Source organism: Candoia aspera, chromosome 3, assembly GCF_035149785.1.
Source record: "Candoia aspera isolate rCanAsp1 chromosome 3, rCanAsp1.hap2, whole genome shotgun sequence".
NCBI classification, from domain to species: domain Eukaryota; kingdom Metazoa; phylum Chordata; class Lepidosauria; order Squamata; family Boidae; genus Candoia; species Candoia aspera.
Genome location: NC_086155.1, coordinates 23,393,094 through 23,537,272, shown reverse-complemented (window position 1 = coordinate 23,537,272; position 144,179 = coordinate 23,393,094). Strand labels below are relative to the sequence as shown.

The window sequence follows — 144,179 nt, the reverse complement described above, 5'->3', positions numbered from 1 at the left end:
AAGGAAGTGGACTGGAAGGGGAATAGAAGCAATGAATTTTATTTCCCTTTTTGCATAGAATATGAATGAGGGTTCTTTGGTTTTGTTCTTGCTGCTGAGGGATCAGGGCAGGACAGAAAGTTTTTTGTTCTCAGCATTTTGAAATTGGCAGGTCTGAAGATAGCGACATTTCACTTCTTCAAACTGCTTTCAAGCTATTGGGAAGTAGAAATTGTGGTGTATGGAGATGTCCTGTGTTTGGAAACCCCCTCACTGCTCTACTGGTACCAGTTCTCAACTAGCCCCACATAGTCAGCAAATAATGTACTTTTCTAGGTGCTATATGCTTTCAAGCGGGAGAACCTTGAATGTTTTTCTGAAGTTCAAACTCTCCTCATCCTATCAATTAAAATGATATCCTACCATATTCTTGTCTCTGTTCCTGGCCTATTTAAAATTCTGAAGCCAGGGGCATAGGGACATCCTCTTTTTTCTTTTCCCTGCATCTTATTTCAGTGTAATTTTTTTTCTATTCATTTTTATCCATTGAAGTCAGTGGGATTATGTTACCTCCTTGAAGGAAAAGCATCAATCCATGTGATAGTTTCAAATACTGAAGCATAGGTAGAACATTGCTCCCTCCATCAGTGCTCGCTCAAGGGTATATGGTGCCCCTAGGCCACATTGACTGATGGTACCACCTCCAACTGATGTGAAGATTTGCATTTTTAGAATGATTTGGAAGTAGCTGCCTCCAAAGCTTTAGTGCCCTAGGCCAGTGTCTACTTGGCCTTAGCCTACAGCTGGCCCTGCCCTTCATGTACAGATCCTTAGACAGCTGCCTCCTTTCTTCCCAATGACCCTGGTCTTATCCTTGCAGTCATTAACTATCAACCACGCAACATTTCTGTTTGAGAGAATTATCTATTTCTGCAAACTCCACAGACATTTGCAGCCTGTTTTTCTATGTTGGAAACTACACAAAATCAAGTCAGTCTGCAGATATAAACAGCAACAAGGGCAGGTAAAGAGCTCTTGAATGGGTAGATACTTCCTCTCTCTAATTATATAGAGAGTGACCTTCCAAACAAGGTGTGAATATATTCTGAATAATTCAGATTGTACAGGGCTACTGTATATTGGTCCCCTGAAGGCCTTCCTTCTATCTTCATCTTAGTAAGTTCATTGGGACAGTGAAAGGTAAAAGATTTTTTACAAACCATGCTGTTCACTCAGAAAGGATCCCAGACTGGCTCATGTAAGAACAAAGAAATCTATGTCTTTAGTTTTACAGGACAAAGAGTAAAAGATAGACTGTGAAAGGAAAATGGTGAGAAGAGAAGAAGAAAAGGAAACATAGGCAACAATTCCAAAATTTACAAATTCCAATCTTCACCAAGGGGAGCAGAAAAAAATTGAAGAACAGAAGGTCTTTCAGCAATCAAAGGAGAGACTGTGCAGGCCCATCCACCTTTTTTCAGAAGGTTAATGAAATTTGCTTGCCCAATTCTCCTTTCCAAATCAGGGCTGTGGACAGGTAGGCAAAGAATTAGAGGTCTAGGAAAATTTGCAGCACTGACACATCTGTATTATCAAAGCCAAAGGTTTGTCCCTGTGAGTTGTCTGAATGAGACATCACTTAGAAGTCATCTGTAAGCTCTTCTGACCTTTCTGGAAAAACAGTGGACAAGTAGAATTGAAGTCTGATCAACAATAGCCTGGAAGGAAAGATGTACACTGCTAATACCTGTTCTGGTAAGTACCTAATACATTACTCATTGAATTTTCTTTTCCAACATGAGGTTTCACAGCCTTCCACAATTCTTAAGGCTTTGCTGAAACATTGCCTCTGGCAATTTGTGCTTTTAATTTACTTGCTATGTGGATACAAAAAAGAACTATTTTAGCAACTTCTTTATGCTTAGGTCCAATGTGGCCACCTTTTCTCTGTTTTTTGGTTTTCTCAAAGGGACAAGTGGGAAGACGTTACTATGGCTGGCCCTTACAGGCCTCCTATGAACTACAGCATGCACAGTTATGACCCTAAAAGAACACATGAGGTAAAATGCTAAGAACTGGGTTACTTAAGCAAATCTCTCTGGTAAAAAAGTTCTTGGACTATCCCAGATTGTTGGTGTGGATGTATGCACATACACACACACATGCCTGTGTTACATCCTTGATTTTTTATTTTTTTTTGTGAACTGAAAAATCCTGCACGAAGAAAAGTAGTGAGTAATGTGTTAGGGTCAAGGCTAGGTGAGAAACCTCACATGCTAGTTTTGTATGGGTTTGTTTTAATATGGAGAAGTTCTAGAAATGCTGGAGAGGACACCATCCACAGATTGTTAAAATAATCTCCAGAGCTGAGTAATTTCACTGTACTGTCTGCTTCTGGGAGTTGTCAATGTGTTTCAGATTCTACCCAGATTTATGGGAAACTGTAGCAAAACTCATATTCTTTTGAGTTTCGGCAAACCTTCTGGGCAGCCTGTTTTCCCATAAGCTGAAACTCTTGCCATGCTCTGGGGATCTCAGGTTTCCCCAGCCTCTATAAAGATCTGGCATCCTGTTCACAGAAATTCCCCCTTCCTGCATACACAGAACTTATCTCCTCTCTTCTTTCAGTCTTGCCATCAACCATGGTCACAGCATTTGGGAAAAAACACCTAATTACGAAACTGTCAACATGTTATGATTTCACCTTCCCAATTCACAAGAGCTTTTGAACGCAGCAGAGGAATGTTAGCAAGGCAGCTGGGAAACCTTTCATTGCCTTTAAAACAAAAAGCAAACAAACAACTGACCTCTTCTTGCAGTAGCTTTTTATCATAAAAGCCTCTTAGAATTTTAGGCAAATCACCAGGTAAATGCACATAAATACATACATCAAAGAATGGTGTCTCTGTGTGTGTATGAATCCATTCTATTTTCGGGGGATGAAGGAATTTTTGCTACTTAGAGGTGTGACCCTGCTTTTGCCCTCTCCTATCGCTCACTTAAGAGGGGAAGAAGATGAGGACGATTGGCTCATGGTTGTCCTGTGTGAATTCAAGGTCAGGAGAGATGAAGACAAAGGTTGCTTCCCACCTGCTTTGTGGAGGATTGGTTGATGGAAATTCAGACTGTGTGGATACACCCTCCCTTTAGCATTTTGCAAAACTGTTTTGTAGGAGGGAATTGTGCAATACTCCCTATTTACAGTGGAAGCAGCTTTACAACATGAGATGATGTATGTGTACGCTGGTTTTGAGACTTTTTCCCACCTGCACTGGAGTAGTCCTAAGATTGTTTCTGAGTCTACAGCAAGATTGAGCATAGATTTTAGGGTTGGGTTTGGGGATCTACCTACAAAATCAAGTATGTGCTGAATATTTACTAACCAGTAGCAACTGAAGGCATGCACATAACTCTGAAATCACAGAGAGCTTTTTCTTGCTATTCCATGTAATAATTAACTAGAGACAGCTTCTCATGAAAAACATACCTGAAACCACCTGGCACTTAGCACAGGTCATATGAAGACAACCTAGGAGTTATATTTCAAGGTGTGGCTGTTCCTATTATAATTACATCACATTCTCCCTTTAAATCCAGTAGCTCCAGAACTGGAGAAATAAATATGCTGCATCCTGAGCAGTTTTATAGTTTGTCAGACCAGTTATGTTATTATGAAGGTTTTGAATTATGTGGCACTCTTTTTCTGGCTGCAGCACCCTAAAGGATTCTGTGTAATTAGAAACTTTGCAGCCCCAGATAGCTCAGCCAGATCATCTGAGAGGTTTACGTGTCTTGTTTGAGGGCTTCCTAATGGGATCTGGTTGATTAACCACGGCAAGAAACAGGATATTAGACTTACCAGAAAGTGATAAAACTCAGGTGCAGCTTGGAAGTTCTGTTTGACTTGAGAAATAATCAATGAATCAGTGACAGCTCACTTATAGCACACACAAAGTTTCTCTTCTTCCTTTCCTGCTGGTTTTTGGTAGCTTTTTTTTTTTAAATTTGGCTATTCCAATATCAAACCTTGGAGAACTTAGGTTACCTGAGGGACCATCTCATCCCCTTTACATTGACCCATCCCACCCAGTTAGGCAGAGAGGGCATGTTACGGACCCTGCCCATGAGAGACTGTCGATTGGCAGGGCCCAGGAAGAGAGTCTTCTCTGCCGTGGCCCTGCACCCTGTGGGACACTCTTCCCCAGAGGTGAGGCAGGCCCCCACTCTCCTGGCCTTCTGGAAAGGAGGGAAGACCTGGCTCTGCCATCTCTTGTGGGGTGGGGGGGGGGTAGTCAATCCTGAGGGTGGTTAGTGCCCTGAAGAGGCCCCCACGAATTAAATGAATTTAAATTAAGAACTTTTTATCATCTCTATCTTGGATTTTATATTTATGTTTTTATTTAAGAATATTGTTTTTATTGTATTTTAATCTGTATTTATCCTAGTTTTATTGTAAACCGCCCAGAGTTGCTCTTTGAGTGAGATGGGCAGTGACAAAATTCGAAATATAAACAAACAAACAAACAAACTGCTCTACCTCCTGGGCAATCAGCAGCACTAGGGCAACCCTAGTCCTATCATCAGACAAGTAGGCCCAGAGGAAGCTCAAACATTCACCGATCCCCCTTTCTTTTATAGTGCTGCTGTATCATTTCCCCCCTTCTTTCCCATAGTTTGGTTTTGGCTTACATCGTGGTAAAATATTTTTTCCTAAAAAGTGCTCCTGCACCAATATTTCAATATTTGTCAGCCGAAGCGGTTAAAAGCACAAACGGAAAGCACAAATGGAAAGATCGGTGTTAAAAATTGTGCTTGAGAGTCCACTTTATCCATTGCATGGCATATTGTCCTGAATCTACTTTCTGTGTCTTAACAAGTGGACAAGACTCTTTTTATAGCAGCAAACTAAGGTAGACACCCAATTTAAAAGACAGAATTAAGACTCTTAAAATGACACTGATGTGAAAAGATAGTGAAGAAATTAAAATAGTTAGGTGGTAATAGGCTCACCTATGTGATACACAACTCTGCATTTCGGAATTATGCCTCTTATCCCAGCCAGTGTGATCACAGGCCGTGCCAATTAGGAATCCTGGGAATTGCAATCCCAGTACATCAGGAAGGGATCAGGCTGGAATTCTACTCAAAAACACCTGGAAGCCACCAAGCAGGGAAATATTCACTAAAACAGTCTACATCCATGAAAAATGTGCTGCTCTTCAGTGACTTTTTTAAAGGCAATTTTTTTAAGACTTGAAAAGAAGTGGAAAAACCCTAAGGAAAGCACAGGAGAACTGTTTGATGGTAACATAATATACTTCCTCCAAGAAAAAGGGAAATTAATCAAGGCCAAACCCCTAATGCAGAATTGCATGGGTCAAATACAGGTCTTCTTTTCAAGACCAACACTAGTTCAAGATTTTTTGAAGATTCACAGTTCAAGGGACTTCAAAAATCAGCCTGTTTGTCTATAAGGGAAGGGGAAATAGACAAAATATTATTAATGGGAAAAATGCAATTTTGTTATGGATGGTAGTAGAGTGTGAACAAAGAAACACTATTCATTCCTGCTTGATTTAAGTGTGCAGCCAGTGCAATAAGAAATGTGCAAATGTTTCTATGTTCCCTATCCTCAAGCTGTAAAGGTAGATTAAAGAGAAGAAAGCTGTTACTGGCATGAACAAACATGTTGATTCTTTATCAGAAAAGTGGTTTATCAGCATGACTGATGTTTGGCAGACCAAGGAAGCATTAGGATTGAGTCAACCTCAGTGAACTGTAAACATGGCAGTAAAACAAGCATAAAACATTTTTAACTTGTGTGCACAACCCTGTAGAGCTGTTCAGTATCATTCAGTGTACTGCATACACAGAGAAAGGCAGAAACGCAGTTGAGTCTCAGGTGCTAGTTTTACTTATTTATTTATTTATATTTATTTTATCAAATCTACACACCACCCATCTCATTATATAAGCGACTCTGGGCAGACTCTGGACTCTGTCCAATGTTAGCATATAGTATACAGATACTGTATATGTATATGTATATGTATATGTATATGTATATGTATATGTATATGTATATGTATATGTATATGTATGTGTGTGTGTATTTATGTGTGTGTGTGTACACACACATACACACACACACACATACACACACGATAGAGACGAATGTCTATAGAGAGATTTATATGTCTTAATGTGAATAGTATACAAATCTAAGCCTCGTGTAAATGTTCGACTACATGTATGGACACTGGCTGGGTGTAGGAGTCAATGTCTGCCATCATAATTGTCTCTATTTCTTCACAGTGTCAGTAATTACAGAGGAAAGGAGATCTTGATAGAAATATGTATGAATTTAGGACAATTTATGTTATGCACCGTATATATGTGGTAAAAGTGCACAACTTTAATCAAGTCTACACTGGCCTTTGAACAGCAGGTTCAGAGCCACACTTAAAAAAGGGGAAGTCACATAAAAAGATGTTAAAAGTGAGTGGAAACACAACAGAAATTAAATTAGGGCAAAGATTAAATTGGATGGAAGTAAATTATGACTTTCAATTATTTCATGGTTACATTTTAATGTATGAGTGCACACAGATGCACAATTTATATTGATCCCTACCTCTTTACATTAAATTAAAAGGCATGTGAGAAAAAAAAATCATACACATACTCATTCTCTTTCTCATGCTCCCTGCTCTAGACCTCTCTCTCTCATATGCTCACACACTGGTCATTTCCACACTGGTGACTCATAGCATCTTCACAGCATCACCCAAGCATTGTTGAAGCGAGATAACAAATGCTTCCATCACTGTTATTTTGGCAGCATAATGCTCAGAAAACTCTTGAAAATGCTACAAATTGCTAGTGCAGAATGATTAAAGATACAGAGGATGTGGTAGGATAGGACAGAAAGAAGCAGTGGCATAGAGGATCACTCTGGGACCCAGTGTGGTGTAGTGATTAAGGTGTTGGACTAAGAGTGCAGAGACACAGGTCCTAGTCCACCCTCAGCCACAGAAGCTGGCTGCGTGACTTTGGGCCAGTCACTTTCTTTCAGCCTAACTTACTTCATGGGGTTCTTGTGGGGAAAAATAGGAGAAAACGCCATGTACACCACCTTCAGCTCCTGTGCAAAAGGCAGGATATAAATCTAATAAACCAATAATTCTGATTCCAAGGGTGAATGCAGCTTTCCCACCTGCTGAGAAACTGAACTGGATTTCAACTCCTCAGATTCTCAGCCAGCTTGACTGAGAATTATGGGAGTTGAAGCCTAACCAATCTGTGGGGCATCCACTTGATGAAGGCTGGCATATAGGACTGCAATGAATGTGTGAACTAGTGCTAAGCTGATGCAAGAATAATTATGGCTCCCTGTTAAAACTGTCACACCATGCATATGCATGTACTTTCAAAATAAGGATATACATATTAGTAGCTTTTCTATGGTTGGGACAGGCAACTGGGTTGGTCACTGAGAAGCAGCTGAGCAGGCCAAGGATGAGACAGGAAGCAGTTCATCACTCAGTAGATAGTAGCTGCTGTAACAAAGAGCACAGACTAGGCCTAATGTTCCCCATATACAGACACTGTGTCTATATGGGGAATTGCTGCCTTCCAGAGCAGTAATAAAGGTTATTGCCTTCCAGAATGTACAAGCATTACAATTAGACTATCGAAAGGTACTTATTTGTCCTAAAATAGATTCTGCCTTATGCACTTGCTTGTATAGAAAGGTAATAATGGTAATATCTCTATTACGGTCCCTCACCAGAATTACAAGGAAACAAATAACTGAACAGTTTCTATTTCAAATGAAGTAAGACAACATAAAATGGTAGCTAAGTCATTAAAACCATCAGAGTGTGTCTACTGCAAAATTCAGCCACATTCAGGGAAACAAAATCATACTAGTCTCAGAAAAGCAGCTGCACCAATCAGAATTGTTCGGGTGCTTTGACAGATAGAAAGTTATAAGTGGGTCACTGTGTCCTTGTAGATGGCACTGTATAGCAGGGCATGAACTGTGGATTCAATAGATCCTTCTGCATAAGGGCATAGCCTTAGCTTGTAAGGGATTTTTTTTTCTTTTTGTATTTGCCCTCAAGAACAGTTGTTGGGAAGACATTGAAATGTGCTAATGTTAGTGCTCTTTAGAGCTTAAGGACACTTACTTAAGTATCTTGCTGGCCTAAAAAATGGAGTATGACTAGTTCGGATCCTGTTGTCTAGAAAGGTAATTGTGGAGTCCTTGGTGATCTCTGAGTTTGGTTGTTTTCTTGCAGACATTTCATTGCCCAACTAGGTAACATCAAAAATCTACAAGCAACAACCAGGCTCAGAGAGCACCAAGGACTCCAAAGTTCAACCCTGAGCTACGGATATTCTCTTCGATTGGTAGAAAAGTAATTGAATGAATGAAAGAATGAATAGATATATAAGTCAATTTAACCTGGGGGTTTGAAGGTTAGTGCCTAGTGCACTGAAGATGTTGCCTTGTCGGGCAATGAAATATCTGCAAGAAAACAACCAAGCTCAAAGTAATGCCCCTTCTAAACAGTAAAAATACACCCCTGTGAAGCAGCAGAAAATCTGTAATGCACTTTTGGTGTCACCAGCAGTTTGAGAGCCAGTTTGGTCTAGTGGTTAAGACAATGGGCTAGGAACCAGGAGACAGTGAGTTCTAGTCCCACCTTGGGCATGAAAGCCGGCTGGGTGACCTTGGGCCAGTCACTGCCTCTCAGCCCAACTCACCTCACAGGGTTGTTGTTGCAGGGAAATAGGAGGAGGAAGGAGTATTAGGTATGTTCACTGCCTTGAGATTTATAAAAATAATGAAGTCAGGATAAAAATATCTAAAATAAACACACAGCTGGCGTACTCTCCCAGTTACAGTTGTCCTTCTGGCAGCACAGGTCCGGTTTTTTCAGTTTAGCTCTCCAGCACTATTTCAGAAGAGCTATAAGCCTATTAATGCAAGAAGCCCTAATCAGCCCTGAAAGCACCAGTCAGGAGTTAGCTGGGCAGCTGTGGAAGTGTCCAGTCATCCCTGCAGCCCCAGGCAAAATGGCCCCAGAGGGCAGAGCCCAGTGACTGGAGGGGACGGGAGGGGATGTGCTCACAGCAGCCTTAAGTGGCCACGAGGAGCTGGCTGGATCCCACTTGTGACTGCATCAACCACCACATTGGTCATTAAACACCCTAAAATGGCTCCAGAGCAAAACTACGTTGGAAAAAGAGGAAAAGATTACTTGCCTTTGCTTTAATATTCAGTCTGTTAAATGCATATTTTAATTTATGTACTCCTTCAGTGAAAGAACCTGTTTTTTCATTCTTAGGTGAAAAAGATGTTAAAACTCATTTCAAAACAGCTTTTATCAAAACCATGGCTCCAATTAACTTAAATAAAACTTAAACGCTTCTATATTAATTACCTACTCTTTAATGCAGTGCAAATAGGGAATATGAAGGTGAAGAGAAAAGGAATGTGTGATACCTAAATAATCCCTCATAGTTTGGCTCCCTGGGCTATATGAAGAGAAATGTTTCATGATGTTCTTTGCCCTTGTACCGACTTCAGTGAAGCACAAGACCTTTTTATCACAACAGATTATTTCAGGTTAACTCTTGAAAGAGGCTCCTCCAAGTCAGTGGGGAAATCAACCCCAAAGAGCTTCAGGCTGGCAAAGGGAAACAGAGCTTTCTCTGTTCAAGCAAAGCTGCATGTCTCCTCTTCCACTCTAAGGCCTTCATGAGCAGAGAGCAGTCAGGAGTTTTCAGCACCTTTTTATTCCTACTGTCAGATAAAAATTGCCTAGAAAAACAAAGAGCCTTTCATTTCCATTGCTTTGGAAGGTGTGAGGTGAGTGCTTGGGTGTGGTGCCTTACTGCAGAACAAAAATATCAAATGATACAATATCATATCAAGTAAACAGGAGTGAGCGAAAGTTTCTAACCTGTTGGGCAAGAACACTGTTTCTGGAGCTTATAAAGAAAGTCACAAATAATTACATGAAAGATAGACGCGGGGTTGTTTTTGCATGGAGTCAAGGTTCTCTTTTGTTTCATGCATTTTTTCCTGAAAGAAAGTAAAATGCAGTCAAGGTACCGTGCAAGAAAATAATAAAAATGTCAATATAGAATCACAAGGAAACAAAAAAACTTGAAATAGCATGGAAGAGAAGTGGGCAACCTGCAGACCACAGGTTACTTGTCCCCTTGTAACCATGTTACAGAGACTCTCAAGGTTGCATGTTGAAATTGGGTAGCAAAACAGCCATTTTCACACTGCAATGTTTTGTTTTTTAAGCAAGACTCTTCTGTGCCATAGAAGATTTCACAAACCTTCAGCAGGTTAGATAAATAACAAGCGAGTTCTCATGTTCTCTGGGAAAACTTTGACATTGAATAATGTCTCTCTAGGTAATGCTAAGTATCTTTTCTCTTTTGTCCAAGCAAAGATGGAAGAGAAGAAGGAAAAAAGGCTAGGAAAGAACAGAAAGGAACCATATTTAAGCTAGAACTGATCCTGGATTGCAGCTAAGATAGATAATTCCACAAAATGGCTGCCCTGGGGAAGCTTGTTCATTCAAAATATAGTTGCCATGCCCATCTAACAACAAAACTCCCATTTTTCTAAAGTCCAACTGTTGAGGATGTTTTCTGTTGCCTGCCTAGCTCCCCCATCAAGCTAGGTTTGTATTTTCTCTGGGCAGGTAAGAACATTTCCAAACAAGCACACGTCTTCTATTTTATTTACTAAGAACACTAAGGAGTCGACAAGAAGCTCAGAGGAAATTAAAATCCAATATTGGAAATTGGGATGTTGTGCCATGATTATTTCCCATTTTGTTTAAGAGATAGCTATAATAATAATAATAAAAAGTTATGTGCAGCAGGGAGCTTGACATACATCAGAAAGCTTTCCTGGACACTGTGGTGAGAAATCTATTATCACAAGATTGCTGTGAAAAATCTGAAGGTAACCTGCTAGGATGAATCTCTCTTTCACCCTTTCCTTTTTATCAATATTTTGGTTAGCAGGAACTTCTTGCTGGAACCTCTGATGGCTTTGTCCTCTAATCCAAATCCATAGCCTTGCTGTGTTGCTGTAGCTTCTCTTCATCTCTGTTCCTGTGTATGCTCTTCATACTTGCAAACAAACAAAATATCTCCTGTTTGAATAAAGGCTTCTTTCTTTTACCTGAGCAAGTGAATGTTCCATGCTTGACCGTCTTCTGAAACTCCTTTGCTTCAGGTTTTGCTTTTCCCCCCAAGCTGAACATATAGCCGTAAGAAGCCACTCTGTTCTTCTACCATGCAGGCAGGTGGTTCCAGGCAGCCCTTCTGCAAAAGACTTTCTGTGTGGGAGGAAAGAGGAGTGGAAATTACATCTCAAGCTCCATTAATTCCCTGGGCTGGAGTTAAGAATGTCCAAGATTACAAATCAATTCTGGTCAACTTCTTCTCTCTCAAAGATTAGTTTTTGGATACAGGTAAGTTCTATGTTATTTGCTCCATCACCATTTTCTCCAAAAAGAATCCAATTCTACATGCAGTATTATCCTATGCATTCGACAAATGTTTGCTCACAGATTTTGCTGGGGGAAGGGAACTGCAACTTTGATTTTAAGGCTTCCAAAAGAGATTATGTTGGTGCTGGAGGTGGAAAGAATGGGGATGGGCAGGTGGGAATTATGACAGCCTATTCAAAGCCTGTTAGTAGGATTAATTTAACTGTGTCCTGTACATTCCATTCTCCCTGCTTCTGAGTGGTAGAAAGAAGAATGGTATCTCCTAGCCTGCAGGCTTTCATCTTCCATTGTCATTAAACTCAGCCATTCAAAGATCTCCATGGTCCTTAAATTACATCGTACTGCCTTTATACCTGGAACTCAGTAGTCTTTACTGAGTGTTTGTTGTATTTCCTGTATTTTAAATGTAATCCTGCATATTTGTTTATTTATTTATTTTTCAAATTTATATGGCTGCCCATCTCACACAATGTGACCCTGGACAGCCTATTACTTGAAGTCATATTTCTCCCCTGATTATTGCTGCTGTCATTGTCCTCTTTCTTTGTTTTCTTTCCCTGTATCAGACTGTAGTTTGTATTCTCCTCAGAGCAAAATCCTCTCTTGTTTTCTATTGCTCTATACAATGCTATATATTCTTATTTTCTCTTCCTGTCTCCAGTCGTCTTCCCCATTGCTAATGTACCTCATTGCTTTCTAGTAGTTACTGTATATGTGAAGCTGTCCACCTGAACTTTCTGCCCCCATTCTCTGATATCTGATCCTTAGAGAGGTGCAAAAAGTGAAAAAAATAAAGATGGTGTCTGTGACTGGAAAATCAAAGCCACCATCTTGATTTTTTTTTTACCCCGTCACCTGCAGGTGCCCCTGCTAAAGTTCTTTGTTCCTCTGTACCCTGAAGAATATACAAAACACTAAAGGTCATCAGTTTAGTTACTCCAGTAATCTCAAAAAATGGCAGGTTTGGTACAATAGTGAAAGTGGTTAAGCAAAAGACAGGAATATTTCCCCCAGCAAAGAGAGAGATTGCATAACCTATGAGAGAGATAATGTCCTTTATAAAATGTATGGAATTTAGTCTTCGGGGGGGGGGGGAACTTGGGGGTGGTGGTGGAAATGGAAATACCAGAAAATGAAAAGATTTTCCTCATAATTGAAACAAAGCCTAAACACACATAACTGTATTGACATATATTTTTCCCAGGTCAATATTGAACCCCTCTCTTATCTCTGTGGTCTTCCATGTAGCTGAGAGCCAGAATTTACACTCTGTAAAACCACCTAGATCGAGGACGCCTTGCTTTTATGCGGCTTGCTTGCAAAATACACCACTCTTTGTAAAGCAGCATAAAGAGGCATGCACATTGAAGGTGCTACATAAGCAAACGGGCAAACATGAAATAACATTCTGTTCTGATTCTCACTTCGAGACATGGTGTTTGGTCTCTGCAGGCCTGGCTCTTCTTTTGGTGAAAATGATTGCTTATGGTGAAAATCATTTAGAATTGCTTCTGCTCATACCTGCAGGATGGTGTAAGCCCATCTGCCCCACAGAAACTTAACTGGCTCTTTAAAGCAAGGAGTAAAACAAGCAGTATATTTGCTGAAAATTTAACCGTTCTTCTGTTATGATTTATTATGTTAAGACAATTGCAAAAAAATCCATTTATTTATTTATTTTTGTTTGAAGTTGAATATCAATCCACATTCCTGTTAACTCCGCAAAGGATCGTTACCTTGTCGTGGTGCTGGAGCTTGAGCACCTCAATGATGCCATGAGCTAAACCGTGAAGGGCCACCCAAGACGGGAAGGTCATGACAGAGAGGTCAGACTAAATGCGATCCCTGGGGAAGGTAATGGCAACCCACCCCAGTATTCTTGCCGTGAAAACTAAATGGATCAGTACAGCCAGAGATATGTCGGTATACCATCGGAAGATGAGACCCCCAGGTCGGAAGATGGTCAAAATGCTACTGGGGAGGAACAGAGGATGAGCTCAACTAGCCCCAGTCGTGATGACGCAGCTAGCTCAAAGCCGAAAGGACGGTTAGCGGCCGACGGTGCTGGTGGTGAACGGCGAATCCGATGTTCTAAGGATCAACACACCATTGGAACCTGGAATGTAAGATCTATGAGCCAGGGCAAATTGGATGTAGTTATTGGTGAGATGTCAAGATTAAAGATAGACATTCTGGGCGTCAGTGAACTGAAATGGACTGGAATGGGCCACTTCACATCAAATGACCACCAGATCTACTACTGTGGACAAGAGGACCACAGAAGAAATGGAGTAGCCTTCATAATTAATAGTAAAGTGGCTAAAGCAGTGCTTGGATACAACCCCAAAAACGACAGAATGATCTCAATTCGAATTCAGGGCAAGCCATCTAACATCACAGTGATCCAAATATACGCCCCAACCACAAATGCTGAAGAAGCTGAAGTAGAGCAGTTCTATGAGGATCTGCAGCACCTACTGGACAACACGCCTAAAAGAGATGTTATTTTCATCACAGGAGACTGGAATGCTAAGGTGGGCAGTCAAATGACACCTCGAATTACAGGTAAGTATGGCCTGGGAGAACAAAACGAAGCAGGACATAGGCTGATAGAATTTTGCCAAGACAATTCACTCTGCATAACAAACACTCTCTTCCAACAACCTAAGAGACGGCTTTACACATGGACTTCACCAGATGGACAACACCGAAATCAGATTGATTACATCCTTTGCAGCCAAAGGTGGCGGACATCTGTACAGTCGGTAAAAACTAGGCCTGGAGCTGACTGTAGTTCAGACCATGAACTTCTTCTTGCACAATTTAGGATCAGACTAAAGAGATTAGGGAAGACCCACAGATCAGCTAGATATGAGCTCACGAATATTCCTCAGGAATATGCAGTGGAGGTGAAGAATAGATTTAAGGGACTGGACTTAGTAGATAGGGTCCCGGAAGAACTCTGGACAGAAGTTGGCAGCATTGTTCAGGAGGCGGCAACAAAATACATCCCAAAGAAAGAGAAAACCAAGAAGGCAAAATGGCTGTCTGCTGAGACACTAGAAGTAGCCCAAGAAAGAAGGAAAGCAAAAGGCAACAGCGATAGGGGGAGATATGCCCAATTAAATGCAAAATTCCAGAGGTTAGCCAGAAGAGATAAGGAATTATTTTTAAACAAACAATGCGTGGAAGTGGAAGAAGACAATAGAATAGGAAGGACAAGAGACCTCTTCCAGAAAATTAGAAACATTGGAGGTAAATTCCAGGCAAAAATGGGTATGATCAAAAACAAAGATGGCAAGGACCTAACAGAAGAAGAAGAGATCAAGAAAAGGTGGCAAGAATATACAGAAGACCTGTATAGGAAGGATAACAATATCGGGGATAGCTTTGACGGTGTGGTCAGTGAGCTAGAGCCAGACATCCTGAAGAGTGAGGTTGAGTGGGCCTTAAGAAGCATTGCTAATAACAAGGCAGCAGGAGAAGACGGCATCCCAGCTGAACTGTTCAAAATCTTGCAAGATGATGCTGTCAAGGTAATGCATGCTATATGCCAGCAAATTTGGAAAACACAAGAATGGCCATCAGATTGGAAAAAATCAACTTATATCCCCATACCAAAAAAGGGAAACACTAAAGAATGTTCAAACTATCGAACAGTGGCACTCATTTCACATGCCAGTAAGGTAATGCTCAAGATCCTGCAAGGTAGACTTCAGCAGTTCATGGAGCGAGAATTGCCAGATGTACAGGCTGGGTTTAGAAAAGGCAGAGGAACTAGAGACCAAATTGCCAATATCCGCTGGATAATGGAAAAAGCCAGGGAGTTTCAGAAAAACATCTATTTCTGTTTTATTGACTATTCTAAAGCCTTTGACTGTGTGGACCATAACAAATTGTGGCAAGTTCTTAGTGGTATGGGGATACCAAGTCATCTTGTATGCTTCCTGAAGAATCTGTATAACGACCAAGTAGCAACAGTAAGAACAGACCACGGAACAACGGACTGGTTTAAGATTGGGAAAGGAGTACGGCAGGGCTGTATACTCTCACCCTACCTATTCAACTTGTATGCAGAACACATCATGCGACAAGCTGGTCTTGAGGAATCCAAGGCTGGAGTTAAAATCTCTGGAAGAAACATTAACAATCTTAGATATGCAGATGATACCACTTTGATGGCTGAAAGTGAAGAGGAACTGAGGAGCCTTATGATGAAGGTGAAAGAAGAAAGTGCAAAAGCTGGCTTGCAGCTAAACCTCAAAAAAACCAAGATTATGGCAACCAGCTTGATTGATAACTGGCAAATAGAGGGAGAAAATGTAGAAGCAGTGAAAGACTTTGTATTCCTAGGTGCAAAGATTACTGCAGATGCTGACTGCAGTCAGGAAATCAGAAGACGCTTAATCCTTGGGAGAAGAGCAATGACAAATCTCGATAAAATAGTTAAGAGCAGAGACATCACACTGACAACAAAGGCCCGCATAGTTAAAGCAATGGTGTTCCCTGTAGTAACATATGGCTGCGAGAGCTGGACCATAAGGAAGGCTGAGCGAAGGAAGATCGATGCTTTTGAACTGTGGTGTTGGAGGAAAATTCTGAGAGTGCCTTGGACTGCAAGAAGATCAAACCAGTCCATCCTCCAGGAAATAAAGCCAGACTGCTCACTTGAGGGAATGATATTAAAGGCAAAACTGAAATACTTTGGCCACATAATGAGAAGACAGGACACCCTGGAGAAGATGCTGATGCTAGGGAGAGTGGAAGGCAAAAGGAAGAGGGGCCGACCAAGCGCAAGATGGATGGATGATATTCTAGAGGTGACGGACTCGTCCCTGGGGGAGCTGGGGATGTTGACGACCGACAGGAAGCTCTGGCGTGGGCTGGTCCATGAAGTCACGAAGAGTCGGAAGCGACTAAACGAATAAACAACAACAACAATTCCTGTTAAGCTTCTTATTTTTCCTAGGTAAAGAACATAAATGATAGAGGGGTTGATACAACAACCTTCAGGAGCATGAAATAGCCCAGTTAATTCATTAAAAATACAGTCTGGAATCACACAGAACCACTGAGTGCAAAAAAATAATCAGCTGCAACAAATGACTTCTTAGTTCCTCCTGTTCTTCTCTAAGGTCTTTACCCTGTTCAGAATTCTTCTTCCTGTTTTCTTCATGAGCTTACAGCTTCCCTACAGAACCATCCCTTCCCTTAGGGCTGTGTATGATCTTGCTCCAAGCCAAAGAAACAGTTTTCCTTTCTTATATAGAAAATAAACTGTAGAAGGTCAACTGCTCCCTAAACGTCTGGAATGTTGATGAACATGATGTAATGCCACACTAGCTCAGCCAATGACTGCTGGAAGCTTTACCACCCTCACCACAAAACAGAAGATATATACGTACACACACACAGCAAAACTTTTATTTATGGGTAAATATATTACTGCACTGGCAAGGAGGTGTGTGTGTGTGTGTGTGTAATTATGTACATCTGCAACCCATACATAAATGAATTTCTATTTTGCACTCCACAGAAACAGTGGTTATGGGTCACTAGAAAAAAGAGTTCTTACCCACTCAGTGCTGAGGCACAGAAAATCAGTAATAGAGTTGAGAACAAAAAAACAGACTGCAAACAGAGCCTGGCAAACTTCAGGCTTTCAGAAAGGATGCAGTACAACAGGAGCAAGGATTGGCTTGGAAATGATGTTCTCTCTCCCTCCAAGGAGATCTCTAATTGAAACTCAGCATTTATATTCTTCTGGACAGAAAAGATCCAGCAGAGCTTAGTTTTGGGGGCACTTGATGCTTATTCTCTTGGGAAAGTAAGCAGATTCTCAGTTTTGATTCATCTTATGTCAATCAAATAAAGCCAGTTTGGTGTAGTGGTTAAGGCACCAGGCTAGAAACTGGGAGACCGTGAGTTCTAGTCCTGCCTTAGGCACAGTGCCAGCTGGGGGACCTTGGGCCAGTCACCCTCTCTCAGCCCTAGGAAACCACTTCTGAAATCTTGCCAAGAAAACTGCAGGGATGGCAACACCCCAAATAGCATCCACACAATCCCAAAATACAATATTTAAACATGCAATTAATACTTTTTAATATATTTAAAAATGGGCAGAATCTCACAAGCTTTCGGTGTTCTTGCATGACATCTTGTGTTCTGATTTTGGTATTTTGTGTGATTGTAGCAAGAACAACAAAATCTTATGAGATTTCAGATGACAATCCAAGACATTTCAGGGCTGAAATTATCAAAACCTCATGAAATTGGATGATCTTGTGAGACTTGGGAAGTTTTGAAAATGTTATTCTTTGGAGGGATTCCTGGGGCATTGTGTGAGATTTCTGTGTACAAGCCTGGCATATGCAGTAACAAATTACAGGAAAACCAATATGGGTGTATGTGCATCTGCAGGAAAAAGAGACAGATGCAATCCTGGACTGATATCTTCTATTATCTCTGGGAACCTACATCTATCCTTGCCTATGTCCACCTGAAATGCAACAAATGGATGTTTCTCTTCTCTCTGTGTGAACACACAAAGAGCCTCACAATGTAGATCATGATCATCAAGGAATAGAGGAAGAAGATAATTAAACCAGGGATTAAAACAAGCACCCAAAGCACCCACACCCATGGACCCATATACAGCTGAAAAGAAGGACATCGGATGAGCAGAGATAAGCCGCACCTGGTGCCCTGGAGGACACACCAGAATCGAGAGGACAAGAGAAGACACTGGGAAAACGCCCATGCAGCAATCAAGGATCCCATCAAGAGGGATTGGGACATCGGATAATAATGCGGTACATCAGAGCACTGGCCATACCCCATTTAAGGTGGTCTACGGAAGGGACTTTGTACCGATACCAGAACTGCCGCAACCAGAGACCCCGCCCTGCTCACCAGACGACTGGGCGGCACAGCTGGCAACAACCTGGCCAATCATCCAAACGGTCCTAGCAGACGCACAAACCACGTACAAAAAATATGCGGACAACCACAGGGCAGAGGCACTGAACTACAAAGTGGGAGATAGGGTCTACCTCTCCACTAAGTTCATAAAAACCTCACAACCCTCGAAGAAACTGGCACCGAAATTCATCAGACCCTTCAAAATCACACAGGTAATCAACCCAGTTACTTTCAAACTGGAACTGCCCCACAACTTGAGACGGGTCCACCCAGTATTCCACTGTGCATTACTGAAACCAACAAGAACATCCAAATGGCATACGGAAGAACCCCCGCCCCCACCCGTAATGATAGACAACCAACAACATTTTGAAGTACAAGAGATACTGGACTCAAGAAAGCAAAGAGGTAAGCTGCAATACCTCGTTAAATGGAAACATTTCCCACACCCAGAGTGGGTCCAGGCACAACATGTCATGGCAAGACAACTAGCTAGACAGTTCCACGAGGCATACCCAGAGAAACCAGCACCATAAAGACATCTTTGGGGGGCAGCATGTCATGACCTCGTTGCAAGGCACAAAGAGCCTCACAATGTAGATCATGATCATAAAGGAATAGAGGAAGAAGATAATTAAACCAGGGATTAAAACAAGCACCCAAAGCACCCACACCCATGGACCCATATACAGCTGAAAAGAAGGACATCGGATGAGCAGAGATAAGCCGCACCTGGTGCCCTGGAGGACACACCAGAATCGAGAGGACAAGAGAAGACACCGGGAAAACACCCATGCAGCAATCAAGGATCCCATCAAGAGGGATTGGGACAATAGAGGGTGGAGGAGCCCGGGGCCATACAAGAGGGTATAAAATGGGCACCTCCACACCACACCCCCCGTTCCTGTTTTTCGTTCTGTCAGCCACCATTCCAATAAACCAGAAATCCTTAATACCCATTAAGTGAGTCTGTGTCTTATTGCGAAGCGAGACTGACCCTGACATAAAAACGGGAACCCCCCAAAATTTTTTACCTAGCACCTATCCAACAAGCTTGTGAGGGACTCAGCTAGGTATGGAAACTCATGGAGCGAGGCAGCGCAACCCCTCGGCACCTGGCGACGAAGCCCCACTCCCCTCGGGCGGGATGTGGCTGAGGTCCGGGTGGTGTAACGCCCCGGTAAGTATGGGATCCAGCTCGGGGGAAGCAGAGGGGGAGGGAACCACCCCGGCGCCCCGGAGCCCACGGGCCACCAGGGGCGAGATGAGGGGACCCTCTCCAGGCTCGCAGGCGACCCCGGAGGAAGCGCGAGACGAACCGCCACCCAGGGCGCACGGAGCCGAGGGAGTGCCTGGCACCCCGGAGGGACCAAGGGAAGGTCCGTCCTCCATGACGGCCAACGGCGAGGGCAAGCAGAATGGCGAGCGCACCAGCGGGAGTCCGCAGATGGCGGCGAGGCTCGACGCGCTGGAGGAGGGGGTGCAGGCGATACAGCTGATGCTACAACAGCTGACAGCAGCGCAGGGACCCCGCGGCGGCAGCAGCGAGGAGGCACACCCGAATGAGAGGCGGCAGGGCGAGCGCAGCGGCGGCGACAGCGGAGCCCAGCCCAAGGAGCCCACACGACGACCGGAGGCACACCTGGACGAGAGACGGAGCGGATACCCGGCGGACGGTGGCAACTACGGCGGAGCCCGATCCCAGGAGCCCACCCGCCGATTGGAGGCACACCTGGACGAGAGACGGCGGGACAACCTCGGCGGCAGCGGTGGCGGCGGAGCCCGATCCCAGGAGCCCACCCAATGGAGAATGTCCTGCCCCCCCCCCGGGCGACGGGTTGACTGACTTGCGAGGAGACCCAGAGAGAGACACGGATACCACAAGAGGACTGGAGACAATCCGACCCGCATCAGCCCCCGTGGAGCACGCTGCATGGCCCAGAGGGGCCCGGGAGCCAAACCAGAACGGCTGCCAAGGATTTTGGCATAAAGTTTGACGGGGACCCCTCTAAACTCTCATTTTTCCTAACGAACGCGAGGTACTACCTCGAGGAATGGGGTCCCTGCTTCAGAACTGAAAGGGGCAAAGTGAATGCCCTGGCCATAAAGCTAAAAGGTCGGGCCGCCGATTGGTACGTCCAGCTGTGCCAATCAGGCGCCCGGGCGCTGCAGGACAGCACAGAATTCCTGCAGGCGCTGGAGCTGCACTTCAGGGACCCCCTGGAGCAAGAAAGAGCTAAAAGGGCGCTGAAAACACTCAGACAAAGCCAGCGCTCCGTGGCAGAGTATGCCATGGAGCTTCAAGCCCTAGCCGGAAAAGTGGACACCTGGTCTCAATCGACTCTGATTGAGAAATTCAAACAGGACTTAACTTAAACGTTCTCCGGTGGGCACTCTGCCGCAACAATCCCAACTCCCTGACTGAATGGATCCGGCTGGCGGGGGAAGCAGAGGACGCCCACGACACGTTCCTCCACGCCAAGAAGGAAGCGCAGCAGACGGAGGCAGTGAGACCCCCACGCACAGCTGCAAGGCAGGGGAAGGCGAGACCCCAACCATGGAAGGAGGAACGGGACCGGCGCTTCGCCAAAGGGCAGTGCTTCACGTGCGGCAAGGAAGACCATAAGGCAGCAGCATGCCCCAAAGCGACACCCAGAGAGAGCATGAGGAGGGCACCAACCACACCAACCCCAGCGCCAAGAAAGCGACCAGCAGCGAAGGGGGAGTACTGAGCCAGACACTTCCCCTACAGCTCAGAGGAGGAGGGAAGCAATCCCGACGAGCCGACGGGAAACGACAACCACCTGGCCTAAGGGGCGCTGAAAGACAGGTGGAGAACAGTGACAGGCACAACGACAAAGGGGTGAGTGAGGAATGCCCCACCCTCTATGTCCGTGTCACCCTCACCCATGGGGATAAGACTGAAAAGGTCCGGGCACTAATTGACTCTGGCTGCTCCAAAAGCCTAATGCACCCAGACCTGGCAGCCGCGCTTAACCTCAGCTGCTATCCACTTCAGCACCATTTGGTGTTCACACAGCTCGACGGATCTGCAGCGGGAGGGGGCCCGGTCACCCAATACACCGGAGAAACTGCGCTAAGGCTCGGCAGCCACGAGGAAAAATTGGCTTTCATCGTGGCACTGGTGGGGCAACCCCTACTCATACTAGGGATCCCATGGCTCGTGCAGCAAAACCCAGTCATCAACTGGAAAACCAGAGAGATTAAGTTTGCTGACGGGTGTTATCAAGCACCTTCAGGGAACAGGGTCCCCCGAGCAGCCATGGGGGGGGGGTGACGATGACTGCAGAGCACAGAGAGACGGCACTGCCAGAGGGACTGCCAACCAAATACGCGGACTTCGCCGACGTCTTCGGCAAGAAAGAGGCGGAGAAACTCCCCCCCCCACAGGAAAATGGACTGTACCATTGAACTGGTCCCGGGGGTACCCCTACCCAAACCCAAAATATATGCCATGACCCAGCGGGAGCTGGCAGCATTAAGGGACTTTGTGGACAAAAACTTGGCAAGAGGTTTTATCGAGCCTGCAAACTCTCCAGTGGGAGCGCCAGTCCTTTTTCGTGAGAAAAAGGACGGGTCACTGCGGCTCTGTACAGATTACCGCAGATTAAACGCAGCAAGCATTTCAAATAAATACCCCCTACCCTTAATAAAGGACATCTTGTCCCACCTGGCAAAGGGTAAGGTATTCTCTAAACTGGACATAAGGGAAGCCTATTACCGTATACGGATACGGGAGGGGGATGAGTGGAAAACTGCTTTCAACTGCCCATTGGGGGCATTTCAATATAAGGTGCTCCCTTTTGGACTGGCAGGAGCACCGGGGGTATTCATGCAGTTAATTAATGAGGTCCTGCGTGACCACCTTTTTAAGGGGGTTTTGGTTTACCTCGATGATGTATTAATCTACACGGAAACGGAACGTGAGCATGAACGCTTGGTAAAAGAAGTGCTCAGGAAACTCCGCAAGGCAGAGCTGTTTGCCAAGCTCTCCAAGTGCGAGTTTCACAAGAAACAAATTGACTATCTAGGGTATAGGATTTCAGCTAAAGGAATAGAAATGGACCCAAGCAAGGTCCAAGCCATACTGGCGTGGGAGCGCCCACGCACGAGGAGACAACTCCAAAGCCTCCTCGGATTCACTAACTTCTACAGGGGGTTCACCCCAAGGCTGGCAAAGATTATTTTACCCCTAACTAACCTACTTAAGACTAAGGGCTTGGGGGACACGCGCAAATCAAGAAACCCGGGGGCGCTACTAAACTGGACAGCTGATTGTCAAACGGCATTCGAGAGGCTAAAAAACCTCTTTATAGCTGAGCCAGTGCTACAACACCCCGACCCCACCAAGCCTTTTGTGGTGCAGGCAGATGCCTCCGACTTTTCCATCGGAGCCATCCTGCTTCAAAAGGACTCCGACAACCACCTAAAACCCTGCGCCTACCTTTCCCGCAAATTGTCCGAAACAGAGCAGATATGGCATGTATGGAAAAAGGAGGCGTTCGCAGTAAAGACAGCTCTGGAAACGTGGAGGCACCTGCTGGAAGGGGCCACCTGCCCCTTCGAGGTCTGGACGGTCCGCAAGAACCTGGAGGCACTCAGCACGCCAAAACGGCTCAGCCCGAAGCAGGTGCATTGGGCTCAGTTCTTCAGCCGGTTCAATTTCACGCTGAAGTTCATACCGGGCAAGAAGAACTTTCTGGCGGATGCCCTCTCCCGACGGCCACAGGACGACACGCAAGCCTCCGACATCGTGGGGACAGTATGGACCGAGAAACAGCTGGGCTGCCCAGCTGTCACGCGCAGCCAAACAAGGAATCAGCGCACGCCAGCACGAACGACAGGGAATGATCGGAGCCAGCATTCAATTTCACCGAACTGGCAACAAAGACTCACACAAGCACTACAAACAGATACATGGTTGCAAAACAACCGACACCATGTATCTGTCAAGGACAGCATCGCCTGGAAAGAGAAAGCCTTGTACGTGCCAGAATCACTGCGGGGGGAAATCTTACACAGATCGCACGATGACAAGACTGCGGGACATTTTGGGTTCGTAAAAACCCTTCACCTAACGAGGAGGCAATTTTGGTGGCCAAACCTGAGAAAAGACGTGAAAGACCATGTGGCCAACTGCCCCACATGTGCCACCACCAAACGGAAAGGGGGGAAACCTCAAGGGCTGCTACAGCCAGTAGCCAGCCCCTCCCGCCCATGGGAAGAAATTTCCATGGATTTTATTGTGGACCTCCCACCCAGCCAAAGGAAAACAGTGATATGGGTGGTAAAAGACTATTTCTCAAAGCAGGCACACTTCATCCCGTGTGCAACCATCCCCTCCGCACAACAACTGGCACGCTTGTTCCTAACACATATATACAGGATCCACGGCGCCCCCTGCAGGTTGGTGACCGACAGAGGCACACAGTTCATGTCAAAGTTTTGGCGGGAATTTTTAAAACTAATCGGGACTAAGCAAGCACTGTCCACTGCGTGGCATCCACACACGGACGGATCTAAAGAGATCCTAAACTCAACACTTGAACAGTTCCTGAGGGCATTCATAAACTACCAACAGGACAACTGGGTAGACCTACTACCTTTTGCAGAGGTAGCCTATAATAATGCGGTACATCAGAGCACTGGCCATACCCCATTTAAGGTGGACTACGGAAGGGACTTTGTACCGATACCAGAACTGCCGCAACCAGAGACCCCGCCCTGCTCACCAGACGACTGGGCGGCACAGCTGGCAACAACCTGGCCAATCATCCAAACGGCCCTAGCAGACGCACAAACCACGTACAAAAAATATGCGGACAACCACAGGGCAGAGGCACTGAACTACAAAGTGGGAGATAGGGTCTACCTCTTCACTAAGTTCATAAAAACCTCACAACCCTCGAAGAAACTGGCACCGAAATTCATCAGACCCTTCAAAATCACACAGGTAATCAACCCAGTTACTTTCAAACTGGAACTGCCCCACAACTTGAGACGGGTCCACCCAGTATTCCACTGTGCATTACTGAAACCAACAAGAACATCCAAATGGCATACGGAAGAACCCCCGCCCCCACCCGTAATGATAGACAACCAACAACATTTTGAAGTACAAGAGATACTGGACTCAAGAAAGCAAAGAGGTAAGCTGCAATACCTCGTTAAATGGAAACATTTCCCACACCCAGAGTGGGTCCAGGCACAACATGTCATGGCAAGACAACTAGCTAGACAGTTCCACGAGGCATACCCAGAGAAACCAGCACCATAAAGACATCTTTGGGGGGCAGCATGTCATGACCTCGTTGCAAGGCACAAAGAGCCTCACAATGTAGATCATGATCATAAAGGAATAGAGGAAGAAGATAATTAAACCAGGGATTAAAACAAGCACCCAAAGCACCCACACCCATGGACCCATATACAGCTGAAAAGAAGGACATCGGATGAGCAGAGATAAGCCGCACCTGGTGCCCTGGAGGACACACCAGAATCGAGAGGACAAGAGAAGACACCGGGAAAACACCCATGCAGCAATCAAGGATCCCATCAAGAGGGATTGGGACAATAGAGGGTGGAGGAGCCCGGGGCCATACAAGAGGGTATAAAATGGGCACCTCCACACCACACCCCCCGTTCCTGTTTTTCGTTCTGTCAGCCACCATTCCAATAAACCAGAAATCCTTAATACCCATTAAGTGAGTCTGTGTCTTATTGCGAAGCGAGACTGACCTTGACAGTAATGGGCTAAATGATGCCTCTAATTCAATTGCATTAATTCTGTCAACTATCCCAATGCACAATTATTGTATCATGCACTTTCTCAACACAGGGCTCCCTGAGTGTATTGGATTATAATTTCCATACATCCCCAGGCAACTAGACCAGTATGACATGAAAAGCTGTTGGCTGCTTCCAAATCAAACTTGTAAGTTTATCTCAGATGAACTAAATGTTCTCTCATTCCAGCTATATCACATATCAAGGCAGCCACACTGGAGAAAGGTTTGTGTTTAAGTGGTCAAGTTAAATATAGTCAAATTAGGGCTAATTTATATCTTACGTGCTATGAGTCATGATCCTCTCCCAGCTAGGGACTGGGATTGTGAATGGAGGCTCAGGTTGATATAACTGTCTTAAACTTGGCTAAACCTATTGCAACTTTGGTTATTTTAGAGATTTCACCTCTCTGCATTTATTCAAATAAATGATGTACAGTATCCACTTAAAGATCTCTTGACATCTAAATTTCTGGCTCCAATACTGTTTATAGAGATATCTATACATTTATCTATGTTTCATCTTTTTGATTGTTCTTTGTTATAATAATCTGTTTTTAAACCTCCTTGTAAGCTACTGGGAGTCATTTTGTGATTGGGCAGCCTTAGGAACTGAATAGGTAAATAAATCTTAGCATGTATAGAGAGATTATGTAAATGACTCACTGAACCATTTAAGAATCCCTACATAATGGCAATACTTTCAAGCATATTCACCCGACTTGGTGCATATAGCCAATCAACTGTTTTCAAAATCCAGTATTTATTCCGAGGATATGTAATGAATTCCAGTGGCTAAAATGGTCCCAAGATACAAACAGGTTTTGCAGCATGTGTTAAGTAAAGCTTACATCGACATGGGATAGAGCAGCAAATCTTATAACTACAAGGGGAATTATAGTTCTCAACACTATAATTGTTTAACTCTTGGGAACACACGAGCCCAATCTATCACTCCTGCTTCCAGCAGTGCTTGTCTGATTGCATCAAACTAGGATGGTAACTTGCACACTATTGAAAAAGTGGAAACATATCACTGAATAGAGCTTTAAAAAGCCCCCACACATGCAAAATATGTGAGTCCTAATTTCTGTGTGCAAATGAAAATTTAAAAGCAGTTACTGTAATTTAAATAGACATGCAATACATCTCATCAAAATGGGGATTGCAATCCTGCTTTGTCCGCTGTCCAAGCATCAAATGTTGGGGGCAACTTCAAGTTGTTTCTCCTTTAAGAATTCTTTCTCTTTCTTTTTTACTGAACTTTGATTAGACAACTCTTCAAATACAGCAGTGTTTCTCAAGGTTGGCAACTTTAAGATGTGTGGACTTCAACTCCCAGAATTCCCCAGCCGGCCTCTTAAAGTTGCCAACCTTGAGACACACTGAAATAGATTATTGTTCTCTGTAAAAGACACATGGCATGAAAATCATAGGCATGTCCTTTTGTATCTTTTTCCTTTATTTCTCAAAGAAATATCAAAATTGAAATACCTGCTTTTGCTCAGGGGTGTGCATCCTTCCAAAATGAAAGTTAGTGTGGTACAGTAGTTACAGTATTAGATTAGGATTGGGAAGACTTGGAGTCCAGCCTTCTACTCCAGTGATCTGTGGAAGCTTACTGGGTGACTTTGGGCCAGTCACTTTCTCTTAGCCCGATTTACTGCACGGACTTGTTTTTGGCAAGTGGATGTGGGGGAAGAATGCAAGGTATATCACCCTGAGTTTCTGGAGCAAAGGAGGGAGATAAATCTAATAAATTATTTTTTAACAAAAATAAATACATTTCAAATAAGTGCTTTGGACCACAGGGAAGCACAACACTTTTCTTGTATTCATTAAAGCAGCTGCATCTTTTTCAGAGTCTCCTAAAAAAATTCAGGTTCCTTTAATGAATACCAGAGAAGTGTTATGGTTGTGCAAGTTCCAAACACTTCCTTGAAATATTCTTCTAATTCTCAGAATATCATAACTACTAAGGAAAAGTGTGTGTACATGTGTATGTGTGGACAAACGTATCTGCTGATACGTACTGTATGACTGGGACTCTTGAACAGAATCAAGATCATGATTTTAAAAAAGCAAGCAATGCATAAATCCACCTTTGCAGAATATGCATTTCTTAAGAACACGAAGAAGTGAAGAATTCTCCACATGCAGTAGACTTCATTTGCAGGATTCCCAAGTATATTAAGATTATTTTTCCAGCTCATAACTCACTCAGAGCTAATTACAGTAAAGCAGCTTGTGGGTTAAGTCAAGTCATTCAGAAATGCCAAATTGAAAGAGTGAAACATTCATTGTCAAGGTACACTGCATGGCTAATTACAATAGCAATCCAGAACAGACAACAAGAAGATAATCAGGAAAATTAAACCAGGCCAATTTTCCCCAACAAAACAACCTCCAGATTGTATTGGTACTATACTAGCTAGAATTCCCAGCCAGTATAACTAAATGTTGGGGATTCTGGGAATGGTAATTCTAATTTATTTTGCAGGCACCAGATTTACAAGTCTGGGTGATAGGCATGGATCGTGTTTCCTCTTGATGGATATTCTGACTTCAGCTTGGGTCCACAATGAGAGAGTACTGTTTCCATAACAGATATAACCAGCCACCTTGCAGGGTTGTTCTGATACTATGGGGCATAGCTAAGATACATTGTAGTCATTTTTATGCACTCCAAGTGCTCTCCAGAAGAATACTGCAAAAGGTAATAATACTGTCCCGCCTAATACTTTTTAGAGCCAGACCACTGGCTACTAAATAAGGAAACAAGATACAAGGAAGCAGAGCAAGCAGTTAACATTTCTTTTCATCTCCTCTTCATCCAGCTTTCTTTTAAATTCCCAGGGCAGTTATCCCTCTTCCTGGCTCCCCCATCTCCAGTTGCCGCCGCTGCCGCCGCCTCCTCCTCCTCCTCCTCCTCCACATTTTGTCCTTGTAAGAGGGACCAGAGAGAGAGAGTGTGCATGTTTTTGGATGAAGTTGTATATTTTTGTGCATGTGAGAATGCAGACTGACCTCTCTGCATAAAAATTAAATAACACCGGAGCGAAGGAAGATTGATGCTTTTGAACTGTGGTGTTGGAGGAAAATTCTGAGTGCCTTGGACTGCAAGAAGATCAAACCAGTCCATCCTCCAGGAAATAAAGCCAGACCGCTCACTTGAGGGAATGATATTAAAGGCAAAACTGAAATACTTTGGCCACATAATGAGAAGACAGGACACCCTGGAGAAGATGCTGATGCTAGGGAGAGTGGAAGGCAGAAGGAAGAGGGGCCGACCAAGGGCAAGATGGATGGATGATATTCTAGAGGTGACGGACTCGTCCCTGGGGGAGCTGGGGGTGTTGACGACCGACAGGAATCTCCGGCGTGGGCTGGTCCATGAAGTCACGAAAAGTCGGAAGCGACTAAACGAATAAACAACAACATTAATTTAATTAATATCCCTTCCCTTTTAAAAAGAATAAATAGAATATATACACACATACATATGCACATACACGTCTGACACTTGCACACATTTATTGGGAAGGAGAAATCTTTAGGACTGGTTTCAGTGGTAGCTAGGTTGACAAGTTGGAGAAGCCAAGCATTGCACAGAATTGGTTCTTTTGTTTGTAACTATTTTCTATTTTTCTGTATTAAATTTAGGGTTTTCTTTTTCAGGTAAATACAGGAGAATCAAGGAGGACTCAAGTTTCCAGAAAGTGCCATTAGGTGCACGTAATTTCTCTACCACATTCTGCAACCAATGGAGTTTGAAATAAAACTAACAGCCAACGAACATTAACTATCATTGAAACTGAACAAAGTGTCTTCAAGGGTACACAATCACAGCTACCATAGGCAGGGTTGCAGATCACCCCTAGATAGCAGCAAAGAGATATACTGTAGAGAGCGCCAACTTTTTGCTGCCATCTAGTGGTGAACTAGATGTTTGCAGCCCATACAAGGTGGCTTATCACAATTTAAGGCCCCGGGGCCATACACAACTCCCAGAACCCTCCAAAAGTTGGATATGATTAAGTACATGAAGAGTAATTGTATTAACTGTATTTAATTAATTTAATTTTAATTAAATGTAAGTGAACTGAAATCCAATGCACTTTTTGCCCTAGTTTGTCTGCTTTTTGCAGTGTGCCCCAGGCTTACCTCTTAAAAGCTAAATGCAGTCCTCAGCTGGAAAATGTGCACCTAATTAAAAACAGAGATACTCAAAACAAAAAGATGAAATATGCAAGCAGTCTGTTTCAACACAGAAACAATGGAAACCAACAATCTTTCTTAATCCAAAGAGAGCAATTCTTGCTTGCTCGCAAATGTTAAAAGTCAGCCAATGGAAGGGAACTTCTGGTGAGTACTTGCACTTCAGTTTCTCCTCTCCAGACAATACTCACTCCGAGTTTGACAGTGGAACCAATTATGGAGAGAGGTGGTGGGTTCCTCTTCATTGGATGTGTTTGTGCAGAGACAAGATAGTTGTCTGTCAGGTTTAATTTGGATTTCTGCACTTGAGCAGGGAGTTTGACATGTGGGTAAATAGTCCTTCCTAATTCTATGATTCCGTTGTTTATGTGCAGCAGTTCACTTGAACTGTAGGCATTTTTCCAAGGCCAGAAGCATCTCCTGACCACATCCTTTCCAACTGCTCAAATGGTGACTGTTTTCATTGCACAGATTTCATCTCCTAGTGTTACAAAATGCAAGTGGGGCCATTCAAGGTAGCTAGCATAAGAGCTTTTGGTGACGGAGAAAAAACAGTCCATTTTACATTTTTGGTTTCTGCGGCCGCCTAGATTCCATCGCAGACAGTTAAAAGCAGATGGTTGGAATAAATTGGACCATAATGCTTAACCTGGGATTGGTTAAACCCACTGCTAACCATGTGGATAGTATGCTCATGTCACAGTGGCCATTAGAGGGCTACAAAGGCAAATTATCTTTTGACTGGCCCACCCATTTTTGACCAGCAAAAGAACTTCCCTGGCAGACACTGTTCCCACAGTTTTGAAGGTCTATATAATGTTGAATCGGATGGCTGCAATATGTTGGCAGATATTTGGCTGGGCAGGGTACTGGCAATTGCTCAGAATTGCCCTTTGCTGCCTTAGCAGACAGGCACGCAGTGCATCAAGGTGCCACCCTTGAGGCTTAGGTCAGCGGCACTGTGAAAAGGGCTAAAGACAGCCTCTGGGTAGCAGAACTGGCACCATCCATATGGAAAGTCTCTTTGCCTCCCCACCAATGTTTACTCTGAAGGCATATTTACTGCCACTACTCAATCCAGTAACTGAATAAAAGTATTAATAGCAAGTTCACCCTAAGATCCTGGAGAAATCAGGAAAAATCCAAACACTTCCTAACTGACACTGAAGGAATTAATGCTTTCTAAAATGAGAACTGTTAATGCCTCCCTGTAAGACACCCATGCCTCTTACTCCAGCTGGGATAACTGGAGAGAGAAGAGTACTCCAGTATATAATCTGTGACTAGGTTATTCTAATTTTAAATATGTTAAAAATGAGTTTTGGAACTTAAAATCGATTCTGAGCTTTGGCTTCAAAAAATAAGTCTTAAAGATATATCTTAAAGTTGGGCAAGAGAGAACAGCTTATCAGTTAAGTTTGAGCCTAATTCACAATTTCCTTCCTTCCTTCCTTCCTTCCTTCCTTCCTTCCTTCCTTCTTCTTCCTTCTCTCTTTCTTTTTATTAGAATTTTTGAAAACAATAAAATGTAAAAATTAAAGAAAAAATAAGAAAAAGGGGAGATAGAAAATAAGAAAAAAAGAAGGAAAAGAAGAAAAAAAGGAAATAAAATATAGAATTATGACTCCCACCCTTCTTTTTACTGAGTAGTTGCCATCTTATTCCCTCCCTCTTTAACCCTTTTTAGTCCCCAAATCCATAAATCATCAATTCAGTCTTTTCTTCTTTCAACAAAATGTCCATATAAGGTTTCCAGTCTTTCGAACAAGTGTTTATCATTTTTTCCACTGACCAAAGTGCCATTTCCAGAAATTCACAATTTCTTAAGCTTTAACTTAAAGGTTCACTCAGGGTAGGAAGGATCCAGTGTGGGAAAATCATGGCTCATCATATGCTGCTGAACGACACCCATATTGTAGCAGAGCAGAGTCTGAAAGGGCACAGGGGACTCATGGCATCATCCATGCACAAGAAGGAGCTGTCAGCAAAACTGGCAAAATTTCAGCTTGCTGCAGTATGAAAAGTCGTTTGGAAAAAGAAATGAATCTAAAGATGTGTGAATGTATCAGTTATGTCATGAGCACTGATGGTGAGCAGGAGGGGGCCCCTATCCAGGGGGGAAAACACATGAGTAGTAGTGAGGAGTTGAGCAGTCATTCAAAGAGACACAGATCAGACCCGCCTTGACTTTTGGGGTTTATCTGTCTGGGTTTTTCCCACGCTTCTTCAGTTTGTTAGGATTTTCTGTCTAACGTAGCAGTAATAAAACACTAGAGACTTATTCCTCATCTCAGCGTGGTTCCTGACTGTTAGGACAAGTTAAGTCCATGGTTTGGAGCAGTTGAGACCTGAAGTTTTTAGTGGCAGTGAAAGGGAATGAAGAGAAATGATGGGCAGATGTGCTAAGGGAGAAGAAATCTACAGTTTCCAATCTTTAATCATTTATAGTAAGCATTCTCAGTGGAGTTAGAACTGCAGGAGATCTGTGCTGGACTGGGTTAAAAACACCACCTTTCCTAGAAATGGATGTTTCAGGAAAAAGAAAATTATTGATAATAGTAGCAGTTTTAAAACCACTGGCAACCAAACCTCCTTACAGAAATGTATGAAGGGTTCCTGAACTATGTATGCACACTCCATTTTATCAACCGCTCTGTTTCGCAAAATGTTTCTGGTTTTCTTTCTGTCTGGTGCTTGGTTTATAAAGAAGAGACGAGTGAACGCTAGAGGTCAGCAACTGCTTATGTAACAAAAGCTCAGACTGAAATTAGAATCTGTTTCTGTGCATGTTGCGCAACTAGTGTCTGTAGTTTTTACTGCATGAAGTTGCATGCAGTAACTGAAGCAGGTCTGTAAAAAATGTAAGTTTGTTGTTTGATGAAATCTTGTTTTAAAATCTGAACAGTTTTGTGGGGACTGTTTGTATTCCCTCCTTCTTCCAGCCAGAGTTCAGGCCTGGGCATGGGACAAAAATGACAGTAGTTGATTGCATGGATTTTCTGCGGTGGGACTTGAATGGAAGGGGTGAAGTCCTTCTGATCCTGCCAGAACCTCTCAACAGTGTTCAGTACCATTTATTACTGTAATCTCTGGAGGGCCTGTGAGGATTGGGGATTCATTAGTGGTTCCATTCCTTCCTGAGTATATAGGCCCAGTTGGTCGTAGAGGGGGATGAGAGATGAAATCCTTGGCCACTTGGCCCTCTCCTCCATCTTAGTTTACATGTAGATGACACTTCTGGGAGAGGTAATCTATCAGTTTGGGGTGAGATATCTTCCATATGCCAGTGACACTCAGTTGTATATCTTAACCTTGGACTGTGCAGAAGATGCTGTGGCTGTCCTGACCAGGTGTCTGGAGGCTGTTAGGAACTGGACGAAACAGGCTCAGAACAACCCCCCCACCCCCCCAGCAAGACAGTGGCTGTTTATCCAGAGAGCACCCAGATCTCACATAATTCCATTCTTTACTGGGTTGCACTACTATGGGGGGAGGTGGTCTGGGATGTTGGGTGGGAGGTCTTCTAGAGTCATAGCTCCTGTTGGAACAGCAGATGGAGCCCATGGCCAGGAGAGCCATTGCCATTTCTGAGCTTTTGCCATTTCCGTTCTGGAGACCCTCATGATCTCAAAACTCAATTACTAGAATTCATTTTACTTTGAAGACTACTGGGAACTGCAGCTGGTCCTAATGTGGCTATTTGACTGCTTTAGCAGAATTACACCTATCTCGTGGGAGCTGCTTCCTGTGGGTGGGAAGGTTTGCTGGAGGGCAGCACAAAGGGAAGCTTTCTCCAGGTCACTCCAACGATCTGGAATTATCTTCCTTTTGATCTTAGAATGGCTCCCTCCTTACTGGCATTCTAAAAACATGTGAAAATCATCCTTTTTTTGTTGAGGTGTTAGAGGAGAGGTGATAGGGATGCTGACTGTTGTTTTTTTTAATGCCTGGTGGTTATGGTTTTGGGTTTTTTGTTTTTACAGCTTATATGACCATGTGTTTTTATCATTTTAACTGGATTTTATAATTCGGAATTGTGATACATAGCATATGCATATGTGAGCATCTCCGAAACTGATAAAGCGAGTGAGTAAAATGCAAATAATGTAAGATAGATAGCCCTAGCCATAAGTCAGTGCAAAATCTGAGCATGCAGCAACTTCCTCTGAGGCTTATCATAATTATACAGTTGTGAATCTAAATATGGTTCAGCATAGTGAATATTAGTTTCTTCAGATATCTTAAAATTAATTGAGATGGCAGGCCCCTTGATTTTGCTAGAAGATTTGTATTCCATGTACAAATTCACTACATGAATATTGTTATTTTGGACAGGTAATAAGAAACCATTCTTCTACATTAGTTTTCTATGAACACAGATGGATAAAAGTCATGTGATAATCACAACATATTGGGTAGGAGGTGGGATTCCTGAAGCTATTGCTGCCTTACCTGCAGTTTGTATGGTTGGCTGTAAAGTACACCGTTTGGTATGTATGCATTCAGTCACTGCAGGAAGTATACTAACTACAGTTTTAAGATAAGCTCCAACCACCAATATTTGTGGTTGCATTAAATGCCTGCCTGTTTTATTACGAATGGCATGAATTGGCAACTAACTTTATGATGAATGACTTGCTAGTTGACTCGTTAAGGAATACTGACTTCATCTGTACATGTCTACCATCTCAACCTGCAATGTTTGGGATATCTTGATATTCAACTCCCCATTTTACAGGTGATATTTTATCAGTAGGAGGCAAAGTTGAAGGTTGAATTGTTTACATGATTATATCTTGATTTTTTATTCTGGTAAGTGCTTAGTGTGGCTCATGAATTTCAAAAACAAAAACAGAACATAAAAAACATCAGAGAATAAAATTAATATTAAAATAGGTCCTAAAGTAATATATAGACAGGACAGGAAGTTACAGTACAGATGGACTATGGTGAAACAGAGTGGGTCAGGTCAGCAAAGGAGTGAGTCAAGGCTGTAATACTCAGCCTATATGCTGAATACATATTGAAGGAAACTGGATTGGAAGAAGATGAGCATGGTTTTAAACTTGGAGGAAGAAACATCAATAACCTGCGCTGTGCTGATGACACTATTCTGGTAGCTGAAAATGCAAATGACCTGTAAAGCTCTAGTAATGAAAATCAAGGAACACAGTGAAAAAATGTGACTTAGATTAAATATAAAGAAGACAGGTACAGCAACCAGCCTTAGAATTGACAATGAAGATACTGAAGTTGTGGATGGCTTCTGCCTTTTAGGATTGACTATCCTTTTTTTTTTTTGTGGCTTACGTTTAGGCTATCTTCTGTTTTATGCCAACCGAGGTGTAGCGGCAAAAGGTGTAGCAGCAAAATGGCAGGATCTTGGGACTTGAATGAAACTTTCATTCACCACAGTAAGTGCTGAAAAGCAGCTATGTCTTTTCTCTTCTATTAACTCTTCCCCCATTTCCCATGTTGCAAGTAGAGGGAGAAGGAAGAGACCCATATTCCCATGTTGCTGGCTTTAGGGCACCTTTTTTTTATCAGAGAAATTAAACAAATAGTAGACATTCATTTCTCTCCTTCATAGGATGAAAAATGATTGCGACATGAAAAACCTTGACAGCTGCCGAATGGTAGGGTTGTTTCTGCTAGGTTCCCCTGGGACCTGAAGCACCTGAAGACTGTCTCTGATGTGACTTTAGACCTTGGCACATACCCCAGGACTTCCTGGCACAATCTGAATCCAACTAAGCATTTGGAAATTAATTCATTTCAGTTGCAGCATTGTAATTTTGATATTGACTGATCCATTGAGTGGAAGGGAACTTACTTCTGCATAAGAAACAGACACAATAAGCTTGAATAACATACAGGCTGTAAATCTAGTTAGCTGAAATAAAGAGGACCAAAAGTACTTAATTTTAACTGGATTGTGTCCAAAATATTTAACATCAAACACATATGTGTTATTGATTTGCATCTTTAAAAAGCCATCTGTGCACCTAGGAATAAAACGAAGTCAAATATTGCTGTAAACTATACCAGTATGTGAGAAAAGGACAAGAGAGATCAGCAGCAATAAATATTTAATTACAGTCATCGGACCCCTGGTAATAAAACTGATATGCAAGGTAGCCTTCCCCAAGAAATCTACTTTACAGCAATTACAAGCAACACAAGCATTTAATATAAAGTGTCCATCAAAGTAGCTAAAATATATAACATTCTAAAACCTCTATATATATATATATATATATATATATATATATATATATATATATATATATATATATATAAAATAGGAATACATATCAACCATTCACATGTACAGTAACTATAAGCACTTGTAAAAAGGATCCAAAATAAGATAGGGCAGAATATGTTCTTGCTATAATTATTTTTTTGTTTTTAACCCATCCAATTGTGTCTGATTCTTGGAGATTGCCTGGACAAGTCCCTGCAGTTTTCTTGGCAAGGTTTTTCAGAAGTGGTTTGCCATTGCCTCTTTCCTAGGGCTGAGAGAGAGGGACTGGCCCGAGGTCATCCAGCTGGCTTTGTGCCTAAGGCGGAACTAGAACTCACGGTCTTCCAGTTTCTAGCCTGGTGCCTTAACTACTACACCAAACTGGCTCTCATAATGATAATGGTAACTATTTATTTGATATGATATAATTATGTACATTTTCATCTATCAATTTACTTACAAAGAAGAAATAAACTTTGGACCTGGACAGTTTACAAAGAACGGAAGGGGAACAATGTTTTATTTGGTAAGAGTATGGATCGATAAGCTAGTGTTATCCTAATAGTGTGTGAAAAATATTCTGGCATCATTTCACTGCCCTGATGGCCAAACTCAAATCAGGCTCATTAAGAAGGCTTGTGAGTGGTCCTGTCCTTACAGCTTTACTGTGAGAATTTATGAACAGTGATTGGTAGATTCTTCTAGCTTTGTGTTCCTTCTCACTCAACATTAACAGCTGACTGGAAAAACCACACCAATTGCTTTCCTTAAGGTGGTGCAGGGTGGGCTTGGGTGAGTGTAAGTGGGTGCCCAGGATGAAGGCTTTATCCACCATTCAAGTTGTCAGGCACAAGTTGGCAGCACAGAGATGCTCTGTGCTAGTAACCTTTCACTTGGGCTATTTCTGGACAAGTAGATGAGCATTCAAAAATTGTTCTGCAGACTGGTTGGTAAGGCAAAGCTGGGCTGTTAGTGAAGGGGAGGACCTCACATAGCATGTTGAGAGAACTCTCTCCCTCCCAATCCTGGCCCATATTCTAACCCACCAACCTGTTGGTTAGACTACTTTTGGACAAGGCTTTAACAGTTTTCTAGAAGACTAGAACACTATTAGACACTTTTATCAGTTTGTTAGTTATTTGGGATAGAAAGGGAAACAGGCAGAATTCGAATCAATTTCACATCAGCTCCCAAATACAGTATCCCAAATTCTGCAAATATTAATACCTGGAGGTTTCCATGGAGTACACAGAATGGTTTTCAAGTCATAAAAACAGTAGAAAGCAGAGCCATGAAAAACGTGTCAACAGGAGCAGCGGAAAACTTTTAATGTATTCATTTGAGACAGAATAGGCAATACACATCTGGTCTATTTTAAGTCTACTGACAACACCCCTCCTCCTTTTAAAATATACAGGTCTATGAATATGTGTTTTAATATAGATTTGTGGTCTTCTAGAGACTAGTATAACTGTGTATGTAAGGAGCCCACATAATGCCTCGATAGCGCTTTGCAAAGTCTGGCTCAGGCATTATATGGGCAGTTGCCTCCACGGAAGCCAGGTGCCCAGCTTCTCTGGCAGCCTAACCCCAAATGACCATTTGTAGTAGCTAGTGAGTGAAGGAGGGGGCTCAGGTCTGCAGCAGCCTCAGCCAGCTAATAGGAGTTTGGCAGATGCCAGCCCTCCTTCATCATCATGAAAGAGCTGTTGTAGAAAGTTCGTATGCCAAGCTTGTATTGGGTGAAGATGGAAGACACTATTTTAAAACTGGAACAGCTAAGGACAGAACAGCCAGATATTGTCCTCCATGCTAAGATGGTAGAAGTAGAAGTACTGAGGAATGTGAATATAAATAAAGAATTTTGTTAAAATGAAAAGCTGGCTTCTAGGGAAATCAGTGGTTAGCCAGTGGATGCATCCACTGCTAGTCAAACTCCAAAGTTTTCTTTGCATTAATCAGCCTTAGCATTTTTCCATTGTGATATGCCAGAGAAGTATATTATTGTTCCCCTCCAAGCAAACTCTAAAAGCAAAATAAAATACCTATTGCAAATGGGAGAGAAAGATCCTGTTTTGTTGGAGTCCCTTTTTCTTATTTCCCATTCAAGCCCAAGCTAAGCAAGCTGTAGATATATTAGTTGTGACCAAGGAAGATTTTTGGTTTAAGCAAAGGTATTAAATGAGAAATATCTGTACTGGAAACTGATTTTGCAAATAAACCCTTCACATTTTTCTGCTGGCAATGCCTGTCCTCTTTTTTTGAGAAGCAAAACACATAATCTAAAGAAAGGCAAGGCAAGGACAAAATCCAGTTCATAGTGAGTTGCACATCTATATTTACATTTTTTGTTGTTGAAAAATAATGCCAGGTAAAAGGCCAGAACTTATAATGATTACTGGTATTCCTGACTAGTTGAAAGAAGAATTAAATGAAGTTGCCACAAGACAGTTCAGATTGGGTGATATACTTGAGGTTCTTTCCAACCCAAAAGGAGATGCTGATTTTCCCATTTCACCATGATTTAAATTGCAGCAGATGTTTGCTTAACCCATTAAGCTTTGCCTCCCTGACCATCCTTTCCAACAGCTTTGAAATCAATGAAAAATATTGGTTATGTCAGTCTCTCAAACCAGGAGGCAAAATGCCACCTCCTCCTGCATGAACTACAAAACTTACTTAAATGTAGAAGGTGGCCTTGATCCATAAGGCTTTTGGAAATATTATGGGAATGTTGGAACACCACCACCAAAAAACCATTGAAAAGTATGTAACCTCTGGCCTTAGAAAGGTTGCCTGCCTTTTTTAAACAGAAAGTCCAGGTACAGGGCTGACTCCTTACTTCCTGTGCTATCACTTTCATAGGGCAGTTCTTAAATTATGTTAAAATTATGTTGTTGTTGTTGTTTTTAAAAAAAGTCATATAAGTGCATATAAATGTATACATATAATATAAATAAAAATGGTAGACCACACTCCTGAATCACAGAAATGGGATAAATAGTTCATCTTTGGGTTTTTGTTTTTTGCATTTTTCTTTTCTCCAGCCTAGAAATATAAGTACAGGTCCAAGCACATAAAGTTATATAAATGGCATCCAAAGTTTGTACAGGTACAGGAATTATGATAATAAAAAAAGGAATACAGGAATGAAAATCTCAGTCATTGTAGCCTTTTCTAAAAGCCTCTTTAAAGAAGAAAATATTCCCCTTGTGCCATGCAACTTTTCTAGAAAGTGCATTCCAGAAAGTCTGGGCCATCACAGAAAAAGCCCTGATCCTTTTGCCCATGCGCCAAACCTCAGGTAATGGTAGGAATGCAGAGCTTCATGGGCAAAGAAAGGGCATCTGATGGGAAGCCACCCATATCTGGGGACCAATGGGTGGAATGCCAATATACCCTGTTGATATGTAATTTTATCCCATGATATTTCATCTCTCTTCCCCCAGAAAGACTGGACTGCAGATAGGCAAATGGCAGCCCTTCTGGATTTTGCTGCATGATGTGACTGCCTAATTTTCTTGCACAGAAAGCCAACTGTACCTCCAGGACTCTGCTAATATATTCACTACAAAGAAGAAATAGACTTGATTTAAACCCATATATTCATTGCCTGTCTACGTCACCCAGCTCTGTCCTTTCTCTGAAAATAGGGCAATAAATTAGTTTTTATGTTCCCCAAATACCAGGCCAAGTCTATATTCTGCACTATTCATGGCTTGCCACCCACCAACATCCTCTAGAGTTTGACTCTGCAATGTATTTGTCCCTGAACAAACAAGAAGATCACTTGGGCAGTGAGGAGAGCTAGGGAGCAGAATGGACTTTTTGTTTGCATTTTGCTTGTTGTACTAAAAATGGAATTTATCATGTAGGAGCGGGGATACTAGCTGGGGTGGGGCATCATTCCTGCCAAACTGCAGGAGATGCTTTCCTTCAAGACATAGTTTCAGAATGTCAAGAATCCCTAGACTGACCATTAGAGTTTTATGCCATCATTTCCCAAATATTGTGGGTGGTTTATATCACTAATAGATGAAACTATTCAGGAATAAAAGAAAAAAGGAAAGAAAGAAACTGTAAGGAAGGAGACTGGTCCAGATCTCAGGCAATGCCAGGGTGCCCAAGCTTGGTGCTCTCCAGATGTGTGAGAGTACAGCTTCCATTTTCCATAGCCAGCATGATATAGCCCAGCATTTCTGAAGGGCACCAGATTAGAAGAAGTTTGCTTAGGCACAGGTTAACTTCCAATGACCTGCAGTTATTCAGGTGTCATCAGGGACTTAGGAAACATATGTTCAAGTCCCCTGTTGGAGATCTGAATTCCACAGCCCTTGTTAGATGGTTTGCTCTTGAACCTGTACTGAGTGTTAAAATTGAGTGAATAATTAAGTAGCAGAGGGTCTTGTTAAAAAAAAAAAATTCATAATGTAATTGAATGTTTCACCCAGCCTGGGCAGAAATCAAGAGTGCCCAGTGGAAGATATAAGGGTTGAATGAAGGTCTTGAGCAGAGAACAATTTATTGACTTAATGGGCCATCATTGAGTCAACCTCAAGAATAAGTATACAGTACACACACACACACACACACACACACACAGTAACTGCTATCAGTGGAGAACATAACCACACAGAACAAAATGGCTGTACAAGGGAAAAACCAGCCTTTGGACAGGAGGGGTTGTCCCAGGTACTGCAGCCGATTGGACCTGGACCTAGAGCTGCTGTGCCAGAGGCCATATGCTTTGAAGGACCTAAGACGGCTCAGGTCAGAACAGCAGTTTTGAAATGGAACTGGAAAACACAAACTTGGTGTGCATTTGCAATGCCTGGGGAGAGGGAGAAGGAGGTTCCTGCACTCAGGAAGTGGTAAGTAGTCCTTCCTGTTAATAGGCAAGCTGAAAGTGTGGATCTGCCCCCAGTTTGTTGCTGCTACCCCCCAACAATATCATGTGAAGACAGGGGAATGGAAGGCTTACTTAAATAACCATCCCAAAAATATTTTGTAAGGCGGAGTCAAATATAATCTTGCAGGGACTAAGACCACTTCTCATAAAAGGCAGTATCAGAAATACAAATAAAAATGTATGGAGTGTACATTATAACTGATTTTAAATGCTTGGAATCAACAATATGCAAATGTTTTGAATTTGAATAATGTCAAATTCAGATGGCCCGGTTTCAAATTTGAAACAGTTATATTTGAGTATGAAATATCTATTTTGAACTTGAAACAGGTTATCTCAGTCATTTTGGAAATGCTTCAAGCTAGAAATAACTGTTTCGAAGTCAAAATGCTTCCAACAATATCAAGGCAGCCTGTTTCAAATGCTGAATAGCTGTTTTGAACTCAAGCCATTTTTAGTTTGATATGGGTGAGGGGTGTGGAAATTTGGTTCAGACTTTTGCACATCCTTATTCACAATGTGTTGTAAAGAAGAGCAGCATTAAATGGGTAATACTCAAAAGAAAACATTACAAGATTCTGTGATAGACCCTGTACTCTGAAGATCTACATAGCAACTTCAATGTCTAATTTGCATATCACACAGAGCCATGATTTACCAAGCCAACATTTATTCAATAAGAGGCAATTGGCTGAATTCGTAAAACAATTTAAAAGAAAATTAAACAGCTTCAACCAAAAGTAGCCCAGTGACTCTGTGTAATACCTCTAAATATCGATTTCTAAGGTCTTACCTTTTATATTACAAATCCTTCATCCAAGAGATATTATAGATGTCTTTTCTGAATTTACATCACATTTATTTAGGGATGCATCAAGGAGAACAAAACACAAACACAAAAACTAGGGAGACTATTGTACCCAACTGCTCAATTAAAAGTGAACTTTCTCCCAATTTTTTAATAGTAAAATCTATAGCTGATTCACATGTCACACATGTCACACTAAACCATGATGTACTTTATTTCTTAGCTTCCCCTAACTTAGTGACCTCCATAAAATGGCAATCCATGACTGCATATCCATGGGACAGGTTTCCCCTTTCTGACCATGATGGGCTTGATAGTGCACCAACTCTGGTGAAGGCTCATAAGTTGGTGAAGACTGCATTTGGTGCTCATTTAAGAAAACAAATATACAATAAATTCATATTGCTTTAAAATGGTTGAAAGATGGAATCAATGAAACCCACATGCTACAAGACAAAATTACTGGCACTGCAGCCCAGAGCTGCTTTCTTTAACCTGGAATTCTCCAGGCTTGGGAATTCTGGATGTGTCAGTCCCATCTTATCTGCAAAACGTTAGCCTAACATATTAAACTGGCAATACTCCAGAGAGACACTCTCCTGTCTTTCATCTATATCTACAAGGCTGTTGTGATGCTAAAATAGGGAGATGCTGGTACACTGCTCTGGACAATATAATACTGCAAATGAAAATACACATGGCTTGTAAAGGTCTAGTTAGAACTGGCTGGGTGCTAAACTGGGCTGCAACAGTAGTTTGTGAATGACTGGAAGTGCTTTGGTGTGTCAAAGGGGGTCACCTGTTAATGAGATCACCATTCTCAGTGAATAAATGAACCGAGTCTTTGATACTATAGAAAGTTAACATAAATGGACATAGATGAGACCCCAGTCTCAGAAACTGTTGGCATCAAATGACTACTGTGCTGATCTGAAGCACACCAACCACAGGATTTCAAATGGCCACAAATCTCACTGAGAAAAAAAAATCATTAAAGCCCTGTGTAGAGAAAAATTTTAAAAAGCCTCTTGTTGGCATGGCTCGCTTGGCTGTTTTTGCAGGCTGACAGTCACTAGCCTGCGGTCTGTTCCACCCGTCTCCTTTATAAGCTTTCAAGAGTTCAGCACAGGTTAGAAAATCCAGTACAGTTTTGGCAACATGTTCTCTTCTAAGTTGGCCTTGCATGCTATAACATTTCTCAGAATGTTAGATTAGCCCTTTGATGCTGTATTCACCGAAAGATTCGGAATAAACCTTCAAACCAACATGTATGGGACACTACGTATGCTTCCCAATATCCTTTGAAACTTCCTAGAAACCTATTAATAAAAAACTGTGCATGCATTAATGCATGAGCAGGCCCAAACAGCAGTGGTCCAATGAAAGGCCTCCTTTAGGTGGTGTAATGAATGACATCTTGTTTAATCTGCCCGTCCTCTTTTTCTACTACCTCCTGCAAGGAGATATCAAACACCACTGCCTTCTCACTCTCCTCTGGTAGCTTTTAAGATTCCATTGCTTGCTTAAAATTAATTGGCAGTTGGACTCCCTCTCAACATAAAAGAGGGTATAAACCTTTTTGAGAATTCCTACTGAACACTAAAGGCCCACTACCACACTATCTTCCCCCACCTTCAGACATGTTCTTGCTGAAAAATGGTGTTGGTTAAGAATCGAACTGGAGACAACTTGCCAATTCTTTACAACTGAACCTGGAGAGCTTAACTGTGAGAGGGCAGTTCTTTGAAGCAACCTTCCCAAAGAATGATCTATTTCTCTGGGAAAATGTCACCTTGTATAAAATGGTGCTGTTTCAGATATTTGGCCACTATGGGAAACTGGTTCTACAGTGGAGATTCTTGGAGATTCTTTCTCAGCCATCAAAAAAAAGGACAAAGGAGGAGCTGGTGCTTCAGCGACTGTAAAATGTCAGCTGAATGGCTGGGGGAAGCCTTTGTTCGAAGCAAAAAGTATCTAAAGATACTTCTCCCACAGAAAAGTGTGTATCTTCCGGAAAGTGCAGAAGTGTGGGATGTCCTCTTTTTAAAATGAGGTTTTCTTTGAAATATGTTTCAGCATATTTATGTAACCATTTATTGGCAACACCATTTCGCAGACTCATTTGATTTCCATTGTTTTAGAAGTGCTTCATCAAAAACCAAAGAGAGGTGAAGAGGAATTCGCTTCTCTACAGCAGAGAGCGGCCTAACTACATTTCCCTTCAACTGCACCACAAAAACTACCTGTCTTTTAATGATCACTCAATAAATAAAATCACCCAATTGCATCCATGGGGGGAGGGGGGTCCAAAATGTAAAAAAAGCAATTGTGGCAGCCATCCTGATGTTTTTATCTCCCCCCTTGCAAATGCCTCTGAAGACACCCATCCCCCAACTCTTGCGTTTACATTAAAACCATCACTGTGACACAATACTGGGACTGCTTGTTGTAGCTGTGTCTTACTAGATACTTGATAAATATTCAACATGAGTTCCTCTTCCTGTGCTGATACAGTTACAATTATATACAACATACATATAATTGTATAATGTATATTAATAATACATTCTACTGAGAAAGGTACTCTTTAAGGTGCCAAATAGGGAATACAGGCTAATAAATCAGCAATCCTGTCCCTTACTAAAGCAATGCATTGCTGTTAAGAAGTCTGATTCCTGCCTCTCTTGTGTTGAAGCACACATCTGTAGGTTTTAATATGTGTACAGAGCACGATTTAAAAATAAATGGTCAGATAATCCTTTTTTAGAAAAACCACATTCCATCATTTTATAAAAACTATGTCTTTGCCACCATTTCTGCTCTAGCCAAACAGTGATGACCATACAGTCCAGCTCTAACTTTGCATCAAAAGGTGATAATTTGTCTTGGTGAACTCTTGATGGATGGTATTGAGCAAGGCATCAGAATCCTGCATCATCTCTGGCAGGAGTGGTGGGCCAGACAGAAAACTCTGTTCCGGTGTATATGTGAAGCTGAACGTGCTGGAATAAATCAGACCATCATTCCTTAGTAGCAGGAGGGGGACAGTGATTGGGTATCGCAACCACCTCCAATCATGGCTGAATGCAGAGACATCCGGAACAACACACACTAATGACTTGGAATTCCTAAACAAAGAAACACATATTTGTTTGTGTGTGTGTGCGCGCACATGCATATATATATATATCCACAATATGTGCCTTTTTTCCTCCCCCCACCCCATATTGGAACAGAATAATCAGTATGGAAAGCCAAAGATGGGCTCACTAGATTTTCAAGCAGTTAAACTGGGGCAGTGGTTATGATCAGTAGGTTTGTGCAAAAAAATCTGGAGAGTGTGGGCTTTGCTGCTCTTTCAAAATGCACTTCCTCTTTGTTTGTACACCTTGTGCAGGCAAAGGGGAATGAATTGTGACAGCTGGCTAAACCCACTCTGCCTCTTTGCAGGTCTACACAGGCCAACTTTCCAGGACTATTTTGTAAATAGGACATCCAACTGGAGCACCAAACAGGGACCATTTCAGTCAAATGGGACATCTAGTTTGCTTAGCTATGGACCATCTCTACAAGCCATGCTTTCATGTATACCTGCTGTGGAATAAGAACACTCTTCTACTTATCTCTTGATTATGGGTTTCCAGTTGGTACCTGGTTGACCACTGTGAGAAAAAGGATGCTGCATTAAATAAGCATTTGGTTTGGATAGGATAGGATAGGATAGGATAGGATAGGATGCAGGATTTTGGTGTCTGATTTTGAGCAGGATCTTTTCTGCATTATGTTCCTGACTTTGTGCGGTGTGCTGCACCTATACAACAGATATAAAAACCAGACTATTCTAGCTCTCTAGGTATTTTTCTAATCCTAAACCTGATCCTAATTCTAACCCAAACTCTAATGAAAAGCCAAAAGAAAATAAAATATCCATGAAATTCTCATGGATGAGAGACAAAATTCTATCATTTATCTTAGTTAGAAGATAGCCAAGAGGAAATGGGCTAGAAAAAGCTGGTTTATAGAAGCAAACCAAAGTATATTGAAATGTAAGAGTGTTCTGTGCTTACTACTATTCTCTTAACGTTCTCAATGGGGGATGTGGAATACAAAATTAAAATCAATTGCATTATGCTTTAGAGTTTAATACAAATGTAAGAAAAATTAGCAACAGAGGACACATCAAGCATTTCATTAATTTACAATCCAGAGAACTCAAAACCATTCATAAATATCTAATTTGGGAGTGGCAAAAGACCACTTCATGGACTGGATTGAAAAAAAGAATTTTGATCATGGGAGAAGGTATAAGATATAAATCCCTAATTGTGTGACTTCCAGTTCTGGTATCAGCCACAAAAAGCCTGATACTATATACATGAAATAAAAATTAGAGATTTTTGGACCCTATTTCTATATTATCAGAAAGGGAACATGGCTCTTCTTTGCATAGAAAATATACAATTACATTGCTACTGCTGTGTGATTCAGTTATCTCTCTTTTCCTGTGTCCGGGACAGGGAAACCCAAGGTTTTTAGAAGATGCTACCTTCTCATGTAAGTAAAAATATTGACATTACTAAGCACAGCAACCAATGTTGTGCTGATTCATTCTGTTCACTCCTGAACTCTCCTGAAGAGATGCTGTTGGATGTTGTATAAAGAATAGTGGCTATGGAACTTGTCCAGCTGATCATACCATATTTTCAGAACAATTTCTGCTTTACCTGTACATAGTCTCTGCTTCCACATCTCCAAACCAAACTTTCAAGTTTGCATGGAAGTAGTTGCCTTGGACTTCTAGCATTGCCACATCCCCTCCACCTGTCAGCTGTGAAAAACAAACCCAAGCATAGGATTATCCATCTTCTCATGAAGGTACAATATAGCCTTTCCTCCCAGCACTCTGTCCGAACCCTGCACCTCTGGACTTTAAAGCAAACATATTTCATATTTTGTACTGGAAGGCTTCTTGGCTAGCCGCGCCCCCAGGAACTCCATGGGAGAAGCTATTGTTTCATTGTCAAGAACTTGCTTGGCCTAAAGAAGATCCATTTTTAATTCTTGGCACCTCTTGATGGGATTGGGAATCTTCTATTGTATGTTTGAATAAAAAACATTGTATTAGTTAGACCAATAATCTAAAGTAAAGCAGCTCCAAAGTGTGTATGCTTGTGTTAGGGCAGAGAAGGACAACCTGTAATTTAGGACTTACGGTCCCTCAAAGCCAAAATTATTAAATATGTACAGAATAATGGTATTACTTATGTTTAATTTTAATTTTAATAAATTTAGCTTTTATACAGAGCAGGCTCAAATTGGATACATTATGTGAAAACTGAGCTCTTTAGAGAAGGCTCTAATGCTGGGAAAGGTGGAAGGAAAGAGAAGAAAAGAATGACCAGCAAGGTGGATGTTGATGGGTGCACCACTGGAAGACCTGGAAGACCAGGTTAGGGACAGATCGTTGTGGAGAAAATCTATCAATGTGGTTGCTAAGAGTCAACACTGACTTGATAGCCCATAATCAATCAATCAGCAAATTTGGAAAATACAAGAATGGCCATCAGATTGGAAAAAATCAACTTATATCCCCATACCAAAAAAGGGAAACTAAAGAATGTTCAAACTATCGAACAGTGGCACTCATTTCACATGCCAGTAAGGTAATGCTCAAGATCCTGCAAGGTAGACTTCAGCAGTTCATGGAGCGAGAATTGCCAGATGTACAAGCTGGGTTTAGAAAAGGCAGAGGAACTAGAGACCAAATTGCCAATATCCGCTGGATAATGGAAAAAGCCAGGGAGTTTCAGAAAAACATCTATTTCTGTTTTATTGACTATTCTAAAGCCTTTGACTGTGTGGATCATAACAAATTGTGGCAAGTTCTTAGTGGTATGGGGATACCAAGTCATCTTGTCTGCCTCCTGAAGAATCTGTATAACAACCAAGTAGCAACAGTAAGAACAGACCACGGAACAACGGACTTGCTTAATATTGGACAAGGAGTACAGCAGGGCTGTATACTCTCACCCTACCTATTCAACTTGTACGCAGAACACATCATGCGACATGCTGGGCTTGAGGAATCCAAGGCTGGAGTTAAAATCTCTGGAAGAAACATTAACAATCTCAGATATGCAGATGGTACCACTTTGATGTCTGAAAGCGAAGAGGAACTGAGGAGCCTTATGATGAAGGTGAAAGAAGAAAGTGCAAAAGCTGGCTTGCAGCTAAACCTCAAAAAAACCAAGATTACGGCAAACAGCTTGATTGATAACTGGCAAATAGAGGGAGAAAATGTAGAAGCAGTGAAAGACTTTGTATTCCTAGGTGCAAAGATTACTGCAGATGCTGACTGCAGTCAGGAAATTAGAAGACGCTTAATCCTTGGGAGAAGAGCAATGACAAATCTCGATAAAATAGTTAAGAGCAGAGACATCACACTGACAACAAAGGCCCGCATAGTTAAAGCAATGGTGTTCCCTGTAGTAACATATGGCTGCAAGAGCTGGATCATAAGGAAGGCTGAGCGAAGGAAGATCGATGCTTTTGAACTGTGGTGTTGGCGGAAAATTCTGAGAGTGCCTTGGACTGCAAGAAGATCAAACCAGTCCATCCTCCAGGAAATAAAGCCAGACTGCTCACTTGAGGGAACGATATTAAAGGCAAAACTGAAATACTTTGGCCACATAATGAGAAGACAGGACACCCTGGAGAAGATGCTGATGCTAGGGAGAGTGGAAGGCAAAAGGAAGAGGGGCCGACCAAGGGCAAGATGGATGGATGATATTCTAGAGGTGACGGACTCGTCCCTGGGGGAGCTGGGGGTGTTGACGACTGACAGGAAGCTCTGGTGTGGGCTGGTCCATGAAGTCACGAAGAGTCGGAAGCGACTAAACGAATAAACAACAAATCAATCAATTTATTCAGAGCCCACCTAATTTTTGGAATTTGACCCTCAGCACATCACTCGAAAGCCAAGTGTGGTTCTTGGCCTGAAAAAAGTTATACCCTACTTGTCACTACTCTAGGAGTGGTCTGAACAACGTGGTCTGCAGGCTGTGTGAGGCTGGCATTTTTTAAAAAAATAATTAATTCACTGCTGTTGCCATTGCCCCAACAGACACACTGCCAAGTGCCTCCAGGCCTCCCTGCCATCACCAGCTCCAATACTGCTGCTGCTCTGCCAGCCGCAGAACAGCTGATCAGCATGCCAGGTATTCCTGTGCAGCTCACAATTATTTTTTTAATTTATCAATGTGGCCATTTCCCTTCTACAAATTGTGCAGGCCTTCTCTAGGGTGTTAGGATAGGCAGGTAAGAACACTTAATACTTGCATCTGAACATTTGTTGGGTATACCTGCATATATATTTAAACTACTTCCAAATTTGTTCTTGTTTCAGGCAAAAGAATGCCAGGAAATTATAGTTCTTTATAAAAGGGTTAAGGAATCTAACAAAAGTTTTATCCCCCTCTCCCCATTAGAATTACACTTCCAAGGTAAAGCAGATTGATAATGGAGATATACTTTGGGAGTTTTAGAAGTGGAAGTAGGAAAGAAGAATATGCAAAGAAAAACAAATCCACTGGAGCATGGTGGGCAGAAGCTTAGAACTTCCATAATGCCAATGGGTTGGAAAACTTGAAGCTCTCCAGAGGTTGCTGAATTGTAGCACCTGTTGTCACTGAACACTAGCCATCCATTCTAGGGCTGAGTGTTGAACTCCAATAACACCTGGAGAACAGCGGTTTCCCAATCTTCTGGCATAACCGAGCCATGTTGGTAGGGCATAAAATGTATTGATGCTTATAGAAGTCACAGTAATAAATAAATATTTTCTTTGAGAAAACAAAAATCTTTGACATAGTTCATATAATGTAGTTTCCAAACTGCATTAAGAGAACAGGGAAAAAAAAGAATTATACCTATTTTAATGCCTCCCAGCCGAATGCTTCCAAGACATGGAAGCTCATAAGGCACCAATATAATCCTTCATTATGGTCCCGTCAACAAAATATATCTTTCTGCACCCACACTTCAGCTTCTGTTTTCCCTTCCCTAAGGAGCTCCATAATAGCCTTGTTGTTGTAGTCTACATTAATTCATTCATATCAATTGTCAGTCTCTAGTTCAGTGAAAACTGAATGTTCTGTCTAAGCTGTTTATAGAGATGGCTGTACAAGTAAAGAGTAATTTAATATACTCCACACAATCTTGATTGCCATTTCAAGGAAAGGAAGACTAAATGAATTTTCAGCTCTTGATGTTAGGGCTGGGGATGAAGTCATTAAGATGAATTAGCCAACATTTTTTCCCTTGATTTTTTGCACAAAGCAGCAAGGCACAAAAGCAGTAAAAAACCTCTAAAAATACCTCCAAGGTTGTTATAAGAGGGACAGGGCCCACCGGATCCTGGATGCTGGTTGGACTGAGGCTGAATGAGTATTCCACAGTCTCTGTCCCAATGATGGTCCAACAGGAACTGTCATTCAGCAATTCCCGATTTGTTTCTTTGGGACATGGAGATGCCTGCATAGCAATAAACATCAACTTCAAATATATTCATCAATGGTATTTACAAATCACTTTTCTGTCCACCAAAATACAGTTACTCTTTAAAATCATCACAAAAACAGAGAGAGAGAGAGAGGGAGGGAGGGAGGGAGAGAGACTTACTTAAAACAACCCAAAGCAGTATTAACATTCTTTAGAAGTCAGCAAAGACTTGCTTAAAATGCAGTAGAGATGGAGCCAGCCTGACTTACTTTGGAAGAGAATCCCACAGCCTTCTGTTTAGAGCTAAGGAATTGAACTAAGGCAGTGTTTTTCAAACTTGGCAACTTTAGAATGTGTGGACTTCAGCATGCTGGCTGAGGAATTCTGGGAGTTGAAGCCCACACATCTTGCCAAGTTTGAAAAACACTGAAATAACGCAACTTTTTCTGACTGCACTGACCATGCAGCTCTCCAAATTTCTATACTAACTAGGAATCCTGGGAGTTGTAGTCCAGATATTGTGAGTGACTGGTTGGGGAAGCCTAAACTAAGCCCTAACTCATGTTGCCTGATCAATATGGTAGTTGCCACTTTCTACTAATGTTTGATAGAATGATATTAGTGAAATAATGAAATGCTTGAATGGTTAAAGATTGGAATTATGCAGTTCACATATACTTTCAACTTTCCATTTCAGTATTTCTAACCTGCAGAAAAAGGGCAGGGGAAATTTTTAGGATCTCTCCAATTAATTTTTCCATTCCTAGGCTGCTGAAATGGCCTTGGCTATGGCCATAGGGAAACAGTAATCACATCCAATTTAGGTAAACCTTGGTCAAGCTTTGCCAATTATTTCAGTTTGCTCAGGGGCCAATCTAGACATCCAGCTGTAATTCTCTAGTTGTGGCCAATTAATATACTGATATACGATAATGGACTTTTCTTTCTGAAAAGTCCCAATTTTCATGTGGAAAAAAGGGAAGTGGTGTCTGGGTGGTCTATTCATATAGCCTTCCGCATATATTGAATGCATAAAGGGAAGAGTGATGATGTGCATGTTAGCTCAACCCATCATGGCCATTCTCTTTATCTTCTATGGGTTGGAGGTAAACTTCACAGGTGTCTAACACTAGTTTTCTAGAGTGCTAAACTGTATATGGAGCCTGTGTACTCCCAGAAGCCTCATCTGTTCAAAAGATCTCTGTTTATTCTTGGAGGGTTAGTGAGGATGAGTGATTGCTTATCTTTGCTTTCTCTTATTTGTTGATTGGGTTTCTTCCTCTGAGCACAGACAAGCACATTCTTGTTTGTATTCAAATAACTTTTGAATAGGTATTAGTATGTTCGCTGCCTTGAGTTATTTATAAAAATAATAAAGACAGGATAGAAAATAAATAAATAAATAAATAAATAACAATAACAATAATAACAACAACTTGAACAACTTCAAACTTTGCTGCTGCCTGGATTATACCTAGTTCCAGGCTAGGTTGGTTACTGGAAGACATCTGCAGTATTGCTTCCAACCACAATTTAGGATCTATTGTCACTGACAAAACCCTTGACAGGAGAAAGTGAATAACAGTCTTATGGAAAGATCAAGGAGCTATCCAAGATGCTTCACCTTTTTCAGTCTATAAACTTTGCTTCATTCTAGGGAACTTATCCCCAGAGTAACTGTGATTCATTAGAAAGATGGCTGAGTTAGCTATCATATTATACCCATACTAATGCATGTAAATAGGCAAGAGAACAGCATGGGCTGATGCATCCAGTATCCAGATATAATGTTAGGACTGGATATGGAAAAAATGTGTGGCTTACTTTCTAAACCATTTTTATGTGTCACCTTTACTATAATACTATGTCACCTGATAGAGAGAGAGAGCCAGTTTGGTCTGGTGGTTAAGGTGCTGGGTTAGAAACCAGGAGACTGTGAGTTCTAGTCCTGCCTTAGGCACGGAAGCCAGCTGGGTGACCTTGGGCCAGTCCCTCTCTCTCAGCCCAACTCAGTGCAATGTAGACTAGCCTCCTTGTGGTGCACCCTGAGCAACGTGATTTGCCACGGCTAAATAGTCTACACATCTGGCTGCTGGACCTCACAAGGATTTCCCAGCAAGAAAAAGCAGCATGAACACCAAACTGCTATGCCATACAATTAAAAAAAAAAAAAAACTAGATGAGATGGGCAGCCATACAAATTGAATTAATAATAATTCTGAATACAAATTGATAGTCTTGGTGCATAACACGCCAGATTTAACTGTGGTTGAAAAGAGGAAAGTGTGGCTAATTGATGTGGCAATACCAGGGGATAATAGAATAGAAGACAAAAAATTGAAGATCACAAAGTATCAAGATCTGAAAATCACGGTTGAAAGATTATGGCATAGACTGGCAGTGGTGGCCTCAGTGGTTATCAGCACACTGGGTGCCATACTAAAAAACCTTGGATGGCATTTAGAAAATCTGCGCATAGACAAAATTACCATCTATCAGTTATAAAAGGCCACACTGCTTGGATTCACACATAAACTATGATGATACATTATGACATCCTGGGAAGAACTTGATGCAAATGAAGGCCAACACAAGCTAAAGGACTGGCAGCTGTGATTTCACATTGTTGTGAATGAGAATATAGTAATCCCACAATGCTACTACGCCATCATCTATCATACTTGCTTTTCCCAAACGTATTCTGCATCCCCATTACCTGGTACTGGACTACTTTCTCTGTGGAGAGGCAGAGGTACATCCTATCACTCCCATGAAGCTGGAAAGCACATTTATGCAACTGAGAGACTGGTTCATCCACATCCAGCATTACCAATTGTTTAGTAACTTTGCGAATGATCTCAAGAAGAAAATAGACATAATAAAAGATTTAAAAAGAATGTAAAACCATTTGCCATCTGAAGTGAATGCAGATTTTAAAAATTCTACCTCAGGGAACAGAGAATAGGAATACAGTATAATGGCAAGTTATGCAAAGTGGGTGCTCCAAGGATTGTTCTTGGAACTGATGCAAAGGCCCTCTTAACTATGGCTGCTATCTACTCCTTGAATAGGAGCTGAGAGCCAAGAAGACTTCCCAAACCTATAGTCCAGTGTTTTTCAACCTTGGCAGCTTGAAGATGTGCAGACTTCAACTCCCAAAATTCTGGGAGTTGAAGTCCGTACATCTTCAAGCTGCCAAGGTTGAGAAACACTGCTATAGTCACTCAGTCTTGCAGACTGAGCCTGAGCCTGTCCTTTCCATCGGATAATGAGAAAGCACCTTGATGGCATCACTGGCCAGCCAATTATAACTGGACATGTAAAATTGGGTATCATCAGTATACTGATACCTAATTTTGTGCCATTGGATTTCACCCAACGACCTCATGTAGATGTTAAATAGGAGCAGGGAGACAGTAGAGCCCTATGGAACCTCACCCTTTAGGGTCCCCTTCCCCACCAACACCACCTGGAATTGAACCTAGAGGAAGGAGGAGAAACACTGTAACATTATGCCTCCCACTCCCAGATGCCTACATTTGTCAAGAAGGATACTATGATCAATGGTATCTAAAGCCACTGAGAGATCAAGGAGGGCTAGGATGGATGTGACCTCACCATCCCAGTTCCTCCAGAGGTCATCTCAACTCTGACTAAAAGGGGTCCAGATAAGAAGGAAAATTTGGGAAAATATAGTGCCACTTTACATCAGACAGGATGCTTGTGGACCAGAGTTTTGCCTTTGGGCAGGTCAAGAGAGAAGTATGAAGATCAGAAAGTTTATTGATTAAAAAAAAGCATATGACAAGCAAATAGGCTGCAATTATGGAATGTTGAATGAATATGGAATTGAAGGTAGGATGTTGAATGCAATAACAGTATATGATGGAAGTATAGTGTGCGAATAAATTGAATGCTTAGCAGATGGATAAACACTGAGCAGGGAGGAAATGTGCAATATTTCAGTTATTTCAATTGTAAGGAATATAAGGAATATTTCTGGGGATATCAGAAGTGTGTTGGTTGGAGATACAAATGTTACTTACACATTCTTTTCTTTTCTCTACAGGATGTCTGTGGGGAAGAGTCCAAAAAGTCAAGATGGTGGTTACCACCATATGTTTGAAGCCCATCCATTTTTATGTATATCACATGCACAATGCCCATACAAAAGGGACTTGGCTACAATTGCACAACCACATCTTTTTACAGCTGCTGGGGATGCCTCTGCTTCTCTATTAGTCTGCAGCAATCCTCTGATATCGTGACTGACAAGCATCTCTGTTTTTACATAGTGACTATGCAACATTTCTGGACATGTAGGGTGGAGAGAGAAGGCAATCATTGCACAGTCTGGCTGGAACTCAGCAGGATACTATTGTAATGTATAAAGTTATTGACTATTCCAAAATGTTACTTCTGCAGTGGTTTTGCTTCCAAGTTACTATTAAGCCTTACCAGAGGAGGCAGTGCTATCCCAGTAGTTGTGCAGATAAGCCGAACTCTGGAACCATACCGAATGTAGACTTCCCGCAGTGAGAACTCACCCTGGGATTGAGAATAGAACTCATCTGCATGACACAAAAAAAGGGAGAGAAAAATAGAGGGAGAGAAAGACTAAAAGGTGATAACAAGGAGCAGGAATTGGACTTAACCACAGTGTTGTACGTAATGACAAGGTGGGTTTTTAAAATGGTACCTAAAATATGATGTTGCTACTTGTTTTTGGCACATGACCGAGTTCTCTATCTGTGCCACTGACTGCTGGATAACAGCAAACATTCATTGAAGAGGCATTAGGAAGGACAGAGTGAAGCAAAGAAGGAAGGAAAGAGCAAGCTGCAAGGTAATGGATGGAAGCATCTTGGGATACAGAGCATCTTTTCCCAGTGACCTGATGTGGAGTCACAGATCATCTGCATTGCAGGAGGGCACCTAACACTTATCCGACTTGTGCTCCATCTGTATATTTGCATATAAACTGGAGATTACCAAACAGTTCCAGTATGCTTTCTTCTCTGTGCTATACTATTATTTTATCCACCAATATGCCATAATGGCGTAGTTTAGTACACTGAACTCAAATAAAACAAATTATGCTTCAGTGTAAAGTGTGAGTCCAAATGCTCTTTTGCACCTATGCACATGCATACACTCACTCCTTCTCCCTTTCCTCCTTCTCCTAGCTTGGCATCTCTAACCTTGTGGGCCAGTAGAATTTTTGGAGGGCACAGAGACATTGTGGGGAACATGCTGTATCCCATTAATTTCTTTGTAAATAAGTTACCAAAAATAGGACGGGGCATGGGAATTGAGGACTGTGTTAGTGGACCCAATGTTGACTTCCCAGGTGCCAGATAGGGAGCCAAGCCGTAGATGCACAGTGTATCAAGTTTTCTGAATCTGATGGCATCCCAGAAAGATCTGCATATTCTCTAATAATAATGTTTTATAAAAAGATAACAACTGGCCATCAGGCTACTAACAAATATTGTTTTGTGAAGGTGATGCCCTCCAGATGTATTGGACTATAAATCCTAGTCCACCACATCTGAAGATAGCCTGCTCAGGAATGACTGTTTTAGGAGAAGCCAGTAAGATAATCACATCTCCTGAAATGGAACACCAACTTCACAACCAGGGGCTTCTGCAAGGAAGATCAAAAAAGGCAAGATGGCATCTGTGACCATGTGGTGGCTGCTACCCTCTTGACTTTCTTGACCAACCCTGTGGATACCCCTGTTCACAGCATTGGTAACAATGTTACATCCATTCCTTTTAGAAAACTGACAGCCATTTCAGATTTTAATGTTAAACACTAGGCCATCTGTCTCCAAAGCTTATTTGTGGTTTAAGACCAAACTCGTAAGAATGGAGTCATAAAGCATACATTCATTTTAAGTGCCAAAGTTTAATCAGCCATTCTTCATTTTGATAGTCTCCAGCCACTCAAGGTCAGAATTTCATTAAGTTCAGGGGTGGCAGCAATTGGGTGAACAGGTTTGCAGTTAGGCTCCAGCATGAATGATTAATCCTCTGCTTGCCCTAAACCAGCCTCACCCAGATGAAGTGTGAATGCTGCCCACTGCCGGGCACTTGCGGTGAAGGCATCACCCTCGACAAAAAGATAGCGAGTGCTGATGGTTTGGGAGCGCAGGCGGTTGAAGAGGGACACCTTTGACCCAGACGAAATGCACACTATGGAATTGCAAGTGGGGGAGAGAGAGAGAGAGAGAGAGAAACATGTTTGGAGTTTTCACATGTAATTTAGATTTCTAATAGCTACCCTGATATTGCAGCCCTAGGCACATGGATACAGATGGACTTAACTGAGCAACCCAGGTAGGATTGTTCTGCACTGATGTGGATTGATAAGGATGCTATCACTGAGACACCAGCTCTGCACCCCTGGTTATTCTGCCCTTCACTTGGCCCATAGCTCTTCGGCTCTGTGTTTTCTGTGTTAATGTAAGAAGCTACCTTGCCACCATCATCACCCCATCACTGTTTTGAGTGATGGTGCCTCTCCAAAGGCTCAGGAAGAGAACTTTTCCATCTCCTGCCACCTGATTTTATTCTCTGAAATGCCAGAGCAAAACAAACTCCTCCCATGCACTGGCCTGTCTTATTACCCCAGTACCTTCTTTAACTTCTCCCAGTCTACCATCTCTCCTGGCAACAGGGCTGTCCCCAAGGAGATAGAGCAACCGGTCTTCATGGAAAGACTTACAGTCTGTGTTCTTCAGGGACTGCTTTTTCTGTGAGGGCTTGGAGATCACTTTGATCAGCTTGCTGTGGAATGTGCCAATCTCCTGCCTATTGCTGAAGAACAGCTTCAAGACTAGCCGGAAGTGTTTCCTCTTGTCAGAGTCTGAGATGTAGAGTGCTTTGGCGCAGCTGAATTTCTACATTAAAGGAGGAGGGGACGTTGGTTGACATGAAGTGGAAGAAGGGCTTGAGATCTGGGCTGTTGGCATGTCAGCTTGAGAGAGATTAGTGTGATGGGCAGAAGGAATAACCTTGTGGAACAGGAAGAAGAGCTGCTACCAAGACAATGGTCAGATAAAAGAAACCTGAGTCCAGGGAAGAACTGTAACATGAGAAAATGTCTCAGACAGAACCTTCCCTAGTTCTCATGAAGACAGAGAGGGAGGGGGAAGGGCATTCCAACTTGCAAGATTCTGTTACCATAATCTTAGAATAATAACTGTACCAATTGAAGCGAATATTTGTAGCTCAGGGTTGAACTGTGGAGTCCTTGGTGCTCTCTGAGCCTTGTTTTCTTGCAGATGTTTCATCTGTGAGCATCCTAAACCAAGCCAAATCCCAAAACGCCAGAGAATTCCTGGAAGCCTGGCACTCAAGACACATCAGCCATCAACAGACACATAGAGATAAACCACATTTACACACCATTCAAAAGAGACAATAGAAAAGCCAAAAGACCAGAACACCTCCTCGCCAGCAATCCACACCCAGATATGCAAAAATCAACACTAGGATTAACACCAGATGAACAATCAAACATCACAATACACCCTAATCAAGGAACTATTAACTCAGTTAGACAACCAAATAGCAAACAACAGCCCAATCAAGGAACTCCCAAGGAGAGAACAACACCTCCATCAACACAAGCTGGACAAACCACGGTATATAAACAGAGACCAAGTCCCCACTCTCTTTTCGCACTGAAGATGTTGCCTAGTCTGGCAATGAAATGTCTGCAAGAAAACAACAAGGCTCAGAGAGCACCAAGGACTCCACAGTAAAAACTGTATTGGCCTGTATGGCTTTGGTTTCCTGGTCTGGTCTACCCTGAAGAGCTGACAATAACACAAACTCACTGGAGGAGAGGAAATAACTGGAGGCACTGCAGGAAATAACCTTTGGAAGTTCTCTTCACATGTGAACATTATTGAACAACAACTGTTTATTTATTTAATTTTTATCCTGCCTTTATTATTTTTATAAATAACTCAAGGCGGCGAACATGGCTAATACTCCTCTTATTTTCCCTACAACAACAACCCTGTGAGGTGAGTTGGGCTGATAGAGAGTGCCTGGTCCAAGGTCAACCAGCCGGCTTTCATGCCTAAGGCGGGACTAGAACTCACAGACTCCTGGTTTCTAGCCCATTGCCTTAACCACTAGATCAAACTGTTCAAGTAGCATAGCTATTAATATTATATTTCATATGGACCTTGGCTAAATACAGAGTTTTTCAACTCCATTTCCCCCCCACACACAAAGGTTCATCCCCACAGAACAAAGATGGCATAAAAAAACCAGTGTTGCCTTTGATATTTACACTCTTTCCATTTATATTGCTGGTAGAAAGGTTTTGCAGAATTCTGTAATGTTTCCAAAAATTAGTTGATAAGAGGTAAAAATTCCCAGAATTCTCAGAAATGGCCACGCTCACTGGGAATTCTGAGTGTTAATCTATACATCTTGCATGTCTCCAGACTGGGGAAACTCAAGTTATACCATCATCAGTCTCTTTAAAAATTTGTATTTTAGGAGGACTTATCAGGGATTCTTTAATTAACTTATTCTCACAACAACCAACCACAAGAACTTACTACTACTACTACTAGTACTACTACTATTCTGCCCTTATTTTGTGCAACTCACGGTAGTGTACATAGTTCTCCCGCCGCCTGTCTTCCCACAACAACACTGTGAGGTCAGCAGGGTGTAGAGAGAGTGACTGTCCCAAAGTTATCAAGTCAACTTTCATGCCTAAGGGAGGACAAGAACTTCTGGTCTCCCGGTTTCTAGCCCAGCAGCACCTTAGCCATTATAGCTTCTGCAGCCAATGTCCAGAGTAAGCAAAGTGATACACCTCATTAAATGTACTGTTCCAAAAGATTGATATGTGAGCTTTGAAACACAAAAGAGGCAGAATAAACATTTAAAATGAAATAAGTGGTGTGCTTAAACGGTTAATATAGTCGTGAACACAATGTCTCTAAAGTACAGAGCAAAGTCTTAAACAGGAATCCATTAGATTACAAAAATTAAATTATGATGGAAGACCAGATTATGCAACCCCCTCAGCAAATATTATGAACAAGATGTACAATTGGGAGGACTGTTCAATCAAGAAAAATAAAGGAGCAAGTATGAAAAACATCACTTCATCTCTGATGCCATCTGGCTGGCTTTCAGAGGGACTCCTATCAACATGAGCTACTGCTAGCTCAGCTTGTCATCAGAGAGAATGAAATGTGGGATAAAGCAGCTTCCACTAGAATTTATAATAGCCCCTATTCAAAGCCTTTGTGGTTAATATAAAGGGAGAGGTGATCCGGGATGTTATTCCAGGTGAAACGCAAAATACGGGTCCTGTGGATGCTTTATTGACTTTGCAGTTAGGATATTCATGTCAGCTTTCCTGACTGCAGACAGCCTCCTAGGTTTACCGTTCCCAGTCATCTTGGCGCTCTCTCTATTCTGATAGGCTTTGCTTTCACAATGAGTTAAACACTGCAAACACAAAGGTCCCTACTGTAGCTTCACTGGCCCTCTCCTGGCCTCTGCATTCTTCCAGGGCTGTGATAATGCTGCAGACATTTTTGTTCTATTAAAAAGATGCCAAGTGACACTCTCACTCTTGAACTTTGGGGATGCTCTAGTGTTTTCTTTCCCTATTTATCTTCCAATGGAGGACAGAACTTCTACTTGGCAGCAATCAGTATCAGGCAGAATGAGGCTTTGCGGTGTAATCTCTGGCAGACCTCCCACTGGCCATGAACAACAAAGGCCACAGCAAAGAGAGATGAGTTTCTTTGAAGTCCCTATAAGGTTGACTTTTTATGGCTGCCACATACAGGAACATAGTATTGCAAAAGTGTAAAGGGACCGACTTGTATGAAGGATGGGCATACGGAAGCCCCAGATAAAAGCAGAGGGAAACCAATGGTTTTATGAAGGACTTGGAGGAACTGGCTGATGTTTGAGTGGCTTGATTAGATACAGGTAGACCTCCCTTACTGACTGCCTCATGCAGCAACTGTCTGAAGTTATGATGGTGCTGAAAAAATAACTGCGACCAAGAAGCGCATTTATGACCTTTGCAGCATCTTTCAGTCACCTGTTTGAGATTACTTACAGTCAATTAGTTTGCATTGTCCTGTGCCTGACCCATTTGTTTTCTTTCCCCCTCACAGTGTGGAGAGGTTGTCTAAACAAGTGCTCTCTTCCTGAGCTGCTTTTCACTGCAGCCCAGCTGGTCCCTAAAAAGTGCTAACTGCAAGTTAACAAGCTCAGCTCTGTGACCTTAATTAGCCAGCTGGAAGCTGCTGCCTGAAATTGACAAGACCCTAAAGTCTTCTGTTTGTCTCCTAAGGGGCTCACTAGGCAAACAGCCTCTGCTGGTGTGTTGCTTTCAATGTGTACTCCGCATTGTGTGTCTGCTTACTCTCTTGTAATCCCTTCCTCTCCAATGAATTTAATACAAACATTAAGTTTCTTTTTGCTAATTATCCCAGCACCAAGGTGAGCATGCCAAAGGGCAGGGGGGTGAGTGGGGAAAAAGGAAAGCTGAAGTAAGATTGTAAGCAGTCTCAGTCATGTGATTTTCCACTTAGCGACTGCATCACTTAGTGACTGTGTTGCCAGTCCCAGTTGTGATCACTAAACGAGGACTACCTGTAGTCATTAACAGTTTAGCCCACTAAGGGGCTTGAATTTAGTTACTTTGGAATGGAATCAGAACTTCCCTGTTCTATTCTTATCAGAAAGTATTTTTAGTTACCTGACTTGTGTGTTCTCTCCCCAGTGGGCAGCATTATTGACCCAAATGTGAGAATCAAGGGAGTGCATGATATGATCACAAGGAAAGAGACCTTTCTCTGTGATAGTGCCCTGATCGTGCAACACACTCTGTTTGGAAATGTACCAGCTATATACTTCTTTTTGGCACCAGTTATAAATCAGTTTCTCAGACATGCTTAGGTAATTGATGTAGGCAATTTATTTTAATGTCTTTTCTGATTTCCTGACTGTTGAAAGTTAATGTTTTATCACTCATAATATATTAGGATTTAAAAATATTTCTGTATAATAAGACTGTTTAAATAGAAAAACAAATAAATGAATAAATAACAAAAATCCAAATTAGGCATCACATAAATATGTCTTGCATTTATTGCATACATTAATAAACTCCTTTGGAGCAAGTGGGGAAAAGGACAGTTTCTTTTGCCTCCTCTCCTGGAGTCCTGAACAAAATCCTTGCCCTGAACTGCTCTTTGTATTAATAAAAACATTTACCTATTGGCACTCAAAGGGAGAATTTTCTCATAATCCCAAACCCAACCCATTTTCCTCAGAACCACAATAAGGAAGGAAAGGTTAGCTCTCTTTCTGCACTTGCTGAAATGCCAAAATTAATCAGCTTTCCCAAAGGTTGTGTTTCTTTTAAAAAGGGTACATTACGCTCTGAGGCACATTTAGCACATCTAATCTTCAGAGGCCCTGGCTATCGGCAGGTGCTGCTAAATGCCAGGTCAGTCTGTAATAAGGCCTCCCTCATCTGTGATTTAATCACAGATGAGAGGTTGGACCTGGTGTGTATTCCCTGGCTGGGTCCAGAGACGGGGGGATGGGGTTCCCCTCTCAGAAATGTGCCCAGCTATCCACATAACCTGTTCTCTTTGCCCCACCACTCAGCCATTCACTTGAAAAGAATGAGAAACTCTTTGTCCTCCCACTAAACTTATGTGTGTGATATATGTTTATCGTACATATATACAAACATATGCAAATGCACGGACAGTTTATTTTATATACTGTATATGAATAGCTGTGTGCCTGTGAATTGCTGTGTGTGTACATGGTGTCTCAATGTGCAAAGGCCCTATGCAAGCTTGCCTGCATGCATCCTGCAAAGGGTTCTGCAAGGACCATGAAGCTCCCAATCCAAACATTTGCTCATCAGTCCCCCAATCATCAATCTAAACACCCTGAATGGCAAACATAAAACAAACTATCCATGACACATTGCTACTAGGAGTGCATCCATCTGAGCCAGCTTACCTTGGAATCCAGTTGTTCCTCAAAGGTTAGCTTCTGCATTTCTACATGGTTACTGCCCATGCTATCAAGTCCTATATAGCCACATATCTGGGAACTGGACCCTATTATATCTTTACCTGGACAAAAGAAGGAAGACAAAGATATCACAGCAATATTCTGTGTGTCTAGAAAAAAGCAGTGAAAGCTCAAGCAACTCTGCATTTCTTTTTTTCTGTCTGCTGTAATATCTGCAAGCTATTCATGTTATTACATTTCTACTCCACCTTTCTTCCAGTAGGGAACAATGGCTGCACCAAACACTGAACAGCCTCATTTAGTTTCAGTAGGTTGCTTCTAAGGATGAACGATTCTCTCTGATTCGCTACATATTTCTTTATTAATTTTATTCATTTAAGTCATGTCTTAGCTGCATTTGTAACTTTCCAAGGGAGCAGGCAATATAACATGCACCATAGAGCTATAAGCACTTCTCCCTATATTCAAACACATCTTTTTATCTTCTTCTGAATCAGACTTTAAATGTATTTTCTAAAAACTGTACAAAAATCTGTGCGTGTTTTTGTACACACTTCCATAAGCACAAAAACATGTATGGTATCACATTCTAATATACACTTTTTTTGGTAAAGAATTCTCTTAATAGCTACTACTGGGTATGCAACTATCTTTAATATATGCAAGTTTTTTCCCCCTGTATTTTGTATTTTCATACATTATAGTCTTATTTGTTTTTGTTTTATTAGAGAATTGCATTACAACATTCAAAACACTATGGGAAATTGCGTTCTGTGAATTCATTTTGAAACTGCATATTAAGTCAGTTGTACTTACATGTGAACCAAAAGAAGCACTGTTCCATCACTAGTTGTTTATCATGTAATTTTAGCCCATCCCTGGGAATTAATCATGTATGTTAACAGCATGAGCTTTGCATGTTTATGCAGGTGAAATTGATATATCCTTATCTTCCCCCATAAAGTAGATTTGCAAGAACCTTTTCCTTATAAAGGAATTAAATGTGAAGAGAAAGATGTGTCATCCATGCTTCTTCCTGGGCTGCAATTAGTTTAAAGCAACTACTTCTGCTGATGAAAGGAGGTAAGAAATAGCATTGCTGGTATTGCTTTTAAAATTCTCCACCTACTACAGTCTCCTGTTTTCCACGTGGCCAATTGGATGTCTACCAACAGGGCGTAAAACCCCGTGTAACTCTATGCAGTAGCAAACTGCCTCTGAATGGGGTATTCTGTATATAAGCATGTTGTTCTTACTAGCTCACTCCCATCCACATGCTTGCTGATACGCTCAGAGAATTCTAAAAGCAATTCCTTTGTTTTTCTAGTTTCACCTCTGCTCAATTCAAGTGAAGGTGTGGAATCTCCTATTTCTCAGCATGGCCTGGCAATGCAATCAGATCAGTTTTTTAAAGCCGTGTTTGCCGTATGTGTGGGCAATAACCTTCTTCTGCCCGCTTGATGTGCCAGCAGATCAGGAGTTTCTAAATTCTCTGTGGTCTGGATACAATTCCTATAGCTGTCAGGCCAAGCTACAAACCAATTGCTGCAAGCTTTGTGGCATTTTTTTTTCAGGCTACCAGTTGGCCTGAAAAAGGAATGCTTCATACCCAATGCAATTAACAGGGGTCAAGTGAACTGGGAAACTTGAAGCCAAAGCAAGCTTTAACCTAATGGAAAACACATCTCCTCTTGTTTCCCCTTGGTGCTCTCTGGCTAAGATTGTTCAGAGAAGGAGGAACAGCCTTAAATTAAGCAAAAGGGTCACTGTACATCATGGCTGTAGATGAAGAACAAAGTTGCATGGTGTGAGAGTATATTGATGACTGAATGGGGAGCACAGTGCCAGTGAAAATGACAACAAATGTTAAATACTTCAAATCCATTACCTACTGCAGTGCTAAGAACTTTCCAAGCTTCGCGTTGTTTACAGGGCAAATTATTCAACTCCAGTCCTAGCTTAAAGCAGCCATATAAGATAGGCTACTCTTTTACAGATAGAGGGACTAAAGTTGAATGAAAATGTCTTGCCTATTGATACTGGGTTTTATTTTTAGCAAGCTTTTTAACCAGCTGGTGGCAGGTGCATCTGAAGGCAGAGATATGCAAAATCAGGTAGCATTAGCTAGACGCTCAGCCTTTTGTGTGGTGCAGAGATGACCAATGGGAAGTGAGCATCAACTGGCTGCTGAAGGCTGAAGATCCACCTCTGCCACATTTTGCAATAACTTGGCTCCTATCTACCCTCTGTTACAGGGGTGGACATCCCATGGCCTGTGGGCTGCATGTGACCACCACGTTCTAGTAGTAGAGACACCCATCATCGAAAAGGGAAAACATTTCAACTATGGAAAAATAGATCCAGATTTGCATAACATGCGCATATGTTAATGTGCATATATTGATCCAAAATTAAAAATAGCTTCTTGACTTTGAACAGAAATATTGGGGGCTTGATTCTGTAATACGCTTACCTGAGTCATTTGAGGGCTTTATTACAAAAGGGTCTGGTTAGTAACCTCCAAGGGGTTGACAGATTCAATTATTCACAGGTTCTAAATAAGTCTACCATGTTATTTATGTTGTGAGAACACAATAAACTAAGAGAATTGACCTAGCTTTGCATTGTCATTACAGAGTATGCTACCGAGGCCTGGCAGCATAAAACACACACCTCCCAAACACCGAATGGCTGCAGTGGCCACAATAAGCCAACTACTCTGTGCTTTGGTGATAGGGTGTGGATGCAAGACAGCCTTGCTAGTGCTTTTCTGATACCAAGATTCATGAAGTACTAAGCATATTCTATAGGAGGTGAGTGGGGATTTGTTCACCCAATGTTTACTTTTGACCCAATAAGTGTGATTATGTACTACCATTAAGAAGGTTTGACTGGATTAGTGGCCAGATGAGTTAAGCATATTGAGAAGCAGGGCTAATCTATTTTTAATAGTGAGGAAGACTCAGTAATTTATATGACTATTCCATTTGCAGTTCATGTGTTTATCATTCTGGAATAATTTCAAAACTCCAGGAGTTCTCCCTATCTTAAGGTTTATGTTACACTTAAATCAGATGATCCTTTGAGCAGAGGACTGCCAAATAAATTAGGGCAGATGGCCATTCCCTTACACAACCTGTGATATATTTGTGAATGAAGTTAGTATGTAGACATGACCAATCACACAGTCATTATGAAACCAAAGGGCTTGGCCTGATATTTACTCAGATACTTCAGGTGTATGAGATACCCCCATAGTGAAACCACCTATGGATATAGCAATGGTAAGGCTACCATATTTGAGCTGCAAATATCAGATGACCACTTGATGACAGCAAAGGAAGTTTTCTGCACCCCTTGCTATATTGATTTATTTGAGATTTATCTGTCTCAATCCAAACAGACTTTACACATTGTACAGATACTACCAATAAAAGTAATTCAAATATGCAACCATAGCAATGCAACTAACACTGGCACAGAGGATTCCATGACCAATCTCCAAAAGTCATCCATAAAAGGTAGTTTCTTACCAGCTTTTAGGAAGCCAGGGGAATTGGGTGTGGGGGGGTGTCATCCTTACCTTCAGGTGCAGGTAGTTCAATAGAAGGAAAGCCCCCTCCAAAGAACACCCACCAGGCCCACTCTCCTCACACCTCATAGGAAGTGAGGGCCCTTAGCAGAGGCTCTTTGACAAACTGAGTTGCATGGGGAGACTTTGTCTCAGAAAGACAATTTCTTAGATACTCAGGGCTTTAAAGGTAGCAAGTAGTACTGATTTTTAGAATGCCACTATCTTATGACTCAGTGGTTTGCAGGAAATAAAACAATTGTTTGATCATATAATAATAAATATAAATATAGTCATAAAATAACATTATCATTGATTTTAAACTGGACCATTATAACAGCTCCTTAGGGGTTATCCTAAGTTGTTAAAAAAACACTCCTAAAAGGGTTTTGTTTAAAATACCTTCCAGAAAGTTATCCAAAATGATATTATGGTCAAGAGCTCTGAAGGCTGCCAAACATCTAGGTGGACACAGATGGCTGAACTTTTTCCAATCAAGTCCTGTTACAAGTCATTCATGAGAAGTACCAACCAATTGCCATCCTATGTTTGGGACTGAATCCAGACAGCCACAGTTGCAGGTAATCCATACCCACCAGAACCCTCTGGAATTGCAGCCCTACCACTTTCCCAATTACCTTCCCCAGAAAGGGGGGTTGGAGATAGGATGGTAGTTATCCATTACTACTGGATCCAAGGCTGGCTTCTTGACCAACACTTCTTTTAAAGCTGCAACAGTCTCTTTCCCTCAAAGAAGCACTGACTACTGCCCAGATCCAGCTCCCAGTCCCTTCTATGGCCTATGTAAACAGCTAGGTGGAGCAAGGTTTCAGCCCACAAATGGCTGAATGATCCTAGAGAATTTTGTCCATGTCCTCAAGGTCTACTGACTCAAAAACTTTCCAGGTAACATCAGAGGATGTTATCACTTTCAGCTTAGTAGATTTCAATCACCTGGCTTCCAACTCAAAGCAAATGTGAGTGGTTTTATTCACACAATGTTGGCCAGATGATCACAGTTTACACAAATTTGTTTTTGTGGTCTGAGTTTCCCCAACAGATTAGGACAATCTGAATACTACAGTAAGCTGGCTGACATCCTGCAGATGTAATAAGGACAGAGAAGTAATTCCACCTTGCTACCCTTGTTGCCACAGAATAGGCCTTAATTTGAATTTGTACTGGTCAGTCATATTCTCTTCTCAAATTCTGCCAGCACTGCATCAGGCATCTCTTCATCTCACAGAGGTCTTCAAAAAAAGCAAGGAGCAACTCAGGATGAATGAGCAAGCAGAGGTTGTGGGCAGACCTGTCCAGGACACTGACTGCCCTGGTTGACCCTATATTCCAGAGACTAACAATGTAACAAGAAAGCTGCCCTCAAGATCACTGTAAAAATCCTCAAGTGCTGTCTGGAAAATCTCCACCAATTTCCTGGGACAAGATATATTGATTCCTTCTCCTGCAGAAGCTGGTGGCTCCAATTAATCCTATTATCACAAAGAATTGGTTTGTCCACCACAAAGGATTGATGGAAAACTTCCCCAGGATCAAATCATGTCCTGTCTGTTTGGAGGTAAAAGCTAGATGCAATGTAGCTAGCTAGGTGGGTCAGGCCATAACCTGAGGAAAACCCATGGTTGCCATGGTGGCCATGAATTCCTGAACTGCCTCTGAAAACACAATTTGGGCTACTCCATAATCACCCCAGTAATGAGCTCTAGTAGCTGGGATGCTGCAATACAGTTGGAAAGATGGTGCAATGGCAGTGTTTCTAGTGGTCTCTCTGGCCCAAGTTCACAAAGATGGCTTCATATCTGGCCACCTGTGAAACAGTGCTCCTGGCAATAGCCAGAGTCTCCTGGTAAACAATTGCCACTCTACCTCCTCTGTCTTAGGGTTGAGATGGAAGCACTACACAAAATATCAGTATACTGAGAAGGATATATCTCAGTGATGAAGACTCACACCTCTTCTGCCAGTCAGGTCTTGATAACACACACCAAGTCTGTCCCCTCATCCATGATTAAATACTGGACACAGTTAGATACGTGGAGTCCTTGGTGCTCTCTGAGCTTGGTTGTTTGCTTGGTTGTTTCATTACCTGACTAACATCATCAGTGCAAGTGAATGTGGGGTTTGCTTCCTGTTTATATACAGTAGCTTGCCCTGCCAGTGTTAGTGGGGGTGTGGTTTTCTCCTTGGTAGTTCCTTCATTAGGATATTGTTTTCTGCTTGATTGTTTGTCTGGTGTTAATCCTTGATTATCTGGGTGTTAGCTGCTGGAGAGGATGTGTTCTAGCCTTTTTCTTAGCTTTTTACCGTCTCTTTTGAATGGTGTGTAAATATGGTTTATCTCTATGTGTCTATTGATGGCTGACTTGTCTGAATGCCATGCTTCCAGGAATTCCTCAGCACGTTTGGATTTAGCTTGGTCTAGGATGCTCACAGTTTCCCAGTTGAACTATGAGCTGAGTTTGTCCATGTCTTGAGTCTGTCCATGTGTTGTGAGATTAAGGAGTTTTTATCATGTCTTCTGACTGCTAGTTGGTGTTCATGGATGTACTCTGCTAGTCTTAGACAGGCAGAACACTATATTTTCTTCTATTGGAACAGTTAGATATATTGCAGACAGATTTGGCATTCAGGATTATCAAACAGTAAGTTAGATGATGGTTATCTGAATTTTGCAGTCCAAATATGGTAGCCCAAATAATCTTTTTTTTATCCTAAAATAGAAGGTTTCCACAAAGAGTTTCTTCCTAGTTCTGTCTTCTTAATTTTAAACCTTGGGAAATGGAGATTGATCTGAAATGGACTGTACCTTTAATTTCTTCCTGTTTTTGTTTCCAGCCTGGTCCACTGAGGTACACACATGGGGGTGGGCAAAAAAATCTGATAAGAAAACAAATGATTTAATTTGTGGAATAAACAGTTAAAACTAGAAAAGTTTCTTTGATTTTTTATTTTTTCTGGAAAAACATGTTGCAAAATATTTATTACTTTATAAAAGACATGAAGATGGTTTGTAGGAGAGCCATGCACAGGAAACCATACCATAGTTTAGCATAATGCATGAATTCAATGTATAATGTGGCAAAGAAAGAGCTTAACATTTGTACGTATGTATGTATTTATTTGTCAAATTATCTACCGCCCATCTCACATACAACGACCGGGCGGCTCACAGTTAAATATCAGATATTTATAAAATATCAGATAGTCCTGATAATTTTATATAGGGCTCTAGAGGTATCTCTTGATTTAACTAACTTAAATATTCTCTGGGCCTGGAGAATTATTTAGTAAGAATTGGAAACCTCGGTCTGTTGAAAGAAGTCACCTTGCTAAGCTTCAGCTGATGTTTTCAGTTGTTTTGGAAAACAGATTTACTCATACTATTTGTGCTACTTGCCTTATGGATTAGAACAGATAGAGGATCTCTCTCATTATTTATCTAACATATCCCTGAGATTGATTCTTGTAGGTTACCCTTAATTTTGTATTCTTAACTTTTGTGACTATCATGTATTCTTGTGTTCAAAGAATAAAGTATTGTGACTGTATCGCTGTGTTTCGTGACATACTTACCCATGTTTAACAGTAAAATGTTTTACTCAGACTAATTTTGGGGATTTGTACAACATATAAAATAGTGAACTAACTATAGAGCTGGGTTCACACAAGCCATCAGGCTAAAATGTAGTTGGTAATTAGGAGTTCACTGTGTACGTTTAATAATGGTAATTAGAAATGTTGTGAACAAAAGTTCAAATTGTATAGATTTCTTTTTCATTTTTGATCCTCAGTTTTCTCCATGGCCCTAACAGATTTTCTCTGCCTTCTATTTTAACCCCACTACAGTTGTTGGGGTGGGAGATGGGCTAGGCTGAGAGATATTGGCTGAACTCACAAGGCACTAAGTCAAAAATAAACAACACCATATACAAACCCTGCCCATGACTGGTCCTAAGTCACCTATTAAGCTTCGTAACATAAATTTGAACCATTGTTCAAAGCCATTTCCAACCCTAACACTATGTCAGACAGGCTTTCAGAATAATCCTACAAAACTATGAATCTCAGCATCTATCACTATTTGTGAAGCTGACTGACCTACTGGAAATTGAATTTCAGCACCTTCAGGAGGACCACTACTATCTGGGGAAACCAGGCATTTATGGAAATCAATGGACTATCAAGAGATCCACAGGATATTTCACATAGTATGCACTCATATGCAAAGAAGTACACTTATGCTATCTAAACTACTGCAGAAATTCCTAATCTACTTTTAATAGGAAATTCAAATCATTTCCTACCTTTTTTCATTCCCATAAGATTTCTGAGCAACTTTTGCATGAAGTATCAGCACTGTCTGATCAGATGGGAGCTGAAGATATGTATGCACAGCATCTCGGAGAGGGTCATTTTGCTTTGGATTAGATCTATATGGAAGAACCACAGCAGAACCACAGGTATCGGTGAAAAGGTATCAGGTGCTCACATTCCATTCTGAAGTTCTAAGTACATGACTGGCAGCTTCATGTAATATACTGCAGCAGAAAAATGAGACCTGAGCCAGGGGCAACCAAAGAGGAGGTAAAAAAGTCATGATGGTGGCTGCATGTGGGTCAGCATTACATAACCAATAATTGTTAAACAAGGCCTCCCCTTTTTATATGACTTGAACATGTGACATGTGTAAAAAAAGGGGTAGGGTTTCAATCACATGGTCATGGCCACCATGTTGACTTTTCTGATGAATGCACACACTCTGGACATCCCTGGTCTTACTCCATGAGGTTACTCTAAGAGTAATAAAGATGGTCAACTTGTATCCCCCAGGTTTGACTATGGCTCCCAGACTAAAATTATGTTGCCTTTGGAGTCTCCTTCATCCTTAAATACTAAAAAACAGTAGTGTGGTCTCCTTCCATTTCCACTGCTGACAAGCAATGATATAGGAATATGCTGGAGGTGAATGATCACATTAGTGACAAGGGCAAAGGCATAATTTCAAACTGCACAAGAGAAGGCAATGGTAAACTACTCCTGTATTGTACCAAGAAAACCACATTGGTAGATAATATAAAATGCTGGATGATGGGGCCTCCAGGTCAGATGGCACTCAACATGCTATTGAGGAAGAACTGAAGATCTTTTGGCATACTAATATTGGTTATGACATGGCTAGCCTGAAGCCTTCTGGATGTCTAGTTTCTGATGTCCCCATGAGAAAAAGAAAATCTAAGCTGCAAAGGGAAAATTACATGTTAGAATGTAAGAAGTATGACCATGGAAAGCTCAGCACAGTGAAAAATGAATTGATCACACATTGACAATTAGACATCTGCAGAGTGAAATGGACTGCAATTGGACAGTTGCAGACAGAAGATCATACTGTTTACTAGTTTGGACACAAAAAACAAAGAAGGAACAGTGTTGCTTTCTTAATCAGGAAGGATATAGCAACAACAGTGTTTGGGTACAATGCATTTCATGAATGAACGATATCAATAAGACTGCATGGACAACTCTTTAATATGACAATTATCCAAGTACTGATGCAGAAGAGGAGGTTGATGAGTCTTATGTTCAAGTTCAATTTGAAACTGACAGAATATGCAAGGAAGATGTGCTGCTTGTGACTGAAGACTAGAATGCCAAAGTTGGAAATATTGAGGAAAATGATATTGGATTGTATAGCCTAAGAAACTGAAATTAAGTGGGAAAATAACATATCAGTTTCTCCCAATCCAATGTGTCCTGTTCTGAGTGGGCACATGCACACACAGAAGCACAGTGATGAAATGGGACAACCCAGAGTCCCACTTAGCTTGTCTGGATGGGCTTGCTAGTAATAAAAAGTCCAGAGGAGTGGGCCAAAACATAGTCCAAGTCACAGTCTTGGGGTCAGAATATCATAGTATGGTCATCAGCTGGTCTGAGTAACTACAGAGCAAAGTTTCCACAAGCAGGAGTTCAGGGTGTGAACAGACAGAGTTTCTGGCAGACACAGCAGTTGTTCCCAACAGAGCACTGCTGGGCAGTGATGGCTCTTAAATGGAGCCTGCATCAAGAGAAGAGAATCTCCTCTGTTATGCTCTATGCTCAGCCCTATGTGCTCTAGGGCTGAGAGGAGGTCCTGGATCCAGCCCTTCATCTTCTGCAGCCTCCAGCTGACTTGAATGTTTCTCAGCCATGTCAGCCTCAGATGCCTGGTTGCTATGTTCCCCTGAGGCTGATATTCCTCCGGGGCATTCTGAACACCTTTCTCCATCTCAGACTCTTCTGAGTCTCAACTGACCATCACACAATTATTTCTTTGTTGTTAACACAGTCTTTCAAAAACCCAAGTGATGCCTACAAATAATGGCCATCACCAGATGGTGTACACAGAAATCAAATTGACTATATTATTTGTACAAGGAGGTACAAGAGCTCAGTCATAACAGCAAAGATGTGGCCAGCGGTTGACTGTGGAATATATCATGAGCTGATCATGTGCAAGTTCCAAGTCAAGCTAAATCGGAAGAAGAAAGCATCAAAATTTTTCCTACCCTGTTTCTTCAAGGTCTATAGTGTGTCAAAGGGAAAACCATTACCTATATGATTCTGATCTTTATAGGTGTAGGCACACCACAGCATCTGAATATTTTTTCCAAGGCCATCATTGCTACTCTATTATGGCATCTTTCTTGATTGCTGGTTCCTTTACTGTTGATAGTCAATCCTAAAAGGCAGAAGCTATCCAACATTTCAATGTTTTTATTGAAGGCTGGTTGCTGTACCTGTTGTCATGAGTTGGGTCTTCTTTAAGTTTAATCTCTTCTTTTAATTTTAACCTCATTTTTTAATTTTTCTTTTTTTTAATAATTTTTATCGAAGTTTTTCAACAGACTTAAAAACAGTACAAATTTTGAATTAAAGAAGAATAAAGAAAAGTAATAAGAGAGTGAAAAAGAAATATAGGAAAAGAAATAGGAAAAGAAAACAAAGATTCTAAAGAAGTGGCTTCTGATCTTCTTGACAGTGGTTATAGATACATTTATATTTTACCTTCTCTCTCTAAGCTTGCATCATAATTTCCTTCTTTCCATACACTACCTTTCTAATTTTCAAACTCACAAGCTCGTTTTTCTCTTTTTTCAGCAAAAAGTCCATACGGGGTTTCCAGTCACTAATAAATGTAGTTATTGATCTTTCTTTAATCAAACAAATTAATTTTGTCATGTCTGCTAGTTCTGTCATCTTCACCAACCAATCCACAGATGTGGATACTTCAGAATCTTTCCATTTTTGCACATATAATAGTCTTGCAGTAATCATATATAAAAATAATCTTCCACAGCTCTTTTCAAATTGACTGTCCATTAATCCCAGCAAGAAAAGTTCTGGTTTCAGTTGAATGTTGATATTTAAAATTCTTTGTATCATTGTATGTATTTGAACCTAAAAATGTCTGGCTTTTTTACAAGTCCACCAGGCATGATAAAATGACCCTTAACGATGTCCACATTTCCAACATAAATTTGAAGTACTTTATACATTCTAGACAATTTTTCTGGAGCCATACACCAATGGCACATCATTTTATAAATATTCTGTTTAAGATTGTAACATAATGTAAATTTCAATCCTTTCAACCACGTATTTTCCTACGGTTCCATCAATATTTTATGTCCAAAGTTCTTAGCCTATCTTATCATACAGTCTTTCACTTGTTCTTTTTCCATCTCAAATTTCAATAAAAGTTTATACAGTTTAGCAATTACATGTTCATCATTCGTACATAGTTCAACTTCAGCTTCTGTCTTCCGCTGCTCAGTTCCAAATGTCCTATTATCTACCTTAAATCTTTCTTTTAACTGTGCATACAAAAACCATTGAAAACTAAATCCTCTGCAGCCAGCTGCTTTCTGGTTTCATCTTATATTCTACATGTTCTTGTCCTAGCAACTCTCGATGTTAACCATTTTTCTTTATCTACTGCTTCTTTCCTATAAAATGCTTCTGGTGCTGAGACCCATAAAGGCATTTTCAGGCACAGTCTGGATTTATATCTGTTCCATATTCTCAATATGGCACTTCTAATATAATGATTCTTAAACTCTACATTGACCTTAACTTTATTGTACCATAAAAAACCATGCCATCCGAACCTCAGATCATGCCCTTCTAAGTCTAAGATCCTCTTACTTGTCAGCAGAACCTACTCTTTCATCCAGACTAAGCAGCAGGCTGCAAAGTACAATTTCAAATCAGGCAGTCCCAATCCTCCTCGTACCTTTACATCTTGAAGTATTTGATATTTAATATTTAATCTCATTTTTTCATTGTGCTCCTTGACTTTCATTACTACAGCTTCCAGTTCATTTACATAAACATCAGATACCCCAGCATGACCTATGTGTGTGAAATAGCTCCATGTATGTAACAGCATCATCACTCTACCCACTGCAGCCCTTCAGCACTCCGAGATATTAAATGTGGCCATTGGCCACCAAAGACTTGCTCATAACCACAAAAAACTAAAAAAACAAGATGCATTGACTAAGTTCATCTATCTAATATGCATAAGGGAAATTTGGTGGAATGACTGGAATATAGCAATTAGAAAACAGTAAAGAATACTATTTGTACAGAAGGAACAGAAGCAGTAGCAAGGGGAGGAAGAATTACATTATATACTTAAAAGTATGCACACTTACTCAGAAACTCAAGTGAATGAATTTGGTGATAAAGCAGCAGGCATCTGCGTTAACATAAGTAGATGAATAAATAAAAGTAATTTTGTTAATAGTGTCTACTATCACCTGCCCAACCAAGAAAAAATGGTGGAATGTGCTTTCCAAGATCAAATTGCAGATCTTTCAAAGGGGCATGAAATAGTAATTAAGAACTTTAACTACCTAACATCTGTTGGGAGATAAGTAATAGTCTTATAGGTTATTGCTTCTTATGCACTTGGATAAGTCCTCTCATTCTTCTCCTCTCTTTATTCTGTACCATTCTATTAATGTTTCCAGTAATAAAGGAGAAAAACAATTCCTCTCCAGACATTGGAGAATATGCATAAAAAGCTAGGAAGATGTAAATAATTTTTCAATTATACAAAGTCAAATTTGATGAACATGCTTAATCACTGATATTTCCAGTTGACCAGCCTTCATTACCACTTGCTTCTGCACAAGCATGAACACAGAAAGTCAAGACAAATTAATGGGTAAACAATTCTTATGTGCCAAGGACATTCTATGCAATTAAACATATCAGGACAGAAAGCAATGGAATGTGATTAGAGTTGTGCACAGGCCACCCAAGGTACAAGGATGATGTGTTCCAAGACGCTTGTTTACATTTTTAGGTTTCATGTGTATTTTGGCAAATTTGAGTCTGAGTTTCTTCATACTTCCATGCATGATTTTTCCTATTTATTCTTATTTCATTAACTGAAAGTTAAAGACAACAGAAACTATCACACCAAAGAAAGTAGATTACTAGGAACTTTAAAGATAGGTGCTATGGAGCCTTAATAATAGTCATAGTAAAAACTCATTATAACTGGAGAGTTGAATTATGTAGACCAGGAGAAGGTAATCTCTGGGGGTCAGTTGTGACAGCACAGAAAGTGCATTCTCATAAAATAGCTGTTATAGGAGAGGCCTTGCCCATTTACACAGTAGGTACGGTCAGTCACAAGTAATACATTTAACAGAAGGCAAACTGGTGAGATCACTCCCCATACACCCATTTCAGCCATTTTTCTACCAGCCTTTGCCCTCTCCACTAACATGATATTTCCTGAGTTCTTTCATACCATTCACTTCTCCCATCTTTGTTGCTGATACCAATTCTTCTCCAGACTTCCAATAGGGTACCACAGAGGAGAGCAGGCGGTCATTCCTATTTGGGAAAGAAGGAATGACCACACCACTACTATTTTATCTGACCAGTAGAAGAAAACAGGGCATATTTGTGCAATTCTGAAATGGTGTCAGTAGGGACTGTAACCTCCAGATGCAGCATTATTTTCAGGATGTGGCACCCCCACTCTTCCTCATCCCAGCATCCTGCAAACAATTAAGGATGTCCATCTTGGCTTTTGTTGCTTATGTGCTAGTTTTCCTATATTTAGGCTGACCATATTTCCTTGAGACAAAAACGGGACATTGGGATGGCAAAATGGGATGGGGTTAAAAACGGGACATTGGGATGGCAAACCGGGGCAGGGCTGGGTGACGGGCTGGATCGGCAGGCAGGAACTACTCTGGTTTTCTCGGGCTGGGAATCTTCAGATTCCTTCGTTTGCGAGAGGCAAGGCTGGGTTGGAGAGTCTAGTGAACGGTTGTCCCCGACAAGCCATTCCTCCTCTGGCTGTGCTTTTATGTTCTTTTCTTCCTGCCGTTTCAAGACAGGAGCCAATCGCTCGCCCTTTGATCCAGGATCGCCCTATCAGCTGATCCTGTTTTTTTCTTTTTAGGTTTCCCGCTGGGTTGAGCTCTGCACCTTTTTTCCCGCTGTTTCTGCTGAGCTCCCCCTCCTTCCACTCAAAGTCAGACTGCATTCTGACAGGTTCGCGGGAACTTTCAAATTTTTAAGTAAGGTTTTTAAGAAAGTGTGACAAAATGGACAGTCTGGAAATGTTAAAAAAACTGGACTGTCCTGTTCAAAATGGGATGTATGGTCAGCCTACCTATGTTTGTCCTTTCAGTCCTCCCCTCCACACCCAAAGAGACATGGTTGTCCAACACCCAGTCAGTTTCAATTGCCATCACTGCACTTTTACAGGGCAAAGCATGGACAGGTCTTCCTTTCTTCCTAGGGCTGAGAGAGACCAACTGGCCCACAGTCAACTGGCAGGCTTCCATGCCAAAAGTAAAACTACAACTCAGGTTTCCCTGCTCCTAGTCCAACACCTTAACTACTAGACCAAATTAGCCTTCTATTGTTAGTAGGTTGAATCTTGTGGAAGGGAATAAGTAAGGGAATCTTGAAAGCCTATCCAAGCCATTTTACATATCAACTTATGCCTAGCATAAGTAAAATGGAGTTACTCCTAGTCTCTTTCCTCTCTCCCCTGGACTAAGGAATCTTTTCTGAAATGCTCTTACTTCCTCCTGTGTTCTCAGGGTCTACTAAACATTCCATTATACACCCTCCTGATGATCTTAAAGTTCACCTGAAAATAAGCACTCTAATGAATCACAGAATTGTGGAATTGGAAGACATCACAAGAATCATCCGGTCCCCTCTGCAATGTGGTGGAAAACCAGTTAAACCATCCATGAGAGCCAGTATCCAGCCTCTTCTTAAAAACCTCCAGGAATGGTGGACCCTAACCGCCATAGGTAGACTGTTCCATTGCTGTACAGATTTTACATCAGGAAGTTTTTCCTTAGCTTTAAACAAATCTGAGGTAGCAGCAACTTATACCCACTGTTCTGGTCCAAGTTTCTGTGGCCAGAGAAAGTAGTTCTCAACCGTCTTCTCTCTTTTATGTACCTGAAAATGACTAATGTCTTCATCAGCATCATGGATGTACATAAGACTTAGGGCTCCATCTTCACTGGTCAGGTAGAAATGCTAAACTCAAGCTGAGAATGATCAAAGGGATATGACTTATGATGAAAAAGTTGTGAATTTTTCTTGTGCCAGATGGGAAAAAAATATCCCTGGCTGCTGCAGCAATGGCAGTATGAGTCAGAGATCTAATTTCTCTAGCAAGAGTGCTACTGGGGATCTGGATTTTTACCCTAACATTCCTTTAATGTGACAACAGGGTAATTAAAAGCACTATACAGTATGCAATCTGTTTCAAGCAAATTCCCATTTTTGATAGAGATTAGTTATCTCTGACTGCCTTTTAATCAGATGGTGTGATGCTCACAACTAGCCCAATTCAAGAAATCTTAGAAAACAGGGCTTTACGATTCCTCCTACCATCTCTTTGTATGAGCCTCAACACCAAACTAGTCTTAATACCCACATTTTTATAAATATACTGTGGTTTATGCCCATGTTGAAATCACATACTTGTGGAAATTTGTTCTTTAGAACCATCTATAAGGAAAATCCATAAATGGTTGCACTACTGTACTACTCCAGTGCTTGGCTTGCTGCAAAACCAGGGAGGCTTAATGTGCAGAAGGGACGCGGGGAGACTTATTCTGCATTAGTTCACGCAGCGCACTGGAGGAGATGTATGGGATTTTCATTTGCCACTTGGGCATCGTTTAACTTTCAGATATTAGTGATTGAGCAGGATCGCGCAGACGTCGCTGGAGATACAATTATTAGGACTCCCAGTCCTTCACCTAATGAGCGCCCTCTCGAAAGGCGCCCAGCTAACCCCACCCCGCGGGAGGCGAGGCCCCAGGAAGATCGTGGAGGTTCGTGCCTGGCAGCGAGGGGGGACCCCGCGCACCGCGCCAACCATCCTGCCCACGCCTGCCCGCGGAGGTGGGTGGGTGGAGCTGAAGCAGCGCCGCCACGCTCCCCTCCAGGGACAACCCCGCTCTTTAGCCCCGAGAGGGAGGGGTCGGCTCCCCCCACTCCACCGCCTTTCCCTTCCCGCTTCGCGGTTAAAGGCAGCGCTCTCTTGTCTTGCTCCATTCAGTCAGAGCAGCGGCAGCGCAAGTGCTGAGCGTGGCTGCCTCCCCGCGACCGCTCCGCTATTCCCGCCCGCTTTACCTGTACCAACACCGCGGGGAAGTCGTCCTCCCAACCTCCGCTGTTCTCGCTGGTTCTCCCTCCGGGCCTTCCAGCCGGCCAAGGTGAGTGAGGGGTTCCGGGGACAGCCGGGCACCTGCGGGACGAAAGCGCGGCGCTGAGCTCGGGACCGGGGGAAGTTTGCGCGGGCAAGGCCGGCGATTGATCTCCGGCGCGCTCCGTCCTTCCCCAGCGGGGCGTCCCGGAGGAACTGCCTGGCCAAGTGCAAACTGCAGAGCCTCTCCCCCCGACTCCGGGTTTCTCTTGGCCGCTGCCTTGAAGAAGCGTGGAAGATTAAGGAGGGGGCACCTGTTAATAGGTAGCAATCCACAAGGGCTGCAAAGATCCATTCACGCTTGAGTTGAGAATAGGGCTTTCCCGCCAAACCTTCCCCAAATCTTGAGGATCGTCTGGTCTATCAGGTTCTGTATAGGCCCCACTAGGCCTATACAGAACAATGCATTTGCAGCATTTGAACTCTTCCTGAAACCCTTGGGGAAAAGATTGTATAGGAATTAGCAGTTCTCCAAAACAGCCAACATTAGGCAGCTTGATCCCATTCGTTTCTCCTGTTTCCACCGGCAGCCTCTTAAGGGGTTGTGCAACTTCTTTTTCTGGTCCTTGGTTAGAGGTTTGAAGACAGTTTTTGTATTGGCTTGCTCATCTATCTAGGGAGCATGTACAAATCTTTCCTTTCTATTGTAGGGTGTAATGCAATAGGTATGGCCAATCATTTATCCTTCCACATGCTCTTTCTTTTTCCTCACTTGATTTATTACCCACTATCCTTACAAAATCTCTACCATCATCCTAGTTAAAGGCTCTTGCTCTTAATATCCCTGGAGGTGTAGATCCTTCTGACATAAAGGGTTCTCTTTGCCAGAAAGTAGAGGGAGACAGTGAGGTGCAATAGGGAGGATTCCTGTTCCCACAACCTGCTGATTGAGGTCTGAGGACTTTTAGCCTAGGGAGACAAATAAGCAGTTCGTTTGTCAGGATGGGAGATAGTGTCTTATCCTGAGCCATATTATTGCTCCATCTGTTGTCCATTTTGGCTGGGCACTGGTTTTCCAGGGTTTCAAGCAGAAGTCTTTCCCAGCCCTGCCTGGTAATGATGGGTATTGAACCTGGAAAGTAGGAAGCCATAAAACAAAGGCAAGGGATATCAAAAGAGACCTAGTTGGAAGGGCAGAGAAGTTGTTGCAGGTCTTAGGTGAGGCATATCTATAGGTCAAAGGCAGTAAGTGGCTGAGGCGTATCAATGGCCAGAGGTAGCAAGAAGGCACACACGTGCCTTGAGATATTAGTGAATTCCCAAATGCAGGTGTTTGGCTCAGATTCATCACGTATGGTGATTCTCTTACACTTACTGCTTTCTGTGTCAGAGCAATACTCAGTCAAATATACTATTGACTGCACATGTCTTTGGTAAAATGAATATAGGTATACACATACACACTATAGAAGCATATCTTTCCCAGTGCGGTATCCTTTAGATATATTGCGGTGTCCATAATTCCTACTTACCTTGCTGGCTAGGTATATTGGATATAATAGTCAAACTCACTTGTGGGTATTGCACTGGGAAAGACTGATATGGACTTGCATAGGAACGTAGAAAGAATCTCTACATTTTTTTCACACCCTGAATCCATTTGTGGCAAGGAAACAGAATGCTGGGAATATCCTAAGGCCTGCTTGTTGCTATATAATAAGAAATCAGAACATTTCCTGTTACAGTTGTAATAAACTTGATTTTTTAGAGATGTAACAATTGTGGTACGTTGTCTGCTGTTTTTAATATTGAAGGACACTGGATCTGCACATTCAGTGCTAGTCTGGAATGTGGAATGCTTTTTACAGCTGTCACTTTGTAGCTGTGTGCTGTTTTTTTATATCAGTTAAGATGCTTTGTATGCCTGTATCTAACCCTAGACATCACAAGGTCTAAACAGAGGTATCAAAGTTTTTACATTTTTTCATTTACTGAAATTATACCTGCAAACTACTGTAATTGCTGGTGCATGTGGCAGTAATGTTTGCATAAATAGCCAGTGGCTTTCAGCATGTTCTCTAGGTTTGCATGCATGCAAAATCAGTTAAGGAACTATAAAATATTGGGTTATAGTTCCTTAATAGTTCGTTATAGTTCCTTAATTGAATCAAATCAGTTCTTCATTCTTACATGTAGCCCTGGAAGCTAAGCAAAATTAATCAACATATTATAGGATAGGACCCAAAATTACCTACATAATGTTTATTTCCTCTGTACAAGACAGGGCAAAGGAATTGAGCAGGTTCTGAAAAGGCACATGTTTATATCCAGTTTTTTTTTAAAAGGCTTAGCCAATCCTAAGAATTTTAATACATTAATATGTATTAATATTTTAATACATTAATATTAATAATAGAAGCTCTATTCTTTCCATAGAAAGTTAACCATGTGTAACTTCCATTGAAGAGTCCTATTGCTTCCACTGAGTCTTAAAATATTACACACACCCCCATGCAAGAATTTGTCTAAACATGCATGCTTTACATTTACATAGTGGCCATCAAGTTGCAACAGGAAATGGCATGCCATGCTGTAGGTAATGCCCCTTTGAGATGATCCCTGGTTTCTGTACTTTATGCATTTGATAGAATTAAAAAAAAAACAGCTGTTGTTTAAAATAGTCCCAAGAGTGAAAAATTTTAACAAGGTTAGGTAGGATACATATTTTTCCCCTTGCAAAGCTGCATATCTTCAAAGGAAGAAGGTCTCTGTGTGTTTTATGTGTGAATCCCAGAAGGGCAGGACTGGGAGGTAAGTTGCAGAATTTTCTGTGATTGAGTGAAACTGTTATTAGAAGAGAATCGTGTCATGCAGAAGGTGGGAGTGGAGAGAAAGATATTCTATAAAACAATGTTTCTCAACCTTGGCAACTTTCAGATGTGTGGACTTCAACTCCCAGAATCCCCCAGCCAGCTCCCAGTGATTCTGGGAGTTGAAGTCCACATATTTGAAAGTTGCCAAGGTTGAGAAACACTGTTATAGAATGTTCCATTTTCCAAGAAGTCATTTAAGAAAAGCCTGGATCCAAACCCCTTGAGTCAGTCTGACATTTCCCCTTAGAATTGAATGGGTAAAACTAGCAAAATGAATTACCTTTCACATTCAGGCCTGCATCCCCTGCAGGGATCACCAGATCTCTTGTAAAAGCTGTGGTAGTCGTAAGCTGTCTAGGACCTGTGAGGACACAGTATATTTTGGAACAAAACTGTTTTCAGAACTCTGCTTTGGCATTTGTCCCTAAGAGGGTAGCCCAATATAGTCAATGGGATTTACTTCAAAGATGGAGTTGGCCCCATTTGAAATATGAATTCCTGTCTGGTATGCAGCAGGAGAGTTTGGTATGTCTTATTTATTTATTTAGTAAAATGATACTATCTACCTAAGTTAGTAAGCTTTTTCTTTGGCCTTCTGGAAGAATTGTGCTTGAAAATGTCAGAAATATTACTGTTTCTTTCTCCTTTTTAAGGGATGTTTTTCTCTCTTTTTCAAAGCATTTCATCAGATGTTGTTCATTAGGAGGGTGGTTTAGGGGTTTTTTATAGTTCATCTTTAACTGGGCTGTTGTTTTTTTAAAGAATTCCATATGAATTAATCCTTTGGCTTTTCTGCAAAATATATGTATGTGTATGTATATATTCCGGTCTCTGTGTTAAATACCCTAGGAGTGCATATAATATTTTTTTAAAAGGAAAGGAAAAAGTCTGCTCTGCCTTCAAATATGAGGCAGAAACAGAAATGAAAAGTTAGCAGATATATTCAAATTACATCTGACATTTCCATAAAAGTGTTTAATATGCAAACTACTTCAACTGGAGCGCTCCAATTTAGGAAGACATAATGCAATCTTATGCATATTTTCTTTGGATATAGATAAGTATACCACTATATTTGGTAGAGCTCTGCTTAAGTATCCATAAGAATGTATTTTTAAAAATGTTATTTTTATACCACTTTGCCTCCTGAAGGAACTGGTAGATTCATCTAACCATGCTTAGTGTGTTGCATGATGCAGCTGATAGGTCTTTAATTAACTTATTGAAGCATGTCATGTGAACACAGCCATAACTTTCTGTTGTCCATAATTGCAATATCTGCACAATTTGCAGTTTTCTAAAACTTTTATGAAAAGCAAACATATTAGCAACTATTTAAGATCTGTGCTTTTGAACATGTATTATTAACTTCGATCAGAAGACTCCCATTAATTATTTTATTCATTTATTTGTTATTTCAATTATATAGCCACCTACTTGATACATGACTGTGATTGTCTAACAATTGGAATTAAGCAAAAATAAATAGAAGCAATTTAATGGGAAATTCAGAACATCACACTGTGCTTGAGTGATTCAAAAACTTACAACACAACATCAAGGTGAGTTCATCTAACTGTATTTTTCAAGCTTGGCAACTTTAAGATGTGTGGACTTCAACTCAAAGCATGCTGGCTGGGGAATTGTGGGAGCTGAAGTCCACACATCTGAAAGTTGCCAAGGTTGAAAAACATTGGCCTAATAAATGTGTACAAATGAAAAGGAATGGAACTGGTCCATGCTTCCAGGCATGAAATGTGAGTCAAAGACTATATAGTTTTGGGAAATAATAGATTTTCACTGAAAACCACAATATAACATCAGTTCATTCCATTGTAAATATCATAGACTAGTTACACTGGGGAAAGATGTAGTTTACATTGGTTAAAAATAAGCGTGTAAGGTTTTCAAAATCTATGGCTCAAGGCAACACATTTCTCACTGACTTACCCTTTGAAAAAATCCTTCATTGAGCCTGTAGCCAAAAGGGGTTTTGGTTGCCTCTTTATGAGTCCAGGCTATTTCTTTATGGGGTTTCTTTTCCAAATGGGGAGGGAGGGACACCTTTGAGTCAGTATTGACTCCTTACAACTTTGTGGACAAGTCTCTGCAGGTTTTTTGGCAATGTGTTTTAGAAGTGGTTTGCCATTGCCTTCTTCCTAGGCCTGAGAGAAAATCATTGGTCCAAAGAAACACAGCTGGTTTCTGGGCCTAAGGACTAGAATTCATGGTTTCCCAGTTTTTAGCCTGGTGCCTTTAACCACTGCACCAAACTAGCTCTCTTTTAAATATGGCTAAACATAAATATCTAGGCCAGACATGAATAAATTGGTACCTTTGGATTACAACTCCATCAGGTTTGCTCAATAGAAGAGAATATCTGTAGCTCAGGGTTGAACTGTGGAGTCCTTGGTGCTCTCTGAGTTTGGTTGTTTGCAAGCAAACAAACAAGCTCAGAGAGCACCAAGGTTTGCTCAAGGCCAATGTCTGGATGATGGGAGGTGGAAGTCCCTGTCTAGTTAGGCTTCTACCTATAAATCCTATTTGCACAGTGTCAACATCCTAGCCACTCCTTCTTCCAGTCAATTGACACATATTCCTATGCTGACAGCCTACAATTTCACCTAGCCATTCATTTGATGGCCATACTAAAAGTTACTAAAAGAGGCTGGGAGGCTCTTACTTCCTTCTTGATTGCCTGCCATTTAACCCCCCCGCCCATGAATTACAGGTTTTTAAAAATTCTTTTAAAAATATTGGAGTCACAACTGGGATCAGTGCCCCACTGACCAGGTTCATGCCTGTCCTGGTATTCTGTCGTGTAATGCTGTGGATTCAAGGTGGTGCTGGAATTCTAGGATGTCCATCCTGATAACAAGAGCTCTTGCAAAAATTTAGGATGACTCTCAGCAATGGGGTTTGGATGATCAAATACAAATGAGATCTTTAGATATAAGTTTCAGCTTCTTTGTTCCTCTTTTTGTCCAAGCTACAACTAAAGCCTTTAATTAACTGTATATTCCATTTTGCCCAGACACTCTTCATTAGTAACAGACATGCAATACCCATTCGTGAAAATCTTCTCCCCTCTCTCTTCCTCCCTACAGAACTGTCACTCCATCTGGAGTTAAATTGTATTTGTGCAAATTATACAAAACTCCAGAAATGGTTCCATGGGAATATAGGTTTTTAGTTCTATGCAGGTTGCTATACAGTATGTTTCAAAATCACACAGAGTAGATGAGAGCCATGCCATAGCTTGACTCAGTCACAGGCTATTATTGAATATGAAAATTCTTTCTTTCTTTCTTTCTTTCTTTCTTTCTTTCTTTCTTTCTTTCTTTCTTTCTTTTCTTTATTTTCTATCCTGCCTTTATTATTTTTATAAATAACTCAAGGCGGCAAACATACCAAATACCCTTCCTCCTCCTATTATCTTGGGTAAAATTCATAATCCTCACATTTCTTGTTAGAAGGGAAAGCTGAATCCAACTTTTCATCACTGAGATTCATTCCTTTTTCAGAAGATTGCAAACTTTGATTAAAAACGAAGGGTCACTAAACACAACTCTGTGATTTAGATATTCATCTCAGATTGCAAAGGAAATTGGACAGGATACATGCATTCCTACCAGCTTACAGCAACATCCTTTTGATCCCAGATCTTTTATGTTATTTGCACACATGGAAAATCAGAATGTTGGAGAAAACCAAAATATCAAAGTGGCTAGTTCCAGTGATGCCCCAGAAATGTAATGAGAAAAGTAACCATCAAAATGTATTATTAAAAATATGTACTTGGTATCCATCAGACCATGCTGCATATCACTATTAAAAAGCAGCACTATCTTTTCCTTTAAATGTGCTGATGAAAAATTGGGACATCAGTGCACTGAATAATTAACCCAAATAATGATCTTTCTTTTGGATAGTCTTCTCCAAGCTAATACTCTCAAGATATGTTAGATTACATTTCCCACATCTCAGCCGGCAGGGGATAATAGGAAATGCATTTGAGCATATCTAGACGTCAACATTTTGGGATAACCTGCTCTACAGCTAGTTTTGTTTGATGCCATGGTTGAAGTATGGCTTAGGAGACCAGGTTCAAACCCCAGAAAATAAAGTAAAATGGGGTGGGGGGAAGAGAAGGAATGCATATGCTGCTCCCGGCTCCTTGAAGAAGAGGCAAGATTTTTTTTAAAAAAAGAAAATAATAAAACCCTGAACTGGGTTTAATAAAATATGTGGTAAAAGAAGAAATCTTGCACTAGGACAGTTTCTGAACAATCCCTGTGCTGTGATTAGATGCTGCACTGCTGTGTTATGTTGGGGAGGACTCAGAGTCCTTCTCATCCAATTAGATTTTTCATCCAACAGATGAGGTGGAGCTATTCTGAGAGGACAAGTCCAGAAGATGTTCTTACAAACCAAGGCAGAAAGAACCAGTTCAGCTATGTGTTGGCAGAAATCCAGGGCCTGATGTGTCTTTACCATCTGAATTTATTTTAAAGGTTCAGATGTTAGTCTATAGCAGCCTTCTTCCAGCTGGCACCTTCCAGCTGTATTGGATTATGGTTCCATCACTCTTACTGTCATGATCCTTGCTTAATTCATTTTGTGTGTATTAGCTGAAGAGTCTAACACATCAGAGGATGTAGGCTTAGAGAAGATTTGTCTGAAGAGTTTGAAAGTCAGATTAGATGGACAAAACAGGAATTATTATAGATACTAGATTTGTTAAAATAATAAAGGGAAGAGTCAGTAGTAAAGGTATAGATGTCCAAAAGTATAATTCCCTAAAAACATAGCTGCCCTATTAATAAAACAGGAACACAACATAAGTGACTGGGTTTGCTTTTATAAAATACTAGTATGGAAGCCAAGTCTTTTATTTGCATAAGCAGCATTCTGTCTCAGCAGTGGCAGCACCTGGCTGACCTTGTCTTAGCCTAGATGCTAAGCTGGATGAGTAGTACCAGGTAATATCAAGATTGCAGACTAGACTGGGAAATTAAAAAAAAACATATCCCAGAAGAATGTAGCAGGCATGGCTAACCATTTCTGTACTGTTTCAAGAGAACTGCATAGATGTGTCCATAAAATCATAGGGAGTAGAACTTGATTCAGGGATCTCTCAATTTTTACATGGCTTTCAGAAGAATGTGAATAAGCAATGTTATGTAGAGCCACAGAAACTTGTTTCACATTAATGTTCCACTTTCACTGAACTCGGTAATAGGGTTCACACATCATACCACCATGATTTATTGAATGAAGTACATCTGGCCATGTCAAACTGGCATGCTAGGACAAAACCAAGGAAACCACATTATGACTTACTGTAGTTCAATGTGTGATCCTGGCCTGTGCGATTTGGCTAGGTAGCTACAGATGAGACTACACCCTAAGTTACTCTGTTTTCCACTGTGTGAAAGTTTATCAAAGTCCTTACATACATCCTTTAATTAAAACTTTTAGATATGCTGCTGAACTTCAGTTTTATTGGACTACAACTTGCACTATCCCCCAGTATTACCTGTGATTGTACCTATATGATGTGAACATGCATAATATGTTATGACAGCATATGTTATATAGCCCACTTTTTTTCCTGGTGCAACAGATGCAACTGAAAAATAATAAACAAATAATGCAATTATATTATATCAGTATAATAATGGTAGGGATAACGACCTTATGATGACAAGTTATAGTAACCTGATAAAAAAAATTAAAGCTCTTTCTTAAGTTGCCATCTGATGCTAAATGCCTCCACAGCTGGCATGGCAAATGGAGGATGCTCCTTCAAAAGTCTAATGAGGTTTGCCTTAGATTGACGTTAGTTCAGAACATAGCTGGCTGCATAAATAGATATTACACAGCTGTGGTTGTAATGAATGTTAACTTTGTAAATACAGGCAGAGGAGAGATTCAGACAGAAATTTCTTGTGGTGTGTCATAGAAAGCAGAAGGCACAGATAATTAACAGCGTTTTGGAAACCTTCCCAAATCATCATGTACAATTATTGACAAAAATAGTAAAAGATGGGAGGAAGCTAGTTTCTTACACACACACACACACACACACACACACAAATTCCTGGGCAGTTTAATGTTCATCATCAAATTATGCAAGGGCTGGGTGGTAGGGATCTTCAGTGCAGTTTCCATGGGCCCTAGAATAACCACTGGATACCAAAGCTAAAATAAATTTTGCTTTGCTGAAGTATTGCTGAAATCTTGTTAATTTTTTTGATCATGTAAGATTTTGGCTATTTTCCTGCCTTTTTGGCCATCAAATAAGATTGGGTAAAGGCATCTGGGGACAGAAAAGCTTGTCTTCTGCCTGTCCATTTTTCAACAAATGTACAGCATTTGTATCTTCTTTTTCTATCCATTTTTTCTTGGATACTAATATTTTCATCATTCTTTTCAGTTCTACCCTTCAGTATGTGATTGTCATACCCATTCAAATCTCTAAAATATTTTTCTAGCATTCCATTACTTCCCTCACTTCAAATTCATCCCACAGCATTTAATCATCTTTATTTTTAATTACTTTCTGTAGGTTTCTTGTTTAGCCCTTTTTAGGCACTTCTAAAACAAATTTTCTGATTAAAATCTGCATTTTCTTTTCCTGTTGTAAATTTAATCATTCCTTGCTCTCCTTGATTATATTCTTTGCTACTATTTTTCTTCTAGATAGATAGGCAGATATATTCTTTATCTACATTATTTGCATAATTCATTCTCTTATATTCCCTTGTTCTCATTCACAGTTGCTTTGACTTCAATGTTCCACCAAGCATCATTGTTGATTCTTGCAATTAACTCCACACACTTCTGTCACACTCCCTAATGAAACTCATTTCTGTCAGTTCCAAGCAACTTCCACATTCTCTTTTCTGATATCCACTTCCCATGGATTCAATTGGAAGTTTAATCTGTCTTCTAATACTTTTCCATATAGAACTTGTACTTTCTCTTCATGCAATTGCTTTACTTTCATTCTCATGTATTTCAATTCATACCTTTTCTTCCATATCATTTGTTTCCCTCTAAGGTCAACTCTTGACCCTACCAAAAATGATCTATCTCACATTCAGAACCTCTCATCATCCAGGTATACTTCACTAATTCTTCCAGACTTTATAATAAACAATCAAATCAATCATGCTTTTAGTTTTATATGAATTCTTTTGCAATGTATACATATCAGTGGACTTACGGTTAAACCATGAATTCATAATAAATAGACCAATTTCTAAGAAGATACTCATCAATCACCATTCTAATTCATTCTAGGGTCTCTGAATGGCTGACCCTTTTTCTTTATTCTTTCATCTTGATCCCACCAATCCATTCATGTCACCCAACAGAATCATGTTTTCCCTTGATCAGAATGCTCTATAATCCCCCCTTTCTTTTTTACATTATCGCCATTCACTGGAGCATAACATGGCAACTGTCACCAATGTAGCAATGTATACTTTTATATGCACCTTGATGACACCAATTCATACCTTCTGGCATACAGGTTAGAACTTTTGTTCATAACTAAACGTACACTTTCAAAAAAAAAATCCCCTTCTCACCCCTATGGGTCTTCCTCAACCTCGGGTCCTCTATCAGAAGCCTGGGAGTTTGAGGGTTCTGCGCAGTATCTTAGCTGTTCCTAGCGCTGCACTCTTCTGAACAGAGAGCTCTGATGTTGCTCCTGGGAACTGTTGGAGCCATTCTACCGGCTTGGCAGTCACAGCCCCGAGTGCCCCTACCACCATTGGGACCACTTTGGCCTTTACTTACACACACACACACACACCAATTCCACTTCACAGTATTAGTTCATTTTTATTAAGGTCTGTTAGATTCTTAGTTTTGCAGACTCACAGCATATCTATTTTTCAGTCTTTCATTTTATTGGTTGTTATGCTGCTCACCATTTATTCGTCTTAGATTCCAAGTCTCAATCTTCTATATGCTATGATCATGACCAGATGCTCTCATAGTTCATTGACCTTCACCAAACATGACAGTATATTCACCAAACATGTACAAACCTTAGTCACACCCATGGCACATAAGCCATTCTCTGCTAGTAGTAAGGGCAATCCTTATCAGTTCTGACACATTTTGGCCCATCTGCCACAAGAGCAATCACAGCCCAGTTTTATCCCAAGCATCCTTACTGTATTCTGTGCAAATTAGGACCTCAAGATTCTAGAGGTTATTAGGACAGTCCTAATCTAGAGATTGTCTTGCAAACCAACATACTATTGCCCACATCCCACCAACTAGGAAATACATGCAGTGGACTGATATACTCAGGATTGCTCAGAAAAAGACTATTTTTGGAATAATAAAAAAACCCTGAAACAATTACTGTAGAATAGCAGAGAGCTGGAATAAAAAATGGTCAGTGTTGGGATCTTTGAGAGAATATTCAAAGCCCTCTGAAACCCCTTTTTGTTTTCTGAAGAATTTACATCAATTTCAGCATCATTTTAGTTCAAATGCCTTTGTGGTATAGTGCACTGTTTTTAATCTTTCCCTGTGGGAACAGATTTGGAGCTAGTTTAAACAGACTGGTTCAAAATCTGGAGAAGTCAGCTCTTGCTCTTTAATACATAAAAGGTAAATGATCTCTCTGCTTTAGAAAGAGCTTTTTGTTCAGGGCTGTTTGTCATCACCAACTATGATTGTAAGGAGCTGGGTCAGGAATTGAACTAGGGGTTCCATGTGGGAAACCGTTTGTTACTGTGTGAAGGACAAAGACAGATTCATGCTTCAATTAGTCTGGATTGGTTTGTTGGCTAATAATGGGGACCTGATCAAAGGCTGATGGAAAAATAATTACCAGCCCAGTAAGAAATATTTTGTGGAGAGCCATTCTTTCTCCAGGGTGACACACAGAGGCTAAGAGATAAAATAGTCACCAGACCTCCTGCAGGTGCTAACTTGCTTGGTTATTTTCTTGCTTTGATAACACAATGTCTCACACTGTGTGCTCAGCACAGTCTTGGAAAAAGCAGGTCTTTGCTCTGAATGTAATACTCAGGAACAAAGAGAGTTGCCATATTCGGAGCCAAACCATGAGTCCATGGATTAGTTTAGTGGTGGGCAACTGGTAGCACTCTGTATTATATTGAAGTATATCTTCCAGGTTTCTTCTCTATTAGTCATGCTAGCTAAGTCTGCTGGGCTTTACAGCTCAACAATATCTGGAGTGCCCGAGGTGGCCCAGTACTGTTGACTTTGACTGGCCAGGGCTCTCCAAAGTTTTAATTGTTTTTTTTTCCTGGTTTTATCTGGAGATGCTATGAATGGAGTCTGGAATCTTTGACATGTCTGATGTGCTCAGAACTGTTCCAAATATTTCCAGGCAGACTCTTTGCAATCTGATCTGAACAAAGTGGACCATGAGGCATGTAATTCTCCTGTTCTTCCATTATATAATCCTTTCTCCAGTGACATATAGCCTTCCTGGCTTGCCACACTTTAATTACAAAGGAAGAACCATGAAAGTTGTGGGGACATTCTACCATTTGTTTTATTTTGTGTCAGTGGAGCTCACTTATTTCTATAATGGAATAGAATTGAGTGACCAAATCATTTGTGTGACAAACGTAGCACTAATATACAGTATGTCAATTTCCCACACCATATGGAAAAGAAACAAAAGGCCAACCAAAACTCCACTGTTCAGAGTATTTCATTCCTACCTCCAGAAAGTCAGTGAAATTTTAATATTGATGATTTTTCACCTGCCATTAGTGCAGAGCTCTGTGGGGATTGTTCCCACTTAGGCTAATGTTGTTTGACATGTAATCTGGGCCACTTCCCATTTGTGCTTTATGTGTGGTGGGCTTCTCCACATCAGAAGCTCTGTTCAAGACCTTGGCCATTGCATGCACTGAAACCAAAAATATAGTGGATCTGTCAGTCTCAATTGTTAAAGCAGCTGAATTTCAGTGTATAGTAATAACTAAGGTGTTGGACTTGGGCAGAGGAGTCCTAGATTAAAGACTCCCTCAACCAGAGAGCTCTTCGAATGGGTTTGGGCCAGTCCATCTCCCTCCAGTGAACCTACTTCACAGGATTTTGGGATAAAACTGAGTTCTCGGAGAAATGAAGTCAATCAGTCCATCCATCCATCCATCCATCCATCCTAACTGTAGTTAAAAAGCTTTTTCAAGCTTAAGCTCAAATCTATCTTCTTGGAAACCAAATCAGTTGCTTCTTGTTCTGTTCTGCAAAGATTCTTTCAGCCTTTTCCCATATAAATTGCTTTGCCTGCCAACATCCTCCATGAAATGTTACATTTCAAGTTGAACATTGCACTATATTTTTCAGATTTGCTGAGAGTGCAGTATCTAGAGAAAGAAACCTTTGATCATGCTGGGTAGGAATTCTGAGAGTTGGAGTCCTAACAATCAGGAGACAATGAGCTGATGTCTCTGGTTGCCCTAAAGGATTTCAGTTGGGATATTCAAAATATTTCTGTTAACAGGTAGCCAGGAATCACCACCACCACCACCACCACCACCACCAGGCAGGCTGCTTTGAAACCCAAAGCAGCAGCTTTTGCTGAAACTCAGTACTTGACCAATAGTCCATATGTGAAACTTGGGAAGGAACAGGGCAAGGTATTAGTAGGCAGAGCTGAGTTTCATATTGGCTTACCTGGCTCCATTACGTGATGAGGGATCCCGTTTTGCTTGTGTTTACAGCATACTCGGAACTGAAAGGCATCAGCTGTGGCTTCTGTTCAGTCTCTGTCCTTCTTTTTGCTTGTTTTTATACCCTTGCAGGAAACTGCAGGTGGAGATAAGCTTTTTGGCTGCTTCCTGTCATGTCTTACCACTAGGCTGCTTATCTCCTGGCCATTTTCATGTGAGCCCAAATATGTTATCCCTCCACTTAGATTATGAAGGTCTTTGCTTTGAACAAGCAGCCAGTTGTGAGCACTTTGGCTCCAAAGCAAAATGTATTTTATTTTGTTTGTTTTTTTTAATTCCCAAGGACTCCTGCTTGGATGCTAAGTCTCCAGTGCTGCTCAATATTTGCACATCCTTTCCCCAGCTGTTCCCTTACTGCTGATTTCCCACATACATGCTGCTACCTCCACCAGCAGGTATAATAGTGGATAAGATGGGTAAGACACCACCCAAACTGATTGCAGACTATTGCCTTAGAAAAGAAGGAGTGGGATGAAATGTTTTCGGTGGGCTTCATCCTGTTCCCTGCAGTTTTTGTCTCATTAATCCTCTGCTTCTAGGCCCAATGTCCATCACTAGGACGAATGAAAGTGCCCTGGCTCTTGTCCTACCATATTCTCCATCTAAGCCAGTGTTCCTCAACCTTGACAACTTTAAGATGTGTGGACTTCAACTCCCAGAATTCTGGGAGTTGAAGTCCACACATCTTAAAGTTGCCAAGGTTGAGAAACACTGATCTAAGCAATTCAACAGCAAAGGAAAGAGAAACTGCAGTAGCTAGGAATAATAATAAGAAGAATGACCAGATGAGCTGCACTGAAACTCAAAGCAGCAGCTTTTTCTGACACTTAGTTCTTGACCAACGGTACATATATGGAGCTTGAAAAGGGAACAAGGCAAGACATAGCTGTGCAAAATACTGTAGCTGTAGAAAATACTGTAGTGTATTCTACAGTGTTGACACTAAACACAAGCCCTATTTAAAAAAGAAAAAAATGCAATTACAATTCTTAAAGTGTGTGCCAAGAGAATTACGAAGTTAGTTCTATTGTATTTAGCTGCATACTTAACAAACTCCAGATATCCACTCAATGAGGGGGCTGTTTGCTGAAAGTCTGCATGTTTTAGTTTTGCCTCTTTTTGATCTGCCTCTGCTGGAATGGGGCGTTTGACCTGTCTACTCTGAACCAAGAGTGGTTGTATCAGAAACAGCTAGCTCTGGGAAGCTGCAGAATTACCTTCTTTAGAAAGAGAAAGCCCATTATAGCGCAGCCTGAGTGACTGTTCCAGGCTTTCTCCTTTCGAAGAGGAAATATACTTGCATTCTGGCTTGTTTCAAATCATGGAATTGTTCCCCCACTAAGGAAAGCTTGTTACCTTTACATAAAATGAAAGTAATCCATACCATATTTTGCTTTCCAGAGTAAAGGTGCACCTCAGCTCATGATTCAATCTTGCTCTGCTCAGGTTTTCACCTGAATATAAAAGTCTGGAACGGAGTAGAAAAAAGTCTGCATATGCTGGTCCTTCCCACTTATGTCTTTCATGGCCCCCAACTTCCTTGCTGGTGGCTGTTTCCAGTCTCTTCCTATCAAGCAAAGAAATTTGAAGGAAGGATCATATGGGAAAGCAAATGTTGGTGCAGCTTCAGATCTTGGGAAAGGGGCAGCAAGACAAGGATAGGGCTGGCAGGATGCAAGGATGAAAGGACAGTTCTACTTTCTCTGTGTGTGTCCCTCTTCTCTGCCCAGTTTTAGGCATACCAAGCAATAAACTGGGCTTGGGCAAAAGGTTTTGTCATGGCTATGAAGTCAATAACAATGGCCAGTGTACTGCACATCCCCAGTCATGTGCTGTACAGTGGTGCACAGAGGGGAGGCTACTGACTCATAGAGGGAATGATGGAATCATTCACATTGTGGGAGCAGCCCAACAAGTGACATATAATGATATAATAATCTCTAGTATGTCCATTGTCCACAGTTTATTCAAAGCATTTGGAAGAAATGTTTTGTGATTGGTGTTAACATGAACAAATTACTTCTCTTAAAGTCACTAAAGCAAACACATCCTTTGCAAAGTGTGTCCAACTTCTTCAAAACCTGTCTCCATTGAGATCACCAGTGAAATGAAATGGTTGCAGATGGCTGGGAATGGTTTTCAAAGCAGCTGCATGAGCCCCACAAAAGAAGCAGTTGCTTTAATGATTCAAAGAGAGGTGGTTCGTCTACAGACATGTGTGCTGCAAAATACCTCTTTGGTGTCTTGTATAGCTCTATTAAATTTAAACATATGGCTTCACAGCCACACATACACACACTGTCACAGTATTACAGCTTCATTCATATGCACACACATGCACACACAGACAAACCTTGTATTGTGTAATTCTTCTGCTGTGTAACTCACTCATCCTTCATTTTTTGTGCTTTCTCAGTCTGGAAACAGAATAAACCAGGCTGTTTGCCAGCTTGCTCCTGAGGTAAGGTTTGGTTACAGTAGACTTCCAGAAATGTTATTCATGGCATAGCTGCCCTGAACTATTTTTGGGGTTATCACTGCTTTTCCCAGTCCTACCAAAAGAAAGAAAAAAGAATGTAAGATGGGATCAAAACAAAATAGGCTTTAGAAGGAGACAAAATGCACAAACCAACCTTCTGCATCAGGGGTCCTTTAGGCTGTGTTACGGAAGGAACTGGATGACTGGAACAGTGTATGAACCCACATTTAAACCTAAACCATATGATTTTGACTTGGTCATGTAGCTTATCAGCCCATGCCTGGCATATATGAGATTGGTCTAATAAGATTTGTTTTGGGTACTGTGTCACTGTAATAATGGGAAAAAAAAGTGGTGTGCCATGAACCCATATGGCTGTTATATGGTTGTCCAATTTAGACAGATATTGCTGCTTAAGGTAGATAAAACTTTTCCTCTTAGATCTTTATTCTATAAAATTCATCATCCAGTGCGTATGCAAGTGCATTTTGAAAAAAATACATTGGTGTCCCCCCTTATGGATGTGACAGATTAAGCCCTGGGGTGACAGATTAATCTTCTTACCCAAGGCCTATGCTCTTTAATTGGATTAAGCCACGTCGAATTTGCCATATGTGCTGCTTTATACTGCAATATACCACTTTTTCATGTATCATATAGTTTTACGCTGAGTAAAAAACACTGGGAAGAATAATTTAGATATATCTTAATTGGCATGTTTTCTTTTCTCCCTTTATATACTATGTTGAATTCCTTTGGCTTCAACTGCTGCTCAGAATAGAACTGGGCTCACCCATCAACCCTCAGGGAGTCTTTAGTTCCCACTAAATAGAAATGGTCAATTTTCTTAACTGAAATCTGTATGCATTAAGCTTTCTGGGCTTAACTTTTTTGGCTCAGATGCAAATTTGAGTTGGAAACTTTGTAGAGGCATGAATAGGACATTTCTGGTTTTGGGGAAGAGAGATGACTGACATGGAGAATATTGTATGTGTACAAAGAGGCCTTCAGTTAAATGGAGGAATTATACCCCAGTTTTTAGGAGTGTGGAAGTAGGATAATGTGACAAGGTATAAAATGATTAGGGACAAATAAGTGAAATCTTGTTTAGCTTGCAATGACTGGCGGGTTAAATCAATTTTATGGGTACTGGAGGAGATCTGCAGAATGAATTTGTGATGTTTGTTCAGATTCGTTCATAATAAATAGCCTGCTTGTCTGAGGAGGATTTTTTTTAACCAAGTGACTGGGTATTTGTCCCTTGAAAGAGATTAATTTAGTGCCCTACTTTTCTAAACAGCAATATCATTAATTGAATAATAAGAGTCTGAAAAAGAAAACTTGTAAGGAAATACATGTATGCTTGGAAATAAATATTATAAAATCAAAGCAGCAGATACATATATAACATTGCCTGCCACTGGTTTTTCTCTATCTGATTTGGCTGAACTCAGTGGCTTTAGGGTGCTTGTCATTGTTATTATTCATATTTTTAGTTAGATTTATATCCTGCCTTTTTTTTTTTTAAGAATTCAAGATTAGGTACATAACATCCTTTTTAAAAAATTTTCCCCAGAACAATGAACTTGTGATAATGCCTATCCCAAAGTCACCAAATGAGTTTCCATTGGTGGCTATCTCCAGTTCTAGTACAACTTAATCATGACATCACGTTCTACTTTATTTGCTTTTGATTAGCATGTTATATGCACCTATCCATTAATATACACACTCAGCCACTTTAGTTTGTTCAGCAAACTATGTCCCAAACAAATTCTGGCTCTAACGTTATCTTTTCATACATCCCATAACTGGGTTTAACCTCAGCATGTAGCAGCATTTCTGTACTGTTGCCATCAAATCTGCAGGAGTTGAGGTCAATTCAAAGGGGGCTTTATGAGAAGAACAGTCCTGCTGAATCGGACCAACGGGTTCATAGCCTAGCATTTTGCTTCTCATATTGGCCAACCAGATGCAGGAGGTGGTGACTTACCCTCTTCCACCGTTGTTCTCCTGAAACTATTTGGAGCAGTGTTCTCTCCAGCCCAGAGTCTTCAGGACCAGTATGTATAGAGAGACTGTCCTCCAAGAAGTTGCCCAGTCCCTGTTTAAAGCCATCCACAGGCTGCACGTTTATTCATGGCTTCTCAGCCTCTGGGGATCAATAACCGCATGTGGAATTTTGTAGTGTGTGATGGGCACTATCACAAACGGCTGCAGTGCTCAACCTGTGGGCTTGTGCAGGCAAAAGAAGAGCAAGTTTCAATGGAGAAACATAGGCTCTCCCTTGGCCATGTGAAAAACCTTGTTTCCTCTATGTGTTTGTATGTAACTGGGAGTCTATTTAAATGTCTATAATTATGTTCTCTCTTTGCCTTGGGAAATAGGAACAGGTGTTGTCAGAAAGCTAAATCCATAGTCTTCCTTTGTGTAGGTAAAGAGAGGAAGTTTTAAAAAGAGGCTGCTTGTAAGAACCTTTGTCTCAGTGCTTGAAGGTAAGGTAAGCCTCGTTTATGGCTTAGAATTATATGTATGCCAAGCCAGTTGTGGCTTATTTAGGGCTACAATATCTGGACTGCAAAACCCAGATGACTACTAGATGGAAGAAGAGGAACAGAGTCCCCCATTGGGGGAGATGGGCGGTGATATAAATTTAATAAACAAACAAACAAACACCAAGTACTCAACTCTTTGTTGGCTTTTAGTTCATTCAAAGTATCTTAATAAAGCAAACTATGGGTGAACATGAAGGGTTAAATCATATTCTATGTTCTTTCTAAATTAAACGATCACTTCTTGATTTCCAAAGGGAAAGTCATTTAGGCCCAAAACTGCCTAAAGGTACATCTTCTGATGGGGTATTCTCTACTACTACTTGAAGTGTACAAGATTATACTTATTTATCAGTGAGGCAATGTAACTATCAATGTGCTAAAAGGCCCTTTCTCTAGCATGAGTCTGGGACTGAGTTTTTACATTGTGAAATTTCAGGTGACTTCAAAATGAAATGTTGCTATTTTGGCTTAAAACAAAGGCATAGACAGCAAATCATTGCTGAGTGATATAAGGTGCAGATTTTGTGTATTCAAATTTCTGGTCTGTATTATAGATGGTGCTTGGGAAGAAATGAAGGCAGTTGAAAAAATGGCTGGCAAAAGACAAGATGACTAAATTCTATTACTGATGACCCAAGCATGAGCTTACTCCCAGCAGCAGTCCTGGCAAAATGATGTCCATTGAGTGATGAAGAATTGGAACTCTACTGAACATCTATCTATATAGTCCCGATAACCCTTTGAAGTTCTTTTTAAAATAATAGATCATTATCTAAATATTTTAAAAGAACTGACTTGGTTTACTTATATGTACCCAGGTGGCACTTGTATGTCAAACCTTTTTAGTATTTTATGATGCAGTTTGACTTTAAACATGTGTACATGTGCAACAATGTAAAACATGCACCAGAACTGATTATATTAGGGAAAATGGTTTGTGAATAGAGTGTACAAAATGCATGTCTTAGAAGAAAAAAAGATTTTTATGTCAGATTTTTTCTGAATTTGCAAACAGAAATGAAAACCATCTGAATTAAACATGTGGGTAAAATAAGTCGCGTGATCACAACATTGAGAGTTACTTATCTCTTGTCATTGAAACAGAGACTGGAATAAAAGAAGCTGAGCAAAGATAGAACTTAAGACGTAGAACTTAAGAAGGATCTTAGAGGATCGGACCAAAAGTCCCAGGTAGTCCAGAATAGAATATATACCATTCTAAGGATAATATTTATCCTTAGAATGGTATATACTGTGTAGACCACCTTCCTTTTAATTAGCTCTCAGAGAGATAAAGATGTTATGTCATACCCCCATTTTATGAGGTTTTACATGACTTCTGCACCCACTTTTTGAGTGGGGGGTGGGTTTCTTTATTTTTAAAGTGTATATCCTCTGTGGTGTTTTTACTTACATTGGCCACCAGGAGGCAGTTCATGACCAGTTTCTTTCTATTTGAAATATTTGGTTATATTGGTCTCCCAGTTCCTGCCTCCAGACATTAGGCAGGAATTATATGACAAAGCTGTGGAAATAAGTAGCTTCTGCATGCCACACTCCCTTTTCAAAACAGAAGGAAAATACTATTTATTTTTTAGTATAGTCCAGCCTTTCTCAACCTTTTGACCCTGGAGGAACCCTTGAAATATTTTTCAGGCCTTGGGGAAACATTCAGGCTCAAATATAGGCCAGAAGTTACAAAATGATTATGTTCATTTCATGGGTAGGCCTGTATGTATGCGTTAACAGTGTTATTAAACTGAAAATAAAGAATGAAACTTACTTCTTTAATGTGAAGTTGTCCGAATTTGAAATAATTTTTTAAATAGTGATCTCCCAGGGAACCCCTAGTGACCTCTCACAGAACCCTAGGGCTCCACGGAACCCTGGTTGAAAAACCTTGTAGAGTCTCTGTCCACAGTTCACTAAGTGGGAAGAAAGTACTACAATGTCCTCTGGTGGATAGATCAAATACTGTCATACCTTTAGCATTTTGGACATGTCTGGCTCATTAGAAAATTTAAAAATCCTGACTCTTCACCACTCCCAGCCTGGAAGCTTTTTCAGTCTCCAGGTTATAGAAATCTTTTTGTATAATAGCAGTAATTGTTAAGGCTTTTCTGGACAAAATGCTGGGAAAAGTTATTGAAATTGTGGAGGCTGCTTTCTTTAAAATCAGATTGCATGCTCATAGCACTTAGATCTCAAAAAGAGTTGCTGAAAAAAGTATAATAATCTGCACTAAGCTGGTGGTTTCATTGCAGTTATTGCTATTGGAATTTGGGTTTCATCCAGGCCTATGAACTTTCTGAACTGACAGTTCTGTCCTTGCAGCATGGTCTTCTGGCATTAAGTGTCTGATCATGGGAGGGAGATGCTCATTCTTGCATCCTATTTCCTCCCATAATTAGAATGTTGAACACTTGAAATGAACATATTGATTTTTTCTTTAGATATCCCAAGTAATTATTGTTAAAGCTATGATATGCCATTGAAATCAAGTGCTTTTGGGCCAAACAGGAAGGTGTTTCCAGCATTACCAAGATACTGAGAAATTTATCTTTATCAGCTGAAGTCAGAATATTGGGAAGAATGTGATCCTTGGGACCTTTGCATCAATCTCCTTCACATTAATATCCAGAGGTTCTTACTATCTTTTCAGAATTCCAAATCCAGCAACATTGGCCATGTTCACCAGAGTCTGTGCCTTATACTACTACACTTCAATACCTCACTATTGCTGCACTTCTTATTCTCCTTAAATCAGCTGGGGTCTTCCACATTTAGAAGTCACCACGTTAAAAGAGATGCTTCTGATTAGACATCTTGCTTTGAGTTATTCAGAAGGATCTGCTCCTGCTCATATTCCTGCTTTAAGTTTCCCTGTGGTTTATGTCAACTTGGTTGGTGTGATTAAAAATACCTGAATACGACTAGAGATAGGTGAAATTGTCAGTTTGGAATTTGGTCAATTGCTTGTTTTCCCAATGTTTTAAGTTGTAAGAATATGCTAGCCTGTTAAACTCCCTGAATAAGCTATATGTATACACTATATGAGAGCCCAGTTTGGTGTAGTGGTTAAGGCACCAGGCTAGAAACCAGGAGACTGTGAGTTCTAGTCTGCCTTAGATACAAAGCCAGCTGGGTGACCTTGGGTCTGTCACTTTCTCTCAGCCCTAGGAAGGAAGCAATGGCAAACCACTTCTGAAAACCTTGCCAAGGAAACTGTAGACTGTTCAGGCAGTCTCCAAGAATCAGACATGATTGAATGGATTAAAAAAATACAATATATGGGAACCAAAATACAATATATGGGAACCAGTGTAACCATGGATATCCTATATACCCAGCTTTTTTGGTTATATGGTACACAGACTCGTAAACTAACCACCCAGGCTTGGCTTGCACAACATACTAGATGAAAATGTATGGTTTGGCATGTTGTACAAAACAGTAATAGAGGGGTTTGGGAAAAGGAATGTTCTTCAATAAATTATTTTGGTTTATATACTGAAATGAAGTTCATTAAAGTGCCAGTTGAGCTCTGCATCAGAAAGCCACAATGTTCTCTTGTTTTGCTAGATGATAAGGAATTTTAATATAATATGGCAGGAGGAATACCACTAAACCACCACATTAGAATGACTGCCTTTACATTAAGAATACTTTCAACAGTAACTTGGTATTTCTAATACCAACATTTACAAAACTGCTAAAATTACATGGACACTTGCATTATGTTCCCAAAAGAATTGAAATACTGCTCTAGACTCTTAGAATTCTTTATAATTCAGAGCAAACTTACTTAAGAGAAAGAGCTACATTCTTAGTAGCTTACCACTGAGTAACCATCTTTAAGATGACATTGTTTTACTTTCAGACCACGTTATGTATATTGGGATTTCAAGCTAGTCAGCTAACCTTCATAAAAGATATTTGTGAACAGCTGGATGCAAAAGTAATGTTGTAAAATACTATTGGATTTTTTAAAAAAAATATCAAAGGATTCTGGTAGTGCCTGTTCTGATTAACACATTTTATTAAAAGGCATAATTAATTCCACCACTGAGTGAGGGGTTGTTGAACTCACATATATCTGTACATCAAAAAGTTTCAGGCAATCTCAGAAGATCTCAACAAACACAATGGGTTCTTAACCCATTACAATTATTAATTGTTAAGGTACTGGTAATCTGTCTCACATGTTCTAAGATAGAACAGTGTGGGATAGAGAGTGCCATTACCAGATGGATTTGCAGTTGGCTGACCAACCGCACTCAACGTGTGGTCCTTAATGAAACTACATCTATGTGGAGGGAAGTATGCAGTGGGGTACCTCAAGCTTCTGTCTTGGGTCCAGTGCTCTTCAACATCATAAATAACCTAGATGAGGGGATTGAAGGGGCACTCATCAAATTTGCAGATGACACAAAGCTGGGGGAAATTGCTAACACTTTGGAAGACTCAAGATTCTGAAGGATCTTGACAGACTTGAGCATTGGGCCCTATCCAACAAGATGAAGTTCAGTGGTGAGAAATGTAAGGTCCTACACTTAGGCAGGAAAAACCAGATGCACAAGTACAAGATAGGCAGTATCTGGATCAACAGTAGTGCCTATGAGAGGGTCTAGGTGTCCTGGTGGATCACTGCTTAAGAATGAGTCAGCAGTGTGCTGCAGCTGCCAAAACCAATGCAGTCCTGGGCTGCATCAACAGAGGGATAGTATCAAGATCATGGGAAGTGATAGTACCACTCTATACTGCACTGTTGAGGCTACAATTGGAATGCTGCATCCAGTTCTGGTCACCACAATGCAAAAAAGATGCTGAGGCCCTAGGAAGAATGCAGAAAAGAGCAACAAAAATGATAAGGGGTCTGGAGGCTAAATTCTATGAAGAACAGCTAAAGGAACTAGGTATGTTTAGTTTAATGAAAAGAAGATTGAGGGGGGACATGATGGCAGTCTTCCAATACTTGAAGGGCTGCCACAGGGAAGAGGGCATTGATTTATTCTCCATAGCACCTGAGGATAGGACAAGAAGCTCATCAGAGGGAGATCCAACCTGGAAATAAGCAGGAATTTCCTGACAATGAGAACTATTAAGCAGTGGAACAGCTGGCCTCCCAGAGTTGTGGGTGCTCCATCGCTGGAGGTTTTCAAGAAAAGATTGGACAACCATTTGTCAGGGATGGTATGAGGATTCCTGCCTTGGGCAGCGGGTTGGACCAGAAGACCTCCAGGATCCCTTCCAACCCTAAGATTCTATGATTCTATATAACCTGCATCTGCATAGCCACTCTGTCTTCCCCTCTTCCCTGCCCCCTCCAATTATCCAATTTAAGTCCTACATCAGTCTAGCCACTCTATGCATTGGATGAAGTGACCTGTGGATTACAAAAGTGTATGCCTCTTAATAAAATGTATTAGTTGGAAATGGTTCTACTGAACTCCTCCTGATTTTTTGCTACCATACATTGCATAGAGAGCCAGTTTGATGTAGTGGTTAAGGCATTAAACTAGAAACCGGGAGATTGTGAGTTCTAATCCCACCTTAGGTACAAAGCCAACTGGGTGACCTTGGGCCAGTCCCTCTCTCTCAGCCCTAGGAAGCAGGCAATGGCAAACCACTTCTGAAATCTTGCCAAGAGCAGGGACTAGTCCAGGCAGTTTCCAGGAGTCAACACTGATTGAAGGTGCGCACGCGCGCGCACTCACACACACAAAGATTAGCATGACTCTACTACAATGTCAGATATTTTTGTGAGTCTTATGAGAAGACACTATGAAAATCTGGTTAAATGAATAGATAAATTCTCTTTTTGCACTTTAGACTTCTTCCTGAGATCCTGTCATCTTGAAAGTAAATGATGAAGCTGCTGTATATTGTACCTTTTCTTATGCTTGCCTTCACTATGATGGAAGCCCGTCCAAAACTCTTAGGTAAGTACCAGCTAAAATTTATGGTTTTTAAATCAAACCTGAATTAAAACTTGAGACAAAGCTAAAACAGGTTTATATGTAGACAGTCCAGCAGCAAGGTAGATAGACTCAGTTAGAACGGTGATGGATGCGTTGTTTGAAGGGCTAGGTTGGGGACAGATTATCCTGGGGAAAAAATCTGTCTGTGGTTGCCAAGAATTGATATCAGCTTGATGGCATATAATCAATGCAGACAGTATATTTTTGGGGTTAATGGGATGACGTAATTACATCATTTCTTCTGATAATTCAAAAACCGAATAATTATGCATTGGGTTTTAATTGGTTGCTTTTAGTAAGACTCAGTGTTCAATAGCATTGCATTCAGCTTACAATCAAAATAAACCTAACAAAAAAGTATTTCTTTTTCATATAATCATCCATTTAAGAGAAAAGATTCTTTATCGTTTACCTTCATATCAAAAACTTATAATTCAAATGCATCTCAGAATGTATAATCTGAATTTCTCACCAGAAAAAACTTGGGCTGATTATTTATTTTTATTTATTTATTTATCTAATTTGTCCCCGCCCATCTCCTCCCATCGAGGGACTCTTAAATTTGAACTAGACCATATCCCTCATTCTCCTTTCTTGTGGGTTGGTGGGGTAGATTTTTTTGGCATACTATGCAGCAACATAGTGCTGTAGTGTGTATACTTTATAGGAAGTCACACCCAGTCAAGGCTTTTCTCACAACTCGAGCATCTATACTGTGTCTACCCTATCTGGGTAGTGATTCACTAGCTCTAATCTTCTGCTACTAAAGTCCCATATACTGAGTGTTACTTTTCTTTTATGGGTATTTTACCTGGAGTGACAAGCCTATAATCTTGTTTTGGAAGTATTTACAATTTATATATGAATGTGTGTGTTTGTGTACTTGTACATATGTTTGTGTACACTGGTGCCACAGATCATTCATGTTCTTGAAGTGTTACACTGGAAAAGCTGAAATACAGCCTTAATAAAGAAAGGAGTACCTTTGTCAAGGTATAAATGACGATTAAACCAGCTTTATCTTTTTTCCTCCTTCAGCAACTAAATGTAAGACTGGTCCATTGGACATTGTCTTTGTGATTGACAGCTCACGTAGCGTCCGTCCCTTTGAGTTTGAGACCATGCGGCGCTTCATGATTGACATCATCCATAACTTGGATATAGGGCCTAATGCCACCCGGGTTGGGGTGATTCAATACTCTAGCCAAGTCCAGAATGTCTTCTCTCTCAAGTCCTTCTTCACCCGGGCTGAAATGGAGAAGGCTATCAATAGCATTGTCCCCTTGGCTCAAGGCACAATGACAGGCTTGGCTATCCAATACACCATGAATGTGGCCTTTACCATACAGGAGGGGGCCCGGCCACTTCACAGGAAGGTTCCCCGTGTGGCTGTGATTGTAACTGATGGACGGCCCCAGGACCGTGTGACTGAGGTGGCTGCTCAGGCACGAGCAGCTGGCATTGAGATCTATGCTGTGGGTGTGCAGCGAGCAGACAAGAACTCTTTGAGGGCCATGGCTTCTCCCCCACTGGAGGAACATGTGTTCTTGGTAGAGTCCTTTGATCTCATCCAACAGTTTGGCAAGCAGTTCCAGGACAAGTTATGTGGTGAGTAATGGGATAAAGCTTGTATTGAGACTGATTTTACCCTTCTCATTTTCCTTCTACATACTTACTATGGGTGGGCAACTCTTTTCATTCTGAATGCAAAACTTTATGAAATTTCAAATCTCCAGTGTTAAACTGCTGTTTCAAGTGTGGGTCAGTCTATTTTGAGCATTTTGGAAATATTTTGAGCTGGAAACAGTTCAGTTTCAAACATGAAACACTGTTCCCAGCTTGAAACATTCCCCAAATGCTCAAAACAGCCTGTTCCACACTCAGAAGTGACGTTTTGTGAAGGTTTTTAGTCAAAACCGTTCAAAAATAAGACATGGCATACAACTCTAAAATTTATTTATGGACCCTTTTGAGGTGATTTTGTTCTGAACAGTGGCATATGCGCTGATTAAATGTACTGTATATATTTCTAATTCTATCTCCCCTCTCAAAAATCCACCTTTTCATTAGGGCTATGTTCAGCAGCCATTCTTGGTTCCAAATAACTTATTCAGGAAGCATGTATATGAGTATCTGAGAGGTGGGGTGTGTGTGTGGAGGGGGGGGGAGTTCTGCAATTGCTATTTTTATGTTGTGGTTGTTGCTTCATTCACTCTACTCCTACTCCTCCATATGCATGAAGCCTCTTAAATGCTCTCTGTTATTTTATAAGTATTAATTAATGATCATTTTATTAGTCTGTCTGCAGGAGGATCGTCTCCATGTGGGTTATGAAGAATGACCTGCAGAGGAGCCAAACTAAAGCTAACTAAGTCACTTGAGCACATCCCAGTCCATTCCTTCCTTTGACAACTCTCTTTTTTGCCTGAGGAGTCTCTGTTTCAGTTGTAGCATCTCCACACACTTGCATTTGTGCTCTTTGTTAGAGTGTACTTCATAGAATCATAGGACTGGAATGGACCTGGAGGTCATCTAATCCAGTCCCCTGCCCAGTGCAGGAATCCTCATACCATCCCAGCCAAATGTCTGTCCAATCTTTTCTTGAAAACCACCAGTGACGGAACACCCATGACTTCAGGAGGTAGACTGTTCCACTGCTTAATAGCTCTCACAGACAGGAAATTCCTTCTTATTTCAGATTTGGATCTCCCTCTGGTAGGCTCCCACCCAGTTGGTTTTTGTCCTACTCTCTGGCACTAGGGAGCAAAAATCCATACCTTCATCTCTTTGATAGTCCTTCAAGTATTAGAAGACTGCTGTCATGTCTCCCCTTTAGCCCTTTCTTCTTTAGGCTAAACACACCTTGCTCCTTTAACCATTCATCGTAAGATTTAGCCTCCAAGCACCCCACTATCCTTGTCACTCTTTTAGGCACTCTTTCCAGTTCCTCAGCATTCTTCTTGTGGTGAATAGAACTGGACACAGTATTCCAAATGTGGTCTGACCAGTGCAGCATTGTTTTCTTGCTGTTTGGCTCACAGTCTTTGGAACAGCAATCGTGTTGTTGTTTTGTTTTTCACGTCACCACCTACACTGTGCCAAGATACAGGGCAGATTGCAGTGGCAAATGAAACTCTGGAGTAAGATGTGGTGGAGTATTAAGTTGAAGAAGTGCATTTGACTTTTTCCTCCAATTTTATCCCAGCAAATGTTTGCTGGGTTGTTTCTAAATCAATAGACAATTCAAGAGGAGGAAGCTGTATAGACCTGACACCCAACAGCTGCCTTCCTACTTGCACCCATTTAGCAGGAAGGCCTGACAAAATCTACTGGAAGCACATTAGAACCCAGCTCCATAATTGGATTTTCTGTTTCTTTGCAGCTGAACATAGGAAAATCCTCCTTTAAGACTTTCTAGTTAATTTTACAAAGATTGGGGGCCAATGAGGCAGTAGATGTTGGAGGTTGAATGGGTGGGATGGGAGTCTATTCTTGCTCTTGCTGCGCTGGTTCTCTGAAAGTGTGATAACTAACTTCTGTAGGGGTCTTATGGGTTTTATAGATACCAGCCAGTCAGTGCTATGCACAAGTGGCTTCTGCTGCAAATCTATATGATCTTTTCTATCCAAATTTCCACCTAAAGAGAAAGGTATTTAGACTGAGCTACATGCTTCTAAATGAACTCTACTGCTTTAACAATGTTACCATTTCCAGCACACCTTTCCTTCTCAGTATACGAACTTACATCTTCCAGGTGTTGATATGTGCACAGAACTTGATCATGGCTGCCAGCATACGTGTGTCAGTATCTCGAGCTCCTTTTATTGCCAGTGTAAACCAGGATACAAACTCAATGCTGATGGAAAAACATGCACAAGTAAGAGTTTATTTAACTGATGGGTGAAATTTTGAAACTATATTGTGGGCACTCACAGAATAGCTGCTTTTCTGGACAGAGGGAAAAACATTTAACCATAGTTCTGCTATTTGGTTGCCATTTTTATTTTGTAATAAAGCCTGTGGGACTCATTGTTTCTGGGGTTGGTACTTTGCAGTACGCTAGCTTATCTTTTGCATTTTTATTTTTAAAAAATCTAGTACATCAAGTGGTTTAGTGGTCATAAAAGGACAAGGTGGATGATCACTGATGCAAATGAGGATCTGTTGGGGATCCCAGAAGGGATGGATGGACAGACAGACAGACAGACAAACAGACATATAATTAATAATTATTGAATATGTATTAGTTATGGTACCCAACAGAATGTTAATTGGAATAGTGCTCATGTATGTACAATATCTTCCAGATGGTTAAAGCAGATTAGACCAATTTTAAAAAATTTTGAAATCTGTGATTCACAGACAGGTGCCATTGGATGGAATTGGTTTTACAAAATTGCTGAGTCATGTAAGAAGCTATATCATGTGGGAGTTTTATCTGATACTGGATTTCTGTGAGTCACGTGCTAATGGAAATAGTGAAGGGAGAGTCAGAAATGCTCCTTATAGCCAGAAATAAATGCTTATAGCTAATGTGAAAGTAATAAACTAGAAGATGTATCTGTATCTAGGGCATTTTTTGCAAAACTGGGATTGGGTTCTCTGTTATCTGTACCAGTGGTGTACTGTAGAAAACATTCCTCTAAGTCTTTCTTTGAAGGTCCAAACTCTGAGTTCTGTTTTACTCCTGCAGTCATCGATGCTTGTGCTAATGAGAGACATGGCTGTGAGCACCAGTGTGTTAGTTCACGTGGTACCTTCACTTGCCGTTGCCAGACAGGCTATCAACTCAACCAAGACAAAAAGACCTGTAGCAGTGAGTAAACTCTGTGCTGCATCAGCAGCTATAGGGAGAAATAACTATACTGTTGAAACTTGGAGGCAGGGCAGGTGTCAATTTTCAGCGGGAAAATGGTATAGTGAGAAAGGCCACCTCCCCTTGCAGTGCTGGGATCTTTCCTGTCCTCATTATACAAAAAAGGAGAATCTGTGGACCTTCTGATATTGTTGAAGTATAGTTCCCAGCAGCCTCAGTCCTGCTGGCCAATGGAGAGGGATGTGGTTATTGTAGTTCAACAACCTCTGGAACATCTCAGATTTTCCAGCACTGTATTAAATATGTTCTTCTGTATTTAATGCCAGAGCTGTTTGATGTAAAGGAAATGGAGCCATTTCGCAGGAGAAAAGGGCAAATGTTTGTGGCAAATGCTGGATTTTGAGTCCTGCCATTGGGTTAAATCAACATTGTAGATCGTTTTATTGCACAGTGGTGATCTTCTCTAATGGTGTCTTTCTTCTTTCAGTGATTAATTTCTGCAATTTCAGCAACCACAGTTGCCAGCATGACTGTGTTAATATAGTCAATGGATATTACTGCCGGTGTCGTGATGGCTTCACTTTGCAGGCAGATGGCAAGACGTGCCAAGGTACATTTTACATATGCCTGGCTGTGGCATTATATGCATTAGTCTCTCACATGTAGTGCACACTTAAATGGGCCAAAGGATTATGTCTTTGGAGTTAGACTGGCAGAGCAGTGCAAATAGTCATCCACTGGAGTTTTGTTGTTGTTTATTCATTCAGTCGCTTCCGACTCTTCGTGACTTCATGGACCAGCCCACGCCAGAGCTTCCTGTCGGTCGTCAACACCCCCAGCTCCCCCAGGGACGAGTCCGTCACCTCTAGAATATCATCCATCCACCTTGCCCTTGGTCGGCCCCTCTTCCTTTTGCCCTCCACTCTTCCTAGCATCAGCATCTTCTCCAGGGTGTCTTGTCTTCTCATTGTGTGGCCAAAGTATTTCAGTTTTGCCTTTAATATCATTCCCTCAAGTGAGCAGTCTGGCTTTATTTCCTGGAGGATGGACTGGTTTGATCTTCTTGCAGTCCAAGGCACTCTCAGAATTTTCCTCCAACACCACAGCTCAAAAGCATCGATCTTCCTTCTCTCAGCCTTCCTTATGGTCCAGCTCTCGCAGCCATATGTTACTACGGGGAACACCATTGCTTTAACAATGCGGACCTTTGTTGTCAGTGTGATGTCTCTGCTCTTAACTATTTTATTGAGATTTGTCATTGCTCTTCTCCCAAGGATTAAGCGTCTTCTGATTTCCTGACTGCAGTCAGCATCTGCAGTAATCTTCGCACCTAGAAATACAAAGTCTTTCACTGCTTCTACATTTTCTCCCTCTATTTGCCAGTTATCGATCAAGCTGGTTGCCATAATCTTGGTTTTTTTGAGGTTTAGTTGCAAGCCAGCTTTTGCACTTTCTTCTTTCACCTTCATCATAAGGCTCCTCAGTTCCTCTTCACTTTCAGCCATCAAAGTGGTATCATCTGCATATCTGAGGTTGTTAATGTTTCTTCCAGTGATTTTAACTCCAGCCTTGGATTCCTCAAGCCCAGCATGTCGCATGATGTGTTCTGCGTACAAGTTGAATAGGTAGGGTGAGAGTATACAGCCCTGCCGTACTCCTTTCCCAATCTTAAACCAGTCCGTTGTTCCGTGGTCTGTTCTTACTGTTGCTACTTGGTTGTTATACAGATTCTTCAGGAGGCAGACAAGATGACTTGGTATCCCCATACCGCTAAGAACTTGCCACAATTTGTTATGGTCCACACAGTCAAAGGCTTTAGAATAGTCAATAAAACAGAAATAGATGTTTTTCTGAAACTCCCTGGCTTTTTCCATTATCCAGCGGATATTGGCAGTTTGGTCCCTAGTTCCTCTGCCTTTTCTAAACCCAGCTTTTACATCTGGCAATTCTCGCTCCATGAATTGCTGAAGTCTACCTTGCAGGACCTTGAGCATCACCTTACTGGCATGTGAAATGAGTGCCACTGTTCGATAGTTTGAACATTCTTTAGTTTCCCTTTTTTGGTATGGGGATGTAAGTTGATTTTTTCCAATCTGATGGCCATTCCTGTGTTTTCCAAATTTGCTGGCATATAGCATGCATTACCTTGACAGCATCATCTTGCAAGATTTTGAACAGTTCAGCTGGGATGCCGTCGTCTCCTGCTGCCTTGTTATTAGCAATGCTTCTTAAGGCCCATTCAACCTCACTCTTCAGGATGTCTGGCTCTAGCTCACTGACCACACCATCAAAGCTATCCCCGATATTGTTATCCTTCCTATACAGATCTTCCGTATATTCTTGCCACCTTTTCTTGATCTCTTCTTCTTCTGTTAGGTCCTTGCCATCTTTGTTTTTGATCATACCCATTTTTGCCTGGAATTTACCTCCAATGTTTCTAATTTTCTGGAAGAGGTCTCTTGTCCTTCCTATTCTATTGTCTTCTTCCACTTCTGCACATTGCTTGTTTAAAAATAATTCCTTATCTCTTCTGGCTAACCTCTGGAATTTTGCATTTAATTGGGCATATCTCCCCCTATCACTGTTGCCTTTTGCTTTCCTTCTTTCTTGGGCTACTTCTAGTGTCTCAGCAGACAGCCACTTTGCCTTCTTGGTTTTCTCTTTCTTTGGGATGTATTTTGTTGCCGCCTCCTGAACAATGTTGCGAACTTCTGTCCAGAGTTCTTCCGGGATCCTATCTACTAAGTCCAGTCCCTTAAATTGATTCTTTACCTCCACTGCATATTCCTGAGGGATATTAGTGAGCTCATATCTAGCTGATCTGTGGGTCTTCCCTAATCTCTTTAGTCTGATCCTAAATTGTGCAAGAAGAAGTTCGTGATCAGAACTACAGTCAGCTCCAGATCTTGTTTATACCGACTGTATGGATGACCGCCACCTTTGGCTGCAAAGGATGTAGTCAATCTGATTTCGGTGTTGTCCATCTGGTGAAGTCCATGTATAAAGCCGTCTCTTAGGTTGTTGGAAGACAGTGTTTGTTATGCAGAGTGAGTTGTCTTGGCAAAATTCTATCAGCCTATGTCCTGCTTCATTTTGTTCTCCCAGGCCATGCTTACCTGTAATTCCAGGTGTCATTTGACTGCCCACCTTAGCATTCCAGTCTCCCGTGATGAAAATAACATCTCTTTTAGGCGTGTTGTCCAGTAGGTGCTGCAGATCCTCATAGAACTGCTCTACTTCAGCTTCTGCAGCATCTGTGGTTGGGGCGTATATTTGGATCACTGTGATGTTAGATGGCTTGCCCTGAATTCGAATTGAGATCATTCTATCGTTTTTTGGATTGTATCCAAGCACTGCTTTAGCCACTTTACTATTAATTATGAAGGCTACTCCATTTCTTCTGTGGTCCTCTTGTCCACAGTAGTAGATCTGGTGGTCATTTGATGTGAAGTGGCCCATTCCAGTCCACTGGAGTTATGAATATGATTATGATGCTCTAGATTAATAAGCCATGACTGTTATATAAAAGCTGCTCTTTGAATATTTGGAGAATTGTGAAACATTTCTGGGAAATATTTCATGGGAAATATTTCTATTCATGTATTTAATATTTCATCTATATGAAATCCCTGTTAGAGATCATCTTTTGGTTTGAGGGAAAGTATCATCAATAGGTTGATGGTACCCAGCTGTACATCACCAGTCCAGGTCTAGCCAGAGATGTTGTGGGAATCTTGAATTAATGTCTGGAGCCTCTGAGGTGGGGTGGGGAGAAACAAGCCCTAGCAAGATGGAGGTACTGTTTGTCTGTAAACTTCTGGGTTTTCAAGAAACTTTGGTTCCAGGGTTAGCTTAGTTGGGATCATGCTTCTCCTGAAGGTGCAGGTCCATGATTTGGGATTTCTCACAGCATCTGCTTGAACAGCAGGTAGACACCATGGCCATGGGAACACTTGCCCAGCTTCAGCTGGTATGCCAGTTATGCCCTACCTGGTCCAAGAAGTTCTGGTGACACTGACTCATATCCTTACCACCAAACATTTGGATTATTGCAGTGTGCTCTACTTGGTGCTATTTTTGAAGATAGATCAGAAGCTGCAACTGGTACAGAATGGAATGGCCATGTTAGTCAGTGAAACCTGCTATTGCAGAATAACACCTGCACTGTCAGTCAGTAGGCTTCTGGGCCCAATTCAAAGTGCTGAAAAGTTCTATATGTTGTAGCACAGGGTTTCATTAGGGACCATATTACTCAAAATGATTCTGCCCATCCTGTAAGGCCACAGAGAGAGGGCTTGCTCCTGTGAGAGACGAAGGGTGCATGGGCCACAAGGCAGGCCTTTCCTGTGACACCCGCCCCCCTGCCAAGCAGAAGCGGCACCAAGTAGAGCACACGGCAGTAATCCAAATGTTTGGTGGTAAGGATATGAGTCAGTGTCAGCAGAACTTCTTGGACCAGGTAGGGCATAACTAGCATACCAGCTGAACAAACTAAAGGCCTTGTCGTTTAAGCAGATTTTGAGGTTTAAATTGATGGCTATTTATCAGCTTATATTTTCAAGTTGATCTTCAGGGGGTTGGGGGCTGGTTATGTTGGGATGATTATGTTGTATCATACATACTGCCCCAAGTTGTCTGAGTAGATAAAATTGTAAGATGAATAAAATGTTGTACAAGTGATGAGACTTGTGTGGGACTTACCATCCTTATAAGGATAGCATATTTCAGCATTACCTATAGTTCACAGTGACCATATTTTCTTGGAAAAAATGAAGGACAAACTGAAAAGGGGGCAAATCTGAAAGAGGTTCATAAGGATTTAAAAATAATTGTTTATGTTTATAACTTTGCTTTACAAAGGAAAACTCAAGAAAATAAATAATTAAATTAAACAAATCTACAGGACAGTTTTCTGAAATAAAGGATTGTCCTTTACAACAAAGGATGTAGGGCCACTGTACCTATAGGTGAACCAGCATGAGTATTTGTTAAAAATTTACTCAATTTTTATATCTGAAAGATATTTGAGAGAACCAGGACTAACAACAACAATAAGAAGCAACAACATCTATTTATCAGAGCACTGCACAAGTCACTATTTGGTCACAATGCACCCATTCCCAATATGCCTATGGAAGAAGGCAATTGTAGTTTGGCACATACAGAGGTTCCCCTGTTTGGCGAAAGCTGTCTTAGTGGTTCTCTGCATGATACATGACATGCTTCTTATTGGTATTTCAGCCAATGACCTCTGCAATACCGTAGAGCATGGATGTGAATTTAAATGCCTCAGTACCTCTGGTTCTTACCGCTGTGTTTGCCCAGAAGGTCAGCAACTGCAGGCAGATAAGAAGACCTGTAACAGTGAGTATCATGTTCTTTGTGCTTGATAAATGGCTCCTCCAGTGTATCGGAGATTTTTCCCAGCTAACAATCTCATGAAAGGGTAGCCACGGAGATTATTTCAAAGAGATAGCAGACAAAAAAGAGTGGTATTTTGAAGAAAAGACATCACTGTTGCTAGTGAGTTTTTTTACTGAACTGAATTCAGAGATGTGTTTCTGATCCTTGGAGGCATTTTAGGCCAGGATACAACAGAAATAAAGTCGTCATGAGAGTGCTATTACTTTCTGGAGCTTATTGGAAGTCCCAGAAAGAATGCATTGGATTGAGAAATTCTTTTAGGGTTTGTGGTGACAGAATGAAAGGTCTGAACATACTGATTCTCCTATAATCTAGTAGAAAGCTTGGGGTGCAATTTGCAAAGATTCTATGAAGGGAAGTGCAAAGATCCTGATCTACAAAACACATCCAATATATCAGGCCTTGGCTAGAGTTAGAGACAATATAATTCCTGTGCAACCCCAAAGGGTCAGCAGAAAAAAAAAGTTTGATCTAAAATGAGCTAGTGTCTGAGTCCCAAAAACAGACAAGATCCCAGTGACTTGGATGCAGAGAATGTGATTTAAGCTATGCCAGCAGTGAGTCTTTGGAGTAGTTTGAACTGAGTCCCTTTTATTCTGCCACTTCAGTCAGTGATAGAGAAACTGACTTGACTAGTATGGCTTAGTGGATTGTAGTATTAGTGGTTTGAAGCCTGGAGACGCATGTTAATCTGCCTGGTTTACTGAGGAGCCATGCACTGTGGTGACTTACTTTCAGAAAGATAGATTTGAACCACTGCTTCATCCCCACTCTGATAATCAGTGAATAGATGAAGGAACAACCATACCTTCTATCACAAAGAAGCACACAAAAAGAACAGAAGCAACAAGAAGTCACAATAATACAAAAATGACACTAGTTCACGTTGTGATGTCATGATGCAAATACCATCTTTTATTGTTGACACAAGTATGTAACTCCGGTATTTGCATTATGACACCATGACACACTTCCATCTTACCCCTTCCTTGCTGCTCCCAGGGACACCCACAAACAGGAGAAAGGATTGGCTAAGGCGTGAGGCCTTCTAGTAGGAAAAGCAAACTAAGGACTGCAGGCAGTTTATATTTTTAGTTACTGTAAATAAACTAAGTAATTGCAGTTCAATTGAAGTCTCAGGTCATTTTATGAGCCCTAAGTGTACCTGACCTGCACCTTAGCATTCCCTTGAATAAGGACTTGAGAGAGAATCTCCAAAGCTTTGTGGGGCAAGAAGTGCAAGATTGGGAAGAAATTCTCTGATACACGAAGCAGGTGTCTGACAAGCTTAATAGTTCCAAGACTCACAGAGAGTTGCCTTTCCTTGCTTTTTTCTTTTTCTTTTTTGAAGTCAAGTTCAAGACTGCCTCATCTCCACTTTTTCTTTTTTCTTGGGCAATAGAGTGCAAAGCTGGGCACATTGATTTGGTGATGGTGATCGATGGCTCCAAGAGTGTCCGGCCCCAGAATTTTGAGCTGGTGAAACAGTTTGTCAACCAGATAGTGGATTTCCTGGATGTGTCCCCTCAAGGCACCCATGTGGGGCTGGTCCAGTACTCCAGCCAAGTGCGCACTGAGTTCCCACTCAACAAATTCACAACAGCAGGTGATGTCAAGAAAGCTGTGCAAAGGGTACAATACATGGAGAAGGGCACCATGACTGGCCTAGCCCTCAAGCACATGTTGGAACACAGCTTCTCTGAGGCAGAAGGTGCCCGACCTCTTTCCCAGAATGTTCCCAGGATTGGCCTGGTCTTTACTGATGGACGCTCTCAGGATGACATCTCAGAATGGGCTAGAAGAGCAAAGGAATTAGGTAAGACTATAAACGGAAAGTGTGATATATTTGCATAATTGTTTGTTAGATTCATATCCCGCCTCTCCTCCAGAAGCTGAAGGTAGCATACATAATGCTCCCTTGTCCAATTTTCCTTCACATCAACAACCTTGTGAGAGAAATTGAGCTGAGAAAGAGTGACTACCCTGAAGTCAAGCACTGAGTTTCCTTGGTTGATGGTGGACTTGTACCTGGATTTGCCCCATCACAGTGCAGTAACTTAAACTATATGACACATCAGCTCTTTCTATGTTTGTGTGTTTTGATGCATTGCAGCACTATTATTTATAATTGCACAGCTGTGGAGTGATATGGATGATATAATACATGACTCTGAACTGGTTTAATTCTTGGCAGTGCCTCCCAAATGTACACGTTTTGCTATAACCCATGACATAGAGATATTAAATTATAGCCTTCTTTTGAACAACAGCTTGATCACTAAGCTTGAATGAAGTGGTTTGGTTTCATGACAGTGAGGTGCTTTGTGCCACAGAAGCAGTGCAGGCCTCAATCAGCAGCTCCACTACTCTTCCAGCTATAGGAACTGCCAGAAGAAGTCTCAGAAATGAAGCAACATGGTGTTACTTACTTACTTGCTTATTTATTTATCAAATGTTGCCACCGGCCATCTCCCCCTGAAAGATGCTTTGCGGTTAGGCCTTCAAAGTGAAGAACTCCTTGAAAGCTTTGCACAGCACATTGATCACTCATCCAGTGGCAAGAACAATTGATCCGCAGCTTCCAGTGTCAGGACTTAATAAATGATTAGCAAGTTATTGTTCTCACAGCCTTTCCCTATTGTCTTCCAGATGTCTAACTCTCAAAAAAGCCCTATCCAGCATTCCTGCTGAAAATTATGGGAGATGCCTAACACATCTAGAGAGCATCAAGTAATGAAAGGCTTGCTTATATCAATTTAGAAAAGCATTATTTATTTGAAATGGAAAATGGGAAGCTGCCGTTATTTTAGAATTAGATTGTCCAGCTGATCCTGGGGTGGAGAATTTTGGACCCTCTGGATGCTGTTGGACTCCAGTTCCTCATCCACCATAGCCATTGATCAGGGATGATGGGAGTTACAGTGCAACAAGTTTACAACCCTGGCCTAGTCCAATCATGCCTATCGAAGCCAATAGTGTTCAGTGTTCGCACTGAAGATGTTGCCTAGCCTGGCAATGAAACCTCTGCAAGAAAACAACAAGGCTCAGAGAGCACCAAGCACTCCACCAATCATGCCTACTTGGGCAAACTGATTCTCAGATATCACCTCCTATTCTATTCCCTTAAAATAACAATTATTAACCATCTTCATATTGATGGGGCTTCCTGAATATTTTTGCTTCAAATTTATATTGCTTCCGTATCTTTTGAGCTGTGCTGGCTTCTCTGAAGAACCATGTATTTGAGTGAGAGGGCTAAAAGTATATTTAGATATTGCTGGTAACTTCATTGCGGAACCCCCGTTCCCTGTGTTGGTTTAGTGTCTACCTGCAATAGCAGTTGCAGGCTTTAATGGGCTGAGCAAAACTCCTCTGCTGCTGGCACACCAGATAAAAGCTTGCTGGAGGATTTCAACCCACCTCCCTGCTTCTGTATCTCTGGGTAGTGCCAGGAGTTTGTGTCAGTTCTCTAATTTCCTCCTGTTATTGCCAAAGGAAAAATGTATGAGAGTTTCAGATAACAGTATGTAAGAGAGAGAGGGAGGGAGGGAGACTTACTCTCATACTGCCTTCTTGGCAGTTTTTAAAACTCCAAGAGATGAAACAGAATGATGACACAATGTCCTCACTCAGAATAGAGGCAGCTTGTGTTTTGCAGTTAAACCCAAAATTAGGGAAAAAAGAATAAAGGTTTCATCCATTGCCAGTGTTATGTTTGGATTCTACTTCTTTATGTCTCACTGAAGCTGATCCAGACTTTCTATCCCTATTCTTTCCCAAGAACGGCCAAGAGCATTAAGTCTGATGAGGTGAACAGGACAGGTCCAAGAGAACAGACAGACAATAGCTACATTTACATACTGTGCTAAACCAGAACGTGGTTTGTTTTATTTTGTTTTTCAGTGTTGGCCAAATCCAGCCTTTTGGCTTCTAAAATATGGTTATATCTTAGTGCTATGTATGAATGCAGCCTAATGAGGCTTTCTTGACAAATTGTGGTTGAAAAGAACCATGATTTGTATGATTGCCTGTAGAAAGTAAGTGGCTGCTTCAGACAGTCATATAAGCTGCGATTTGAATGAGTTCTATGTAATGTGTGAACCTGACTAATAGTTATTTAAGCCATATACTGTATTAATTTCTTACCCATTTAATTTGTTCAGTTCTCACATGATATAGCAACTAATTGTCTATAGAAGAAGGTATTTATTTATTAAACAGATTTATAAGGCTGCCCAACTCACACACGGTGACTCCGGGTGACTTACAGAATTAAAAACCATAAAAACACAATAGACACACACCCCGCCCCCCCGGCGGCAGCAAACACATTCATATCAGCCACTTGATTGGCTCCGAAGCAGCTTGGGGTACCCAGGCCCATTGACAGAACCACATCTTCAGGGCCTTCCGGAAAAGGAGCTAGGAGGGGGGCAATCTTATATCTGGGGGAATGATGTTCCAAAGGGCAGGAGCCACTACAGAGAAGGGCCTTTTCCTTGGCCCCACTAGAGGTACCTCCCTAACTGAAGGGACCCGCAGCATACCCTGCCTCATTGTTCTGGTGGGCCGGGTGGATGTAACTGGGGAAAGGCGGTCCTGCAAATAACCTGGCCCCAAGCCATGAAGGGCTTTGAAAGTGATAACCAGCACCTTGAATTGGACCTGGAAGCAAATTGGCAACCAATGCAGCTCCCACAAAAGAGGTGACACATGCACAAGTCTAGGCTTGTGAAAAACTATGTGGGCTGCTGCATTGCAAATAAGCTATTGGTTCTCTGGGAGCATGGTAGCTCAGGTGTCAGACTAAGATAGGGAAGCCAAAGATCTAAATTTATACTTAGCCATGGAACCTTATTCAGTACCATCAAATCAATGTTGACTCTTAGCAACCACATAGAAGGACCTTCTCTAAGATGATCTGTCTCCTACCTTGCCTTTCAGATCTCCCAACGGTGCGCTCATCACTGATGTAATTGAGTCTATCCAACTTGCTGCTGATTGTTTTCTTCTCTTCTTTACACCTTTCCCAGTATTATGGACTTCTCAAGGGAGCTGAGTCTGCATAATATGTCCAAACTATGATAATTTGTGCCTGGTGATTTGTGCCTTGAGTGAGAATTCTGCACTGATTTGTTCTCTGATCCATTTATTTGTTTTCTTGGGTATGCACTGTATTCTCAGGAGGCTTCTCCAAGGTTCAAAAGTGTCCATACTCACTCTATTCTGCTTCTTCCAACTTTTACTTCCCTAGCCTCACAGGGAGAACCATTGTCTACATGATTCAGATCTTTGTAGATATACACTTATTTATTTATTTATTTATTTATTTATTTAAATAATTTATATGGCTGTCTGTCTCACATAGTGATCCTAAGTGGCACCCAACAACCAATAAAAACAAGAAAAAAATAGACCCTTCCCACAGGGTGCCAGATTATCCATACTATTGAGCCCTTGACTCAACCCCATCCTAGCTGAATGCTTGGGGAAAGACCCAAGATGTCTTCCTGGCTTTCTGGAAGGCTAAATGGGTGGGCTCCTCTTGACTCTTAGGTGGGAGGTTATTCCAAGTGCCATATCACAGCATCTGAATATCTTTTCCAAGGCCTTCATTGTTATCCTATCATGTTCTGCAATGTGTTTCTTACTGCTGGTTCCTTTACTGTTGACAGTCAGTAAGGTAGAAGTATCTAGCATTTCACTTCATTAGTTTGGTATTCTTTCTATTTAAACCTAGTCTCATTTTTTTCACTGTGCTCCTTGACTTTCATTTCTAGAACTTCCAATTCATTTGCATTTTCAGTTATCATAGTAGTGTCATCAGCATAGTACAGATTACTGAAGTTACTTCTTCCAAATTTAAAGCCACACACATCTTCCAATCCAACCTCCTTCAATATATATTAGCATATAGACTGAATAAATAAAGGGAGAGGATACATTTCTTTGCCAGCCTGGAGCGATCCCATTTCTCCATGTTTTGTCTGGACTAAGGTTTCTTGTCCTATGTGTAGGTTCCACATGAGATATTCTGGGGGTTCCCATTTTCCTTAGTACATTCTACAGCTTGATAAGGTCAACACAATAAAAGGCCTTTCTAGAATCAATGGAGCATTTATTGATTTTTTTTTTGGCATTGTTTGGCTTTCTCAATTAGCCAGCATGCATCAGCAATAATGTTTCTTATTCATCAGTCGTTCCTAAAATCAGCTTGAATGTCTAGCATTTCTTTCATATAGGGGTCTAATCTGCTTTGAACAGTCCTAAGCATTATTTTGCCAGCATGTAAAATTAACTAGGCTTAGACTCTCATACTTTGGGCACATCGTCAGGAAAGACTGATCACTTGAAAAGGACGTCATGTTTGGTAAAGTCGAGGCCAGCGGAAGAGAGGAAGAGCTTCAATGCGATGGATTGATACAGTCACAGCAACAATGGATGCAAACATTGGAACAGTCAGGCCTATGGCGGAAGACTGAACAGCATTTTGTTCTGTTATACCTAGGGTCGCCATGAGTCCTAAATGACTCGACAGCAACTAACAACAACAGCATCCAATAGTTTGCATATTCTGTTTAGTCTCCTTTCTTTGGTACTGGAATGTAGATTGTCCTCTTCCAATCTCTTGGCCACTGTGTTGTTCTCCAGATTTACTGGCATAGTTTGAGTAAAACCTTCACTGATTCTTCTTCTGTTGTTTGCCATATCTCTGTAGATAATCAGTGAATTCCTTTTGACTTGGTAATGACTGGAGTACTGATCTAACTTTTTCTTCTAGTTTTAGAGGTTCTTGTAAGTAGAGAAGGTCTTCTAAGGTATCTTGGATGTTAACATCCTTACTGTACAGAATTTCAGTACACTCTACCTTTGTTTATTGCTCTTTGAATCAATTATTATACATCCATTGGGGTCCTTTAGCATACTAATTCAAGGTTGGAACTTCCTTCTGAGTTTGGAATTCTTTAGGAAAACTTCCCTTGTTTTTCCATGTCTATTTCCATCTTCAATATCTTTACAAATGTCATTATAATATTGCTTATTTCTTCTAATGGCTCTCTTCTTTCCTGAGATCTTTATCTTTCTTGGTGTTGGCTTCTTGTCTGTTCATCCACTGTTTGTTCCCCCACCTAGTTTGCTTTCTTTTCTTTCTTGGTTTTTGGCAGCCTCTTTTCTAATTCATCCTTAATAGCTTATTTGACCTTATTCCACAGTTCCTCTGATTCCCTATCAGTGAGATTCAGGACTTCAAAGCAATTCCTGATGTTCTTCTTGAAAATGGTGGGAATACACTCAATATCATATTGTGGAAACTGGTTGGCTTTGTTCTTCTGCTTTAGCTTGACTTTGAACTTGCACATGAGCAATTCATGGTCTGTTCTACAGTCAGCCCCTGGCCATATCTTTGCTGTTGTTACTGGGCTTTTCTACCTCCTTGTACCAATAATATAGTCAATTTGATTTCTGTGTACTCTACCTGCTGATGTCCATGTACAGTATGTATGTGTCATTTTGGTTGTTTGAAAATTGTAAGAAGTCATTGGATTGGCAGGGACTGATAAGTCATTCTTTTGCTTCATTTCTGTTTTCTAGGCCGTACAATCCAACTACATTTTCCTCCCTGCTATTTTCATCCGTCTTTAACCACAACCAGCACATCTTGTTCTGTCAGTTTCAAACTGAACATGACTACTAAACTCACCAGCCTTCTCTTCTTCTATAGCAGTGCTTGGAGTATATGTGGCAGTTCTTCAGGTTCGAAGAAGACACGCTGTTGTGCAGCTCATCTGTGAACACGGAGGTGGCTCTGTAGTCCCAGTCTGCAAGTGCAGAGCCTAGCACAATAGGAGCACTGGAAGTCCATTTTTGTAGTAACTGTGGGTGTTATTCTGTGACACTGCTCATGGTGTTCTATCTGTTTTTGACAGCGCCAGTCTTCAAAGCTGGTGGAGGCTTCATAGACAGGGTTTGCCAAAGGGTTCTGTCAGCAGCCACAGCTTCTAGTTCCCTTGGCTGAATGTCACAGTGTAGGATTTCTTTCACAACTGAATAACATTAATTAGAGTTCATGAAGAACCCTTTAATATGATGGTTATCTAGGTTTATACTCCAACCACTCATCCACGTGAGTGGTTGGAGTATAAACCTAGATATCCATCATATTAAAGGGTTGTTCATGAACTCTAATTGATGTTATTCAGTTACTGACTGCATTGTACCCAACTACTGTCTTTGCTATATCCTTCCTGACTATGAAAGTAACACTGTTCCTTCTTTGTTTTTCATGTCCTGAGTAATAAACTGTGTGGTCTTCTGACTGCAAGTCTTCAGTTCCAGTCCATCTCAATTCACTGGTGCCTAACATGTCCATGTGTGGTTAGCCCATTTAATGTTTGACTTTTTAGCTTTCCCATGTTCATGCATCTTATGTTCCATGATCCCACTATAATAATCTCTTTGCAGTTTAAGATTTTCTTTTCGTGCATTGCAACATCAGCAATTTGAGATCCATAAGGCTTTAATTTAGCCAAGTCATAAATACCATTAGTACTCCAAATGAACCTCAGCTCTTCCTCAGTAGCATGTTGAGTGCCATCCAACCTGAGGCGTCCATCATCTGCCACTATATTGTCAATCACTTTATAGTGTCTATCCACATGTGGGGGGGTTTTGTTAATAAAATAGAAGAATGGTATGCCATTGCCTTCTCCCATGCATTATGAAATAATGTCTTTGCTAGTGACACTAAAGCGATAATGTTCTGCTGAGAATATGTACTTTTGGGATACAGTCCCAGTGTTCTCAGTTCATCCCTCCCAGGAACACTCCCCCACTCCTGATGAGGCAGTATAACAGGATTTGCAGAGCGGGGGATATGACTTTGGACTGATCATTCTTTTTCAAGGACTGGTGTTATGGGGAAAATTGGATGAAAGGAATGGTGTGTATGCTGTCTCAAGCTCTTATTAGAAAGTTACCTGGTTAGGTGTCACTGAGTCAGGCCCAACACCTGATGACTATATGTACAAATATCCTCTATATTGCCTTGTCCCCAGTGAAAATTTGAAGCTTTTCAATGGGTACTTCAGTGATATCTTTGATCCTGTCCATCCATCCTGTTGCATCCCCTTTCTGTGTCCCTCAATCTTGCCAACATTGTCATTTTTTCTAATACATCAAGTGTTTGCATTACATATCCCAAGTGTGAATTTCTGCTTGCAAATTATTGACTCAAGGAAACAATTAGCCTTTATTTGGTTCAGGACTGATTTATTGGCACTTCAATGGTACTCTTAGCAACTGTATCCAAATCCATAATTTGAAATACCCATCTTTATTCTTCTGCTTGTTCTCAGCATCCAGCTTTCTCAGCTATACATTACCACTGAAAAGACCATTGTTTTACTGTTTGATCCTTGCTGTCTTTGAAATGTTCTTCATATCCTGGATGATCTTGTCCAGATTTGTCACTGTCCTCTCGTCTTTACTTTTCCAGTGCACTAACCATCTTTCCCTATTCCTAAGCCAAAGAAAATAACATTATTTACTACCTTCTATTCTTTGTGAATTCATTAAGCATGGTAGTTTACATTATCTTTGTCTTCTTAATATTAAACATTAACCCAGATTTTTGCTATTTTTAGATTCCTAATGAGCTCTTCTAAGCTTTCTTTACTAGCTTGGTATAACTCTAATAAACAGCCAAGCAAATGAGTACATTTCTCAAGGATGAGGTCTGTGTGTCAGCTTTTTTTCCTTCTGTTCATCCCATTTGCCAATTATGGTGCATCTTAAAACAAACATTCACATGCAGATTTAAATTTAAAGACATAGGCATGTGTTTCTAATCCACTTTATCCCAATATATGCAGTTACAAATGAAGTCTAAATGTCTGCAGTTATAACAGTGCTTAAATGCAGTTTTGACATTGCTTTACTCAGCATTGCCCTGCAGCTTGTTTTAGCAAGTTATGTTTTTGTTTGTTAAAGAAAAAAACAATGGAGGAAAAACACTTTGAGCTCTTTGTGACATTTAAGAGTTGCAGCAACACTTGTACAGCACTATAAAAGGCAATGACTTTTATAGTACCTGAATCAGCTCTCTGTCAGAAGTCAAGGGTACAATGACATTAGTGGACAAATCTCCAACTTTCAGTCCCATTCAAACTGGGGTGGGGGTTGGTGAAGATGAAAATACTTTAAAACTTGGCTTGGCTTGCATAAGAGCATATTAGAACATGTTGGAAGAAGATGCCAATATCTGTTATCTCTCAACCCCTGTACTGAGCAGAATTTAGCTGCTTCTTTAAAAACCAGAGGTCTAGATAGTGTGAAAGAGCTCCCATTCCTCATCTCAACCAGAAGTTAAAGCAACTACAGTCCAAGAGTCAATTGTGGTAACTTCAATAGTATAATATTTGATCTGACATCGGTCTTTAAGATCATTCAGTCAAGATCTTCATGTCACCGATAGGGGTAATTGCCATATTGAGGCTCAGATTGTCCAAAGCCCCACCAGACAGAGCTGCTTGAATCCTACAAAGTTATTTGAGTTTTGATTATTGGAACAGCACAGCATTTTGGAAGGAAGATGAAGGTATAGTTGTGAGTTGATGGTACAAAGTGGATAGGGCTATATCACACAGGCATGCAAAGTTTGAATTTTCTATTTCTTCCTGAGTTTTGTGAGAAGAAAGCTTGGCTTTATTTCCTCCTTTGTTCCAGGGCCTGCAAAAACAGAGGATTAATGGCTGATCATAGTTTGAAGCATCAGGCTGCCGATCCTTGCATAGATACCTAACTTGAAATTTACCTTATGTTGATGGATATGCAGGAATCATCATGTTTGCAGTTGGTGTTGGTAAAGCTGTTGAGGAAGAGCTGAGAGAAATTGCTTCTGAGCCAGTGGATCAACATTTTTCGTACTCAGCAGATTTCAACACTATGACTCATATAGTTGACAATCTCAAACTCAATATCTGCCCAGGTAAGATACTACAGTTTCAAGTATTCAGCTGACATGTTCCAGTAAAACCCATGGATAACTTTTCCATTTTGCATTTTAGTGTATATCCTGCCCTAACTATCACTCAGCATTCAGATTACTTAGTACTACAAAATGATGTTGGAATCTGTGACAGCAATGAATTATGTATCTGATTTGCTTCACATCATAATTATAGCCCCTGGGCAAGTTTTATTCCATGTATAAACATACATACACAATGGCTAAATGTATCTCATATTTCAGAGTCCTTAAATAAGAACACAGTCATTATGGGTTCTAAACTATGATTTATGACTTAGGCTTATGGTTGAACAAGACTAAAATAAATCAAAGCTTACCACAATGTGTGAACCCCCCAAAATGGGCATATTAGATTAACTGACATAAGATTCTTCTAGGATGATGGGGCCTCTGGTGACTGGATATCAATAGAAGCTTGGATATGTATGTTTCTAATGCATTTTGTGGTACTGTATTTCAGAAGAGGGCAAAGGAGAAACTGAAATCCGTAGCCCATGTGAATGTGCGGCTCTCGTACAGTTCCAGTCAAACACTCTTGCAATCCTAGAAGATCTCACCAATAAAAATATCCTTTTAGCGTAACTTGCACAAAATGTGTGACTGGAGACATGTGTAAAATCTAAATTAATTAGGAAAGTTGCTAAACCTACTCTTTTAGCAAAATTTGAACTTTTTTACTTTGAATGTCTTGGTGTATTTAAAAGACAGAGATTTGGAGAATTCATTCGATAAACTGTTCAATAAAAGTACAAAGCTTATGCTGAACTTCTAGAACTAATACACAAGTAAAAAGTAAAGATTCAGTGGGCAAGGGTCTGATATAGTTGAGTACTTACAGTGATGAGTTTAGATTTGGAAGAAACTTACTGAAAGGACCATATTGATCACTGAGACAGTGCTAGGCTAAAAAAAATACTGTGAGGGTTGAATGAGGAAGGAAGCCTGGGGGAAAATGCCTCCTTCTTATAGATGGAAATCAGCAGATAGATGACCTTCTCCTGCTGATCAGGGTCACCAAAATTGGCTATATAAGATAATGGGTCTTTCAAAATAAACATTAGTTTTTCATTATGATTTAAGGTAATTTCATGAAAAATTCAGAATTTCCGGGGGGGAGGGGAGGAGTTTGCGTGACCTGCAGCTGAGATATGTTCCCTGCCATTCAACATTTCAGTGTATCTTCACATTATCTCTTGGTTTGGCTTCCTTAATGCAAGCACTCGCTCAGATGACTGCCAGACTTGACCATTTGGAAAACCAGATTGCCAACAAAAAATGATTGTCACATAAAGACACCCTGTATTTTGGGCAAAGAAATTTCCTGTACTTCATCATTGGCACACCAAGACTGGTTGTAATGGTTATCTACTCAGGATCTTGAGTAGAACTCTTTTTCCTCTAGATTGTTTAAATTATAAAAAACACTTTAAATGGTTTTATTTTTCTTTTGGTGAGATGAGTAATTGGGACTGAACTCTAACAAAACTGATTGAGTCTTGGTAAGTGGACATTTCAGAGAAGGAAAAGGAAGTGAAATATATAGTGTTTTTAAAAGCTGCTGGGATTCTTCAATAATGACCAATTTTTTCTTAAGGAATTTGGAGCAAACCCAGGAGTCTTGATTTGCAAAATGGGATCAGGGGGTGGGGAGATCCTTCCTTGCTAAATCATATTTTCAGGATATCTATAGGAAGAAGAGACAGCATCACTGTCTAATGTTTCCAAACAGAAGAATGTGTTGATGTTTCTCTTACTATCTTTCACTGTGAACAGCTGAATGCTATTAAACAGCTTTTCTGGTCCGGTACTCTCTAAATCTGTTGGGACTATAATTCCCAGAATTCCCAGCTAGCATCTTCTAGTTCCAACCTGTCTGGAAGTGCTGGGGCAGGGGGAAGCTGGAGTAAAACATTCTGCTTCAAAATACTTGCTTTTGAAAATGGATCTTTATTTAAGCCAACAACTAGAATGAGATGATTCAAAAATTGAACAAAATGATGTCTGATTGAGACATTTTCTCCCCTCCCTAGACCCAACTTGACTTTGACAGAATTGTTGGAGAATTTGTCATGATTTCCCTTTAAAAAATCAGTGAGTTCTTTTAAAAGTTCTATATGTGTCAGCATACACACTGTATATATATGTACCTTTGTTTCTAAAGGAGGGCAGTGGTAATAATTTTTCTAAATAATTGTCTTCTTATTATATGTAAATTTTATCCTGATAAATAAACTTGTTAAAGATTTCTTACTTCTTTCTGTCTTTTTTCCATTAGAAATGTGTGAAAAAAAATAATTTAGGTTGGCGTTGCCAACTCGTAATTCTATCTCCCCCCTCTCCCAATTATTCTACAGATATACAATCCGATCAGACAAAAGCCTTAGGCTCAGCAAAAAGGACATCTCTACTCAGCAAAAAAATCAAATCAGATCAAATCCCCAAGGATACACAGACACATCCATGTAGAGACAACCTTGCTGTTGGTGATTGGTCCTCTGCCATTCTATAGAAGAATCCCAAATGCCAAGAGAATGTATTAGGTTAGATCTATATCTTCTCCAAGCTGGTTCTTCCAGGTGTGCTGGACTTTGAATTCCTTAATCCTTAGCCAGATGGCTACCAAAGCAGATCCACAAGGTGAACTTGCACACTTGCACATACCAAACTGAAGCAGTGTTTCACTTATTTTATGCAGGGTGCTGTTGTACTAAACCAGGAGGGAAATATGTAGAGCCAGGGAGGCTTCAGTGACAGAAAGATGCATAACAGAAAACATACTAGCGATGTCACTCTCTGCCACCTCCAACAGTAAAGTAAGCTCAAACACATGAATAAAAAATGGAAAGTTCATCTGCTTTAAAAGTTTTAATTAGGATGAGCAGTGAAGCAACCAGCTACCCTGTTGCACATCGTTAAGAATTTAATGGGACTTATTCTTAAGTGTGCAAAAATTACACAGGAGAAGTCCTTAACTGTGTTACACTGTAAACATTTGTATATTCATGGAAAATCACCGTACAGGCGCAACAACACCATACACAGTTCATAAATGTTCAACACATGCTCAAAACCACTGCAACGTTTCCAATCTGATTACAGCATTGGGATTTGTTTTGGAGCACATGGGAACATGAGTTTAGTGCCTACTTTCAGCTCTCTAAAGCAGCTGTTTGGTTTCTGGGATCAAGCAGTAGCTGCAGAGAGCACCCATGTGGTTCCAGAAAAAAACAAAACATGACTGCTTTAATGAGTTGCAGACAAACACTACATTTGCACCCTGAAATACTTCTTCTGAAATATTTCCAAAGCACCGCACAGCCTTAATATGCTCTAAATGAAAAGCCAGCTTCATAATTCCTCCACCCAAATTACCTCTCTTGGGAAATGCCAAGAAAGGAACTTATTTTCCTGCACCATTCCTTATTTCTTTGCTCGGGGACTGAACAATTGGAGTATTTGTACCAATGAATGAAAACTTGTGAAAAGTGAAGGGACCTGCCCTCTGCCCCCAATAGAAAGCCTGAGGCATATATATTTTCATCCAGACTCAGAGCAATCCTTGTTTTCACAGGTGAAAACTTGAATGGGGCATTTAATCCCCAAGACTTCCAATGAGATGGATAGAGCTTGTTGTTCATACAGCACACAGTACTCTCTGCTCCAAGCAGAAGGAGAAGAGGAAGAACTGAATGAATGCCAGCTGTATAAGATGTATTGTTCATACCTCCGAATCAAGTAATTCAGCCATGGCATCCAGTGAGCCTAAACTTGATTTTGGAACAAAAGAAAAAGGAGGAAAACCAAACCTAAAACAAATCATGTAAATAAACATTTATGAAAATTTGCTTTCTTTGCAGCAGTCTGCTTGTTGTGGCTGTTTCTAGTACTGACTGTCCAAGAAAGCATGATGGTGGGAAGAGAAATATAAGTAGGTGAGCTATATAACTGGAAAACAGTTGTGAGCATATTAAACTGTAATAAATTAAACAATAATAAAAAGTGAGAGCCTCTGAAAAAGTTCAGCAGAAACTGTTCTTCCCTATCTGAAATAAAACTGCAAGATCAAAGGGCATGACATCCAATCTAAAAATCTTTCTGGAACACGCAGAAACATCCCTTTGTTATAATAAATCTTCAGATCTGTCACCACAATCATAAGGATCAGCAGCTTCTAGTAACTTTGTGGATACACCCAAGTAATTTTCTTAGCAACAATATGGAAGTGATTTGCTATTGCCTTCTTCTGGGATGCTGTTTTGAATTTTGGAGACCTTGGTGCTCTCTGAGCCTTGTTTTCTTGCAGATGTTTCATTGCCAGACCAGGCAACATCTTCAGTGCAAAGAGGGAGTGGGCCTTACTCTCTGTTTATATACCAAAGTTCATCCAGCTTGTGTGGGTGGAGGTGTTGTTCTCTCCTTGGGAGTTCCTTGATTTGCTGCTTGGTTGATTGAGTTGATAGTTCCTTGATTAGGGTATATTGTGCTGTTTGATTGTTTATCTGGTGTTAATCCTAGTGTTAATCTTTGCATATCTGGGTGTTGATTGCTGGCGAGGAGGTGTTCTGGTCTTTTGGCTTTTCTATTGTCTCTTTTGAATGGTATGTAAATGTTGTTTACCTCTATGTGTCTGTTGATGGCTGCTTTGTCTGAGTGCCAGGCTTCCAGGAATTCTCTGGTGGTTTTGGATTTGGCTTGGTTTAGGATGCTCACCATTTCCCAGTTGAAAGTATGGTTGAGTCTGTCTGGACTCCACAATTCAACCTTAAGCTACAAATATTCGCTTTGATTGTTTTGAATTTCTAAGTAGTCTCCCACCCAATTATTAATCCAGTTTACCTTCCAAGCCCTGATCAAGTCAGTCAGGTTCTGCCATCTGTCCTTAAAACTTCTTCCAAAGAGCAAGTGCTGGAGAGAAGAGGCTCAGTCAGAGATACTAGAGATACTTACGTTTTTTTTAACTAGACCTTTTGTGCCTTCATAAGCAACTTGGCACATAGAAAATATATTGCTAAAGGTTTCTGCATATGTGGAAGAGTGAGCTCACCACCTGGAGTGAGCAGGCAATTTTTCTTCCTGGGATCCAGAGTTTTAGTGCTACCTGGGAAGGACAGTTAGAACAGCCTCACCCTCTCCTTAACTGGAGAGTTTGTTTTATAAAAAGAGAACTGAAAACAAGCATGTGGGTGAGTGTGTTGAGAAAAAGGGTCAAGCCCAGAAGACAGCAGAGATGCCGGAAAAAGAAAGTCCAACCTAAAGGCAAGCACTTCAGCAGGAGTCTTCAGACAGCAGGAGAAAACTTCCATTCTTGGAGCTGCAAGACCGCTGAGAGGCATTGCTGAGAGATGGAGGAGAAGAGCCAGACCAGAGTCTGCAAAACCAAGCAAGCCTGCAGACCAAACCAAGCCCACTGCATGCAGCAGCCCAAGTGCAGAGCTCTACAAACCAGCTCCAGAAATAGAGGATGTGACTGCTGGAGGGGAGAGGAAAGCCCATCTGCAAGTCTGTAAAGCGGTGTTTCTCAACCTTGGCCACTTGAAGATGTGTGGACTTCAACTCCCAGAATTCCCCAACCAGCAATGAAAAGGGTTTTCATGTGCAAATGGACTGAGACTGGTTACAAGAGCTGAAGACCTGGGGGAAGAGGAAAGATTTAAAAATGAAATAGTTAAGATAAGAAAACATAGTGGTAACATAGGGATAGGGACATAGAAATAGAAATTTATAGATTAAATAAGAATAGAGATAGCATAGTTGTAAACTTATAGTAATAGAAAGATAGTAGACTAAGACAGGAACTTAAGATACAGTCTTTGTGTCTGTGTCCTATACCATATTAAGAAAAACTCTTAACACATCCTCGTTCTGGAAGGAAGAGCTTCAGTTTTTAACTTTTGGATAATATATGTAAATATATAACAAAAGGGGGTCTGGCAGCCTGTCCTACTAACAGCGTTGGATGTATAGATGTTCCCCTCCTGGTTATCATACAATTCTAATGGATTCAGAAAGGGTTTTACTTATTACTTAATATTCTGTGTTTTTAACCTCTTAAAAAAAACACTGACTTTCCCCATAATTTCCTCTCCTTGTTAGGAAAAAGATCACTTCCCGATTATACGTCTTTCACAGAGTTTATAATGCTTTCTTAATAAATAAACTAGAAACACTACTTGGGGGCAATTTTGAATTGCAAATCAGCTACAACTGAGAGGCTGAGTCGACAGAAGGTGGAAATAGTGGCGAATATCAAAGAATAATCCAGTGTGATCCAGAAAAGTACCAATTTTCAAGCCCATAAAGCTGCCCTAGGCAAAGTTAACCACTATCCTAAATATTGTTAAAGGTTAAAAGTGGCCTTTAGATTTTTGTATGCACAAAGATGGGAAGATGCACAAATTCCCACAATGGAAGAATGGATGGTGAGATTATTGGAGTTGGTGGAGATGGCAAAATTAACAGCATTGATAAGAGAAAATACTGTGACTGGATTTGTTTCTATGTGGAAACATCTTCTGAACTATTTGCTTGTGACTGAAAAAAAAATGAACTTTTGATTTTGGGTTTTGATGATTAAATTGTTATTTTTGATAGAAATAATGTTTATTAAGGTTTAGTTAAGAGTAAGAAATCAAAGTATTAACATTAGTATTCATGTCTGTTGGAGAAGGTAGGACGTTACTTTCTTTGTATTTCTTTCTAGTTATTTCTGCACTTTTTTAGTTTTTCTTTTTTCTTTTAGCTCTTTCTCCAAGCTTTTCTATACTCTGTATTTTATCTGTATTTTGAAACTCTAATCAAGTCTTTAAAGGTTAGCTGTGGAAGATGGAAATGCATTTCTGACAGTAAAGTAGAATCACATCTTTAGTGGCCTTTTTTAAAATAAGTACACATACAGTAGCCTGGCCAATTCTGTTCTTGGAGAGTGTCATGCACCTATCAGTTAGCTGTGGGAGCAGCTTCTTGTCACACAGTGTCACACTTCTCATTGCATTTTTAAAAAATGCCAAGTGCTTCAGCAACACCTATGGGCCCAGATGGCCTTTTAGGCCCAGCAGGGGGGGAAAAAAGTATTGGGGTCCCAGGGGATTTCACATGAAGGAGGTAGAAGGGACGAGACGTATGCCTAACAACAGCATCTCTACAGTTCAAGTTAAGATCGCAGGAATGAATAAAAGTTTTGTTTGCTTGTATTGTATATGCATTTCCTGAAGTGTCTATTGGGGTAGAGCCTTTTCAAGTTGATGATGCATCAGCGCCAGTGGAGTGTGTGTCTTCTGTGGCAGTGTCCTCTTTTTCTGTCCTGAATATCCAGTACCCCAAATTACACTGAGTTGGATCCAGATTACTTGTACCAAGAGATAAACAAATTCCCCCTTTCCTTTTATTAGTTCAGTTTGTCCTACTCCTATGCTACTTTCTGATTTAAAAAAATAAAAATAGAAATAAATGCTAAAATCTATGTGTGGTGTGTAAGTGTAACTTTAAAAATACCAAAGGGTGAGAATATATAATCAATATGTTAAACAAGGCTGTATTTAGCCCCCACCTTATTTAATCTCTATTTAAACTCCCTAGTATTAACTGATTTGAGTTTCCAACCCCTCAAGATTGCAGGGGTGGATGTTCCATTTTTCCTATATGCTGATGTGTGGCTAGCCTTTCATTAACACCAGTAGGACTTAGATGAGCTCTCAAAGCTTTTACCCATTACTGCCAAGAGCATCTTTGGCAATCAAGACCAGAAAACCAAAGTGGTGGAGGTGCTGTGTTTGCCAGAAAACCCCAAACATTTAACTGGGCTGTCACAGGGAAAGAAATTGAGCAGGTCAAGTGTTTCAAATATTTGAGGGTAGTGCTCTAACCCACAGGTGCCTGGAAGATGCACGTTGATCTTGTTGCTTCATAAATACAAAGGAGTATAGCAGCAAGTGTGATGTTTATGTGGCCAAAGGGTAGGAACTTCACACCAGCAGCTCTGAAACTCTTCATAGCAAAACTTGTGGTCCAAATACTTTACAGGGCTCAACTGGGACCAATTACCCACTCAAGGCCATCCAAACTAAGTTTTTGCAAACACTCTTCCAAGTACCTAGATGAGTATCTGATGGAACTCTTGGTACAGAAGCAGGGCAGCAAAAAATGGAGGTGAGGGCATGGTTGTTAATACTCATCTAGTGGTTTCAATGCTGCCTTTTCCTGTCACAATTGATTTCATTAGTCTTGGCAGACCAATTCCAATCCTTCTGGCAACAAGAACTTTTGGGAAAACTTCCCTATTACGGTTTATCACTTGGGCAATTGCTCCTTTTGGAATATACTCAGGCAAAAAGAATAATTATGGTTAGGATCCTAGATATTGAATTTCAGAAGGAAGGTAGCCATCTTCCAGCTCTGGATGGGAACCAGCAGATACCTTAGTCTATCCTGACCCCAAAAGTGCTTTTTTTAGAACGCACTTACTGTACACCTCTTATTTCACTTAGGTCTCTATTTTATCGTCTTTGCTTTTATATTATTATTTCTGTTATGAAATTCTATTAATCACAGCTGCAATAAATTTGATTGAAAGATATAATTTATCTGTAAATTACAATTTTGTCTGGTTGGCAGCAATTCTAGTTTTGGGTGGAAAGATGTATTTGGTTAAAGTTAAGGTGAGAATCTGGAATGATTTTGGCTGGAACACAGAACTGAGGAACTTAGCACTGTTCTTTAAAATAAAAGGGACAGGAGAGAGCAAAGATACATTTCAAATTAACTACTCCTTTGAAGAAAATTCTGTGATTAGAGCCAGTTTGGTCTTGTGGTTAAGGCAATGGGCTAGAAACCAGGAGACTGAGAGTTCTGGTCCTGCCTTAGGCATGAAAGCCAGCTGGGTGACCTTGGGCCAGTCACTCACCTCACAGGGTTGTTGTTGTGGGGAAAATAGGAGGAGGAAAGAGTATCGGGTGTGTTCGCCACCTTGAGTTATTTATAAAAATAATAAAGGCAGGATATAAAATAAATAAATGAAATAAAATTGTTTCGGTTCTCAGTTTTTATATGAACATATCCAGCTCACTGCTCCTGAATCTATATGTGAACTGGAATGCAGAAACAGACTACAATCCACACTTTTAAAATGTTAAGTCAGTTGCAACTAAAAAAGTTGCATACGTATAAGAGAAAGGCATATACACACATGGGTGTGAACACAAAGACACACACACAAAGATATGAAGCAGATGTGCAGTAACACAATGCAGTTTTTAGAAGATAACACTGTTCTTTCTACTTGGTCACATTCTCAAGTTGATGAGTTTTTGGCTGACTCCGGAAGCTCATTAGATTCAGTCAGTCAGCTAGCATAAAAAAACTATCCCTAATGCCTCACACTTCCCAGTTATCCCAGCAACTCATAAAAATGTCCCCAAGATGTCACTTGTAGCAGTCTGGGATAGAAGACCAATGGAAGGATTGCTGGGGTGGGACGCTACTGTAAAAGGGAACAGATTAAATATGCTACAGAGACTCAAAACCTCATAGGATTTTCAGCATTGACAGTAATGCTGAGAGACCCACTTTTCAAACATTTATACAGCATTAGCCCATCCAAAGCACTTTCTCATAGCTGTTATTTACAATTTGCACATCCCCATTTATGACAGGGCTACCTCGTCTTTTTCAAGGTGAGGGCCATACTTGGCTGTTGCGTGTTGGGTTCAGCACTGCACTTCAGCAAATTAGTGAACCCAAGCACTAGATAGGGCCAGATATACAGTAAACTGCATTTGTTTGAACTGAATTTGAATGTAAATTTAATTGTTAATGGAATACAGTTAGTATGTATTTTATGATTCCCTCTGTTTATCATTTTTGATTATGTGCCATCAAGTCACTGTCAACTTTTAGTGACCACACAACAATTTTATCATATTAAACATGACTATTTAGCAGCAACCTTTGGGAGCTTCATCCATGGCTGTGAGAGGGGTTGTCCTAGATGTGCTCTTGAATTAAAGTGTAGTGACAAGAATAAAAGGGTAGTGTCTTATTAATGCTATGGCGAAGCAATGTTAAAACAGCCTAGCTTCAATTTAGGAACAGAGATTCCTATCCCAATGACAAATATCTAGATGTTGCCCAAGCTACAGAAATAATATTGGGATATAAGAAGCACCACCTGCACAATTTGGATAAGGATATTAATGAATCAAATACAGAAAATGTTCCTGAAAAGTGTTCCAGTTTCACTGGTCATAGATCAGTGAAATGAAACAGATTCAAGGAAGAAGGAGGTAATAGCTAAAATGGTAGTATGCAACCGACATTTATTTCTCTAACTCTAAACCTGGTATCTGGTAACTGTGAAACCCCCTAAAATGGTCTTATTGGATTCTTAGACAATAGACCTCTGGAAAGCAACAGAAAAATTCTTAAAGACAATGCAGAGATATTTCAAATGTGGGGAGAATGATTTTACCTATGTTAATCCATCTCAGAAAAAAATACATTGATAAAGATGTTTGACATATGAATATTTTGCAGTTTGGGAGACAATGTGATGCCATCCCAGGTTATAAATACTGTCAAGCACTGAGAAATGGATAAGTAATGTGAGATTAGGAAAAGCACAAAAGGAAATCATTTCATTTATCCAAACTGTGGCTTAGTAATTTCTTGCATATGATGGAGACAGACCTGTGAAAGAAATGCTTTATAAGTTTTGATTTAGAAATGCCCTAGAACTGTGATTGCATGAATGCTGTGCCATCTGAAGCTAACTTTGGATATGTTTCTCTTTTTAAATCTGTAATAGAATTATATTTTAGAAAAATGTGAGAAAGTCACTTCCTTACCTCAGGATGACTTACAGATAAATAGTATGTGCTTAAGACTCCAGAAGGAGGTATCTCCTCAGGGAAGTTTGACATATACTTCAACATCTCTTAAATGGGTCCTGTAACTGTTAAAGTGATGGCTTAATCAAAACAGGGGGCCAGTCTGGTGTAATGGCTAAGGCGCCAGGCTAGAAACTGGGAGACCGTGAAGTCTAGTCCCGCCTTAGGCACAAAGCCAGCCACGCTCTTTCTCAGCCCTAAGAAGCAGGCAATGGCAAAACACTTCTGAAAAACTTTGCCAAGAAAACTGGCCAGGAGTTAGAAACTGACTTGAAAGTATACACACACACACACACACACACACACAGACAAATAATTCACACCATGGTGAGAGATATGGCACTTAGATGATCTAAGAAAGCCACAAAATTTACTAATGTCCTTTTTAAAAAAAAAAATCTTTTTATTTCCGCATTAATAGCTATAGGTGCTTTTAACTCTTAGCCAGCATTAGCGCACATGGCCCAAGAGCTAATGAATACACATGTGGTATTTTCCCTGTCTGCTTCCTGTGCTCACGCTTTGAGGAAGTGGAAAGCAGAAACACGCACTAAACTTGAGCTTATCATCTATGCAGGCTGGTAGCCAAATGTATCAGATGAAGATGAATATCCTTTACTAGTTAGGTATATAGGAATTCAGCTCTAAAAGGAAATGCAATTATCATCATTCTGCCAGGGCGAGACCCACCATTAAGAATGGTGGCAGTCTCTGGGAAAAGATACTTTCAGGAGTTCTAATCGTATTCTCTCAGCTGTGGTCATTGAACCTCCAGCTATTCCATGACACTCCGGATGTTCCCATCTTCCAGAACTGGTCCTGCCGTCTTCATTCAATCATCCCCTCCCAGTGGGCCATAGACAGCACTGGGGGTGGAGAGGAATCCTGACTGAGCAAAGGGCTTGCAGATTAGCAGGCAGTTAAGTAGTCCTAAGCTATTCAGTCCAGCAGGTATTGGCATCTCTTTTTTTTTAATAAGAATTTTATTGAGTTTAAAGCAAAGATTAAAAACTACAGAAGAGAAAACTGTTAGAAGAGAAAATGTGGGAGGAATAAGCTGGTTAAAATATAAAGATATGATCACCATTTTTGACCTACCCAGCCAGCTTCCGGCAAGCCAAATCAATGGGGAACCTTGTGACTTGCTTAATGACCACCTGGTTCACTTAATGACCACAGTGACTCGCTTAACAACCACTGCAGAAAAGGTCATAAAATAGGTTGGATTCGCTTAATGACCGCTTTGTTTAGCAACCAAAATTCCGGTCCCAATTGTGATTGTTAAGGGAGGACTACCTGTACAGTGATAAATGGTACTGCCAGGGAGCAGGCAGCCATCACTGTATGCCTCCCCCCGCCAATGATGACTTAACTGTCAGAATCAGTTTCATGACATCCTGTGGCTATCTTCACCATAGTGTTGCAATCATTCAGAATGAACCAACCAATACTGTCTTCAGCAAGGGAGAGCAAAAATCAGCCTTCAGCTGGTGCTCTGTTCCCTATCTCCATCTCTGCTTCATGCAGTGTTTCTTTTTGCAGTGGAAAAGTAAAAATAAAAATCAGATTACAATTTTTCACTTCCCAAACCCCAGTGCATAGGCACTGAAGTGCTATAGAGGCCGAGCAACTCTAGGGAGGAAAGAAAGCTGAGGACTGGCAGGAGACCCCACCAAGTGGGCTGCCATCCATGTTTCACAGAGCAACAAAGTCAGAAATTGCAAAATGGAAGTGTTGCCATTGGAGCAGCACTGCAGCTGAGCTGGGAAAATAATCAGTGCAGATGTCCACTGGCACCAGTGGCATGAGATCAGAGGGATGGGGTCTGATCTGACAGCCAAAGTCCTGTGTAGAAGTACCAAGGTTGATGCCCTTGTGCCTCCTGAGCCTCCTGGTATACCTTACAAGGCAACTGCAGTTTTTCTTTCCTTTTAATATTTAGAGCAGATTGCATGGGTTAAAAAACCCAGTGCCTTTTTTCTTAGTGGGGAGGGAGGTTTTACACAGTATCTCTTTTTTTAACATTTTTCAATAAAATCCAACCGCTACAGCTGCTTCTTCTGCAGTGCATTTGATCTCTTCCAAAAATTAAAGTGGGAGAGTGAGCAATGGCAGGGGGAGATGAGGAACAGCAAAAAAGAGGCTGCCAAGGTGTGGTGTACTGCAGATACCTCTGAAAGATTTGCATATACCCTTTAGGCCATTGGGACACTGCCTTAGCCTGATGGTTCAGCCTCGGAAACAACCTTGAAAAGGGTGATGGAATGGCGGCAAAGTGATGGAGAACAGAGACCTAAGTGCAGCTCAGCTTTACTGTGCTATTCAAAGTAGTTTGCTATTCCCAGGAGCTGTGGAAAAACCTGCCCCATTGTGAGTGTTAAAGCAATAATGACCAGTCTAGTCAGCACCATGGAGGTAGAAAACTCAAAGTTGGAACATCTAGAATAGATGGCTCCCTTGCCAATCCCAGCAAGGAACAACTCTGCTCCATCAGGAACATTTCAACATGTTTGAAGGTCAGGGCTGCATTTGAACTTTAAGATGTATGGTGTGTTAATGTTTTCTACTACAGATTAAGGTTACTATGGTAACTAATGATTTTGGCCAGGTGAAGAGGTTGAATTTAATTGTCCCCTTTTCAGTTGTTAATTGTTGCACCTGGGGAGAAGAACTTGCCTGGACTTGTTTTAGATTCAGTTTCCCTTCTGTGTAGGCTTGCATAGAATATGCAGCTGAGAGAAATCTCTCCTCTCAGCAAACAGCCTTTAAATATGTTTGTTTTCTGTAAATAAAATTATTTTTATAGAAATGCCTGGTGTGTGACTTTTCTGATATTTCCTGGGCCAAAGGCTTTCTAGCACTCTGCCAGCATGGTGGAGGCAACTCTCCAAATTCCAAGGGTATGTGTATGTGTCCTTCCATTGCTCTTCATCTTGCGTGTTGATCCAAAGGGAAGAATTACTGGTACCTATTCCTTTTTCATTTATAAAACTAAGAGTAGGTTATTAGCCATTAGTCATGAAAAGAAAGGTTGGTGGAGATGTTAGTATGGGCTGAAAAAAATGTGGGTGGAAGGAAAGGGACTGGATAAAATTATCTTTAATAAAACTCTCAATTAATAGAACACTTAACCAGTTATTAAATTTGCCAGTTTTCTGAATTAACACAATATACTGAAATATAAATGAATCACAACACGCAGAGGCAAACAAAATTAAGCAAGTTTAACATTCACCAAACATAGCATGTTGTTGGAATGCCTTCAATGTCTTATATTTATAAGGGAATCAAAATACGGTTTCCAGGGAACCAGGACATCACCATTCAAACTCCTGATGAGGATAACGTTTATGATTTCAGCTTTGACACACTGATGGGAATTACCCTACCATCTTAATCCATGTATTTTTCCATATGGGTCTGTATGTGTATGAAAGAGACAGAGACAGAGAGAGAAGAGAGAAGAAAATGACTGAAGTGGTATTACCATCTCTCTTTGCCGTAGGTATCAAGCTGGTACTGGACTATTTTCTCTACCATCTTGCCTCCTACTCATGGCTTTCTCATTAATGTGAAGCAACTCCCTTATTTAAAAAAGATTTCAGAGACGGGAGTTTTGAAATCAGAAAAAAGAAGAGTAAGGCAGTTCATTATAAAATTATGTGTGTTGTGGAGAATTAGATAGAAAGACCCTCCCCCCTCCCCCAAGACCACTAGTATCATCTAATGAAGCTAAACTGTGGGAGATATACAGGTCAGTGAAAAGAAATTATGTGCAACATTGTATAGCACGTAGTTAAATTATTAGACTCTGTTTCACAAGATTTAGTGATGGCCTCCAATCTTGATTGTTCTATTTATTTTATTAAACTTAATTCCTACTTCTCCACCAGAAACAGCTTTCAAAGTAGCTAGAAGATGGCTTTAAATCAAGACTGACAACAGCATCCTGTTTCAACACTGACTATGGATCAGTTCTTCCACCGCACCAGAGAGTTATAGTATAATCAAACTTTGGTGTCACAGGACAGGGACTTGTCCTTCCTATCTCCACTTACCATCTTCTGCCTGAGGCAGCTGCTTCAGTTCATCCACTAGAAGGGATGTCCCTGATGAGATCATTGTAACTAGATTGCATGATGTACTTCTTTAGAAAATTGTTATCCTGTACCACTGAGCTAGGTTTCACCACAACCCACCACACCCTATGGCTGTTCTATAATCTTTCTTGGTAAGTATCAGCCCTAACTATCTCCAATTATTAGTTAGAATATAGGAAGTCCAGCATCCTTAACAAGGCAAGCCCTGCCCTTATACCATTCTCAGGGTGAGTGTGTTTTCTTCACGTGTTGGAAGATGCTATAATTAGGGTGTGGCTCACAAGAGTTGTTTGAAGTAAGGATGTTTATATCGAAGCATTTTAGATGTCACACCCTTTGGTTCTAGTTCTTGTGTGACAGAAGGGCATGTTGTCTATAAAGACAGTGTAAAGCAATTATTTCAGGTTTCTGGTTGCTCTTATGCAGTTGATATATCAAGCATGAGGAAGATGTGGAAAGGTGTAATCTTAAAGCTACCCACACATCTGTTTAAATACAAGTCTTATTCCAGTCTGAGAGTTCATATCTGACTTTTGAGGGCATCATGAAGACATTGACTGGCTTGCTTCTTGTGGGTCTTCTAGCCCTTTGGATAGGATTACCTTCTACCTCTTCTTCCAGGATTCCATTTGGTAAGCTATAAAATGGTTGGTAGAGGAATCTCTTTGACAGAGAAATCTGCAAAAAGGTCTGCAGGAAGCCAAGACCATTGTTAACTCTGTTTAAAACTAAAATCGGATCTACTATATTTTTGGTGGGTTTAAACTTAAATTCAGTTTATTTAAGTAGCTTTATAACTTGCTTTCCAAGGATGCTTAAAACGATTAATAGTAGAATATGGTAAACACAGTGCAGAGCAAGCTGAACATAATTGCAACAAATTATAATTGAAGCAAATAACCCTTCAGGCCGGCCAAATAAATTTAGGTGACTAGCTGAAAAAAGTGCTTAAAAGGTGGCAAGAAATACACAACATTTTCTTTTGTTTTCTTCCTCATATTAGTCAAATCAACACTTTGGTTCTCATGGTACTAATGGAAAAGATACTTAGGGCTCTTCTAGAGGGGAGCACAATTGCAATATTAAATTGAATCAAGCCCCCCGCTGATCAGATGATGGAGAACTTCACTGTGCAATGCCTGTGGCATCTTTCTGCTGCAGTCCTGAGGACCCCTATTTTGAAGCAGCAAAGGTTGCTGCACAAGCAGGAATGGTTACAATGTCGTCTTGCTTGGGGTGGCCATTAGAGGGAATGCTTTGCTCATCTTACCCCCCAGTTCCTATTGCCTGGTTTTGGTGAGAAGATGGCATAATTCTATAAAATGTTCCAGTACAGAATCAACATTCCAAGGGATGCGCCATTGTGGGAAGTAACTGAAAGTTTTTCAGTTTACTTTCTTTTTCTTTTCTTTTTATGGGGGGACAAATGAAACTCAGGAAAGCTAGGAGAGAGTCTGTTTATCTGGAAGTGCCTGTCAGTGTGTACATCAATTTATTCATTTACATTTCAGGTTGGACAACGAGTAATAAAGAAGGAGCAGTGCAATTATTACTAGCTGTATCTCCTAGGGCTTTTAGAAAAGAACAGGTACAAAAAGGGGGAATAAGTATAACGTATGTGTAAGCGAGCATAAAATAGGTCTTTTATTTATTTATTTATTAAATTTATGTCCCCACCCATCTCCCCTAATGAGGGACTCTGGGCGGTTTACAATATATGATGATACTGGTTATTAGTCAGGGGTTGAATTTGCTATAGGCCAGTACACTACAGTCAAAATCATTTTTTAAATGTTTGTAAGTGGTATTTGAATATTTTGCATTGTTTTTCTTTCGGCAGGAACTGGCATTTGTCCAGGAAACCCATTTCAGTGCGCTATACCTGGAATTGGTCATTGCAGGAGTGACTATGATTGCCCTCAGAGCCTAAGTTGCTGTAATTTCAGATGTAGCAGAAGTTGCAGATTCCCACCAGGTAATTTTAATTTTAATAAACAAGGACATTTCTCGCAACTCTGGGTTTCATTTCCTGTGCAAGCAGAGAAGCTGAGAACTCTGGCAGTGGGTATCTTAATATCAATGTCAGTCTAGTAGATTTAATTCTCTGATAAGATTTGCCTTTCAGAAGGGTACTGATGGGTGTGATGTGTAAGGATAATGCAACAAGACATTCAGTAAATTAGTTCTTGAAATCAGGAAGGAGAGTCATGCAGACCAAATGACCAGTGAGGATCTTTTCCAACTGTTCCTGAAACTTTGCAACAAGATAGAGGAGGGTAAACTTGAGACCTCAGGGTCACACATGTGACTTTTAGGGTCTACTGTGTGATGCCCTGCTCTTTTCTTTTTATGGAATCTGTCCAACAGGCCCTTGCATACTTATGTCTATTTTATAGATTCCATCAAGCAGCTTCAGATATGTTTCATCCCTGACACTGACAGTATGAGTCTGCTTTAATATGCTTCAAACTGGGCAGAAGCATCAAAATCATAAGATGTAACTGGAATTCTTCCCTTAAAGTGTGGACTTTCTACATGCCACCATGGCTTAGATAGACACCATAGGGCTGTACTATATTCAGAAGAATAATGAAAATATATTAATTGGTGCCTGACTAATGGTTAGCAACAATCCTGTCTCCCCACCTGTTTTAGTGCTTCCTTGGAGTTGCCCACGAAATCCATTCAAATGCACCATCCCAGGAATACATCGCTGTCGTTACGACTATGACTGCCCAGGAAGACAAAGGTGTTGCTACTATAATTGTAATAGGATCTGCAGATAAGGTATCATCATCAATGCCTTTCTCATGCATCATCTTGCTGTATGTCATTTGTTATCAGCACAGCCTAGAACCCTGGGAGATGAGCTTTATGTTAATTGCCACTAGACCAATCAAAAATACCTTCTGATTGATTTCAGATACTTTATTCTCTGGTGCTTTCTAAATGGCTGGACTCTCTCATTCAAATGGGACAATTGTGGAAATGTTCTTGACTATTACGCTTCACTAGAGGTCTTCCTTCAGAATGCCCTAGCGGATGCTGCACTGAGGAGGGGTTTGGACAAAATGACCATTATGGTCCCTTCCAATCCCACCGAAAGGATGATTCCCATCTTTTTAAAAAATGTCTTCTCCCATCAGACTTTTCTCAAAGCACATACCAATCCAGGCCCTAAATTGTTGTTTTTTCTGTAGAAGTTCCAGGGATTAAAAAATAAAACAACTGATTTTTTTTCCTTCTTAAACCCAATATTTTTAGCTCCCTGTATTTGGTTGTTGCAAATGTGTAAGAATTTAATTCAATTGGGTTTGGGGTATGATCTAAACAGAAATTGCATACTGTATGTTCCTAAGAATATTTGATCAGCATTGTTCTATTTTCATGATCAAGGGTGCTTTTCCATCTTTTCATTCCAGGCATCCTGTTGCCAGATATTAACAACATCCCTCAAACATGAATTCTAGGGTAGAATTCATCAGATCTTCTATCCTATGTTGCTGGAAAATGCTTTCATTTAGTTGAATGCTGATTTTTTTTTTTTTTTACTTTTATCCATCCAAGGTCCAGGCAGTAATTTGAAGCTGAACAGACTGAATCCAAAGGGAAAAAAAATATTTTTCTGAAATATATGTGATTCATTATGAAGTTTCCAATAGGGTTTTTTGTTTGCTTGTTTGGTTTTGCATAGGCCAGAATTTGACTTGGATGCCGAGAGATTGCTTTACACTGAATCAAAGTTACATATAAAGGCAATGTACTAAATAAATAGATCTTGGTTTGACTGCTTATGGAGAAGAAGACACAATTGCCAGCAAAATGCTTCTTTATATCATTCTTGAATTCCATTTAATGTAATTTGGTGGTTACAAATACATGTGCCCATATAACTGGTTATATATGTATGTATTTATTTATTTATTTAAAATATTTATATAGCTGCCCATCGTATATCAAACTCTGGGCAGCTTCCAACCAACAATTAAAACAATATCAATACATCATTAATACATCCATATATCTATTAAAACTGCAAACATTAAAACCTGGCACCAAAGTTGAACTTTCCCATGAAGTCCATCACTAAGTCCTCACATCATTCTCACCCTATCCCAGCACTTGGGGAAAAGCCAGGTCTTAAGTGATTTTTGGAAGGCTAGGAGGGTGGGGGCCTGCCGAACTTCAGGGGGAAGGGTGTTCCAAAAGGAAAGAGCTGCCACAGAAAAGGCATGCCTCCTAGATCCCATACAGTGGCATTGCTTAAGGGAAGGGACTTAGGAGTGTGCCCAGCCTATCTGATCTGATAGGATGGGTAGAAGTCCTTATGGAAAGGCAGTCCTGCAGATAACCTGGCCCTGTGCCATGTAGGGCTTTAAAGGTAGTAACCAGCACCTTGAATTGCACCCAGGAGGAAACTGGGAGCCAGTGCAGCTCGTGCAACAAAGGTATTACATGGGTAAACCTAGGGGCACCCATCACTGTACATGCTGCTGCATTCTGGACCAGTTGTAGCTTCTGGGTGGTCTTCAAGGGCAGCCCCATGTAGAGTGCTTTGCAGTAATCCAAATGGGAAGTGACCAAGATTTGAATGATCATGAGCAAGGCCTCCCAGTCCAGGAAGGAGTGCAGTTGGAGCACCAGACAAATTTGTGCAAAGGCCCCACTAGCCATGGATGCTACCTGCTCCTTGAGCAGGAGCCACGAGTCTAGGATGACTCCCAAATTGCAACCAGCTTGGTCTGGGGGAGTGCCACCTTGTCCAAAGTCAGAGGTGAAATATCACCTGGGCCTGGGGGGCTAAAAACCCAGAGCCACTCCGTCTTGTCAGGCTTGAGTCGAAGCCGGTTCCTCCCCATCCAGACCCTTACAGCCTCCAGGCACTTGGCCAGTGCTGCCACAGCATCACTGGTCTGACTAGGGGTGGAGTTATATATCTAGGTATCATTAGCATACTGATGATACCGCACCCCATAGCGACAGATGACCTCCCCCAGCAGTTTCATGTAGATGTTAAAAAG

General features: G+C 40.9%; 3 protein-coding genes across 3 annotated transcripts; 2 read left to right on the top strand and 1 right to left on the bottom strand.

Moving 5' to 3' along the window:
• Nucleotides 1–44,031: 44,031 nt before the first annotated feature.
• On the bottom strand, nt 44,032–78,634 carry RBPJL (recombination signal binding protein for immunoglobulin kappa J region like). The gene is made up of 11 exons (XM_063297170.1): nt 78,267–78,634; nt 69,893–70,018; nt 68,395–68,465; nt 61,985–62,100; nt 56,670–56,844; nt 56,000–56,137; nt 54,398–54,510; nt 52,656–52,796; nt 49,817–49,972; nt 46,165–46,268; nt 44,032–44,568 (listed from the first exon to the last, which is right to left on the bottom strand). Exons 1-11 carry the CDS (start codon nt 78,632–78,634, stop codon nt 44,295–44,297), a joined length of 1,782 nt encoding a protein of 593 aa, XP_063153240.1. The 3' UTR covers nt 44,032–44,294.
• Nucleotides 78,169–126,132, top strand: MATN4 (matrilin 4). Its single transcript, XM_063297142.1, has 11 exons — nt 78,169–78,349; nt 102,761–102,870; nt 103,948–104,517; nt 106,664–106,786; nt 107,603–107,725; nt 108,213–108,335; nt 112,967–113,089; nt 114,552–114,965; nt 123,984–124,136; nt 124,639–124,743; nt 125,399–126,132. Exons 2-11 carry the CDS (start codon nt 102,795–102,797, stop codon nt 125,455–125,457), a joined length of 1,869 nt encoding a protein of 622 aa, XP_063153212.1. The 5' UTR covers nt 78,169–78,349; nt 102,761–102,794; the 3' UTR covers nt 125,458–126,132.
• Nucleotides 126,133–139,702: 13,570 nt separating this feature from the next.
• LOC134492961 (waprin-Enh1-like) lies at nt 139,703–141,944 on the top strand. The gene is made up of 2 exons (XM_063297155.1): nt 139,703–139,790; nt 141,814–141,944. Exons 1-2 carry the CDS (start codon nt 139,703–139,705, stop codon nt 141,942–141,944), a joined length of 219 nt encoding a protein of 72 aa, XP_063153225.1.
• The last annotated feature ends 2,235 nt before the right edge of the window (nt 141,945–144,179 follow it).

Excerpts from the sequence above, each read along its gene's own strand:
- RBPJL (XM_063297170.1), bottom strand. The coding sequence starts at position 78,634 with ATGGATCTTTGCAGCCCTTGTGGATTGCTACCTATTAACAGGTGCCCC. Across the intron at positions 68,466-69,892 it reads TCTTATGGGAATGAAAAAAG|ATTTTTTTGCCCACCCCCAT; the intron begins GTAGGAAATGAT and ends TTTTCTTATCAG. Across the intron at positions 54,511-55,999 it reads AGCATTCACACTTCATCTGG|ATGAGTTCTATTCTCAATCC; the intron begins GTGAGGCTGGTT and ends TGTGTCATGCAG.
- MATN4 (XM_063297142.1), top strand. The coding sequence starts at position 102,795 with ATGATGAAGCTGCTGTATATTGTACCTTTTCTTATGCTTGCCTTCACT. Across the intron at positions 104,518-106,663 it reads GTTCCAGGACAAGTTATGTG|GTGTTGATATGTGCACAGAA; the intron begins GTGAGTAATGGG and ends TACATCTTCCAG. Across the intron at positions 124,744-125,398 it reads AGAAGATCTCACCAATAAAA|TCGCTCAGATGACTGCCAGA; the intron begins ATATCCTTTTAG and ends TAATGCAAGCAC.
- LOC134492961 (XM_063297155.1), top strand. The coding sequence starts at position 139,703 with ATGAAGACATTGACTGGCTTGCTTCTTGTGGGTCTTCTAGCCCTTTGG. Across the intron at positions 139,791-141,813 it reads TTCTTCCAGGATTCCATTTG|TGCTTCCTTGGAGTTGCCCA; the intron begins GTAAGCTATAAA and ends CACCTGTTTTAG.